Here is a 144,179-nt window from a genome sequence, read left to right as displayed (position 1 = left end):
TTATTCAAAATATAATTTAAATCATATAATAATTTTTGTTGGTATTTGTTGGTATTTGTTAAGTGCTTACTATGTGCCGAGCACTGTCCTAAGCGCTGGGGTAGACACAGGGGAATCAGGTTGTCCCACGTGGGGCTCACAGTCTTAATCCCCATTTTACGGATGAGGTAACTGAGGCACAGAGAAGTTAAGTGACTTGCCCAAAGTCACACAGCTGACAAGTGGCCGAGCCGGTATTCGAACCCATGACCCCTGACTCCAAAGCCCGGGCTCTTTCCACTGAGCCACGCTGCTTCTCATTATTATAATAATAATAATAGTGTATTTGTTAAGCTCTTACTATGTGCCAGGCACTGCACTAAGCTCTGGGGTGGACATAAGCAAATTGGGTTGGACACAGTCGCTGACCCACACGGGGCTTACAGTTTTATTCCCCATTTTACAGATGAGGAACTGAGGCACAGAGAAGTTAAGTGATTTGCCCGAGGTCACACAGCAGACAAGTGGCAGAGCAGGAATTAGAACCCATGACCTTGTGATTCCCAGCACGAGGTCATGCTGCTTCTAAATTTGATTAATCCATTTAGTCAGGTTGATCCTTGATTCATCTAGAAAAGCCTGCTATGGAAATGCACTCATGAATGGGTGCTGATTCTTCTCTCTCTTTTTTTTTTGGTATTTGTTAAGTGCTTACTCTGTGCCAGGCGCTGTTCTAAGTGCTGGGGCAGATACAAGGTAATCAGGTTGGACACAGTCCCTGTCCCACAAGGGGCTCACCGTCTTAATCCCCATTTTACAGATCAGGTAACTGAGAAATGAAATGACTTGCCCTAAGTCATAGAGCAGACAAGCAGTGGAGCCGGGATTAGAACCCAGGTCGTTCTGACTCCCAGGTCCATGCTCTACCCACTAGGCTATGCTGCTTCTCTGCATCTCTGAGATGGGCTAAGGGGGAGCCCAATTTTCCCTGTGGTCTTGCCTGATGACCTTTCCTAATGTCATGTCAATGTCATATAGTTATCGAGCAGGACCACTGGGAAAGTTATGCTTTAGGTTTTCAGGGAAAAAAAAACAAACTATTCTTCCCTGGTATTTCTGGTGAAAACCAAGCTTCTCTATGGGCAATAGAGAGCTGGATAACTAGCTGGACTCCTCGGAGATAACTTTGGGGAGAAAAAGGCTATTTTAGTGGCTGCATGAATCTTATCATGGGCAGTTGTCCGCTCAACTGTAAATATTTTCATTACCCTATTTATTTTGTTAACGAGATGTACATCGCCTTGATTCTATTTATTTGCTATTGTTTTAATGACATGTTCATCCCCTCGATTCTACTTACTGCTATTGTTCTTGTCCGTCCGTCTCCCCCGATTAGGCCGTAAGCCCGTCAAAGGGCAGGGACTGTCTCTATCTGGTACCGATTTGTACATTCCAAGTGCTTAGTGCAGTGCTCTGCACATAGTAAGCGCTCAATAAATACTAGTGAATGAATGAAAAGGGTGACTCCCTCGTTGAATGCCAGGTCTGCTACCTGTTAGCATGTGTCCCCCTCCTGCCTTGGGTGATTGGATAAGTGGATAATTATTTAAAACGTAAAAGTTTACAAACTCAGAAGTGAGCACCATTTCCAACTGGTGGGGGCCTGTTCTGATTTCAGCCCAAGTGGGGAGATTCTCTGTTTGAACCTCTGCTCGCCTAATTCGTGCTCCCCTGAAGAAGCGGGCAACAGGGTGGTGTCTTAAGGGTAAACTGTGTCGCCGACATAGGTAGCACCCCCAGCCTCTGGAGCTGGACTCTCCCTCTCATTCATTCCAGGTCTCTGACAGTTCCTGAGTTTCCAGTCAGGGCTGAAAACAACCAAAATGGAGGATTTCTGTCCTGTTGGCTCTCCGAGGCCCGTGCTTCCCCGTCCCCACCCCCTCTAAAATCCTTGCCCACTCTTCGTCTCCGCAGTCAAAACGAAAGGTTAGGACTTCCTCTGGGCTCCCGCTCGGAAGCCCACCTGGGCCCACCACTCTCTTGGCTCCAGGTTGCGTCTACCTGCCTGCCGGAGAGTTCATCTTTCCTCTCGACGCAACGGCCTTCGCTGTGAAATTACGGATATCTCTGACAAGGGTGAGGCGGGACCGTAGCTTTGGGATCTCCGGGGATTGGTTTCCCTTCTGGTCGTGAGTGCCCGGGCTGGCCGCCAGCGTGGCTTAGCAGAAGCAACACCCCGCCTGGCTTCTAGTCCGGGCTCCGCCACTCGCCCGTTCTGTGACAGGCAAGTCGATTCACTTCTCTGTACCTCAGCTTCCTCATCTGGAAAGGAGGAATTAAATCCTCCTCTCTCTGACAGACTGTGAATCCCATATGAGACAAGGACTGTGTCTAACTTTCATTCATTCAGTCATATTTACTGAGAGCGTACTGTGTGCAGAACGCTGGACTAAGTACTTGGGAGAGTACGATACGTCCAACAGACACGTTCCCTACTCACAAGGAGCTTCCAGTCTAGCGCATACAGTCTATTAAGGTTGCTTGGGGCCGAGTGGGGAAGGGGGTGGGGTAAGGAGGAATCAGAGGAATTAACAGGTGCTTAGCTCTGTGCCTCAGTTCCTCATCTGTCAAATGGGGATTAAGACGGTGAGCCCTACGCAGGACAGGAACTGTGTCCAACCCTATTTGCTTGCCTCTATCCTAGTGCTTAGTACAGTGCCTGCACATAGGAAGCGCTTAACAAATACCATAATTACTATTATTACCAATAAATACCATGACCTGGTCGACAGATTAGGGGATTTGCTGATGTGTGAGTTTCTAAAGCCGTCCAACTCAAAAAGGCTTTTGCGGTTAGATCAACCAAGTGATGACGAATCCATCTGTCCGAAGTCAGTGCCGCTAGCTGGAAAACGCAGGCCCGGGGGGCCGGCTGGAAAGTGGTCCCTTCCCTCCACTCCCCATCTCCCCCACCATGGGGGCAAAAGGAGGGCTTGGGGGATGGGGGAAGGATTCCCCCACCTCCCTTCTTCGTACATCTCTTCACCGCATCTCCTAGACTTTTCTAGGACCAGTCCTAACTAGGCCCATTCTCTGCCCTCTGCCTATCTGGCCCTTTTGCTCTTTGCTTGCTCCCAACTGGAAGAGAATACAGGCAGTCGCTATGGTCTAACCAACCAAGGACACCAGAGCAAGCTGGATTTGGGCTGGGGACGCTGTTCTGAACACCAGGGCTCCCTGGCAGAAATGGAGTCAGATCTAGGAAAACCTATTGCGTCTAAGGAGGAGGTTACACATCTGTCCTTGTGTTTAGTTTGGTTTTTTTTTGTGGTACTTGTTAAGCTCTTAAATGCTGGGGTTAGATACAAGCTAATCCGGTTGGATACAGTTCACGTCCCATGTGGGGATGTGAATCCCCATTTTACGGATAAGGGAGATGAGGCACACAGAGGCTAAATTTGTTTGTTTTAGGGTATTTGTTAAGCACTTGCTATGTGTTAAGCACCCTTCTAAAAACTGGGGTAAATACAAGTTTATCAGGTTGGACACGGTCCCTGTCCCACCTGGGGCTTCACAGACCAAGGAGGAGAGGGTAGGTTTCAATCACCATTTTACAGTTGAGGAAACGGCGGCAAAGAAGAGTGAAGTGACTTGCCCAAGGTCACATAGCAAGTAATTGGCCGAGACGGGACTAGAACCCAGGTCCTCTAACTCCCACGCCCACGCTCTTTCCACTGGGCCATGCTGCTGCTTGTGTTTTGGTCAAGAGCACAGACATCCCCGCTGGGGCGATTTATCCACTGGGTTGGGGAGCGATCAAATGCCCGACTACCTGTAATTCACCCAGGAAGCAGCGTGGCCTAGTGGAGAGAGCACGGGCCTGGTAGTCAGAAGGACTAATCTCCATTCTGCCACTTGTCTGCTGTCTTGGGCGAATCTCTTCATTTCCCTGTACCTCAGCTGTCTCATCTGTAAAATGAGGATTAAGACTGTGCGCCCCGTGTGGGGCGGGGATTGGGTCCAAAGCATTTTGCTTGTATCCACCCCAGGGCTAAATACAGCGCCCGGCACATAGTAAGCGCTTGACAAATACTGTCACTATTATTATTACAGTGCCCGGAACATAGCGAGAGGCTAACAAACACCACAGTCATTGTGGTGGCTCATCCCAAATAAGTTTCGAGTGTCGATATGAAGCAGTCGGCCCTCACCCTTGCTGGAGCGGAGATACCGGAATGGCCCGAGAGATTTCCAGAGAGAAGTAGCAAGAGTCCCAGAGCGTTTCGTCTGGCGAGTTCCCTAAAATGGAAACGGGGAGTACCGGAGAGAGCTGGGCCTTCCGGAGAAACCACTGTCAGGGGTGTGTCCCGTTGGCCCTCGGGCCCCGGGGCAGAGGGGAAGAGCCAGTTCTGGGCATTAACTCCCAGCCGATCGCATCGTTCCGGAATGGAGACAATGGGTTCCAGGAAGGGCAGGGGACGTTGGGTGACCGCCTCCCTGCAGTATCTAAGTAGACCAGAACGGTCACTCCCGGGCTAATTCTGGTGCAGACTCAGCCCGATTGTTGCCAGCTGAGGTCACGGAGCCCTTCCAATTCATTCAATCGTATTTATTGAGTGCTTACTATGTACAAAGCACTGTATTAAGTGCTCGGGAGGGTACAATACGACAACAGACGCATTCCCTGCCCACAACGAGCTCACGAGGGTACACCGATCCTGTCTTCCTGGCCAGGAAGGGCCTCTGTGCCTTTTTAAAAATTATTTTTGTGGTATTCAGTGCTTACTGGGAGCCAGGCACTGTTCCCAGCGCTGGGGTAGATACAAGTTTATCAGCGTAGACACAGTCCCTCTCCTACATGGAGCTCGGAGTCTAAATAGAAGGGAGTCGGATTTAATCCCCATTTTATAGATCAGGAAACTGAGGGTGAGAGAAGTGAAGTGACTCACCCGAAGTAGCACAGCAGGCCATTAGCAGAGCGGGGATTAGAACCCAGGTCCTCTGACCCCCAGGCCGGTACTCTTTCCACTAGGTCACGCTGCTTCCCGGTAACCCAAACTCTTTCAATCTCTCTTTTGATTTCTCTTCCCCTTAGCACGGTAGCCAGGACAGTTAGGTTAGACCCAATCCCTGTCCATCATGAAGTTCACGGTCTAAAGGGGAAGAAAACAGCTTGGCCTGGTGGATAAGAGCACAGACCTAGGAGTCAGAAGGACTTGGGTTCTAATCCCGGCTCCTCCACCTGTCTGCTGTGTGACCTCGGTCAAGTCACTTAACTTCTCTGTGCCTCGGTTCCTTTATCTGTAAAATGGGGATTAAGACTGTGAGCCCCTTGTGGGACAGGGGCTGTGTCCAACCTGATTTAGCTTGTGTCTACCCTAGTGCTTAGTACAGTACACAGCACACAGTAAGTGCTTAACATATACCATTTAAAAAAAAAAAGATGTATTTATTCCCTTTTTTACAGATGAGAAAAAAGAGACCCAGAGATGTTAAGGGTAGGTCAGTGGCAGAGCTGGGATTTAGAACCCAGGTCTTCTGACTCCCTGCCCCGTGCTTTTGGTCACTATGTCATGCTAAATTTAAGCTTTAACATTTATCACTGCTTTGCAAACTGTTCGAAGGCTGAGAAGCTACAGCATTTTGGAAGCAAAGACAGCAGCAAAAGTCTTTCTCCTTCCAATACTTTCATCTTTCATTTATTCATTTTATTTATTCATTCAATTGCATTTATTGAGTCCTTGCTGTGTGCAGAACAGTGTACTAGGTGCTTGGGAGAGTACAACAGTAAACAGCCACATTCCCGGCCCACAGAGTTTACAGTCTTTATGCCTATATTTTAAATGCCCCACAGTCTGCAGGTTGTCTTTTCCATCTGTCTTCCCCTATCTAGATTATAATAAAAATCACTATGGCGTAGTCGATAGAGCACGGGACTGAGTCAGAAGGTCATGGGTTCTGATCCCAGGCTCCGCCACTTGTGTGCTGTGACCTTGGGCAAGTCACTTCACTTCTCTGGGTCTCAGTTCCCTCATCTGGAAAACGGGGATTCATTCCTTCATTTAATCGTATTTATTGGGCGCTTACTGCGTGCAGAGCACTGTACTAAGTGCTTGGGAAAGTATAAATCAACAATAAAGAGTGAAAATCCCTGCCCACAGCGAGCTCACAGTCTAGAGTGGGGGAGACAGACACCAACACAAGTAAAATGAGACCGTGAGCCCCACATGGGACAGGGATGGGGTCCAACCTGATTTGCTTGTATCCACCCTGAGCTTAGTACAGTGCCAGGCACATAGTAAGTGCTTAACAAATGCCGCAGTTATTATTATCATTATTAAAACAGGGTCCACATCTCGGCTGAATTTTTTTTTATGGTATTGTTAAGCACTTACTGTGTCAGACACTGTCCTAACTGCTGGAGTAGATACAAGCTAATCGGGGTGGACACAGTCCATGTCCCATATAGGGCTCCCAGTTTTATTTTATTCCATTTCATAGATGAGGTAACAGAGGCATGGAGAAATTACATGACTTCCCTCAAGGCCACAGACAGGCAAATGATGGATCTGGGATTAGGCCCCAAGTCATCTGACTCCCAGGCCCACGCTCTATCCACTAGGCCACCCTGACAACAACTGTTTATCTTGGATTCACCTCAGTGTTCAGCATAGGAGTCGCTTTATCAATGCCATGACTGACTGACAGGGAGAGTATGTTGGATGCAGTGAGGATCCAGCGACTAAGCGCTAAAGTGGGGCGAGAATTACTCACCCAAGCTGATTCCTAGGTTTCTCAACCATGTCAAGAGGTTGCAGGTTTCTCTCCCGGGATGGAGGGAACTGGGAGCCATTCAGATGCACAAGGGAGTGAGTGTAGATGACGAATAGAAGGGGACCCAGAATTGAACCTTGAGGGGCTCCCACAGTTAGGGGGTGGGAGGCAGAGGAGCAACCTACGGAAGAGACAGAATGAGCGGCCGGAGACACAAGAGGTAAACCAGAAGAGGAGAGCGTCAGCGAAGCCAAAGTTGCTTGATGTTTCAAGGAGAAGGGTGTGATCCACAGTGTCGAAGGTAGCTGAGAGATGATCTAGGAGAATTAGGATGGCGTAAAGGCTGACAGACTCGGCTGGAAGGAGGCCATTAGAGAGGGCTGATTCTGAGGAGCGAAGGGGGTGGAAATCAGATGGGAGGGGATTAAGGAGAGAGAATTGGAGGAGAGGAAGTGGACACGGAGTGTGTAGACAACTTTCTCAAGGGGACTGGAGAGGAATGGTAGGAGGGAGATGGGGCGATAACTGGAGGGAGTCATGGGGTTAAGGCAAGACTTTTTTAGGATGGGGATCTGAGGGGAAGAGGAACCGGCCCAGAGAAAAGAGCAACAAGAACTCCTTGAACCTGCTACTTCACTGAGGGCCTGGACCGGGAGAAGAAAATGGGAGGGGGTTTTGAATAGCATCGGCCGTAGTTCCAATGGAGCAGCACGGCCTTGTGGAAAGAACATGGGCCTCTGAGTCAGGGGATCTGGGTTCTAGTCCCGCCACCGCCATGTGCCTTCTGGCCGACCTTGGGCAAAGCCCTTAACTTCTCTATGCCTCAGTTTCCTCATCTGTAAAATGGGGATTTAATGCCTGTTCCTCTTCTACTTAGAATGTGAACCCCACGTGGGAAAGGGGCTGTGTCTGACCTGATTATCTTTATCTTCCTCAGCACCTAGGACAATCCTTGACACATTATAAGCCCAGAACCCAAGACCACAATCATTATTATTATCGTTAGTAACATTATCTATTGAGCATCCACCAGGTGAAGGGCACTGAACGACGCGCTTGAGAAAGTACAGCGGAAGCACAGTGCGTTAGGTTAGGAGCCCCTTAAGGGCAGAGACCCTGTCCATTGAGTCCAGTGCTTTGCACACAGTAAGTGCTCCACAGAGAGTGCTGAGTGACTGATCCTGCAAACCAGAGAAGAAAGGAAATGGCAGGATCTTAGCTGGTGTCTGCCTTGCCCCCGGGGACACCGTCTTCCGTGACCGACTGCAGGTGGTCAGGCGGAGAACTGAACACAAGGACTCCGTGTCCTAGATAATGATGATGGTATTGGTGAAGCGCTTACTACGTGCCAAGCACTGTTCTAAGCACTGGGGGATAGAAAGTAATTAGGTTTTCCCCTGGGGGGCTCACATTGTGAATCATCATTTTACAGACGAGTTAACGGGCACAGAGAAGTAAAGTTACTTGGCCTAAGTCACACAGCTGATAAGTGGCGGGGCCGGGATTAGAACCCCTAACCTCTGGCTCCTAAGCCCGTGCTCTTTCCACAGAGCCACGCTGTCCTAGATAAAGGTGTCCTTCCCCACTCTCCTTTTCTAAGGTTGGTGATGATGCTTTCTTTGGGAAAGAGGTTCCACCCGCTTTCCCCCATGTGCATGTCCCATCAGGTATCGTGACTCACTAAGCTTTAACCCAGTGCTCCGTGCCCTGCCCTGGTTCAACTGCAGCGGGCTCCACCCACGCAGAAAACCAACCACTGTTGTTTGGGGATCCCGCTTCTGTCAGAAACCCTCAAGGGCCTGGGGGTCCCAAGATTACCCCTCACCTCTTTTGGTTTTATGGTATTTGTTTAACGCTCACTATGTAGCAGGTTCTGTACCAACCACGGCGTTGGTGCAAACTGATCAGATCGGACGCAGCTCCTGTAACCTCACGGTCTTAATCTCCTTTTTATTTTTCTCTGAGGGCCAGAGAAGTGAAGTGACTTGCCCAAGGTCACACGGCAGACAAGTGGCAGAGGCGGAGTTAGAACCCCGGTCCTTCTGACTCCTAGGCCTGTGCTCTATCCACCAGACCACACTGCTTCTCGTGACAGAGAATCTCCCACAGGAGAGTAAGTAATTATAGGAATTATTCGGCCATCGGCTAAACTCTTACCATATGTTCCCAGCACTGTGGTAGGTACAGTAGCGTGGCTCAGTGGAAAGAGCACGGGCTTGGGAGTCAGACGTCACGGGTTCGAATCCCGGCTCTGCCACTTGCTAGCTGTGTGACTCTGGGCAAGTCACTTCACTTCTCTGTGCCTCAGTTCCCTCATCTGGAAAATGGGGATTAAGACTGTGAGCCTCACGTGGGACAACCTGATTACCCTGGATCTATCCCAGTGCTTAGAACAGTGCTCTGCGCACAGTAAGCGCTTAACAAATACCAACATTATTATTATTATTATTACGGTATTTGCAGATTGGACACCGTCTCCGCCCCACAAGGTACTCAAGGTCTAAGTAGGAAAGGGCACACGTATTTAATCCCCGTTTTACAGGTGAGGAATCTGAAGCCCAGAAAAATGAAGCGACTTACCCAAGATCACACAGAAGACAGGTGGCAGAGCCAGAATTAGAACCCATAGCCTCCAATCCAAGGTCTGTGCTCTCTCCGCTGGCCCACACTACTTCTAGTAATAATAATAATAACTGTGGTGTCTGCTAAGCACTGTTCTAAGCACTAGGGTAGACACAAGGTCATCGTGTTGGACACAGTTCCTGTCCCACATGGGAGTCACAGTCTTAATCCCCATTGTACAGATGAGGTAACTGAGGCTCAGAGAAGTAAAGTGACTTGCCCAAGGTCACACAGCAGACATGTGGCAGAGACGGGACTAGAACCCACATCGTCTGACTCCCAGACCCATATTTTTTCCACTAGGCCATGCTGCTTCTCAGGCCAAGCTTGTTATGGACAGGGACCGTGTCTGCTAATTCTGTTGCATTGTATTCTCCCAAGCTCTTAATACAGTGCTCTGCAAGTTATAAGTGTTCAATACATACTGGGAGTCAAAGGTCAAGAGTTCTAACCTTGGCTCTGCCACATGTCTGCCGTGTGACCTTGGGCAAATCACTTCACTTCTCTGGGCCTCAGTTACCTACCCTGTAAAACGGGGATTAAGACCGTGAGCCCCATGTGGGACGGGGACTGTGTCCAACTTGATTAGCTTGTATCCACCCCAGCGCTTAGAACAGTGCTTGACACACAATAAGTGCTTAACAAATACCATCATCATCATTGTTATAATTTACTAAGTGCTCAATACATTCCCAGGGTCACACCTGGAGAGTTTCCAGTACTCTAAATAAATAAAGTGTGGTATTTGTTAAGCGCTTACTATGTGCAAAGCACCGTTCTAAGTGCTGGGGGATACAAGGTGATCAGGTTGTCCCACGTGGGGCTCACAGTTTTTTGGGGGTTTTTTACCCCCATTTGACAGATGAGGTAACTGAGGCACAGAGAAGTTAAGTGACCTGCCCAAGGTCACACAACTGACTAGCAGCAGTCTCAACCATGGGAGGGAGAGTCAAGCAGAGGCCTACCCATTCCATTCCTAGCTTGGCCAGTGGCTAGCAAGTGGAGGGTAACACGCTACAAGTCAAAACTCCCCTGTGTTGGGCCACAGTGGTGTGGGAAAGAGTCAAGGGTGGAGACTCAAGTTTACTCTGTGGAAGAAGGCATTGGTAAACCGCTTCCGTATTTTTATTCATTCAATAGTATTTATTGAGCGCTTACTATGTGCAGAGCACTGTACTAAGCGCTTGGAATGTCCAAATAGGTAACAGATGAGACAGTCTCTGCCCTTTGACGGGCTTACGGTCTAATCGGGGGAGACGGACGGACAAGAACAAGAGCAATAAATAGAATGAAGATAACTTTGTACCAAGAAAACTCTACGGATCCACTAACAGAAGGATTAATTAATTAATGTTGGTATTTGGTAAGCGCTTACTATGTGCCGAGCACTGTGCTAAGCGCCGGGGTAGACACAGGGGGAAATCAGGTTGTCCCACGTGGGGCTCACAGTCTTAATCCCCATTTTACAGATGAGGTAACTGAGGCACCGAGAAGTTAAGTGACTTGCCCAAAGTCACCGAGCTGACAAGCGGCCGAGTCGGCATTCGAACCCATGACCTCCGACTCCAAAGCCCAGGCTCTTTCCACCGAGCCACGCTGCTTCCCAAGGACGGCAGATGGAGGTGGGCTGTTCTGCGTCCACGTGTACGTGACGTCTCTGTGGGTCAGAGATGACTCGATAGCATAAGACAGGGAAGTGCTCAATAAATACCACCGACAGATGGATTCAAGAGTAGCCTTCTGGAGTCCCATCACTAATGTGCTGGAGCTGGAAGTTGCCTGACAGAGTATGAGGTGGTGTTCTCTTTTGGACATGTTCAGCTCGAAGTGTGGGTGGGAGGTCCAGGTAGAAATGTCCTGAAGGCAGGAGGAAATGTGAGACTGCAGTCTCAGTAGGAAGGAGTAGGATCTAATCTCCACTTTACAGGTGAGGAAACCGAGGCACAGAGAAGTTAAGTGCCCCGAGGCTGAGAGCTCTGCGTCTGGCCGCTCTGCTCTGCTCAGCGTGCTGCTACTCCGAGAGGCCTGCTGTTGGCCGGAGGTCCTCGGGAGAGGCTGGACTTGGCCGGGGGTCACTTGACCGCACTGCCTGAAAGCTATAAGGAAACCTCCTCCGGGAGGCATTCCTTCATGAATCATCCCTTCAACAGGTTCCTTCATCGGTCGTGTTTATTGAGCGCTTATTGCTACTCACCTCGCTACTCTCCCTCTACAACCCAGCCCGCACGCTTCGCTCCTCTACTGCCGACTTTCTCACTGTGCCTCGATCTCGCCGCCGAACCCTAGTCTGTGTCTTCCTCTGACCTGGAACGCCCCCACTCATCAAATCCCACAGACAATGACGCTCCCCCACATCAAAGCCTTACTGAGGGCGCTTCTCCTCCAAGAGGCCTTCCCAGATTAAGCCCCTCCTTTGCTCTTCTCCCACTCCCTTCTGCGACGCCCTCACTTGCTCCTTTTATTCATCCCCCTTCCCAAACCCACAGCACTTTCGTACATATCTGTCATCTATTTATTTGTATTGATGTCTGACTTCCCCTCTCTAGATTGTGAGATCGCTGTGGGCAGGGAATGTGCCTGTTTATTGTTGGGCTGTACTCTCCCAAGCGCTTAGTACAGTGCTCTGCACACACTAAGTGCTCAATAAATATGACTCAATGAATATTTTGTGCAGAGCACTGTACTAAGGACTTGAGGGCCATCATGTGAACAGTGAGCAGCGACTTGGCCTAGTAGAAAGAGGACGGGCCCGGGAATGAGAGGACCTGATGTAAATATCATTTAAGTACCCAATTTATGGTAATTTTATTTTATGTATATATTCGTTCATTCCTCCAACGGAAATTCCCTACCACTGGATTTAAGGGACTCAAACAGCTCTCCCCTTACTTGCTCAGTTCTCCCTACAACCCATCCTGCACACTTCACTCCTCCGACTTCAACCTAGTCACTGTACCTCGACCTCATCTAATAATGATAATAATAGATAATAATTATGGTATTTAAGCGCTCACTATATGCCAGGCACTCGCCTCCAATACCTTGTCCGCATCCTCCCTCTGGCCTGAACTCCCTCCTCCTTTATATACTACAGACCACCGCTCTCCCCACCTCCAAAGCCTTCCTAAAATCACTTCTCCTCCAAGAAGCCTTCCCTGACTAATCTTTCATTTCCTCACCTCAGCCACCATCTCTTCCGCGTCATCTGTGTACTTGGATTTATACCCCTTTAAGTACCTTGTTGCTCACCCAAACTCCACAGCACCTATGTACATAGCATGGCCTAATGGAAAATCCATGGGTCTGGGTGTTAGGGCACCTGGGTTCTAATCCTACCTATTGGAAGACCTCGGGAATGTCGCTTAACTTCCCTGTGCCTCGGTTTCCTCACCTGTAAAGTAGAGATTAGATCCTACTCCTTCCTACTTAGACTGCAGTCTCACATTTCCTCCTGCCTTCAGGACATTTCTACCTGGACTTCCCACCAACACTTCAAGCTAAACATGTCCAAAAGAGAACACCTCATCTTTCCACCCAAACACTGTGCTTCCCCACATCTTTCCCATTACAAGAGACTACACCACTATCTCATCTTCCGTTATCCTCGACTAGTTCTCTCTCATTCAATCTTTCACCCGATCCTGTCAGTTCTACCTTCACATCATTAAAATCCACCCTTTCCTCTCCATCCAAAGTGCTAGTGGGCCGATCCGGGTACCAATCCTATCCCACCTTGACTACTGCATCAGCCTCCTCTTTGACCTCGCGGCCTCCTGTCTCTTCCCGCTCCTGGCCGTTCTTCACTCTGCTTTCCAGATTGTTTTTCTAAAAAAAAGTTCATTCCATGTCTCCTCGTTTCTCAAGAACATCAGGTGGTTGCCCATCTACCTCCGATTCAAACAGAAACTCCTTACGACTCTAAAGCAGTCAATCACCTTGCCTCCTACCTACTTAATCTCACTGATAACCTACTACAACCCAGCCCACACACATCACTCCTCCAACCGCAATCTTGCCACTGACCCCTTGTCCAAATCCTCCCTCTGGCCTCAACCTCCCTCCCCCTCCATATACACCAGACCACTTCTCTCCCCACCTTCAAAGCTCCATTAATGCCCCATCTTCTCCATCAGCCTTCCCCAGTTAAGGCCTCCTTTCCCCTACTCCTTCTCCCTTCTCCATCGCTTATGCGATTAGTTCTGCACTCTATAAGCACTTGATATTCAGCCCACTTTCAGTTCCAGTGTGTTTATAATATCCTTAATTTACTTCACATTAATTCATTCATTCAATCATATTTATTGAGCACTTACTATGGGCAAAGCACTATACTAAATGCTTGGGAGAGTACCATTAGATTGTTAGCAACTTGTAGGCAGAGAACTTGGGTACTAACTCTGTTGCATTGTGCTCTCCCATAGCGCTTAGTACAGTGCTTTTCACACAGGTAGCACTCAATGAATACCTTTGATTGGCTGACTGATTTGACAATGAGCCTCATGAGACAGTGACTGTATCCAACCTAATTTTTAAACTGCTTAGTACAGTGTTCAGCACATAGTAAGAGCTCAGTAAATACCACTGATTATCTTGTATCTTAGTACAGTATTTTGCAAATAGTAACTACTTAACAAATTCCTTATTTAATATCCTTCCACTGTGCCACTTCCCATGTTTGCAGTTTAATATCTGTCTCCCCTTCAAGGTGGGAAGCTCCTCGTTGGTAGGGAATGGATCTTCCAACTCCACTGCATTGTAGTTTCCCAAAAGCTTAATGCACTGCTCTGCGCACAGTAGGCAGCAGTGTGGCTCACTGAAAAGAGCCTGGGCTTCGGAATCAGAGGTCATGGGTTCGACTCCCGGCTCTGCCACTTGTCAGCTGTGTGACTGTGGGCAAGTCACTTAACTTCTCTGTGCCTCAGTTACCCCATCTGTAAAATGGGGATTCTCTGTGAGCCTCACGTGGGACAAACTGATTACCCTGCATCTGCCCCAGCGCTTAGAACAGTGCTCTGCACATAGTAAGCACTTAACAAATACCAACATTATTATTATCTAAGCCAGAGTCAGGCATCAAAGGTAAACCTCAGCAAGCACGAAGTGGGATTCAGTTTTTCATACATGTTCCTAATGATAATGACAGTACTAAGAAGCCCTAATATGTGCTCAACGCTAGGTTAGATACAGTATCACAACATTAGACAGTGTCTGTCCCACAGGACTTCTAGCCTAAGCGGGTGGGAGAACAGGTATTTAATCCCCTTTAAACAGATGAGGAAACTGAGGCACAGTCAGTTAAGTGACTTTCCCAAAGTCACACAGCAGAAAAAGGGCAGAGACAGGAAGAGAACCTGGATTTCCTGTTTCCCAGCCCTGGGCTCTTTCATTCATTCAGTTGTATTTAATGAGCGCTTACTGTGTGCAAAGTGTTGGGGCGAGTACAAAACAACAATAGACACATTCCCTTGCCTACAAAGAGCTTACTAGGCAACACTGGAGTCATGGCAATCACACTGGCTGTGTAGGCAACAGCTATGTGAGGGAATCTGGGGCAGATCCATGAGCTTTGTTGTCCTGGACATTCATCCACAGTTTCGATGTCTTTGGATGCAGAAACATTAAAAAAAAATTAATATTGCTACCCTTTTGGGGGCTGAAAGGAATGTGAAATTGAGTCTTTGTGTTTCGGTTTTCTTTTTCCTTTGGTATTTGTTAAACACTTCCCGTGTGTCTCATACTGTTCTAAACCCCGGGGGTAGCTACAAGTCAATTAGACTGTGAGCCCCATGTGGGACAGGGACTGTGTCCGACCTAAGTAGGAGGGAGAACAGGGAGAGAAGCAGTGTGGCTTAATGGAAAGTGCACGGGCTTGGGAGTCAGAGGTCATGGGTTCTAATCCTAGCTCTGCTACTTGCCAACTATGAGACTTTGGGCAAGTCACTTAACTTCTCTGTGCCTCAGTTACCTCATCTGCAAAATAGGGATTCAGACTGTTAGCCCCACGTTGGACAAGCTGGCTACCTTGTATTCCCCCCGCCCGGCTGGAACAGTGCTTAGCACATAGTAAGCACTTAAAAAAGACCATTATTATTATTATTAACAAGAGTTCTATGCTTTGCATCTCCTAGATGTGGTTGTGACCTAGTCCATTCACCCTGCTGGAGTTTCAGTCTCCAGGAGAGAAAATACAGGTTATTCTTGTGCTAGCAGAGAACAGAATGTTTCCAGAAGCTGCAGGGAGCCTCCCTCAGGGAGTTCCCGGAAGAAGCGTCACCCTGTCGGGCGAGAGGAGGCCAAAACTCTGTCCTGTTCCTGTCACCAAGCCCTCTGGGATGGGGACCCCTTCACAACTCTCAATCACCAGTCCTCTGCTCTCAAAAAAAAAAAAAAAAAAGCAACAAAACTAGATTTCCATTTCCTTCCCCTAAGCCTTTCAAACCTGCTCCTTCCCACTGCCCACGTTGTTTGGGGAAAAGGGCGGGGAAAGTGAATAAGCAATAATGAAAGGTTACTCCAGTGTATTTAAGTTATTATTGAGGAAAAAAAGTCTGTCAAACCTGACTGGCGCTTACACTCACCCAGTGAGTTCTACAAAATTGTGGAATCATCCACCTCGAGGGTGAGGGAGACCAGGTAAAGACATTTATTCACCTCTGGCCATTCAACAACAGGCTGAAAGAGCATAATTTCCTTATTAAACACTGCTGCCGTCCAGCAGAGATTTAAATTCATCCATTCGATCGTATTTGAGTGCTTTCTGTGTACAGAACTGTGTACTAAACACTTGGGAGAGTACAACATAACAAACATATATCCCTGCCCACAACGAGTTTACAGTCAGGAAGGGGAGACAGATAATACTATTAATAAATTACAGACGTGTACATAAGTGCAGTGGGGCTGGGACGGGTGTGGGGTGGGGGGGATGAATAAAGGGAATTCACAAGGTGGATATATTTCCAAGTCCCAGTGTTCATGGTTGTGAGGAGTCATAGCTTGGTGAGGTTTTTGGCAGACAGTGGTTCTACCAGGGGAGCATTTCCCGCCCGGGGGGAGGCAGGAGTCTGGCTGACTGCCAGTCTATCTGTGCGGTGCTTCAACGGCTTCAGGCGCAAACACGTGTGTCTTTGTGTGTGCTTGTGGGGGCCGAAGGGCCCTGTGTGTTGCGTGTTACCAATCTGTAGCCCGGAAGTGATCGGTGAAGTGCTCCTCCCCGTCCCAGAAGCTCCTGGGTGAGAAGTGATAAAGGGAATGGCTTCAGTTGTGAGGAGACTGTGCCACCAAGAGGACGCGAAGCGGAAGCAGGGCCGAGGACAAGGGCGGATGGACGTTCTGGAGGAGAGCCCCATGTAAAAATCAACCTATCAGTCAATCAATCAGGGCTATTTATTGAGTGTTTGCTGTACGCGGAGCCCTGTACTAAGTGCTTGGGAAAGGACAAAACAATACAGTCGGTAGAACTGATCCCAGTCCACAAGGCATTTACAGGCTAGTGGGGAGACAGACATTAACATAAAGTACAGACAGGGGAAGCACTGTGGTATTCGTTAAGGGTTTACTATGTGCCAGGCACTGCACTAAGCACTGGGGTAGCTACAAGGTGAGTAGTTTGGACACAGTTCCCGTCCTACGTGGGGCTCACAGTCTCAAGCCCCATTTTCAGAGGAGGTAACCGAGGCCCAGAGAAGTGAAGTGATTTGCCCAACGCCCCACAGCAGACAAGCGGTGGATCCGAGATTAGAACCCACGACCTTCTGACTTGCAGGCCCGTGGTCTATCCACTATGCCATGCTGTTTTTTTTCACGTGGTGATGGATGGCAACCAGTGGAGTTTTTTGAGGAGTACGGAAACATATTCTGAATGTTTCTGTAGAAAAATGATCCTGGCAGCAGAGTGAAGTGTGGATTGGAGTGGGGAGAGACAAGGGGCTGGAAAGTCAGGAGGGAGGCTGATGCAGTAATCCAAGGGGGATAGGATGAGTGACTGTACTCACGTGGAAGCAGTTTGGATGAAGAGGAAAGGGCGGATTTTAGCGACGTTGTGAAGGTGGGACCGACAGAATTTAGTAATGGATTGAATATGTGAATTGAATGAGAGAGAGGAGTCAAGGATAATGCCAAGGTTATGGACTTGAGAGCCAGGAAGGATGGTGATGTACCGTGATGGGAAAGTCAGGGGGAGGACAGGGTTTGGGGAGGGGGGAAGATAAGGAGTTCTGTTTTGGACATGTTCAGCTTGACATGCTGCAGGGACATCCAAATGTAGATGTCTTGAAGGCAAGAGGAAAGAGAGACTGCAGAGAGGGAGAGTGATCGTGGCTGGAGATGTAGATTTGAGAATCATCCACATAAAGGTGGTAGTTGAAGGTTTGGGAGTGAATGAGTTCTCTGAGGATGTGGGAGAAGAGAAGGGGACCCAGAACCGAATGAAAGGGAATCCCACAATTAGGGGATGGGAGGCAGAGGAGGAGCCCGTGAAGGAGACTGAGAATGAACACCCAGAGAGCTAAGAGGAGAACCAGGAGAGGACAGAGTGAAGCCAAGATTGGATAACATTTGCGGGAAAAGAGAGTGACCGGCAGTGTCGAAGACAGCTGAGAGTTCAAGGAGTGTGGAGTGGCGGCCGTTGGCAAGAAGATCATTGGTGACCTCTTTAGAAATCCCAAAAATAATGTGGGGATTGGGCATGGGAGGTTGGTTGGGGGACAAGGTCAGGGCCACTTACTCCCACTCCCTAATCTTGAACCAAGCCTGGATCACTTCAATCTATTCTTACCTAAGCCTAAAAGAACATGGACACTCTAAGGCCCTCTGTGAACTTCAAATGCATAGTTATGACCCCAGATCTGTCATTATGATTTACACTCCAGCTCTGACCCTAAACCTCTTGGTCAAAATTGCTCCTTTCAAGAGCCATTAACTGCAGCAACTTGGAGGAGTGGCATGACCTAGATGGACCTGGGAGTCAGAAGGGCCTGGATTCTAATCCCGGTTCTGCCACTTGACTGCCGTGTGATCCTGGGCAAGTCACTTGACTTCTCTGTGCCTCAGTTACCTCATCTGTAAAAAGAGGATTAAGACTGTGAGCCCCAAGTTGGTCACAGACTGTCCAACCTGATTAGCTTGTACCTATCTGCTGCAGGTCAAAACTCACCTATGCTGGGTAGCAGCGGCACGGGAGAGAGTCAAGAGCGGAGACTCGAGTTTACAGAAGGCGGCAGTGGTAAACGACTTCCGGATATTGACCAAGAAAACTCTACGGATCCACTACCAGAACGACTACAGGTGGAGAACGGGGGCGTTCTGGGAGAGATGTGCCCGTGGTGTCGCTGTGGGTCGGAAACGACTCGACGGCATAAGACAAGACCTCAGCTCTAGGTACAGTACCTGGCACGTAGTAAGTACTTTACAAATACCATTAAAAAGAAAAAAAAAAGGCAGGCATCATAAGCATTACTACAATCAAATTGATCCCCACAGCCCTTACCCACATATCCGTAATTTTCTTATTTATATTAACGTCTCTCTCCCCCTCAAGACTGTAAGCTCAGTGTACGCATGGATATTCTTGTTATATCGGTACACTGCATACTGAGTGTTTAGTATATCGTCAGTAGATTACTGCAACGGCCTCCTTGCAGACCTCCCAGCTTCCTGCCTCTCCCCACACCAGTCCATTATTCATTCTACTGCCCGAATCATTTTCATACAAAACTTTCAGTACATGTCACCGCACCCCTCAAAAAACTCCAGTGGCTGACCACCCACCCGCTCATCAAACAAAAACTCCTCACCGTTGGCTTTAAAGCAGTCCATCACCTTGCCCCCTCCTACCTCACCTCACTAATCTCCTACTACAATCCAGCCTGCACGCTTCAGTCGTCTAACACTAACCTTCTCAGTGTATCTCCACCTCACCTATCTCACCGCCGACCATCACCCACATCCTGCCTCTGGCCTGTAATGCCTTTCCTCCTCAAATCTGACAGTTAGCCTCTCCCACCCCCTCCTTCAAAGGTTTATTGAAGCTTCCAGGAGGTCTTCTCTGACTAAGCCCTCACTTTGCTCTTCTCCCACTCCCTTCTGGGTCACCCTGACTGCTCCCTGTGATCTTCCCTCCTCCTAGCCCTAAAGCTCTGTCATTTTTTAAAATATATTCATATCTGTCTTTCCCCCTCCAGACTGTAAGCTCATTGTGGGCAGTGAATGTGTCCGTTTATTGTTGTATCGCACTCTCCCAAGCACTTAGTACACTGTTCTGCACACAGTAATCCCTCAATAAATACAAATGAATGAATAAATGTGCTCAATAAATATGACCGATTGATTATGGCATTTACTGAATGCTTACTAGCTCAGAGCAAACAAGCAATTGCATTTAGTGAGCACTTAATGTGTACAGAACACTGTACTAAGCACTTGGGGGAGTACAAGAAGCAGCATGGCTCAGTGGAAAGAGCGCAGGCTTGGGAGTCAGAGGTCACGGGTTCTAATCCCCGCTCCGCTGCTTGTCAGCTGTGTGACCTTGGGCAAGTCACTTAACTTCTCTGTGTTTCAGTTACCTCATCTGCCAAATGGGGATTAAAACTGTGAGCCCCAGAAGGGACAACCTGATCACCTTGTATCCCCCAGTGCTTAGAACAGTGCTTTGCACATAGTAAGCGCTTAACAAATACCACAATTTATTTATTTTCTTTTTTTACAAACAGCTTGAGAGAGGACCTAGAAAAGAGACAAGAGAAAGCAGTCCTCGCCTCACATGGGACTCACAATTCATTCCCATTTTACAGATGAGGAACCTGAGACAAGAGAGGTTAAGACGAGGAGCCTTAGCCAGAACTTGGCTCTCCTGATTCTCAGCCTTTTGCTCTTTCCACTAGGCTACGCCGCCACCCTTTGGCACTATGATTCTCCAAGGTAACTAGTAGGTTGGTAACTCTTTCAGGTATCCACAGTACCACCTACCAGACTGGAATCATCCCAGTTGGTCAAACAAGTTCCTTATTCTCATTGTGTTCTCAGGGCACTAAATGGAACGTTTCCTACTTCAGGAGAATCAGGACACAGAGATCTCACTCTGATTCAGAAGCAACAGAGTAAGGATTATACAAACCGTGGTCAAACAACTTCCTTGTATTTCTTTTTCCAGACTACGAAGGTCACCCGGAGTTAAGAGTTACTGTATCTACTCACTAGTGTTCTGTCATAGAATGAGCTGGATATTTCTTTCGGGTATGCAGCTTATCAAGTATAAAAAACTAGAATGAACACAATGGGCAAAGAGGGCTATTAACATTCAGTAGAAAATGCGGAGGTTTTATTAATAATAATAATAATGGAATTTCTTAAGCGCTTACTATGTGCCAAGAATTGTACTAAGTGTGGGGATAAAAGATAATCAGGACAGAAATAGTCCTTTTTCCACTCAGGGCTCATTCCCTAAAGAGGAGAAAAGACACCGCATCCCCATTTTACAGATGATGAAACCGAGAGACAGAGAAATGAAGTGATTTCTCCAAGGCCACCAGTGGCAGAAGCGGGATTAGAACCCAAGTCCCCATACTTCCAGGCCTGTGCTCTATCCCCTAGGCCACAGTGTTTCCTGCTTCTGGAAAAGTGGGACCAAGGGATATCACACTGGACTCTAAAGGAAGGAGTAATGGCAGGATATAACACTTTCCAAAGTGCTTATTGGGTATCTCCTTTTCCAGACAAGATGGAATGTTTAAGGCGCCTAAGGGATGACCGCTGACTCCCCGCCCTGAACCTGCCTCCGGCCTGGAACATCCTCTTTGTTCATACCTGACGGACAATTCCTCTCCTTCCTTTCAGAGCCTTATTGAAAGCACATCTCCTCTAAGAGGTCTTCCCTGACTAAGTCCTCTTTCCTTGTCTCTCAATCCCTTCTGCATCGCTCTTTTGGGTTCGCTCCCTTTATTCACCTCCACCACCCCCAGCACCACGGCACTTAGGTACATTCCTGTAATTTACTGATTTACCTCAATACCTGTCTCCCCCTCTAAACTGTAAGCTCATTGTGGGCAGGAAATGTATCTGTTCTATTCTACTCTCTCAAGCGTTCCATACAATGTTGTGTGCACAACGAGTGCTCAATAAATGTGATTGATTTCAATGGTTCAAGACTTTGCATTGTCATCTCTAGAATTTTCCCAGCTTTCAGCACATGAACATGTTGATAAAATTCATTCATTCATTCAATAATATTTATTGAGCGCTTACTATGTGCAGAGCACTGTACTAAGCGCTTGGAATGTACAAATCAGTAACAGATAGAGTCAGTCCTGCCCTTTGACGGGCTTACAGTCTAACTGGGGTAGACAGACAAGCACGATAGCAATAAATAGAATAAATTTGATACTCATGACTCCTGCCCTCAAGAAGTAGAATGTTTGTGGGGATGGGCAAGCCACTAGGAATACAGTTGCTTCTTTCTCACAAGTTCTGGGTTCTGGAATCTCATCTGTCCTTCCCGATTGGAGATTCCACACTGTGCTGCTGCTAACTGAGCAACAGAATGAATTAGCTGTCACTCATGTGATTTTTAAGATGTGGTTTGAGGTTTTTGAAATATAATGGAGAAGCAGTACGGTGCGGTGGATAGAGCAGTGGCCTGGGAGTCAGAAAGTCATGGGTTCTAATCCTGGCTCTGCCACTTGGCAGCTGGGTGATCTTGGGCAAGTCACTTCACTGGGCCTCAGTTACCTCATCTGTAAAATGGGGGTTGAGACCGTGAGCCCCACGTGGGACAGGCACTGTGTTCAACCCGATTTGCATGTATCCACCCCAGTGCTGAGAAAAGCTCCTGGCACAGAGTAAGCATTTAGCAAATACCGTCATTATTATTAATGCTTACATTTCAATGAAATGTAATAAAATGTAATTGAGGAAACCGCCCAAACTATTCCAAATTATTTCAGCTCCTTTCATCCATTATAATTGAGAATTTAGGACTCATTAAAAATCCTGCAGAGTTTTAAGTCAACAACTGCATGTATTATGGTCTCGCACCTACTTAGACTGTCCATGTGGGACAGGGATTGTGACCAGCCTTTTTAACTTGTAACCCGCCAGCACTTTGAACAGTGCTTGACATGCTAAGTGCTTGACTAATACCACAACTATTAAATACCATAATCATTCAGGAGACGATACCGGTAGAGATTTTACGAATTGATCTTTATGCATATCAAAGTGAATTTGAGTCACCTGAGATTGGAACAGGGCTCCTTTCTTCCCCAGCAAGCAGGAGACTCTCGGGCTTGACTCATGTGTAGACAGAACAGTTCATTCCAGCTATTTTGACCTTTGGATCAGGTCTTGGACCTTTCCCTTTGTTAATGGCATGAGAACAATTTGTCCTTTGTGCCTACAGAGTCTCTGTGTGGTATAAGGGACCTACGGCATAGACACTTAGAATTCACATGTTCTTCAGACAGAATAACACAAAGCTCCAACAGAAGCCATTAAAATGAGGAGGATCTTAATATAACCTCAGAATTGTTCCTACTCAGCCTTTGGAAACATGCCAGGCTACAAGGAATAGTTTGTACATGATCCTTTCGTCCCCGACGTATGCATTTCTATTTAACGCAAAACACTCCGCTTTCATTTAGGTGAAAGAAATAACCACCAAATTTGCCAGTTAGCTGAACGTTTTTAAAGGTATCCCACTCCAAACCCAGCTTTTCGCAACGAGAGTCCTGCAAGGCTTTTGCCAATTAACATTCCTTAAATCTCCACATTAGTGTTCAACAGATCAAATACCTTGAATCATCCACATGGCTCTCAATTAAAACTGCAGAACATGCTGTCCAAAACAGAAGTAACATGTCTGATTTTCAGCCAACTGGCATGTAGAGCTAGATTAACACACCCAATCTTTGTTATCGAGTTTGGCAAAGACGTATTTAAAGAGAACACGTCTAAATAGTTTACGGTGATTTTGAGAACGAAGCACCAGGGTTCCTATTAAACCACTCATCTAGATTCTATTTCAAAAGGAACTAAAGGAAATCCTTTAAATTCATATTTTCTGCTCAGCACATATTAAGTGGAAATAATAATGCTGGTATTTGTTAAGCGCTTACTATGTGCAGAGCACTGTTCTAAGCGCTGGGGTAGATACAGGGTCATCGGGTTGTCCCGCGTGGGGCTCACAGTCTTAATCCCCATTTTACAGATGAGGGAACTGAGGCACAGAGAAGTCAAGTGACTTGCCCCCAGTCACACAGCTGACAGGTGGTGGAGCAGGGATTAGAACCCATGACCACTGACTCCCAAGCCCATGCTCTTTCCACTGAGCCCCGCTGCTTCTCTAGTGGAAGTGATTTCCACAGAAACAGAAAGTGATTTCACATATTTTATTGGAAAATAAACTTCATCCCTAATTATTCTGAAAAGTCTTCTTTTGAACATTTTATAGCTATCCCAGTTTATCAAAATTCCACGAAAATAGTTACTTGGGAATATTTTCTCTTACATAGTGTATCAGGATTTGTCAATGGTCGGCAACAAACGGGGGACAACAGAAACTACTGAATCAAATTCTACCTGCTGATGTCAGTTTTTGATGTCTATCAAAAATAGTATTTCACTTATGGGAGGGTCCACATAAGCCACACAGTACCTATGTAAATATTCTTATATTCTGTTATTCCTCACATCCACAATCTTTTTGAAAGTCTGTCTCCCCCTGTAGACTTTAAGCTCCTTGTGGTCAGCAGTCCCATCAACTATGTTGTTTCGTACTTTCCCGTGTGCTTAGTACAGTGCTCTGCACAGATTAAGCACTTAATAAGCTTAGAAGCAGCATGGCCTAATGGGTAGAGCACGGACTTGGGAGTCAGAAGGATCTCAGCTCTAGTCCCAACTCTGCCATTTGTCTTCTGTGTGATCTTTGGCAAGTCACTTCACTTCTCTGAGACTTATATACTTCATCTGTAAAATAGGGTTTATTATTATTAATGATAATAATAATATTAATGGCATTTGTTAAGTGCCAGACACAGCTTAAGACTGTGAGCCCAATGCGTTACAAAGACCGAGTCCAACCTAATTAGTTTGTATTTACCCCAGCACTTAGAACAGTGCTTGCCACTGTTTAACAAGTACCATCATTTTTATTATTATTAATATAATACAGAGCATTAATGGATTGATCGGATCTGCTCCGTGGGCTGGACAGATCCTCGTTCTGAGTTCTGGTCTCCGTAAAATGAAGATAACACTGACAATTTTATGCAGGAACCGTGCGGAAGAGGCGTTTCTAAAAGCAGATTATACAGTGTTAAAATGGGAAGCATTTGGAGCTTCCCCAGGATTTGAAAATTCACACCTCTACTGTTCACTTTAGAAAGGCTCTGTCCCTGTTAGGACTTTGGACTTCTGACAACTCTATCAGTTAGATCCTCCCACAGTCAGACTGATATCAGAAATGAAATAGAGAAGCAGCATGGCCTATTGGCAAGAGCACGGGCTAGGGAATCAGGGGACGTGGTTTCCAATCCCAGCTCCGCCACTTGTCTTCTGTGTGAACTCGGAAATTCACTTAACCTCTCTGTGCCTCAGTTACCTCATCTGTAATGGGGATTAAGACTGAGAGCCCCACGTGAGACAACCTGAGTACCTCGTATCAGCCCCAGTGCTTAGAACTGTGCTTGACACATAGTAAGCGCTTGACAGATACTATGATTACTATTATTATTATGAAATTCCATTCAAAATTCTTATGGTCTTTACCACCTATTGAGATGCAATCCTGAGTTAAAATATGGACTAGTTAGCTCAAGTGTTTCCTGTTCTTTTAAACCATTCACTTACCGATTGAGTTCAATAAGAATAGAGGTGAAGGAGGTGATGAATGAGAGGAATTCTAATGAACGCCCCGCAGATGTGTGCTAAATTTGGAGAAGGCTATTATCCACAAGCAAGTAAGAATCATTAGTAGTAGCATTAAAGCTCACAGCCAAAAACCAAGATGAAAAATTTAAAACTGGAAACTCTAACATGCCAACAACGTTTCGTTCGTCCAGTAGAGAATGCATCTTGGCTCTCTTGTTTTCATTCTCACAAGAATTATGCATTTAACACGGGACAAAAAGACTCAAATGTCTATCATTTAATGACAGAAACAAAATTTTGAAGAAAAGAATCTATGTTAAGCTTGAATTTTTACCTTAAAGAAGATGGTCACCTTTTTTCTTTCCTTTTTTCCCCAAGGAGATCCATTAGGGTTTGTGCAGCGAAAATTGACACAAGTGGTAATTATGCGGTCCTACATATCAACTCTTGGCACTAGTTAGCTAAGTTCTAACAGTTACTGCCTGAAGCTTAAACTGGAGGTGACCATTTCTTCTTACCCCCACCGCCCCCCCAGCACCACCAAGTTCTCTTCAGGTGGCTGGGTGAACCCCAGATCCATCTTGGATTCCCATTCATCCTCAGTGGAAGAGGAGAAAGGGATTTAGTAGTTTGCCACTTATGAACTAATAGGCTTGAGGCTGTTCTCTAATCCTTAGTGGGGCTCTACTCCCAAGAATAAATTTGTCTTAGTTGGAAGGTTCTGGGGAGAGAGACTAAAGTGCAGCAAAGGCTCGCGGAATTGGGGAGGAGGAGTTTGACAGGAAAATCACTGCCCCCCTGCCAAATTAGGTTAAGAAAGCAAAATATTGCATATGTTAATGCGTAAGCAGAATATCCCCCTCTTTCCTATTTTGTTTTGCCTCTTAAGCCACCTTTCAAACTTTCCAACAAATGTGCATTTTAGATTCATCTGATCGCCACCTCTCCCCTTCACTGCCACTGGTTTTAGCAAGAAGCAAAGACACCCACCCTATGTGTGGAGAACAGGTGTGACACAATTGATAATTGTTATGAAAGGGGAAGGGGACATGAAAGGGAAAGTTCATTCATGGTCAAATCTCTGAGAGATTCATCCACCCGCAGTGTGGCTCGGTGGAAACAGCCAGGGCTTGGGAGTCAGAGGTCATGGGTTCGAATCCTGACTCTGCCATTTGTCAGCTGTGTGACTGTGGGGGCAAGTCACTTCACTTCTCTGTGCCTCAGTTACCTCATCTGTAAAATGGGGATTAACTGGGAGCCTCACGTGGGACATCCTGATGACCCTGTATGTACCCCAGCACTTAGAACAGTGCTCTGCACATAGTAAGCGCTTAACAAATACCAAGATTATTATTATTATTATTATGGTATTTGTTAGGCACCTGCTACGTGCCAGGCGTGTTTATAAACTTTGGGATAGATACAAGGCGATCGGGTCGGACAAAGTCTATGTCCCACACGGGGCTTGCTGTCTTAATCCCCATTTTTATAGATGAGGTAACTGAGGCACAGAGAAGTTGAGCGACAGCAGACGAGTGGCGGAGGTGGGATTAGAATCGAGGTCCTTCTGACTCCCAGGCCTGTTCTCTATCCACAAAGCCACACTGCTTCTCAAATTCTGCCACTTTCCCAGCCAACCGTCTTTTATTTCACCATTACGGTCACTTGGGGACCAGAAAGCGGCTGATGGGTTGGGTTGGACTCGGCATGACCCATTTCCTCTCTGGAAAAACAAAACAAATGCCGACTGTAAGATACACTACCCTTCTCCCCTTCCGAGCAGCCATATCCAACACCGGCTGTTGAAGAGGCAGAAAAAGCTTTTGAAAGTAATCCTAATAATTGCGGCATTTCTTAAGTACTAAATAGACAGTGTTTCTTTCCAGCAACTCTACAGTTTGTCTAAGAATAACTGGGATATCTTTTGGGTCACTGTTTCTCAAAAATCTGAATGGCTCATATGACCCCAGTCTGAGCTTGAGAGAGGAAACCCTCCCTATTCAGAGGCAAAAGGGAGAGAACCTACCCTCTTCACCTGTACCTTTAGCCTCCTCCCTTCAATCCTCATTAAAATACTCACTCCCTCCCTGACTGGCATCTTCAACGACTCACTCTCCAATGGCTCCTTCCGCTCTGCTTTTAAACACGCCCACAGTTCCTCTCCCCTCTCAGGGTCGCATCTGGAGCGTTTCCAGTACTCTCCGGTCTCTGCTAGGGGAGGGAGGGTCAAGCAGAGGCCTACCCATTCCATTTCTAGCTTGGCCACTGGCTAGTGAGTGGCAGACCATCTGTTACAAGTCAAAACTCACCCGTGCTGGGCAGCAGCGGCATGGGAGAGAGTCGAGGGCGGAGACTTGAGTTTACTACGTGGAAGGAGGCGAAGGTGAACAAAACCTCCGGGTTTTTACCGAGAAAATTCTCTGGATACACTATGGGAACGATTGCAGATGGAGAGTGGGGCGTTCTGGGAGAGATGTGTCTGTCACGACGCTCTGAGTCAGAAATGGCTCAATGGGACAAGTCCTCTATCCTAAAAAAACACTCCTTTGTCTCCTGACCCTTCCAGCTGTTATCCATTCCCCCTCCTGCCCAATTCCTGGAGTTAAGTGTTTACACCTGTTGCCTCCACTTTCTCTCCTTTAACTCCTTTCTTAACCTGCCTGCAAACTGGCTTCTGCCCCCTCCATGCAGTTAATCCATCAGTGGTATTAACTGGACACGTACTGTGTGCAGAGCATTGTCCTAAACGATTTGAAGGGTGCACTGCAACGGAGTTGGTAGACACAGTGCCTACCAACAAAGAGCTTAAAGGCTGCTTTCTCCAAGATCATCACTGACCTCCACCTTGTCAGACTCAACTCTACCCTAACTCTCCTGGTCCACTCAGCTGCCTTTGATGCTGTGAACCAGACTGAGGAGAAGAACTGCTTTCTCAGTGGCCAATCACCAGGCTGATTACTGGATGGGGATCAACATATATATATATATATATAAAAGTCACTTGGGAATATTTTCTCTTACACAGTGTGTCATTTGTCAATGGTTGGCAAAAAACCTGGGATAACAAAAAGATATATATGTGTGTATACATACATGAATATAATGATTAATTTACATGTAATACATTGATATAGTATCATGAATTGGTAGCGTGGCTCAGTGGAAAGAGCACGGGCTTTGGAGTCAGAGGGCATGGGTTCGAATCCCAGCTCGGCCACTTGTCAGCTGTGTGACTGTGGGCAAGTCACTTAACTTCTCGGTGCCTCAGTTACCTCATCTGTAAAATGGGGATGAAGACTGTGAGCCTCACGTGGGACAACCTGATTCCCTTGTGTCTACCCCAGCGCTTAGAACAGTGCTCTGCACATAGTAAGCGCTTAACAAATACCAACATTATTATTATAATGCAAGTTCATAAGTCCTTCATAGCCTAATTAGATTGAATGGTATTTATGAGTGTGTCATTGGTGGAAAAAGCTCAAGTGGAATCTACTGTCCCAGCCACAAGGCCAGAGTCTCCCAACAGTACACTGTTAACCTTGGTATTATCCTTGACTCCTCTCTCTCATTCAACCCACGTATTCAATCTATCATTAATTCCTAAGGATTCCACCTTCACAACATTGCTAAAATCCGCCCATCCGTCTCCATCCAAACTACTATCACGCTAATCCGAGGGCTTGTCCTATCCCACACTGATTACTGTACCAGCCTCCTTGCTGACCTCCCGGGCCTCCTCTTTCTCCCAACTCCAGTCAATACTTCAATCTGCTGCCCAGGTCATTTTTTTACAAAAGCGTTCAGTCCATTTTTCCCCACTCCTCATGGTTGCTCGTACGCCTCTGCGTAGAACAGAAACACCTTACCCTTGGCTTTAAAGCACTTGAGCACTTTGCACCTTCCTACCTCACCTCGCTACCCTCCTACTACTAGCCAGTCTGCACGCTTCTCTCCTGGAATGCCCACCTTCTCACCGTACCTCAGTCCTGTCTATCTTGCCGCCAACCTTTTGCCCACTTCCTACTGGCTGTCTTCAAGCTTTTAGGTGTCTTCTTCCCAACGCTCCTCTCTCAATTCAACATTCATTATTAGCAAAAGGCTGCCCAGGAGTTGGGAAAAACAAGGCGCTTCCTCCAGGAAACAGGATACTATTATACAAATCAGGTTCACTGAACGCTCGGAGGATGCTCGGTATAGAATCGTTTCTTCTTTTTTTCTGTTTCAAGGGCTAACTCATGTCTACCCTAATTTATCTCAATACAACTTCATATAGGTGTATTCTTATTTCCCTTCGGGTCTGGACACTTGATAAAAAGTATATATAGGATGGTTTGTGATCTAAGTAAGCATCATTTTGTCTTGGTAGCTTGATTTGTTTGAACTGGTTTAAAGGACTTTTTGGAATGTCTTGGACTAGAAACAGGAAAAGTAAGACTTTCCTTTAAATTCGTGTCAGACTTGATTCTCTCTTTCAGGCTTATTGTAGGTACATGAAATTGATCAAGCAAATCACCAATCTGTCAGAGCATTACACCAAGAAAATATGTCATATGTGATAAGTCAGCACTGTTGTCAAGGGAGAATTCCCCTGGCTTGCAGTTTGCTAGCAATGAATTTGGACCAAGAATGTTGGCTTCTGGCTTCGGACACGCCCTGTCAAAGCCAAAAAGATTTGCTTTCATAGAGGGATTCAACTCAGGACTCTCTTGGAAAGACTTGATCTCTATTTTACTGAGATGATTTATTCAGATTGAAATTATCGATCTTATGGATGCCTGTGTTAGACTGACAACCCCGCAATGATTGGAGGCACTTTCCTTTGGCTTCGTATTTCCCGGTCTTCATTAGTCACCGAAACAAGGCTAAGACTCTCATCAGACACAGATCCCCAACCCCAGAAACAGAGAGCGATTGAGAGAGAGAGAGTGTGTGTGTCATGGGTTCTAATTCCTGCGCTGCCACTTGTCTGCTGTGTGACCTTGGACAAGTCACTTCACTTCTCTGTGTCTCAGTTACCTCATCTGCAAAATGGGGATTGAGACCGTGAGTCCAATGAGGGATTGTATCCACACTGCTTTGTTTGCATTCATCCCAGTGTTTAGAATAGTGCCTGGCACATAGTGAGCACTTTACAAATACCATTATTATTATTATTATAGAAGGTCATAGGGAAATTTCTCGCTTGACGATGCCTATTTTCCCAAAAAATAATTTAGCAAGGTTATCAGGGGGTAAGAGGGAGATGCTGGGGGCAGTGGAGCTTTCAGTGGGTAGTTAACGGTCTGGAACAGAGTAGGAAGTATTGCAAAGCACTTTACTAACACCAGCCCCATTTCCAGCCCAGCCCCACCCCTGACCTCAGCCCCTCAGTTTATTCATTTATTCAATCATATTTCTCGAGTGCTTACTCTGTGCAGAGCACTGTACTAAGCGCTTGGGAGAGTACCGAGTCCAAACCCAGCCCCAGCCTCAGCCCCAGCCCTGGTCTCAGCCCTTCAGTCCCCCACCCCAGCCTGGACAGCGGGAGAAAGCCGTAAGTTGTGGACCGGGGAGGGACAACAAAGGAGGAGAAAGGCAAAAAAGGGGAAGCCCCTGGACCTCAGACTAAGGGATCCATGTCTCCACTGCTTCCTGCTCCTCTAGTTTCCTCTCCTACTGGGGACTGAGGCAGAGGTAGATTCATTCTGGGCTGGAGCTGATGTGCAGAGCAATACCTAGGACTTCTGTTTCTCGGGATGGTGCGAGGGTGGGGGGGAGGGGGTGCTTTGGAGAAGAGGAGGAGGAAGAGGAAGAGAAGAAGGAGGTCTAGGAGAAGGAGGGGGAGAAGAGGAGGAAGAGGAGGATGACTGCCACCTAAGAATCACCTCCTCTGTATTTTCCTGCCCAAGAAATCCCTTTCTCTGCACCCTCCTGTCCCCTCTCCTGGTAATAATAATAATAATTATTGCCATACTTGTTAAGCACTTACTGTGTGCCAGGCACTGTACTAAGCACTGGGGTGGATACAAGCAAATCGGGTTGGCCACGGTCCCTGTCCCACGTGGGGCTCACAGTCTCGATCCCTATTTTATGAAGCAGCGTGGCTCCGTGGAAAGAGCCCGGGCTTGGGAGTTGGAATCTCGGATCTGCCACTTAGCTGTGTGACTGCGGGCAAGTCTCTTAACTTCTCTGTGCCTCCGTGACCTCATCTGTAAAATGGGGATTAAGACTGTGAGCCCCATGTGGGACAACCTGATTACCCTGTCTACCCCAGTGCTTAGAACAGTGCTCTGCACATAGTAAGCGCTTAACAAATACCAACATTATTATTATTATTTACAGATGAGGTAACTGAGGCCCAGGGAAGTGAAGTGATTTGCCCAAGGTCACACAGCGGACAAGTGGCAGAGCGCAGATTAGAACCCTTGACTTTCTGACTCCCAGGCCCGTGCTCTATCTACTATGCCATGCTGCTTCTTCAGACTCTACTTTCCGTCTTCCCCACCCATCACCACACCTGTCCATTTAAAAAGAGAATTGGCAGCAGATACACAAAGAAAGATTTGGTCAAAATAACAATAGCGGTATTTTTTAAGCTCTTACCATGTGCTGAACACTGTGCTAAGTGCTGGGGTAGGCAAAGAAAATTCAGATCAGACACAGACCTGTCCCACAGTCACAGGGACGAGAGAACCGATCAGGTGAGATCAGATGAGAAGCAGCGTGGCTCAGTGGAAAGAGCATGGGCTTTTGGGTCATGAGTTCGAATCCCAGCTCTGCCACTTGTCAGCTGTGTGACTTTGGGCAAGTCACTTCACTTCTCTGTGCCTCAGTTACCTCATCTGTCAAATGGGGATTAAGACTGTGAGTCCCACGTGGGACAACCCGATTCCCCTGTGTCTACCCCAGCGCTTAGAACAGTGCTCTGCACATAGTAAGCGCTTAACAAATACCAACATTATTATTATTAACCGAGGTTTAATCCCCACTAGACACATTAGGAAAACTCAGAGTTTTGCCCATGGTGACATAACAAGCAAGAGGCCGAGCTGGGATTAGAACGCAGTTCCTCTGACTCTCGTGCCCGTGCGCTTTCCACTAGGCCATGAAAACATTCCAATGGCCGTGTGCCGGGCTGGGGGAGATGTTGGATATTTGAATTTCTCCTCAGAGCTGCTAGGATCCAGAAAGATCCCGGTATCTGGTTGGGGATAGGTACCTCAAATCACTCCTGTAGACGGGGAGGCTAAGGAGGGAATGATGATCGTGGCAGATAAATCCCTCAATCCCATGTCAGGCTCCCGAGCTCCCTCCCGGAGGCTGGCAGGGATGGGTCGGGGACAAACAGCAGGTTCTGCCGGGATACAGCCCCACGGTTCACGTTGCCCTGCTCTGACCGTGGGACCAAGGCCTTTCTTCCTCCCCTCAGCCTACTTTGCAGCATGGCCTAGTGGACAGAGCACGGGCCTGGGAGTCGAAAGGAGCTAATCCCAACTCCGCACGTGCCTGTGGTGTGACCTTGGGTAAATCCCTTCACTTCTCTGTGTCTCAGTTACCTCATTTGTAAAATGGGGTTTAAGTCTGTACGGTGCTCTGCACACAGTTAGTGCTCAGTAAATACGATTGAATGAATGGCAGGGACTGTGTCCAACCTGATAAACTTCTATCAACTACAGAGATTAGTACAGTGCCTGGAACATAGTAAGCGCTACCAAAGTTATTATTATTACTTTGGCCAAGTCATTTCCCTTCTCTTTGTGTAAGTTACCTGATCTGTAAAATGGGGAATAAGACTGTGAGCCCCAGGTGGGGCAGGGACTGTGTTCAAGCTGATTAGCTTGTATCGACCCCAGCACTTAACAAATACCATTAAAAAGTCCCTCAAAACTCCCCACTAGTGAATGAGCCACCCAGCGGCGGCAGAACCTGCCTAATGATCAATAAATATGATAGAACTGATAAACGAGTTGAAAATCGGCGCTTGTCAGCTACCTCTAGGAGAGGAGCCAGAAAGACAGAAAACAACTTTGCACATGGTGGAAAGAAATTCCTTGTGGCTATCCCAAAGCCAGTGAATTCTTTTGCTTCAGCATTCCAATCCCCACCCACCCCACACCCCCAGGAAGCAAAGACATTAGCAGCTCAAATGTCTCCCAAAAGAGATGGAGGAAAACTTAACATTTGGATACGAGAGGGGTGAGCAAGATCTGGCGGGCATCCAAACTGAACCCCACTTCTCATAACGCCCCCTGCTCCACTCACTGAAATCTCTCAGTAGCCAGGCAAGACGGCACCGGAGCCCTGATTAATGTGAAATCTTCTTCAAGTACTCCTCAGTGTTCCCTGCTTTTCCAGGTCATTTATTGCCTCAGACAAAACAATCCAAATTTCTTTATATGGAGCCAGTTAGCTCAATATCTGGCGGTTCCCTGGGAGAAGGGTGACTGGTACCTTCCAGCCTGAGGGAGGAGGGGGAAGCCATCTTGTTGGAGGAGGGGGAAACCATCATCCGGGCAGGAGGAGGAGGCGGTGGGGCAGGGGGCTGGAATGAGCCACCGGGGGCATTCATTTAATCGTATTTATCGAGCGCTTACTGTGTGACTCCTCCTGACTCCCTGGCCCATGCTCTATCCACTAGGCCATGCCGCTCCTGAGCTCATTGAGGGTTTAATCTGTGCTTATTCTAAGATCGGAGGAGAACCAGGAGAGGACAGTGTGGGTGAAGCCAAGGTTGCATAAATGGTTCCAGGAGAAGGGGGTGGTCCACAGCGTTGAAGGCAGCTGAGAGATCGAAGACGATTAGGATGAGGTAGAGGCCGTTGGATTTGGAAAGCCGGGCCGGAGTTCCACGAGGTCAGCCTGAGATTCAGATCGGTCATCCTGGAGGGCTCCTTACGGTTCCTTTTTTTTTTTACGGTATTAAGCACTTCTGTGTGCCAGGCACTGGACTACTAATGTCGAAGCAGATGCAGGCAAATCAGGTTGGACGCTGTCCGTGTCCCACCTGGGGCTCACTGTCTTAATTCCCATTTTACAGATAAGGGAACCGAGGCACAGAGGACTAGAGGTGACTTACCCAAGGTCACACGGCAGAGGTTCTAGGTGTTGCTAGGAGGAGCAGGAAGAAGGGTTTTGGTTGGAAACGATCTTCGGTCTGAAAGATGCCAAATGATATCGCTTTGCCTCTCAGCGCAGGCCTAAGATAGCCAAACTGTTCACTGAGTCCGGGAGGGTACGGGGTAAGGGTGGAATGGGGGCAGACAAAAATCAATCAATAGCATTTACTGAGGGCTTACTATGCGCAGAGCACTGTACTAAGCACTCGGAAGTGTACAACAGAATTAGCAGGCACATTCCCTGCCCAAGACAAACTTACACTCTAGAGGGGGAGACAGGTATCAATATGAATAAATAATTTATGATATATAACTTAAAGATAGGTACGTGAGTGCTGTGAGGTTGAGGATGAGGTGAATATCAAGTGACCCAACATCACAGAACTGAGTGCACAGAAGATGCAGAAGGGAGAGCGAGCCAGGGAAAAGAGGGCTCAATCAGGGAAGGCCTCTTGGAGGAGTTGAGACTTAATAATGTTTCGAAGGAGGAGAGAGTGGTGGTGGGGCATCTACGGAGCCGGGGGGAGCTCCAGGCTAGGGGAAAGTTGGGAGAAAGGTATCAGCAGGGGGATAAATGAGATCCGGGCACAGTGAGTAAGCTAGTGATAGAGAGATAAAGCGTGCGGGTTTGGCTGGGGTAGGAGTTTAGTGAGGGGAAGTAGGATGGGGTGGGGTTTTAAAGCTGAGGAGGAAAAGAGTGAAAGGAGGAAGAGAGGAAGGCAGGGAGAGACGAAAGGGGAAAAGATGACGAGCAAGGAGAAAGAAGAGATGGGGATTGAGGTGAAAGTGGGAAGAGAGGAAGCATCGTTGCTGTCTCTGAGGCCCATCGCCTCTGGCCAGTCCCGGCAGCGACCTTGAAAATGACGCCTCTCCTGTTCTAGGATGTGATCCCGGGCTCCTTCCGATGTGAGAAGTAGCGTGGCCTAGTAACAAAGTCTAGAATTGGCTGTCAGGAGGCCTGGGTTCTAATCTCAGCTCTGCCCCTTGCCTGCTGAGAGACTTTGGTCAGGTAAGTCACAATTTCTCTGTGGGTCAGTTCACTGATTGGTAAAATGGAGATTAAATACCCATTCTCCCTCCCCCTTAGGCTTGGAACAGGGACTGTGTTCTATCTGGTTGAATTGTCTCTTCTCCAGTGCTGTGCTTGTCACAGAATAAGCGCTTAACAAATACCACAGTTCTCATCGTTACTGCGACCGGGGCTTCCTGGCTATGGCAATGGAGACCCCCGGAACGTGTCTGCAGAGCTCCTTTCCATGTAGTCCGGAGACTTTATGGCACAGCTCCACTGTGGCCTAGAAGCAGGGAATGTATCCGCTCGTTATTCTACTGTACTCTCCACAGTGCTTAGTACAGTGCTTTGCACACAGCAAGCGCTCAATAAATACGATTGAATGAACGAACGAAGCCACCCCAGATGCATCCGGGGATCGGTCCTTCCGGCCAACAGTGGCAGCTAAGTCAGAGGAAGGAGGATCACTCTCTGTCTCTCTGTAATTACTCGGGACCAGCAACCAACTCAGCTGTCACTAGCCCAGGGCAGATTCCCACTGGAAGCTTTTCAGGCCAAGGGTAGGGGAAGAGGGGGATTCATAGCCCCCAGTTCCCAACTCTCCCACCTAACGTTGGATTCGGGGTTGCGTTAGTGCAGGTCTCAAGTTGGTTTGTCCCTCACCTTGCCATCTAAAAGAGGTAAGAGCCGTAATTGTAGAATCGATAAGATTTCTTTCCTCGGCCCAGTCGAAATTGTCCGCTAATCGAACGTAATCATCCCCCTCTGATAAATCCACTCCCAGTCGGAGAGGAGCTCCATTTTTGACTCTGCAGATCAATGTGAAGTGAGGGGACAGCAATCCTCGGCCTTCACACACATAAAGGGGTCAGCGCTTAGTACAGTGTGGGGCACATACTAAGAGCTTAACACATACCATTTCAAAAGAATGATCACACACACCTCATTCCTGCAGGCTCCAAGCTGCTTCCTCCCAGAAATGCAAAAATTCTGGCGTGGCCCCTCCAAACTGAATCCTTTCTCAACAGCTCAGTGCTGAACCACTAAGATGGACAATCCATTCCTGAGTTATGAGGCTGCCTGCAAGCTGCACTTTCTCTTCCCCAGCAATTTGTGTTTCGGGAGTCATAGCTAACTCTCGCCCTTCCTCCTGCCTGGAACTTCCTCCCGCTTCACATCTGAGAGGCCACTGCTCTTCCCCTCTTCGAATCGCTACTAAAATCACATCTCCTGCAGAAACCCTTCCCTGAATAAATACGATCGAATGAATAGCTAACATATCACTGCTGCAGGGTTCCCAGAGGAATGTGGGGGGGTGTCCACGTGGAGTAAATAGTCTGGATGTAATGAAGATGACAGCGTCCAAAGAGGAAGCCACTCGCTGGTTACTTAGCACAACAACCAGTTCATTCATCCATCCAATCATCCATCCATCAATTCAGTAAAGGCTACTGGGGGAATGAATGACTGAACAAGTGAAGGAAAAACAGCCAAAGTCTTAGCTATCAAAATGAGGTGGCTCATCTGATCGATTATAGAACATAGAACAGTGCAATTATGTGGTGAAGCCTGCGCTATCTAGGATGGCCAATTCAGACCATTCCGACTTTTAGCACCTGAATTCTCAAGCCAATCTTCTCACTAGGCCTTAGTCTCGACTCCCTCTTGCTCACAACGTCTTGCTCACGCCCTGCCTCCCGTCCGGAACTTTCTACCGCTTCCCATCCGAGAGGCCAACGCTCTTCCCCTCTTCAGATCTCTCCTGAAATCACATCTCCTCCAGAAATCCTTCCCTGAATAATCTCTCATCTCCCCACCCTATTTCCCCCTTTCTGCCACTCCACTCCACTCCAGCACTTACTGATAATAGTTATGGTATGTGTAAAGCACTTTCTATGGGCCAGGCACTGTTCTAAGTGCTGGAGTAGATGCAAGATAATCGGGTTGGACACAGTCCCTGTTCCACATAGGGCTAGCAGTCTCATTCCCCATTTTACAGATGAGGAAACTGGAGCACAGAGAAGTGAAGTGACTTGCCTATGTGACTTACCCAAGATAACACAGCAGACGAGTGGCAGAACCGGGATTAGGACTCATGGACCTTCTGACTCCCGGGCCCGTGCTCTATCTACTTGTGCATCACCTAAGCATTTAGGTACCCAATCCTTCCCCCGCAACCTGAGCACTTATGCTAACATCTTTAAATTCTTTTGCTCCCCCCAAACTCTATTTATTTTAAAGTCAGTCTCTCCCACAGGATTGTAACTTCTTGAGGGGAGCGATCATTTCTACTATCTCTCTTGTTCTCTCTCTAGTGTCTCCTTCAATAAACCCATCAATTAGTACTCTTTATTGAATGTTTACTATGTGCAGAGCACTGTACTAAATGCTGGGAGAGTACAATACAACAGAGTTGGAGGACAAGAGGACAAGTGGAGATATTTGCGGTCTAGCCAGAAAAACATATACATTAAGGACATGTACGTAAGTAGTGAGGGGCTGAAGGTGGGATGAATATCAAGTGCTTAAAGGGTACAAATCCAAGTTAATTACAACGAAGAAAGGAACAAAGGAAGACACGTTATGGGCAGGGAATGTGTCTCTGTTATATTGTATTCTCCCAACCACTTAGTACAGTGCTCTGCACACGGTAAAGGCTCAATAAATACGACTGACTGAGGGAGGCTGGTGTGGTATGGGCTCACCTGGGTCCTGTCTATGCCTTTTTGCAGTCCGCCCCTGAGCTAGCTGCGTGGACGTGGCCAACGGCTTTTGGGTCTCGCTGGTAGCTTTGTGAAAGTGTAGCCTGCCTGTGTTGGGACTTTGGATCAAATTCGAATTTGGAATGAATTATAAATTGCCTTTGCTAGTCTATCCTTGTTCCCCAGGACATTCTGAAGATCCCCAGAGCGGGGAGATGGTTGCAATTATATTATTTCTGTTTTACAGAGGGAGAAATGGAATTTCTGAACAGCCTCAAGATCTGCCAAGGCCACACAACAGGAAAGGTCTCCAGCTTAGCCGGAAGCTCAGAAACGCCAAGCCTCTGATCCTCAGGGCCCATCGGGGGGTCTCTATCCCATCCAATGGGGCTTTCTGTGAAATTCCCTTTCTTAGGCAGAGTCCTCAGATGGTATTCTGACCTGTGCTCTTGCCCACCAGCCCCAGGATCTGGTTAAGGGCTTTTGTCTCTAAATAACAGTAATTAATAATTGGGATATTTTTAAAGCACTTACTATATACCAGTCACGTTTCTAAGCGCTGGGGTGGATGCAAGCAAATGGGGTTGGACGCAGTCCCTGTCCCGTGTGGGGCTCACATTCTCAATCCCCATTGTACAGATGAGGTAACTGAGGCACAGAGAAGCGAAGGGACTGCTCAAGGTCACACAGCAGACAAGTGCTGGAGCGGGGATGAGAACCCATGACCTCCTTACTCCCAGGCCCACGCTCTTTTCACTACACCATGTCCCCAGTCTCGGGTGACAAAATGTAGCTTCTCTCAGCTGGCTGAGGGAATTGTATTCCTCCACTGGGAGCCAGAGCTGGGGGTCCGAATCCCGGACGCCCTGCCTCCCAGCTCATCGCGCACCTCAGTGAGCTCCCTCTCCTTCAGAGTCACCAAGATATCACTGCCCTTTGAAGGGCACAGTGAGCAGGTTGGACACATCCTTTGTCCCACATTGGATTTGGTTATTTTCTCCCAGTCCATTCCTTGGAGTCCCCAAGATACCACCGCCGCCCTTCGAGGAACTGACTGGGAGACAGTAAACTAACCCAATGTGGGCCAGAGGATGCGTCCAATCTGCTTAGTGGGCTTCTAACCCGGCGCTTAGCACAGAGCTTGACATCTCCAAAGGGCTTAATAGATACCATTCATTATCACTATTATCTGGGTCCAGAGCTGATGGTTTGTACCGCAGCATTTCGTGCCTTCAGTTGGGAAATCCCATTTCTTCTCTTATTCCTCCAGACTGTAAACTCGTGAGGGGCAGTGAACGTAGTTCTGTTTGATTGTACTCTCCCAACTGCTTAGTACAGTGCTCTGCACACAGTAAGCGCTCAATAAATACCACTGAATGATTGATTTCGAGGGTCTTGGGCGGCTAAGGTGTGCAAATTTTCCAGGTCAGCACCCCAGCCTTAGGTTTTAATGCTCCCTACTGGCCTTATCAGGAACTCCTCCGCTGCATTCACCATTACCCCTCATTTTGGGGGATTTTTTGTTTGTTTTGTGGTATTTGTTAAACGCTTACTATGTAGCAGGTCCTCTACTAAGTGCTCCCGTAGATATGAACTAATCAGGTTTGACACAGTCCATGTCCCCCATGGGGCTCACCGACTCAGTCCTCTAGGCTGTATGCTTTTTGTGGGCAGGGAATGTGTCAGTTTGTTGTCCTATTGCACGGGAAGCAGCGCGGCTCAGTGGAAAGAGCCTGGGCTTCGGAGTCGGAGGTCATGGGTTCGACTCCCGACTCTGCCACTTGTCAGCTGTGTGACTGTGGGCAAGTCACTTCACTTCTCTGGGCCTCAGTTACCTCATCTGTACCCCCGATTAGACCGTAAGCCCGTCAAACGGCAGGGACTGTATCTGTTGCCGACTTGTTCATTCCAAGCGCTTAGTACAGTGCTCTGCACATAGTAGGCGCTCAATAAATACTATTGAATGAATGAGTGTTACTGAGGGGGAATAGTAGGAAGATTAATGCATATGTGAGTGGGAAGCAGTGTAGCCTAGTGGAAAGAGCATGAGCCTGGAAGTCTGATGACCTGGGTCTTAATCCTGGCTCCACCACATGTCTGCTGTGTGACCTTCGGGCAAGTCACTTCACTTCTCTGGGCCTCCATTTCCTCATCCGCTCAATAGGGACTGAGATTTAGCAGCTGGGGAAGAAGCATCATTACTACTCTGGGAGGCATGACATACGGGGAATGAAACGAAAGGAAAAGCCTTAGGTAACTTCACTGCTGTGTAACCTTGGACAAGTCATTTCAGTTCTCTGTGCCTCAGTTGCCTCATCTGTAAAATAATAATAATGATAATAATGTTGGTATTTGTTAAGGGCTTACTCTGTGCAGAGCACTGTTCTAATCGTTGGGAGAGATACAGGGTAATCAGGTTGTCCCACAGGAGGCTCACAGTTAATCCCCATTTTACAGATGAGGGAACTGAGGCACAGAGAAGTGAAGTGACTTGTCCACAGTCACACGGCTGCCAAGTGGCAGAGCCGGAATCCGAACCCATGACCTCTGACTCCCAAGCCCGCGCTCTTTTCACTGAGCCATGCTGCTTCTCTTAAATGGGGGTTAAAACTGTGAGTCTCATGGTGGGCCTGGACTGTGTCTTTTATCTATCTCAGTTTAACAAATACCATTAAAAAAAAACCTGGTTCATTGTAATTACATAGTTGGACTGTAGCCAGGCTACTGAGTTAACATCCCATTGTCTGTGGTAAAAGGCCAAAGGATCTTAACTAATGTAAAAATGTGTAAAAATGAGCTTTACATCCCCCCAGAAGGGTTTTACATTTCCCCACCTTACCTTGTTACTGACCCTCCAGTCGAGACCCAGCAGCAGAGACATGTGTGAGTGGGGATCTTCAGTTGATTTCCGACGGCTGTGAGTTTGTGTTTTTAATCTGTTGTTGCTTTTCCACCCTCCGCATCCGGAATCCATGGAGAAGCCTAGAATTACTGCACAAAGCTGGGTGGGGGTGTCTTGAGTTTCCTTCGGGAAATGGCCGGAAGATGAGTCCTCTTTTAACTCTGAACGATTTCCATATACATCGTAATGCGGCCCAGCCCAGGTTGTCATTTGTGTGTCTTGTCTTCAGATGAAAAGTGGAAAAACTATGGGGAGAGAAGTGACTTGATCTTTCTGCAGACTTTTTGCTTCGGCCAGTGCTGTTTTCAGTGAAGCCAGTCCTGGCACTTCCCAGCAAAATCTCAAACTACACTATACCCCTTTTATTCTGGTTTGATGCAGAACTCGTGTTCCAAGGCAGGATTCTCAAAGGAGGAGACCGGTAAGCTTCCGTGTGATTCTGTTGTAGTCAGTGCTGTCAGAGAGGGTCTCCGAGGGGACATGTTCTCCATAACTGAAGCATCAAAGCACTTTGTTTTCCTCTTTGGGAAGAGATGGGGAGAGGCAGGAATATGCTAATGTTCTTCTGGTGTCCTCGGTGGATTGGAATGGATGGAATTCATTGTATACAGTCAGACTGATGAAAGAAAATCCATCTATAATCAGCGTGTTGAAAACTCAGGTTCGAGAGGGAGAGCAGATGAGAAAGTTAAGACCCATGTATCTTCACAATCAACACAAACTTAAGATGGTTGGGTGTTTTTGGTTTCCTGATCATGACCTGATCTCTTTCTCTGGATTGCACACTGCCCTGCTCATGTCAGGATTCCAGGTTTTCACAGGTTGCACTGTTAATGTACTGTCTGAGGTAATTAAGCTATTTTGTTTGAGTGAATAGTTCCCAAGTTGGTAACTGATAAGAAATCTAAGTGTCCTGGGTTCCTAGCGAACACAAATAAATGATTCTTGTCTAAGGTATCTATTTCCTCTGAGGTGGAGGATCTGTTTGGAGGATTTCCACTTGGTCACTGATTAGTACTTGGGATGGTTTGGATCGATAACGGACCCCTGCCCAATATAGGGAGGAGCTAAAGGACTGTTTCCTCCCAGCAGTAATGAACTGGTATTTTTACTGGAGTAAGCTTTATCCGATTTACCTTATTACTCTTTTGTTCTTCCCTTGTATTTGTCATCCCTGTTTTAGATTGTGAGTCACCTGCAGGGTGGTGTTTGAATTAATATCTTTGTATTTCTCCCAGTTGCTCAGTTCTGTACCCTGCACATTTAACTGATTAGTAGAGGTTTTTATTGATTGAGAATTTGGATTACCACCTGCCGTCTGGCATCAAACATTGAGAAATGCACACCTTTGGCTGCCCCAGAATGGAGAATTTTGTGTCCCTACCCCCAGATCTTTCTAGAAAAGTGGCAAGAGCCCGGGCTTGGGAGTCAGAGGTCATGGATTTTAATCCCGGCTCTGCCACTTGTCAGCTGTGTGACTTTGGGCAAGTCACTTCACTTCTCTGGGCCCCAGTTACCTCATCTGTAAAATGGGGGATGAAGATTGTGAGTCCCAAGAGGGACAACCTGATCACCTTGTATCCCCCCAGCGCTTAGTACAGTGCTTGGCACATAGTAAGCGCTTAACAAATACCAAAATTATTATTATTATTATTACTATTAGAAAAATCAGGACAGGCCAACCACATAAGGGACAGTACCACATGGCTTACCCAGCAACCCTTCTTCAGGGTGGAATTCTAGTCTTGAAGCCCATAACGACCTTTGGACGGCAAAGGATCTTCGAAAAAAGATGTGGAGTGTGAGGGTTGGAAGAGCCCCAGGTACGATGGATGGAGCATCGAAACAAATTAAGGTCCAGATATAAACGAAACAAAGCAAAACAAAATCCCTAAAAGGAAAACTGAGGGAAAAACAAGGCCAGGATAGCAGAGGGGCGACAAGCCAAAAACCAGTAGTTCTCCATCTTTATCTTTCTCTAAAGTCATACCTATGATTTTTTTTAATGTTATTTAAGTGCTTACTCTATGCCAGGCGCTGTACTAAATGCTGGGGTGGATACAAGCGAATCGGGTTGGACACGGTCCCTGTCCCTCGTGGGACTCACAGTCACAGGAAAAGGGTGGCATTGTATGGGGATAAGTCAGGGATAGGGAATAAGGGTTGAAGGAGAGGGACGTAGGGGCTAAGCAAATCAATCTCCTGACGTAAAGTGGAGGGAAGAGCAGGGTAGCAGGTACCACAGCAGAATGGCTAAACCAACTTGAAGGTCAAGAAGGCCTTGCCCAACCTTGGGAAAGATTACGTAGTATTGGTTTTTTTTCAGTCCAGAATAGTTAAGAGGAATAACAATACATCTCCCAAACAGGTCCAATTTCCTGGCTGATTGGCAGAGAGACTCCCAGATCTTGATACTTTACTCCAAGTTTTAAGCACCAAGTTAATACAAGACTCAAAGCAATATTTTATTACTAAAACTTATTGGGGTTTTTTTTACTCAATATTGCACCAGTTATGTTTATATAACCTGGTTAAATATAGCATTGCTATTAGACTAAAATAATTCTTCAGACTTGAATTTTTTGTTTCTATCAGTACTCCCAAACTTGTACCTGCAAATTCAGTTATGAAAATGATGCATTTACTACTGTATTTCCAACAGGCCTTTCCAGACTAAATCCCACTTTTTCTCAGCTCCCACTTCCTTCCACGTTACCACGACTCCCTCCCTTTGCTCTTCCCCCCTCCCAGCACTTATGTATATATCTATAATTCTATTTATTTATATTGATGGCTGTTTACTTGTATTGATATCTGTCTCCCCCCGTCTATACTGTGAGCCCGTTGTGGGCAGGGATTGTCTCTCTCTATCGCTGTAATAATGTTGGTATTTGTTAAGTGCTTACTATGTGCAGACCACTGTTCTAAGTGCTGGGGTAGATACAGGGTAATCAGGTTGTCCCACGTGAGGCTCCCAGTTAATCCCCATTTTACAGATGAGGTAACTGAGGCACAGAGAAGTGAAGTGACTTGCCCACAGTCACACAGATGACAAATGGCAGAGCTGGATTCAAACCCATGACCTTTGATTCCCAACCCCAGGCTCTTTCCACTGAGCCACACTGCTGCTGCTTTCCAAGTGCTTAGGACAGTGTTCTGCACATACAAAGTGCTCAATAAATACGACTGAATGAGTGAATGGAAAGAAATTAAAAATAATAGCAGTATTAGTTCTGTGGTTCAAACTGCCCACTCTAAACAAAATTTTTTTCTAGACCAAGTTTAATGCTTCTGAAAGAACTGTGCTGCTAGGAACTGATTAAATCACACATTTTAGGATTAGCTTAATCTATTAAATCTGAAGAGATCATGGATACCAATTTAAAATGATACATTGAATAAGTCACAGGGATTGGGGAGGCTAACTCTGTCACCTGGGTGAGGGAGTGTAGAAATGAGCAAGCCGATCAACTGTTCAGGACTTCAAGTGACTTAGATTTAATAGTGGTATTTGATGATGATGATGTTGGTATTTGTTAAGCGCTTACTATGTGCCGAGCACTGTTCTCAGCGCTGGGGTAGACACAAGGGAATGAGGTTGTCCCACGTGGGGCTCACAGTCTTAATCCCCATTTTACATATGAGGTAACTGAGGCACCGAGAAGTTAAGTGACTTGCCCAAAGTCACACAGCTGACAATTCATTCAATCGTATTTATTGAGCGCTTACTGTGTGTAGAGCACTGCACTAAGCACCTGGAAAGTACAATTCAGCAATAGACAATCCCGGCCTACACTGGGTTTATAGTCTAGAAGACTTGTAAGACTTGGATTTGTTAAGCAGTTACTCTGGGCCAAACACTCTACTAAGTGCTGGATTAGAGTGAGGGGGGTCTATACACAAAAGAGGCAGTGGGAATCAGAGAGGGCCTTTAGAACATCAGTCAGCCAATCGACTGTATTACTACTGTTACGTGCAGAGCACTGTACTAAGTGCTTGGGAGAGTACCGCATGGCCTGATGGTTAGAACATGGGTCTGAGAGTCAGAAGGATTTGGGTTCTAATCCCAGCTCTTGTTTGCTGTGTGATGTTGGACAAGTCACTTCACTTCTCTGTGCCTCAGTTACCTAATCTGTAAAACGGGGATTAAGATTGTGAGCCCCATGCGGGACAGGGACTATGTTCAACCCAATTTGCCTGTATTCAACCCAGTGCTTAACGCAGTGCCTGGCACATAGTAAGGATTTAACAAATACTACAATTATTATTATAATGCAACGGAGTTGGCAGACTTATTCCCTGCCCACAACGAGCTTACAGTCTAGAGGGGAAGACAGTCATTAATATGAATGAATAATCTACAAGTTTAATTTAAAGAACCTGAGACGGTGGTCTGAATCATTCACCAGTAAGTAGTCTAGGCTGCTACAGACAGGCAGGCAGGCAACAGCGGAGTTAAGTTTCACTTTTCTGTTTTTGTCTGGAAAGACACAATTTTGATATATGCTAGAAATGTGTTTACTAAACACATTTTCATTTTCATTACTCTCGTTTTTTTGAAAGTCCTTTTTACTCCCTAAAAAAAGCAGAGGCCGAATCAATCCTCTTTCTCCAACCTCTCAGAGAAGTGAGGGCACTGCCGACCAGTGATGCCAAGTCTAGACTACGAGCCGAATTGCACACTCCAAGCGCTTAGTACAATACTCAGTGTATACCATCGATTCATTAACTGAAGCTGCAGAAATCATCCAGGACTGTGAATTCACTCTAACTCTGCCCTCTCTGCCTTTTCTTCCTTCATGGTAAAGCTGTGCCCCGTTTTGCTTTCAAAGATAACGCTAGGGAGAAGCACTGTGGGCTAGTGGGTAGAGCAGGGGCCTGGGAGTCAGAAGAACCTGGGTTCGAATCCCGGCTTTGCCACTCGTCTGCCGTATAACCCTTACTTCTCTGAGCCTCAGCTACCTCATCTGTACGATGGGAATTAAGATTGTGAGGCCCCTGCGGGACACTGACCGTGTCCAACCTGATTATCTACCTCAGTGCTTAGAAAAGTGCCTGGCACCGAGTAAACATTTAATAAATATCATAAAAAATATTCTCTTTCTTGTGTGGGAACTTGGGAGTGTGACATTTCAGTTACCCCAGACTAAAACTTAAAGCTCAAGCGAGGTTTATGAGAAAAGTCGGGTGTAAGCTCCTTCTCTGGACTGTAAGCTCCTTGTGGGGAGGAAGATATCTACCAGATCTGTTGTATTGTACTCTCGAAAATGCTTAATACAGCGCCTCCATGCAGTAATCCTTCAACAAATATGATTGACTGAAAGAGTGAGAGCTAGGCATTCCAGGAGGCATTAGAAGGATCTTTCCATCTAGGAATATGAAGGGCAGGGGTAGATAAGAACTGCAATTAGCTACTGGGTGACTTAAGGACCAGGTTAGATATTAAAGAGGTGCCCTTTGACCTAAGGTTGATGTCAATACTATGGAGGCCTGCTGTTCCCAGGACGGTATGCTGTTAATACTTATTAATAATCCTCATAGAGATGCCCCTCCCAGTTACAGAATTTGATCGCTTGAAGGGGCAATCCTTAATCTAAAGTCCACTCGAATCAGCAGGGAAGAAGACCCATCAGAGAGGAGATTAAGGAGGAGGCATGACTAGACAGAATGTTCTTGTATAGGGTTTTGGGGGACATTAAGCTTTAGAGGGCAGATCTGGGTCTCCAAGAAGATGCCAGATCCCCTCATGGGCTTTAGGCTTTGGAAATCTGCCATCCACTTCCGATCCCTGATTGAGAAGCAGCGTGGCTCAGTGGAAAGAGCCCGGGCGTGGGAGTCAGAGGTCATGGGTTCTAATCCCCGCTCTGCCACTTTTCAGCTGTGTGACTGTGGGCAAGTCACTTCACTTCTCTGTGCCTCAGTTACCTCATCTGTAAAATGGGGATTAAAACTGTGCACCCCATGTGGGACAACCTGATCACCCTGTATCTACCCCAGTGCTTAGAACAGTGCTCTGCACATAGTAAGCGCTTAACAAATACCAACATTATTATTATTATCCCTAAAGAAATAATAGTAATATTCATTCAATAGTATTTATTGAGTGCTTACTATGTGCAGAGCACTGTACTAAGTGCATGGAGTGTACAATTCAGCAACAGATAGACAATATCCCTGCCCAGTAATGGGCTCATAGTCTAAACGGGGGAGACCGACAGCAAAGCAAAACAGAACAAAACAAAACAAGCAGTCTAGCGCAGACATCAGCAAGATAAATAGAATCACAGAGATATACACATCATTAACAAAATAAATAGGGTAATAAATAATATATACAAATACACACAGTGCTGAGGGAAGGGGAAGGGGGAAGAGCAGAGGGCGCGAGAGGGGGGAATGGGGAGGAGAGGAGGAGCAGAGGGAAAGAGGGGGAAAGCGCTTACTATGTGCCAAGCACTGTTCTAAGCGCTGGGGTAGACACAAGGGAATCAGGTTGTCCCACGTGGGGCTCACAGTCTTCATCCCCATTTTCCAGATGAGGTAACTGAGGCACAGAGAAGTAAACTGACTTGCCCAAAGTCACACCGCTGATAAGTGGCGGAGCCAGGATTAGAAACCACGACCTTTGACTCTCATGCCCGGGCTCTTTCGACTGAGCCGCTCTGCTTCTCTAATAATAATGGTATTGATTAAGTGCCTAGTGTGGGCCAAGCACTTCACTAAGCCTCGGGAAACAAGGACACAGATAAGATAGATGCCATCCCCACCCCCAGGCTTATTAGGAGAGAAGAAAACAACATATATCGAAGACAAGGCTGGTGATAAAGACAAGAGCAGCGAGGCCTCGTGGCTACAAAATGGCTCTACCGTCCTCGACTCTTCTCTCTCATTCAACCCTCACCCTCACTCCGTCACCAAATCCTCTCGGCTCTACCATCACCACATCGTCCGAATTCACCCTTTCCACTCCATCCAAACTGTGCCACGTTGATCCAGGCACTTATCTTATCCCACCTTGATTACTGCCTCAGCCTCCTCGCTGACCTCCCCGCCTCCCGTCTCTGCCAACTTCAGTCCAGACTTGACTGTGCTGCCTGGATTATTTCTCTACAGAACCATGCAGTCCATGTTTCTCCATTCCTCAAGAACCTCTAAGTGGCCACCCATCTCTGCATCACAGAGAAACTCCTTCCTCTCAGCTTTAAAGCACTCAATTGCCTCCCCTCCACCCACCCCCCATTATCTTACTTCAGTGATTTCTTACTCCAACCCGGAATGCTCATTTCACTCCCCTAATTCCAACCTAATCACCGAACCTCCATCTCATCTATCTCTGCCGACCTTTCACCCTCTGGCCTAGAAATCCCTCCCTCTTCTTATCTGGCAAACGATTACCTTCTCTACTTTCAAAGTCTTATTAAAAACACATCTCCTCCATGAGGCCTTCCCTGACTAAGCCCCCATTTCTCCTCCCTTTGTACCCTTTATTTACCCTACCCTCAGCTCCACAGCACTTACGTACATATCCATTGTATATTTTAATGTCTGTCTCCTCCTATAGCCCGAGAGCTCCCGTGAGCTCCAAGTCTACCGACTCTCTTAGATCGGACTCTCCCAAGTGCTTAGTACAGTGCTCTGCACCCAGTAAATGCTCAGTAAATTTGACTGACTGAATGACTGAGAGTAGGGTTTCAGGCTCCTCAAGGCTCAGTCCAACCTACACAAAAATAAAAGCCAGAGGAGATGCCAAAGTTTTAAAAGTTGAGAAGGCCAGGCATTGCCAGGGTCTGAGTCCCTCCTGGGCTGGAGCAGAGGATGATGGGAATCCCAGGTGACATAACCCCACCCTGGTGACTTTGGGCGCCCAGCGGAGGACGAGGAGGAGGACGAGGAAGAAGGAGGAGGAGGAGAAGAGCAGCCGCCCCCGGCCCCCGCCTCGGCCGCCGCCATCATGTTCCGTCAGGTCGTCAGCCAGGCCGAGAAGCAACCCAGCGAGAGGCAACTGAGGCCCAGAGAGGTGAAGTGGCTTGCCTGAGGTCACCCAGCAGACACGTGGGGGAGCCGGGATTAGAACGCATGACCTTCTGATTTGCAGGCCATCCACTACTCCCTGCCGCTTCTGCTTCGAGGCTACAGGCTCTCAATACCCTCTGGCCTACAGCTAATCCCATACGCCCGTCCCGCCGTCGACCCCTGGCCCCTGTCCTACCGCCGTCCCGGAATGCCCTCCCTCCTCACCACCGCCAAACTAACTCTCGTCCCCTCTTCAAAGCCCTACTGAGAGCTCACCTCCTCCAGGAGGCCTTCCCAGACTGAGCTTCCCCTTTTCCCTCTGCTCCCTCCCCCTTCCCCCCTTCACCTCCCCTCAGCTAAGTCCCCTTTCCCTCTGCTCCCCCCCTTGCCCTCCCCTCAGCACTGTGCTCATTTGTATATATTATTTATTACTCTACTTTCTTAACGAGGTGTCCATCCCCTTGATTCTATTTACCTTGATGATGTACTCTTGTTTTTGTTTTGTTCCATTTTGCTTTGCTGTCTGTCTGCCCCATTTAGACTGTGAGCCCGTCAATGGGCAGGGATTGTCTCTATCTGTTGCCGAATTGTCCATTCCAAGGGCTTAGTAAAGTGCTCTGCACATAGTAAGCGCTCAATAAATACTACTGAATGAATGAATGTGCAGTTTTGTTCCCTCATGGCCAGTTGCTTGCTGCTGCTGCTTGAGTTTTTCCTGGGATGGAGTAGGGCTTGTTGGGAGATCTGTTGGCAGAGAAGATGGGGTAGCCCTTGGGGGTCTTTCGGGAAGGGCCCCGAGAAGTTGGAAGTTTCCCAGGAAGCTGCAGATGCAGGATGGGATTGTCTACAGGAACCAGGTTCACAGTCAGAGCATTGGAATAGAAAAGGAAAGCGATTCCCTTATTTCCTGACTGAGTTATTAACGATAGGTAATGTGAAAACGATTTCCTCTGAAATTGTGCAAAAAATGCACAGACAAATAAGCTCATTTACGATCACCTATTATGATGAGTGGGGACTTTCAGAGAGGTGGAAAGACACCTAGGGTTCCTAAAGAGATGTGCTCCCGAGGGAAGCGGGAGGGAGACGGCATCAAATCTTTCCAAACCGCCAGCAGCTCTCTGGAAGGAAGGCTGTTTTGGAGGAAGCCATTCTTCTTCCACGTCTAGAGGGGCAGCTAATGACATCTACTGGAATTTATTGAGCACTTTTCTTGTGCAGAGCACTGTATTTATTCTCCAACTATGCCCACTCCCTTGCAGAAAGCATTCGCTCTCTATTTGTAGATAACCCCCAAATCTGCGTAGGCCCTACCTGTCTTTAGAAATACCTTATCCTGGGGGAGGTTCTGGCAAATTGGAACCCTGGCCCAAGAGCTGCAGTTGGGATGAACGTCAGCACTCTCCCCTCCCAGGACTTTACCAATTAATGGAGCCCTGAACTAAGCACCTGGGAAAAAATGATAGAGCAGGTAGACACGATCCCTGTCAACAAAGAGCTTATCTATTTAATCTACCTAAATATGCCCTGAGTTCTCAATTTTTGTATGGTTTCCCATTGTCTGTAACTTGTCTATAATTTATCTTTTCTATGTGTCTGTCCTCCCAACAACTCAGTGAGGGACAGGGATCAAGACCGAATTGTTTATTTAGCATTCACCCTATGGCACTGCATAGAATAAATGCTCAACAAATACTACTTTGGCTTCAATCCCTTCCATCTCACATTAAGACTACCATATCGGCCTTCTCACCATCCCGCCCCAGCCCCCTGCATCTCCCCGTTTCAATCTATCCTACACTTGGATCATCCTTAAATGTCCACAAGTAACACCTCATCTCATCACGGAAATTTCCGCTGGCTACTCATTTCCCGTCGCATCAAACCGAACCTCCTGACGATTGAATTCAAGGACCTGAACCAGCCTTTTCCACCTTGCACACCAAAACTTTTCACCCTCTTAGAACCTTGCTTGCGTCCTTTGCTCCTCCCAAGCAGCACCTTCTACCTGCTTGTAACTCCTCACGACTCTCCGGTCCAGGATCCCTTGCTCTCATCATCCTGCGTGCCTAGAACTTCCTCCCACAACTATCCTTCTGAAGCCCAACTCCTCTAGAAAGCCTTCTCTGATTATTTCCATTGTTCCTAACAGCATCATTCAAAAGCCAGTCGTAAGAGTCGTATCGGGACCCGCCTTGGGACTTATATATTTTGACCATCCTTAGGAATTCCACATCTTCGGTTCTTATGCACGCATCTGTATTTAGATTGACAATTTGTGTTTTCTGTCTCCCCCTTTAGATTTCATCTTCCCTGTGAAGAGTGAACGGAACTATCTTCTAGGCTATTTTCCCAAGCAGGTAGTTCAGTGCCCTCAGAGAGTAAGCATTCAGTGAAGAATCCTGTCCTTCAGCCAGAGCAACTGAGTTGACACCTTCTTTATTCTTTCTATTTTTTTTCCTTCCAGTTTTCATCTAGATATCTGATCAAAACTTCAAGAGCTCTTCCAGTATTCCTAAGGGGCCAGCAGCTCATTAGACTGTTTACTGGCTATATCTTTTCCTATAAAGATAACTTAAATACCAGCTCCAAAGAAGGGGGAGAAATTTCAGACCTGCACAGGATGAATTTCTTTTTCATTTGGGTCCTGCACAGTGACCATATTTGCAGAGCTCCGCTCCACTTCTGAGAACTCCTGGAAGTGACTCTGGCTTCTGTCATCTCTGGTAGTGATAGAATGCATTTTCCTAGCCCATTACTGGATGACAACTCGCCAAGTCAGTTTAATCTGCTTCAAGGCAACAGCCTTTCAGGAAAAGGTCAAAAGGGTCACACTTTGACCATCTCTGCTGCCTCCTGTTACTTCTCAGTGGCAGGTTCTAGCCAAGGAAATTCCTACAGCCCTAGATCACAGCTGATTATCTCTGTGGATCAAGGACGCATTTATTTGATCGAGCCAACATCTGGGGATGGTGATCTTCCGAAATCCAGTTACCAAGACCTTTGCCTCCAAGACCCCGCCATTCTGGTCACACTGGAGCTGCAAAAATATAGATTAGGATGAAGAAAGATATGGGGGGAAATGGGCAGAAGTAGGGGAGAATTCTCTGGGTGCAGGAGAGGGGTCAGAACACTACTAGGAATCGTGTTCTGGCAAATCTAGGCCTGGCAAACTCACGAACGTAGAGACTTGAACTTCAAACATTTCAGGAAGTGATTTCTACCCGGCTGATGTATGTAACCCTCTAATTCTCACCCGTTTTAAGTGCCTCTAGTAAAATATATCGGAATTTTTAGCTCTTTTGACTGAATTTGGGGCCCCACAGCTCTACATCACTGCAGTAGAGCTAAAGTCACCAGCCACCCTCAATACAGCATCACCCAAGGCAGTTACAGGATTCAGGACTCTCACTGACATCCAGTGGATAGTCTAATGGTATTTGTTAAGCACCTACCTTAGTAAGTCAAGCACTCTACTAAGTGCTGTGGTGAATACAAGCAAATCAGGTTGGACGTAGTCCCTGTCCCACATAGGGCTCAATCCCCATTTTACAGATGAGGTAACTAAGGCACCGAGAAGTGAAGTGACTAGCCCAAGGTCACACAGCAGACAGGTGGTGCAGCCGGGATTAGAACCCATGGCCTTCTGACTCCCAGGCCCATGCTCTATCCACTACGCCACGCCGCTTCTCAGTGCTGTTTAGGCCCCAGTGGTCATGATTGAACCAAAGTCCCACACCAGTCGAAATGAAAATCAGCATCTAATTAGTAGTACGAATAGAAAGATCATATCAGAATGCTAAAAAAAGAAGCTTGCCAGATAATTATTGATAGCACCTTGAAGGTTCAAATCCATTAGCCAGCTAAAAGTCTGTCTGTTACCCAGGCCACGCAGTTGGCTTCTTGGAGAGCTTGGAAAACACAAGTTTAGGTTTCAGTCACTCACAAATTATGCTCGCAACCAAGTTAACCACACTCCCCTTCCTTTCAGTCCCAGAGGTAGCTGGGAGATTGTGCATCAGATTTTTCTGGCTGGATGTCAGGTCATAGCAAACTCTAAACTTGAAGATCTTCACCCACCCAGCCTCTTATTAGCGCTCAACTCGGCTCCTAGAAAGGGTGGAGCTTTTCATACTATTGGCCAAAAGCCAGCCTCCTCTCTGAGTATTCCGCATGACCCTGGAATTCCTTATCTACTCACTGAAACCTCCTCCTCCTCCTCCTCCTCCTCGTGACTTTTCCATCACCGTGGGCAAAACCATCCTCCCTGTATGATGAGCCCATGACCTTATTGCTATCCTTGACTCATGTCTCTCATCCAACCCACATTTTCTTTCAGTCACCAACTGCTGTTGGTTCTGTCACAGCATCGCTAACAATCCGACCTTTCCTCTATCACAGGGATCCAAGCACGTATCCTATCCCATCCTGACTACTGCTGAAGCCTCCTCGCTGACCTCTCCACTGCTGTCCTTTCTTCACTCTGTTGACTGAATGATTTTTCTACAACATAGTTCTGCTCGTGTCCCGGTCTCCTCCGAAACCTCCAGTGATTTCCCTTCCATCTCCACATCTTCTGACCACCAGTTTTAAGGCACTCCACCAGAACTCTCCCCTGTTACTAGCCTCACTCCACTCTCATTACAACCCCACCCGCATTCTTCACTCTAACGGCAACCTACCATCACTGCGGTTTAGTTCTTGTCTAACTGTTGATTCCTTCCTCACCCACTCCCTTGTTCCATGACCTCCTTCCCTTTTCACATCTGCAATATTCAAAGCCTTTAAAAAGCATATCTCCTCCAGGAAACCCTCCATGAATTACTTGGCACTTGAGTCTGAACCTCCCAGGTATTTTGATACTCACCTCACTTCCAACCCCACAACAACTTATCTACATAGCCTAATAATCTGCTGGTTCCCCAATCAATCAAATTTATTGAGCGCACACTGTTTGCATATCACTATAGTGAGTGCTTGGGAGAGAACAATACAACAGAGTTGGTAGATACATTTATTCCTACAGGGGGTTTACAGTCTAGAGGGGGAGATGCACATGACTATGAATTAAATACAGGTGTATACATAGGTGCTGTGCAGATGAGGGTGGGGTGAATAAAGGGAGCAAATCCAGGTAAAAAGGTGATGAGGAAGGGAATGGGAGGAGAGAAAAGAAGGGCTTGGTCAGGGAAGGGCTCTTGGAGGAGATGTGCCTTCGGTGAAGCTTTGAAGGTGGGGAGACAGATCATCTGTTGGATATGAGGAGGGAGGGTGTTCAAGGCCAGAAACAGAATGTGGGTGATGTCAGCGGTGAGATAGATGAGATCAAGGTTCGGTGAGCTGGTTGGCATTCGAGGAGTGAAGTTTGCGGATGAAGTAAGAGGGAAGGGAGGTGAGGTAGGAGGGGGAAAGGTCACTGAATGTTTTGAAGCCAATGGTAAGGAGTTCGGTAAGATAAGGAGGAGGATGGGCAACCCCTGGAAGTCCTTGACCAGTGGGGAAACATGGCCTGAATGGTTCGGTAGAAAAACCATCCAGGCCACAGAGTGAGGTGTGGACCGGAGTGGGGAAAGACAGGAGGCGGGGAGGTCAGCGAAGAAGCTGCTGCAGGAGTCAAAGTGGGGTAGGATGAGGGCTTGAATTAAGGTGGTAACAGTTTGGATAGAGAGGAAATGGCAGGTTTGAGTGATGTTGTGAAGGCTGAACCTACAGGATTTGTTAACAGACTATGTGGGTTGAATAAGAGAGATGAGTCGAGGTTAATGGCAAGGTTGCAGGATTGTGAGACAGGGAGGATGGTAGTGCCGTATGCAGTGATGAGAAAGTCAGGGGAGGACAGGATTTTGGGTGGGAAGATGAGGAGTTCTTTTTTGGACATGTTGAGTTTGAGTTGTCGGTGGGAGGTCCAAGTAGAGATGTCCTGAAGGCAGGAGGAAACATGAGACTGCAGAGCAGGAGCAAGTTCGGAGCTGGAGCTGAAGGCTTGGAAATGATCGGCAGAGAAATGATAGTTGAAAGCATGAGAGGGAATGAGTTCTCCAAGGGAGTGGGTGTAGATGGAGAATAGAAAGGGACCCAGAACTGAGCCTTGAGGGACTCCCGCAGTTGTGGGGTGGGAAGCAGAGGAGGAGCCCCCTTACCTTCGTTTTAAAGCACTCAATCGACTTGCCCCCTCCTACCTCACCTTGCTACTCTCTTACTACAACCCAGCCTGCACGATTTGCTCCTTCAGTACCAACCTAATCACTGCACTTCAATCTCAACTATCTCGCCGCCGACTTCTCGCTCATGTCCCGCCTCTGGCCTAGAAAGCCCTCCCTCTTCATAGCTGACAGACATTTCCTCCCCATCTTCAAAACCTTCTTGAAGACGTATCTCCTCCAAGAGACCTTGCCTGACTAAGCCCTCCTTTCCTCTTCTCCTACTCCCTTCTGGGCCGCCTTGACTTGCTCCCTTTAATTCATCTCCTGTCCCATCCCACAACACTTAAGGACATATCTGTAATTTGATTTATTTATATTTCTGTCTGTTTTTTTCCCCCTCTAGACTACAAGCTTGTTGTGGGCAGGGAATGTGTCTATTATATTGCTATACTGTACTCTCCCAAGGGCTTAGTACAGAGTTCTGCACACACTAAAAGTGCTCGATAAATACAAATGATTGACTGAAGTCTGTCTTGCAAACTCCACTGGGGCAGAGAGCCCATCTACCAACTCTATCGTACTATACTCTCCCAAGCGCTGAGTACACTCCTCTGAACTCTGTAAGCGCTCAATAAATAGTCTTGATAGATTGATTGGCCAGAACCAACTTACGATCTAGCTATCAGAATTGAGTACTTTACTTTCCCAAGCATTTAATAGAGTGCCGTTGCCCCGGTAAGCGCTCAAGAAATGCGACTGATTATTTTTTTTATGGTATTTGTTAAGTGCTTACTATGTGCCTGGTACTATACGGGGGAGATACAAGCTAATCAGGTTGGACACAATCTCTACCCCACATGGGTTTCACAGTCTTAATCCCCATTTTACAGATGGGTAACTGAGGCCCAGAGAAGTGAAGTAACTTGCCCAAGTTTACACAGCAGACAAGTGGAAGAGCTGGTATTAGAACCCTGGTCCTTCTGACTTCCAGGCCTGTGCGCTATACACTATCCCACCCTTTCATTCATTCATTCAATAGTATTTATTGAGCGCTTACTATGTGCAGAGCACTGTACTAAGCGCTTGGGATGAACAAGTCGGCAACAGATAGAGACGGTCCCTGCCGTTTGACGGGCTTACGGTCTAATAGGGGGAGACGGACAGACGAGAACGATGGCAATAAATAGAGTCGAGGGGAAGAACATCTCGTAAAAACAATGGCGACTAAATAGAATCAAGGCGATGTACAATTCATTAACAAAATAAATAGGGTAATGAAAATATATACAGTTGAGCGGACGAGTACAGTGCTGTGGGGATGGGAAGGGAGAGGTGGAGGAACAGAGGGAAAGGGGGAAAAAGAGGGTTGCTTCGAAGCAGCATGGCTCAGTGGAAAGAGCCCGGGCTTTGGAGTCAGAGGTCATGGGTTCAAATCCCGGCTCGGCCACCTGTCAGCTGTGTGACTTGGGGCAAGTCACTTAACTTCTCGGTGCCTCAGTTCCCTCATCTGTAAAATGGGGATGAAGACTGTGAGCCCCACGTGGGACAACCTGATTCCCCTGTGTCTACCCCAGCGCTTAGAACAGTGCTTGGCACATAGTAAGCGCTTAACAAATACCAACAAATACCAACATTATTAATTGATACGATACCACACAATCCCTGAGAAACATAAGAAACAGCAGTAAAGGAATTCATCTCCCCAACCCTCTCTGTTTTCAGCCTGGAAAGAAGGAAATCCTTCAAAGGACATAATATGCTAAGCTATTTCTTTCCAACAGCTGGGGGCACATTCTCTTTCCTCAGTGTCTCAATCACATATCTGACGGTTCTCTACAAAGAGTTGTCTAATGGGTAGAGCACGGGCCTGGGAGTCAGAAGGTCCTGGGTTCGAATCCCAGCTCTGTTACTTGTCTGCCGTGACCACGGCCAAGTCACTTCTCTGGGCCTCTCTTACCTCAACCGGAAAATGTGGATTAAGACCGTGAGCCCCGTGTGGGACATGGACTGTTTCCAACCTCACTAGTTTGTATCTATTCCAGCACTTAGAACCTTTCCTGGTGCATAGTGAGCACTTAAACACCATTAAAGGAAAAAAAAAATACGACTCCCTCTCAAATGAAAAGTGAGCCGTCAAAACCTAAACTCAAATTGCATTAGGAATAATGATAATAATAATAACGATGATGGTATTTGTTAAGTGCTTACTACGTGCCAGGCTCTGTAACAATAATAATAATAATAATGATGATGGTGTTTGTTAAGCACTTACTATGTGCCAAGCACTATTCTAAGCACTGGGTACAAGGTAATCAGGTTGTCCCACGTAGGGCTCACGGTCTTAATCCCCATTTGACAGATTAGGTAACTGAGGCACAGAGAAGAGAAGTGACTTGCCCAAAGTCACACAGCTGACAAGTGGCGGAGCTGGGATTAGAACTCATGACCTCAGACTCCCAAACCGGGGCTCTTTCCCCTGAGCCATGCTGTTTCACGCTGTACTAAGCACTGGGGTGGATACAAGCAAATTGAGTTGGACACAGTCCCCGTCCCATGTGGGGCTCACAGTCTCAATCTCCACTTAACAGATGAGGTTACTGAGGCACAAAGAAGTGAAAAGACTTGCCCACGGTCACACAGCACCTAAGGGGAGAAGCTGGGATTAGAACCCATGACCTTCTGGCTCCCAGGCCCGTGCTCTACCCACTACACCATGCAGCTTCCAGCCTCAAGCTTTCTTTTCATCCCCATTTGCAAGCTCCTTATGGTTAGAGAATAGAACTTGTCTACTAACTTTGTTATACTCCCCCTCAAGCACTCAGTACAGTGGTCTGCACACAGTAAGCGCTCAGTAAATACAATTGACTGCCTGACGGTCTTTATCTCCCTCTCCCATATCTCACTCCATCTCTCAAGAGCAAATACAGTCTGAATGAGCTGATAAGGCAGGTGGATTCACTTTAAAAAATAGACTTCAGATGCATTTTCAACACATGAACACATATGTCGAGTCCTCTTAATGTTTTAATATGCTTTTACTTTATTACGGTAACAGCAATGACTGTGCTAATAAAATGTAATGATTATGTTTTCATCATATTCCCTTCCCATTTAATTAGCAAGGTATACAAATCATTTGAAAAGATATGAATAATCAACTTCGTCAATAACCATCTCCTGAAATTTTAAAAGTACAAAAGGGAATTTTTTTTCTAGAACACCTGAGAGAATAACAGCACAGGAGTCTATATGTCTCACAAAAAATTATCAGTTGAACTTTTCAAATGCTAGGATTCTTGGGTGCTTTGTGGGATTTGTGAAGAGCTAACCATGTGCCAAGCACTGTATTAAGCACTGGGGTGGATACAAGAGATCAGGTTGGACACAGTCCCTGTCCCATAAACGACTCGTGGTCTTAATCTCCATTTTAAAGATGAGGTAAATGAGGCCCAGAGAAGTGAAGTGACTTTCCCAAGGTCACGTGGCAGACAGTTGGCAGAACCAGGATTAGAACCCAGGTCTTTTGACTCTCAGGTCTGTGCTCTCTCCACTAGATCACACCGCTTCTTGTCTTTCGCATGCTCCTTTTTTTTTTTTTTTTAAATGAAAATGGCTGAATTGTCTTTTTTTAATCATTTTCATTATCCAGTCTTCTCTTATTATAGCAACTCATTATAACAATTAAAAGAGGTTGTGTAATCTTATAGTTTTTCTTGGCAGTGGTTGCTACCACCTCGTTTCTCAGAATTTCTGTCTCTCTTCTTTAGAAGACTTGGTTTGTATTAGAAAAGACAAAGCCCTTATTAAGGTTGGTGATCGCTTGGATCAAACAACGAGTGGGTTAAATTTAAATTTGCAATTTTGATGATACAAATTTGCTTTTCTAGCAGGTGGGTTCCCCTGTGGGGGACATTCGCAAACATTCAGAATGTAAAGATCAAAAAGGTCTGCCCGACTTTGTTTAATTCACTATTACCCCGGCTGCCAAAAGTTGGAAAATTCCCCTATTTCTTCACAACTTTCCCTTCTTCTTAACCAAGCCAAGCCACTGAACAGTAAAGTACAGAAACTTGCAAGGGTCAGTTATTGCTTAAGCAGACTGATGGAGAAATGAGGATTTCCTCATTCTGAAATCAGAAACTCAATACAATATCCCTATTGTCCTTTCCTCTAAATCCTCTCCCTCCCCACAGGAAATACTAGTAGATTCCTATTTACAATTTGAGACAATAAGTCTCTTCAAGTTGTTTTACAAAAATACCAGATAAAAAAGTACATAAAAATTTCACAGAGTTTTTATTAAAACAGTTTTCCCTGATTGATGATATGCTCCTGTGTGCTCCTTTCACCTTTAAGAATAATGTTGGTATTTGTTAAACGCTTACTATGTGCCGAGCACTGTTCTAAGCGCTGGGGTAGCTACAGAGTGATCAGGTTGTCCCACGTGAGGCTCATAGTTAATCCCCATTTTACAGATGAGGTAACTGAAGCACAAAGAAGTTAAGTGACTTGCCCACAGTCACACAGCTGACAAGTGGCAGAGCCGGAATTCGAACCTATGACCTCTGACTCCCAAGCCCGGGCTCTTTCCACTGAGCCACGCTGTTTCTCTTTAAGCAACTACCAGTTCAAAACTCTGGGGCAAATACAAGCAAATCGGGTTAATAATAATAATAATAATGTTGGTATTTGTTAAGCGCTTACTATGTGCAGAGCACTGATCTAAGCACTGGGGTAGACACAGGGGAATCAGGATGTCCCACGTGGGGCTCACAGTCTTAATCCCCATTTTACAGATGAGGGAACTGAGGCGCAGAGAAGTTGTGAATTGCCCACAGTCACACAGCTGACAAGTGGCAGAGCGGGAATTCGAACCCATGACCTCTGACTCCCAAGCCCATGCTCTTTCCACTGAGCCGAGTCCCTGTTCCACAGGGGGCTCCCAGTCTCAATCCCCATTTTACAGATGAGGTAACTGAGGCCCAGAGAATTTGCCGAAGGTCACGCAGCAGGCAAGGGGCGGATCCGGGATTAGAACCCACGCCCTTTCGACTCCCAGGCCTGTGCTCTATCCACTACTCTGTGCTGCTTCTAGTCAAGTCAATCATTCAGTACTATTTACTGAGTGCTTATTCTCCGCAGAGCACTGTACTAAAGCTTCTGGGAGAGTATAGCAGGATTCGCTCCTCCTCCCCTCCCCGTCGCCCCTACTCCCTCCCTCTTCTCTACCCCCTTCCCTGCCCCACAACCCTTGTGTATATTTGTACATATTTATTATTCTATTGATTTTATTAATGATGTGTAAATATCCATAATTCTGTTGATCTATTTTGATGCTATTGATGCCTGTCTACTTGTTTTGCTGTCTCCCCCTTCTAGGCTGTGAGCCCATTGTTGGGTAGGGATTGTCTCTGTCACCGAATTGCTTAGTACAGTGCTCCGCACACAGTAAACACTCAATAAATACGAATGAATGACTAATGATCATAATGATAATTCTGGTATTTGTTAAGCACTTACTATTTGCACTCTAGCACTTACTATAAGCACTCTCTATCACCGTGGATGGCACGACCATCCTTCCCGTCCCGCAGGCCCGCAATCTCGGTGTCATCCTTGACTCGTCCCTCTCGTTCACCCCACACATCCTATCCGTTACCGAGACCTGCCGGTTTCACCTCTACGATATCGCCAAGATCCGCCCTTTCCTCTCCACCCAAACGGCTACCTTACTATTATGGGCTCTCGTTATATCCCGGCTAGACTACTGTGTCGGCCTTCTCTCAGACCTCCCTTCCTCCTCTCTCGCCCCGCTCCGGTCTATTCTTCACTCCGCTGCCCGGCTCATCTTCCTGCAGAAACGATCTGGGCATGTCACTCCCCTTCTTAAACAACTCCAGTGGTTGCCTATCGACCTCCGCTCCAAACAAAAACTCCTCACTCTAGGCTTCAAGGCTCTCCATCACCTCGCCCCTTCCTACCTCTCCTCCCTTCTCTCTTTCTACCGCCCACCCCGCACGCTCCGCTCCTCCGCCGCCCACCTCCTCGCCGTCCCTCGGTCTCGCCTATCCCGCCGTCGACCCCCGGGGCACGTCCTCCCGCGGTCCTGGAACGCCCTCCCTCCTCACCTCCGCCAAACTGATTCTCTTTCCCTCTTCAAAACCTTACTTAAAAATCACCTCCTCCAAGAGGCCTTCCCAGACTGAGCTCCTCTTCCCCCTCTACTCCCTCTGCCATCCCCCCTTTACCTCTCCGCAGCTTAAGCCTCATTTTCCCCTTTTCCCTCTGCTCCTCCACCTCTCCCTTCCCATCCCCACAGCACTGTACTCGTCCGCTCGACTGTATATATTTTCGTTACCCTATTTATTTTGTTAATGAATTGTACATCGCCTCGATTCTATTTAGTTGCCATTGTTTTTACGAGATGTTCTTCCCCTTGACGCTGTTTAGTGCCATCGTTCTCGTCTGTCCGTCTCCCCCGATTAGACCGTAAGCCCGTCAAACGGCAGGGACCGTCTCTATCTGTTGCCGACTTGTTCATCCCAAGCGCTTAGTACAGTGCTCTGCACATAGTAAGCGCTGAATACTATTGAATGAATGAATGAATGAATATTTGCCAAGCAGTGTTCTAAGCCCCGGGGTAGATACGAGGTCATGCTGTCCCACGTGGGGCTCGCAGTCTTAACCCCCATTTTACAGATGAGGTAACTGAGGCACAGAGAAGTGAAGTGACTTGCCCAAAGTCACACAGCTGACAAGTGGCGGAGCCAGGATGAGAACCCACTACCTCTGACTCCCAAGCCTGGGCTTTTTCCACTAAGCCCCGCAGCTTCTCAGGCCTTCAAGGTGTTTATAATCCCCTGAAGCTGCGTCTGCTCCCTCAGATTTGCTTTTCTGCTCTGCATAAAGTGAATACTCAATAAATACCTTGACTGATGGATTGAGTGCCCCGGGCAGGGTCACTTTGCTGTTAGTAGAGCGATAGCAGGAAAAGGATCTCCAAGGGCAGCCAACTAATTCTCCAATTACAACTGTTTGTTTGGGGGAAGCAATAAACTCCTTCTGTGTTCTGTCCTGTCTTGTGCCTCAACTCAGCTCTGACTCATAGCGAATCCACGGACACATCTCTCCGAGAATGGCCTACCTCTCTCCGCGAGGCCGTTCCAGTAGTGGATCTGTAGAGTTTTCTTGGTAACAGTATGGAAGTGGCTTTCCATTCCTTCTCGCGCACGGTAAATTTGAGTCTCCGCCTTCGACTCTCTCCATGCCGCTGCTGCCCAGCACAGGGGAGTTTTGACATGTAGCCGACGGCCTTCCGCTCGCTAGCCACTGGCCAAGCTAAGAAATGGAATGGACAGGTCACTGCCTGACTCCCCCTCCTGTAGTCGACACTGGTAGAGCACTGGAAACTTCCTAAGTATCATCCTGAGGGGACCTTTCTCTGTTCAGCCCTCCATATTCTGAAGAAAGGTATCAACCTGACCCATCTCAGCCCTATCCGGTCATCTCTCATTAGAGAAGCAGTGTGGCTTAGGAAAAAGAGCACGGGCTTGGGACTCGGAGGTTGTGAGTTCTCATCCCGGCTCCGCCACTTGTCATTGGTGTGTCTTTGGGTAAGTCACTTAACTTCTCTGGGCCTCAGTCACCTCATCTGTGAAGTGGGGATTAAGACCGTGAGTCCCAGGTGGGGCAACATGATGACCTTGTATCTGCCCCAGCGCTTAGAACAGCGCCTGGCACATAGTAAGTGCTTACTGTTATGGAATTTGATCAGAGAAACGACTCTGATCTCACCATCGCACGAGAGGGTTCCGTGACCTTGGTGTAGAAATGAACAGACTCAAGAGAGCGAGCAGGAAAGGGCGGAAAGTGGCTGCCTGCCCATTCACCCCAAGGGGGTACGGGTGACGTACAGGCCCAAGCCTTTGGAAACTGGTACCTGTATTTGCAAGCATTTCCACGTTCCACTCGACTGCAACATTTCCATCGCGCGCCCCAAATCCTACCCAATCCTCTTGCGTTGCCCGGCCTCCGGCCCCCAATGAGAACCCAGTTCTTGAGGGGTCCATATAAGGTAACGTAACTGACACATTGCTGTCCAACCTTAAATGATCCATCCCCCACAGGGAGGAGATTAAATGGAGACAGGATGTCTAGTACAATATGGGAAGGAGACAGAACGGAGACAGGATGGTCAAGCGTCTAGTAGAATAGGGGAAGGAGACAGGATGGTCAAGCGTCTAGTACAGTATGGGAAGGAGACAGAACGGAGACAGGATGGTCAATTGTCCAGTACACTTAAATACCATTATTATTATTATTATTATTTCTACTACAACGTGTTTTTGTTCTGGGTATTGGACTAGAATGTTGTGGAGGAATCAGAGAAGGGTCTTTAGTTAATGTTCAATTGTCCAAGCAGAACTTGATGATAATAACTGCGGTACTGGCTAAGTGCTTATTATGTGCCAAGCACTGTGCTAAGTCCCGAAGAGATATACTTGATTTGAGAACCAGGATCGTGTCTGCTAATGCTATTGTACTCTTGCAGATGCTTAGTACAGAGCTCTACACAGAGTAAACACCCAATAAATATCACCGCTCGACTGAAAAATTAGCTGGGTGTGTTGGTCGAAGTCTCAGTATTACAGTGCAAAAGCGTTTTTAAGAACGCAACGCTTACGTTGTAGGAGAACCGACTGTATTCTCGAACACTGTTCTTCTGAGTTTGGTGGAATTCTGATCAACTAGGAGGGAGAGTGGAACGGAGGTTGACGGGGCGTAGCAGTGATAATGATAACTCTATGCCAGACACTACTCTAAATGCTGAGTTGTATACAAGGTAATCAGGTCATACATGGTCCCTGTCCCACATGGGCCTTACACTCTAAGGGAAAGGGAGAGCTGCTATTGATTACGGAGGAGGAAACTGAGGCCCAGAGTAGTAAAGTGACTTCTAAAGTGACCCACCACCTTCAGCCGAGCGTGACCCTGGAAGAGTTCTCCTTGAGGAGCTCAAAGTCGCTAGAAAATGACAAAAAGCAACTTGGACCCCGGGAAAGTGAGTCTTTAGCTTTTCCCAGAATTGCGAAGCTGTCATTCAGTGTGTTGATGGAACCAGAAGCAACCCAGCAACCCAGGGGACATTGTACATCCATTCTATTGAAAATCATTCCATCGGTCAATCGGTGGTGTTGATCGAGTGCTGACTGTGTGCCCAGCACTGTATTAAGCACTTGGGAACAGTACAGTACAACAGAGTTGGTAGAAACATTTCCTGGCCACAAAGACCTTACAGTCTAAGAGGGGGAGACAGAGATTAAAATAAATTCCGGGGAGGGGTGAATATCAGTTCCTTAAAGGTTTAGTGCCAAAGCTTTAGTTAGGTTGGTCACCTTTGCTGCCCACCCTAAAAGCCGCCCCTACTTTTGGGAAAGACATAAGCAGAATGGTCTAGTGGATAGAGCATGGGCCTGGGAGTCAGAGGACCTGGATTCTAATCCCAGCTCCGCCACGTGCCTGTTCTTTGACCTTGGGCAAAACACTTTACTTCTCTGGTCCTCAGTTTCATCATTTGTGCAGTGGAGATGAAGATTCTGAACCCCCCCTCTGTGCCTCAATTAGGACTATGAACCCCATGTGGGACAGGGTCCGTGTCCAACTCGATTTGTCCCACCCCAGTGCCTGACACCTAGTGAGTGCTTAACCAATACCACAATTATTATTATTATTTTTATTATATGGGACAGGGTTTGGGTCCAGTCCCATTTGCTTGAATCCACCCCAGTGCTTAATACAGCACTTGGCACATAATAAGTACTTAACAAATACCACAATGATTATTATTAATAATATTATTATCTTTTGCCAAAGGGATCACACCCAGAGATTCTGTTTTCTTCCCATGGCTCTGCCAACTCGCCTCCTCCACCCAGCCCAACTTCTCTTTCAGCCCCATGGTGGTCCCTCTTCTCTGTTTCTCTCCTTGGAAGCCACAGAAAATTAACCACGAGCGGCACGGCAAGTGGGAAAAATCTGGTCCTACTTTAAATCATGTGCCAGAGGAAAATGGGGTGGAACAGATATTAAACAAATGAAAAACAACTCAATAAGACTAAAATCGCATCTCCTCCAAGTGGCCTTCCCTGACTAAACCCTCATTTCTCCTACTCACTCTCCTCTCTGCGTCGACAATGCGCTTGACTCCATAGCCCTTAAGCATGATGATGATGATAATAATAACAATCGTGGTGTTCGTTAAGGGCTTGCTATGTGCCAGGCACTGTACTGAGCACTAGGGTGGGTCCAAGCAAACTGGGGTGGACACAGTCCCTGTCCCAAGTGGGGCTCACAGTCTCAATCCCCATTTTACAAATGAGGTAATTGAGGCACAGAGAAGTCAAGGGACTTGCCCGAGGTCAAAGACAAGTGGCGAAGCTGAGATTAGAAACCAGGTCTTTCTGAATCCCAGGCCTGTGTTCTATCCACTAAGCCACGCTGCTTCTCACTGCAGCCCCGCAATACTTACGTCTTTATTCTTCCTCTATTTCCCCTATCTATTTTAACGCTTTTTGTGTTGACTGAAAGCTCCTTTTGGGAAGGGAATGTGACTACCAACTCCACTGTATTGTACTTTCCCAAGCATTTAGCTCAGTGCTCTGCACACGGTTGAGTCCTCAGAAAGTATGATGGATTGGCTCTTCCTCCTCAAAGCAAAATCATTAATATAAGGCCTGAAGTCTCTTATTTTAGGGCACCACTGGAACAAAGCCATTGTCAGAGGGGACTGTGTAGCTGATTCGATCAATCATATTGATTGAGCGTTTAACTGTGGGCAGAGCACTGTACTAAGCGATCGGGAGAGTACAGTATAATAGAGTTGGTAGACATGTTACCTGCCCACACAACAAGCTTACAGTCAGGAGGAGATGGCAGGCATGACTCAGTGGAAAGATCCCAGGCTTGGGAGTCAGAGGTCGTGGGTTCTAATCCCTGCTCTGCCACTTGTCGGCTGTGTGACCTTGGACAAGTCACTTCACTTCTCTGGGCCTCAGTTACCTCATCCCTAAAAGGGGGATCAAGACTGCGAGCCCCACGTGGGACAACCTGATGACCTTGTATCTACCCCAGGGCTTAGAACGGTACTTGGCACATAGTAAGCGTTTAACAAATACTATCATAATAGTGATAGTATTTGTTAAGCACTTACTATTAATATTAATAATAGTATAATAATGTAAATAACCACATTATGGATATAATAATGTTGGCATTTGTTAAGCGCTTACTAGGTGCAGAGCACTGTTCTAAGCGCTGGGGTAGATACAGGGGAATCGGGTTGTCCCACGTGAGGCTCACAGTTAATCCCCGTCACTTCACTTCTTTGGGCCTCAGTTACCTCATCTGTAAAATGGGGATCACGTGGGACAACCTGATTACCCTGTATCTACCCCAGTGCTTAGAACGCTGCTCTGCACGTAGTAAGCGCTTGACAAATACCAACATTATTATTTTGCAGACGAGGGAACTGAGGCACAGAGAAGTTAAGTGACTTGTCCACAGTCACCCAGCTGACAAGTGGCAGAGCCGGGATTCGAACCCATGAACTCTGACTCCCAAGCCCGGGCTCTTTCCACTGGCTACGTTACCTAAGTGTGGTGGGGCTGAGGGAGGGGTGAATAAAGGAAGCAAATCCAGTGCGAGGGTGACCCAGAAGGGAGTGGGAGAAGAGGAAATGAGGGCTCAGTCAGGGGAGGCTTCCTGGAGGAGATGTATTTTCAATAAGCCTTCGAAGGTGGGGACATTAAGCGTCTGTAGGATATAAAGGGGTGGGGAGACGTTCCAGGCCAGAGGCAGGACACGAGTGGGAGGTCATTTTCATTTTGCAGCTGAAGAAAAACTACGGTCAATTTGGAGAGTTCAAGAAAGCCTGGGGAGGAAGTTTGAAGGAGGAAAGGCAGTCCAACTGACTACCTCTTCGGAAATCCCAAGTCAAGGACCAGGTTGCAGCAAGACCGAAAACTGGAGGTTCTCCAGGTGGGGCTGTGATCAGTGTAGAAAACCAGACCCAGGACGTCTGCCGGATTAAGGCAGTGTAGCTTAGCGAAAAGGGCTGCTCTGACCTGGGAGTCAGAGGACCTGGGTTCTAATCCAGAATCCGCCCCTTGTCCGCTGTGCGAACCTGGGCAAGTCACTTAACTTCTCTGTGCCTCTATTTCCTCATCTGTAAAATGGCGATTCATACTCGTACTGTTTAGACTGTAAGCCCCATGCGGGATAGGGATTGTGTCTGACAGTATTAATCTTGTATCCACCCTAGTGCTTGGAAAACTGTAAATGCTTAAGGAAAACCTCAATTATTATTTTTTACTGTTATTAGGAAAAGCCTCCAACACCACTGCAGGGAAGTTAGAACCGCTTGGAGAGGGAATGTCAACGCTTCCCGTGACCACTATCAGCTTCGGAGCTGGTTGATCTTTCTTCTTTACGGTATCTGTAAAGTGCTTACTATGTGACAAGCACTGCTCTAACTACTGGAGTAGATACAAGTTAATTAGGCCAAATACGGGCCCCGTTCCTCTCGGGGCTCACATTCTAAGCAGGACAGACAACAGGCATTGAATCGCCATTTTGCAGTTGAGGAAATCAAAGCCCTGAGAAGCAAAGCGACTTGCCCAGCGTCACAAGGGCAGACAAGGGGTTAGCGCTGGGATTAGAATCCAGGTCCTTTGACTCCCAGGCCTGTGCTATATCCATTAGGCCATGCTGCTTCCTGTGCTACTAGATTTGTTTTAAGCAGTGCTTCTATATCACTTAAAAGGAAGATCACAAATTTTGCTGGTTGCTAAATTCTCTGGAGAACGCTTAGGGCTATCCAAGTTCTATACTCATATTTCTCTGGAGCCATTAATCAATCAGTGGTAGTTAATAGTAATATTAATGTTGGCATCTGTTAAGCGCTTACTATGTGCTGAGCACTCTAAGCGCTGGGCTGGATGCAGGGTAATCAGTTTGTCCCACGTGAGGCTCACAGTTAATCCCCATTTTATACATGAGGTAACTGAGGCACAGAGAAGTTAAATGACTTGCCCACAGTACACAACTAAGTGGCAGAGCTAGGATTCGAACCCATGACCGCTGACTCCCAAGCCCGGGCTCTTGCCACTGAGCCACACCGAGTGCTCACTATGGGAAGAGCCCCGTACTAAGCACTTGGGAGAGTACAATACATCAGAATTAGAAGAAACATCCCCTGTCCATAACAAGTTTACAGCCTAGAGAACTCACGCCACAAATGGCGATTTATTGTTAATCTACAGCAAACCAAAGAAACGGCTGAGATCCTACTTAGTTTGTGAGTCCCCTGTGGGACAGGGACTGCGTACAACCTAATTCATCTGTATCTACACCAGGCTTTAGAATAATATTTGGCACAGAGTAAGCACTTTAACAAATGGAGAAGCAGCGTGGCTCGCTGGAAAGAGCACGGGCTGGGTTGTCGGAGATCATGGGTTCAAATCCTAGCTCCGCCACTTGTCAGCTATGTGACTTTGTGCAAGTCACTTAATGCCCATTTTACAGATGAGGTAACCGAGGCACAGAGAAATTAAGACCGTGAGCCCCGCGTGGGACAACCTGATTACTTTGTATCCTCCCCAGCGCTTAGAACAGTGCTTTGCACATAGTAAGTGCTTAACAAATGCCATTATTATTATTATTATTAAATACCATAAAAATACCCCTGGGTGCCTGCCAGTCAGACTGCGGAAGGTAAGAGAATCTTCAGCGAAGCCAGGAGCCAGCCCTCCGGAAGGTGGATTAGCTTACTGGACTCCAGAATGCTCCCCAACCCCTGGAAGACGAGACCTTTCTCTTTCCACCCCCAGCGAAGCCAAATCACCGGGAACTCTGCCGCCTCCTCATCTTGACTTCAACGTATCCCCTCCACCTCTCTTCTTATGTTTTTTCCTTATGGTTATCTGGAGGGAGGAAGATTTCATCTCCATTCTACAGATGAGGGAACTGAGGCACAGATGATTTAAAGGACCGTCTAAGGTCAGGCGGCAGACGAGGGGCAGGGGCGGAATTAGAAACTAGGTCTTCTGATGCCCAGGCCTGTGATTTTTCCACTAGGCCAGGCTGCTGCTCCATGCCCTGCTGAAGAGGAGGGACCCTTCCCCACCTCCACGTACGTGTCCAGGACTCCCACCCACCCCCACTCCGACCTCAACAGCGGCACCATCGAGAGGCAGCTTGTAGAGAAGCCCCCCGCCCCCCATCCCATATTAAACTGTGAGCCCCTTGAGGGAAAGGGACTGTGCCCGACCTGCTTCCACTGTACCTCAGTGGTTAGTACAGAGCTTGTCACACGGTAAATCCTTAACAAATAGCACAATTATTATTAGTATTATTATTATTTAGAACGCTCAGAAGGTGTCCCCTGAGACTGCAGCTGTGACTTCCGTTACCATTTTCGGTCTGAACCGTGAAGAGCCTGAAATCCTGCTGCTCCTTTCACGTCCATCGTCGTCACTGTCTTTTGGATTTTTTTTTCCACCTTTTCTTACAGGCTTGTCACCCTCCCTCCCCCTACACACGCACCTCATTCTTATATTGCGAATCCTGTATATACCTCATCCACGGGTTTCTTTCCCAGTCCTTAGTACTGTGCTTTACACACAGTGAAGTCTGAATAAGTGTTACTATTTCTACAACAAACATCACTACTAAACTGAAAAATCACGGAACGGTGGCGGCATTTTTAGGGGAGAAATCTGCAAGTACACCTTGAAGTGCTTCTAAAAGATGTGACGCTTCCTCAGGGAACCAGCATGACCTAGTGGACAGAGCACAGGCCTGGAAGTCAGAAAGACCTGGGTTCTAATCCTGGCTCCACCGCTTGTCTACTGTGTGACCTTGGGCAAGTCACTTTGCTTCCCCGGGTTTCAGTTACCTCATCTGTAAAATGGGGATTAAGAGTGGGAGCCTCATGTAGGACAGGGACTGTGTCCAACCTGATCAACTTGTATCTGCACCGGTGCTTAATACAGGAACCTGGCACATAGTAAGGACTTAACAAATATCATTAAAAAAGAAAAGAAAAAGAAAACACTTTGGAGGTGTCAAATCCTGGGAAAATCTTTGAGCAACTAAGCTCTTAAACCAAGGGACTTTGAAGAATATAAGGAGATTCCTCCTTCAGGCACTGAGATGAAGGATTAGAGGAGGGGCTGTGATCAGCACTGGTAATTAGCCCCAATTTGTACTAGATATCTTGCTAGCTGAGAAGAGGAGGCGGAGGTAGAAATGCCCCAAACCCGTCACTGAGGTGAAATTGGATTCCTGCAAGTTCCTCTCTCATCCTGCCCATTCCTGCTTTTGGAGGGCAGCATCCTCTTGAAGAGCCAGAGACTGTAAGCTCGTGTGGGCAGGAAATGTGTCTCTTTATCTACCCCAGCACTCAGTACAGTGGTCTGCACACAGTAAGCACTCGATAAATATGACTGAATGAATGAATCTCTTGATTCCCGCAAACTAGGCTGGTCCAACTGCTATGGTTTCCCGGCAGTCTCCTGAAATTCCACACTGAGACTGTGTTTTTAAAAACGCCGTGCTGCCATCTCTGCTGGTTCATGCTTCATTTCAGTATGCCGCTCAGCGGCTCTTGGATATTCTGTTACCGTCCATTTCCTCATTTTTCCTGCTTATCAAGGTTGTGTTGCAACGTGCGTTGCCTTAATGCTGGTGAACTATTTTCCAAGACCTTTTACTGGTGACGGTCGACTTTAGCCAATGACCTTGAACATGGCTTGCTGGTGAGGTTCGCGAAGGTGGAGAAGTCGGCTGAGGTAAGTCCAAGGCCCAAGTCCATTAAAGGTTCACCGTAACCGTAGCTATATAGATGTCCGATTCAGAGAAGGCGTGTGGCCTAGTGGATTGAGCACGGGCCTGGGAGTCAGAAGGACCTGTGTTCTAATCCCGGCTCCACCACCTGTCTGCAGTGTGACCTTGGTCAAGTCACTTCAGTTCTCTGGGCCTCAGTCCCTCCTCTGGAAAATGGGGATTAAGACTGTGAGCCCCATGTAGGACAGGGACTGTGTTCAACCCGACTGGCTTAAAGGGAGCTTGGGGAGCGTTCACTAGTTTGAGTCCCAGTGTCAGGTCCGTAGCACTCAAGTTTGTATCCATACTTTATTTATATTAATATCTATCTCCCCCTCTAGACTGTGAGCTCCTGAGTATGTCTGTTAATTCTGTTGTACTGTATTCTCCCTGCACACAGTAAGTGCTCAATAAATACAGATGATTGACGGGTTAGCTTGTATAGTTCTTAGTACAGTGCCTGGCACATAATAATAATAATAATAATGTTGGTATTTGTTAAGCGCTTACTATGTGCCGAGCACTGTTCTAAGCGCTGGGGTAGACATAGGGGAATCAGGTTGTCCCACGTGGGGCTCACAGTCTTAATCCCCATTTTACAGATGAGGGAACTGAGGCACAGAGAAGTGAAGTGACTTGCCCACAGTCACACAGCCGACAAGTGGCGACATAGTAAGCACTTAACAAATACCCTAAATAGGGAAATCTTGTGGAGGCAAAATCAACATGATTTAAGAGCAGACTGATGTGAGAGTGGAAAGAGAGGAAAGAGCATAGAGATACAGTTGAAGTTTCATTCTTTGGAAAGAGGGAAGATGGTTTTGTTGCTAAGTGCTGATCCTACTGGATCCGAGTGATGATTTTCATCCACTGGGAGATCATCTTGCTGATACTGTCCGGCTAGAGAAGGCACTCAGCATCGAAACCGGTCACGTTTCAGCACTTTCAAATTACAGTACAATAAGGAAATTGCCCAAGGTTCTTGAGAATCTAACTGCCTAATCCCGGGCAAATAAAAATATATTTGAGGAACTTGGGACTTCGCTGCCCTCTGACTCACAGTGCCCTGGTTATAAGTTATGTTCTTTATCCCTTCTCAGAAAGTGCCAGGAAATATTTTTTCCCCGATGGAATGATAAGCTCACATTATGTGGCGAGCCTCCATAATAATAATGATGAAAATGGCATTTGTCCAGCACTGGAGTGGATACGGGCAAATTGGTTCGGGCCCAATCCCCGTCCCATGTGCGGATCACAGTCTCAATCCCCATTTTGCAGATGAGGTGACGGGCACAGAGAAGTTAAGCGCCTTGCCCGAAGTCACCCAGCAGATAAGTGGAAGAACCAGATTAGAACCCACGACCTTCTGACTCCCGGGTCCGTGCTCTACCCGCTACGCCTTGCTGCTTCCGCAGCTCTATCCAAATATTGTTACACAGGGAGGGATGGCCCGAGGAGAGGCAGCCCTGATAGTCCAACAGTTGTTTTGAAGACTGTTAAATTGCTTCCTCACTCCTTGGAGAGACTAGTTGTCCATTAAGGCTAATGAGGCTCAAGATGAGGCAGAGGAGAAAACAGGCAGCCTGAATTCTGGCATCCGTGGCCATTCCACTACACTGTAAGCTCTCAGAGCGGGGATGGCGTCTACTTTACTTTATCGTACTCTCTTAAGCACTTGGAACAGTGCTCTGCCCTCAATAGATGGTCAATTAACCCCTACAGAGAGACTTAGCTATGTCCCTCAAACATATCACACTACGATCAGTGAGCCAAATATGATCCATAAGTCAAGAGTATTTATTGAGCATTTTCTGTGTACAGAGCATTACACGAAGCTGTCGGGTCTGTGCCCTATGGGCATTAGGTAGTAATAATAATAATAATTGTAGTATTTATTAAGTGCTTACTATGTGCCAGGTAGCGTACTCAACGCTAGGGTGGATACAAGCTAATCGGGTTGGACACAGTTCGCCGTCCCATAGGTGGATCACAGTCTCAATCATTTTTACAGACGAGGTAACTGAGGCCCAAAGAAGTGAACTAACTTGCCCAGGTCACACAGCAGACAAGTGGCAGAGCTGGGATTAGAACCCAGGACCTTCTGGGTCCCAGGCTCATGCTCTATCCACCAGGCCATGCTGCTTCACCCCACCTTCAATCCCATAGTACCTATGCACATATCTAAAAATTATTCATTTATATGAATAAACATTTATTTCTTTTAGACCGTAAGCTCCTTGTGGGCAGGGAACGTGTCTACCGACTCTGCTGAATTGTACTCTCCCAAGTACTTAGTACAGTGTTCATGGCTTGGTGGAAAGAGCACGGGCTTGGGAGCTGGAGGTCGTGGGTTCGAATCCCAGCTCCGGCCCTTGTCAGGTGTGTGACTTTGGGCAAGTCATTTCACTTCCCTGTGCCTCAGTTACCTCATCTGTAAAATGGGGATTAAGACTGTGAGCCCACGTGGGACAATCTGATTACCTTGTATCTACCCCAGCACTTAGAACAATGCTTGGCACATAGTAAGCTCTTAACAAATACCACCATCATCATCACTCAGAAAGTGCTCAAAAAAATACCAATCGACTGATTAAATACCATTAACTGAATACCCCTAAGTTGCATAGTTTCTGCCCTCAAGGAGCTTACTATGAAAGGGGGAGGCTGACAAATCAATCAGTGGTATCTATTGAGCGCTTACTGTGTGAACAACACCGTTCTCAGCATTTGGGAGAGTACGATACAGGAGTTGGTCCACATGTTCCCTGCCCACCCAGTGTTTATAGTCTACAAGCATAAATCATTCACAAAATGCTATCCGTGTTACAAGCCAAAGCATGTGAGGATAAATAGATTAAAAGATGAGTGGAAACTAATGTAAATGGAGAATATTCAGGAGTGCTCAGGCTAGCAATTAGACGGATGCAACCTGGGAAAGTGGCTGCCCCCAGGAGCAGATGAGGTTTACGGGGGTTTTGAGGAGTCGCCTCACTGTTCTCGTACTGCAACCCAGCCCGCACACTTTGCTCCTCTAATGCCAACCTTCTCATTGTACTTCCATCTCATCTATCTCGCCACTGACCTCTCACCCATGTCCTCCCCCTTCAAACCTGACAGACCATCACTCTCCCTGCCTTCAAAGCTTTAAAGAGGGCACATCTCCCCCAAAAGACCTTCCCCGACTAAGTCCTCATCTCCTTTTCGACCACTCTCTTCTGTGTCACCCGGATTTGCTCCTTTTATTCATCTCTTCTCTCAGACCCACAGCATTTTTGTACATGTCCATATTGTATTTACTTATATATTATAAGCTTATATATTATATAATAATTATTTATTATATACTTACATAATTACTTTACAGTCTATCTTCCAGTCTAGACTGTATGCTCATTGTGGGCAAGGAATATGTCTGTTATACTGCCATATCATTCACTCTCAAGTGCTTAGTATTGTGCTCTGCACACAGTAAGCACTCGTTAAATGCGACTGATCGATTGAGTGGGAGAGCTTTGATCCGAAGGATTTGAAAGTGAGGAAGTCCTAGGCATGAGGAAAGGCATGAGCCAGGGGTAGGAGGTGGGAGAGTTCGGAACAAGGCTCAATGAGAAAAGAGAAACTTGGAACAAATAATGATAATAATAATGGTATATATTAAGCATTTACTATGTGCCAGACACTCTACTAAGTGCTGGGCAAACGAAGAGGGCACTCCGGGATGAAGTGGAAAAAGAGAGACCTGATTAAATAATAGAAAGAGACCTGATGATGGGGCTTGGGGCCAAAAAGGTCAGGAATTTCTGCTTTCTGTGGAGAGGAATGGGGAAGCGTTGTAGTTTAAGGGGGGAGTAGAAAGATGTGTACTGGACTTCTTTCAGAAAAATGATCCGGGCGGCAGAGGGACATAAAGACTGAAGAGAGGAAAGGCTGATAGAGAATGTGAAAATTGCAAGATACGGGTTTAACTCTTGAAATGAAAATGCCCAGAAAATACAGTGTTCAGGACAAAAATCAACAGTAAGACAAAGCGAAACAATGCAGTGGTCGGAGGAGTCGTGACAGCGCTTAGAACAGTGCTTTGCACAGAGTACGCGCTTAACAAATACAAACATTATTATTATTAGTGAAGCTGCATGGCCTGGTGGGCCTGAATGTCAGAGGACACGTGCTCTAGTTCTTACTCTGCCAAGCACCTGCAGTGTGCTTAATTTCTTTGTGCCTCAGTTCCCTCATCTGCAAAATGGGAATTTAATACCTGTTCTCCCTCCTATTTAGACTGCGAACCCCACACGGGACCTGGAGATCTTGTATAGTGATAATTGCCGTATTTGTTAAGCGTGTACTATGTGTGAGACACTGTACTAAGCGCTGGGCAAGTCACCTCACTTCTCTGCCTCATCTGTAAAATGGGGATTGAGGCTGTGAGCTCGATATGGAACAGGCACCGAATCCAACCTGATTTGCTTGTATCCACCCCAGCGCTTAGAACACATACTAAGTGCTTAACAAATACTGTGATTATTATTATTATTTACAGTGCCTGGCACATAATAAGTGCTTGACAAATACCATGATGATGATTATCATTACAGTGTTTGGTACATAGAAAGTGCTTAAAAGTCCCGTGGTTATTATTATCATTACAGTGTTCGGCACATAGCAGGTGCTTAATAAATGCCACCACAAATATTACTATTAGGAGTAATTAGAATTAATAGTAATGTAGCATTTATTGAGGATACGTTTGGGGCAGTGCACTTCAGTAGATGCTAGAAAAGTTCAAAATAAAGAAATGGGATACTCTGTCCCCAAGAAATGTACACTCTCACCACAGAATCAAACCTAAAATCATTTACAGCTAATCAAAAATCAATCTATACGAGAGCCCCCAGGAAAAGACAAAGAGGTTTCTAGATTTCTAGAGTTGACCGAAGCAATGTTATGGTTTAGGGAGCGGGAAATACTTGGGAAAGGCTGTTTGGAGGAGGTGGGGTTTTGGGAGGACTTGGAATGTGTGGAGAGAGCTGTGGTCTGTCTGATGAGAGAGGGAGGAGGTTTCGACCAGGAGAACATTTAAAGTTTGAGTTTAGTGGCGATTTATGTGGTCGGTAGGGAAAACAACTGCTCCTTTGGAATGGAAATCCAGAAAAACTTCTTCACTGTGATTCCTCCATGACCTAAACCAGACCGTGGAAATTTATGTCTAGAGAGACGTTCTTTCGTTTGTGCATCTAAGTGCATTTGCAATATTAAAAATAATGATAATTCTGGATATCTTGTTTAGTGATAATTGCAGTATTCGTTAAGCGTGGATTATGTGTGAGACACTGTACTAAGCGCTGGGCAAGTCACCTCACTTCTCTGCCTCATCTGTAAAATGGGGATTGAGGCTGTGAGCTCCATATGGAACAGGCACTGAGTCCAACCTGATTTGCTTGTAGCCACCCCAGGGCTTAGAACACATACTAAATGCTTAACAAATACTGTGATTATTATTATTATTTACGGTGCTGACTATGTGCTAAGCACAAGGATGCATATAGAGATAGGACAAGTGGGGAGGGGCGACTGGAGGGTACAGATGGGCCAAGGGAATGGGCTGGGAGGACTTGGCTGGTCTCGGGGGGGGGGATTAGTTGGGAAAAAGTGGATCAAAGTAGGAGAAGGGGCCGGGGTGGGCTGGAGCTGGGGAGGATGCGTCGGAGAAATCAGGAGGGAGAGGTTGAAGAAGGAAGGGTTAGGAAACTGGAGGGGTGTTGTGTGTGTGTGGGGGGGGTGGTTGGAGGGGATCGGGTCTGGTTGAAGGCTCCCACCCTGTCCCACACTGAGGTCACAGTCTGTTTTATCACCATTTTACAGGTAGGGAAACTGAGGCCAGCGAGAGAGCTGGAATTAGAATCCACGTTTCAATCCATCAGGGAATGGTGTTTTAAAAAATTTTAAAATACTGTTGATTGATTGATAACATGCCACAGAAAGGTAGTCTAAGGGCTTACGAGAGAGAGCAAGATGTACTGGTGGTGTTTCATGTGTGCAGGGCTCTGTACTAAGTGCTTGGAAAAGTACAGTTGGTAGGTACGATCCCTACCCCGAAGGAGCTGACAGTCTACAAGGGGAGAGCAATATTAAATTATAGGTAGAGGAGATAGTAACGTATCAGGATATATATATATATATATATATATATATGTGTGTGTGTGTTCTTTGGAACTGGAATGGGTATCAGACTGCTTAAGGGAATGATAGTCAAGAGCATAAGCGACATGGCAGGGGAGGGATTTGCACATGGATTTCCACCCTTGATTCACCCTGCCCTCAGCCCCCCAGCTCTTATATACATATCCATAATTTATTTTAATACCGGTCTGCCTCTGTAGATTGCAAGCTCCTTGTGGGCAAGGAACGGGACTTTCAACTCTCTTATAAAATACCATTAATGGGGAAATAGCATGGCTTAGGGGAAAGAGCCTGAGCCTGGGAGTCAGAGGATCTGAGTTCCAATCCCATCTCCACCAACTGCTGTGTGACCACGGGCAAGTCATGCAACTTCTCTGTGCCTCCGTTCCCTCAAACGCACAAAAGGGATTCAGTACCTGGTCTCCCTCCTACTTCAGCTGTGAGCCCCATGTGAGACCTGATGATCTTGTATCTATCCACCCCAGTGTTTAGTACAGTTCTGGGCACCTAATAAGCACTTAACAAAGATCATTATTATTCTTTTTACTGTTATATTGTACTCTCCCAAGCGCTTAGTACAGTGCTTTGCACGCAGTAATCACTCAATAAATACGATTCGCTGATTAATTTTTCCACTGAGGAAGAGCAGGGGCAATGAGAGCTTAGCCAGGGAAGGTCTCTTGGAGGAGATGTGATTTTAGGAGGGTTTTGAAGGTGGGCAGAGGGGTGGACTGTAAGATATGAAGGGTGAGGGAGTTCCAGGCCCGAGGGAGGATGGGGACAAGGGGTCGACATACTCTTTACTTCCACTCTCATGCCCTTTCCCGAGGACCTCAGCTGTTCTTCTGGCCGATGAAATATGATCTACATCTCCCTAGGATTTCTTGACATTAGTAATAATAATGATGGTATTTGTTCAGTGTTTACTACGTGCCAAGCACTGTTCTAAGTGCTGGTGGAGATATGAGATGAGCCCCATGTGGGGCTCACAGTCTTCATCCCCATTTTACAGATGAGGGAACTCACGTGCAGAGAAGTGACACGACTTGCCCAAGGTCACACAGCAGACAAGTGGCAGAGCTGGGGATAGAACCAGCTCCTTCTGATTCCCACACTGATTCCCAGCCACTCTGTTTCTCATTTGGATTTCTGGGAATGTGGCTACATTTGGAAGACGAGGACCTTTCTGCAAATACTCCACACCTGTCTGAGAAACTCCCTTCTTACTAAAGCTTTCCCCCTCTATTTAGCATTCTAGTGAAGAGCAAAACAATGCAATACGTACTTTGGATGTGAATTTCACTAATGGTAACTTTGCATGAATTTATTTTATTCTGCGACAAATCGAAAGAATCGCAAGAAGAAGAATAATGAGAGAAGCAGTGTGGCCTTGTGGAAAGTGCACAGACCAGGGAGTCAGAAGACCTGTGTTCTAATCCCATCTCTACCGGTTGCTTGCCGTGTGACTTTGCGAGTCGTTTTCTGTGCCTCAGTTTCCTCAACCACCAACTCCTACTCCCTCCTACTTAGGCTGTGAGCCCCATGTCAGATAAGGACTGTGTCTAACCTGACAACGTGTATCCACCCAGCATTAAGAAAAGCACTTGACACCATAGTAAGTGCTGAAAAATACTACAAAAAATAGGAAGAGTATTTATTAAGCACTTATTCTGTGCAGAGCACTGTACTGAGTGCTGGGAAGGAGACCACAGTGGGAATTAGAGCCCCCTGAGGGGCTCACAATCTAGGAAAATCCCTGACAGAGCCTCAGAAAATAACAATTACGGTATTTGTTAAGCGCTTACCACGTGCCGAGCACTGTTCCAAGTGCTGAAAATCCCCGAGTGAAAAAAATCTGAACATGAGGCTAAAAGGTGAGTTCTCTGAGTACTGACACGCAAATGCAGACTGTCTAAAATTCATCAAGAAATTGCTTTCAACAAATGAGCGCAGAGACATTTCGCTCGCCGTGGGCAGGGGATGTGCCTGCTTATTGTTGGAATGCTCTTTTCCAAGTGCTTAGGACGGTGGTTTGCGCACTGTAGAAGGCGCTCCGTAAATGCGACTGAGTGAATGAATGGAAGGGCGTTCAGTTAAGTCACACGAGGTCCTCCAGCTCATAAGCATTTCCTACAGCAACCAGGAGGAGATGCCCAAGAGTGGACCATTTAAGCAGGCAGGGTTGGGTGGCACAAGTTAAGTATTGCACAGCTGTTCCTGAGGGCACGGCAGGTCCACACATCCGGACTCACCCGCATTTACCTGGAAGACGGCCCCGCTCCAACCAGTCTCAGAATCCCGAAGCTCCCAGGAGGACTGGCGAGGAAATCGTGGCTGTCCTGCTCTGTCTACAGGAGGCCATGTGAACCAGGTACAACTTCTACCCGCTACACCCCAACTGCTTAAGCAATTTGGTTTCTGGGTTGCACTCCAAAGTCACAGACGTTCGTATTGGAGAAGTGGAGACAGAGCGCCAGTTTGGGGGTATTGATCTTAATCTAGTCAAAGCTCTGGAAGCTAAGTCCAGACATTCTGGGAAACGGACACTGGATTTTCCAGCCAGATGGGGCTAGAGCTTTCTCTGGAAGTTTCCATCATCACTGGGTGTCTGTGAAGCTAGGAAGACGATTCAATTATCCTTAAGTAATTTGACTGGAAGAATGAGACCAGTTTCGAAGCGGGGCCCCTGCAGTCTGACCCAAGGCTTTCACGCAGTGGTACAGGAAGAGTAATTTAGAGCGCACCAGCTTGTAAGGCTCCTGCAAATTCCTTAGAAAAGAGTCACTCCCGCGCATTCGGGAATATCTCCCCTTTACCCTCCCCCATTCCCTTCCCTCTCTCCCGGGAGCTGGGGTGAAGAATGAAGACTGATTCTGTGTCAAAGACGTTCAAAATCAAAGGAGGAACAGCCTTAGAAAATAGGCTGAGTTGCCTGAGCTGATGAAGTAAAGAGGTTTCATCGTTTAAATTTCTGAACATTGTTAAAAATGAATGTGCTTTGCTGGAGTGAGAATTCTTAATGTGGCAGCTAATTACTGGGTTGTCAGTTTATGTAAAGAGGCTTGCGTTGCGCTCAACGTGCTGTTTTTTTAGGGGGGGAAATAGGGCATCTAATACTCTTTATGCTTACTTGTTTACATGAGCATTTTTTTTTTCATAAAGCCCAAAGCAACGGTCACCCTTTCCTTATAATCAAGAGCAATCGTTGCTGGCCGGTCAAGAAGTGTACTTCAAACCTGAATACATTTCCCAGCACTGGAAATCCCTGAGCTTTAGTTAGTGAGTGTAATAATAGGAGCAGGAGCCCAGTGCCACCCTGTGGCTGGTCAAATGAACCCCTCTGGTATGGTGGTCCTTGTGGACTTCCGGACACCGTAACCGGCTTAAAATATTCCCTCTAGACTTTACGCTGGTTATGGGCGGGGAAAGCGTCCGTTTATTGTTGCATTGAACTCTTCCAAGCACTCAGTACAGTGCTCTGCACACAATAAGCGCTCAATAAATACGATGGACTGGATGAATGGGAAGCCACCAAAATTCCTCGAGATGGCCAGAGCCAGGAACTGCTGAAGCTAACATTCCGGGGCAGGTGGAACCGTCAGGGAGAAAGGGATTATTGATTTGAGAATGCTTTTACTAATCCAAGCAATTTGGCTCTCAGACTGGGATCTTGTTTTTCGTTGCACGAAACGTATCACGAGAACTAGGTCCCCTTCTCGGTGCTAAGGAGACTTCGAAGGTGCCACTTTTCTTAGGAGTACAGGGGAGAGTAGGTGAGGGGACAATACCCCTCTCAGAATCATACCTTGAGAGTTTCTAGTACTCTATCAGTCTCAGCTACGGGTGGGAGAATCAAGCAGAGGCCTACCCATTCCATTCCTAGTTTGAGCGGTGGCTAGCGAGTGGCAGGCCAACGGCTACGAGCCAAAACTCCCGTGTGCTGGGCAGCAGCAGCATAGGAGAGAGTCAAGGGCGGAGACTCAAGTTTACTGAGCAGAAGAAGGTGATGGTAAACAACGTCCGTACTGTTCCCGAGAAAACTCTACAGATCCACTACCAGAACGATCGCAGATGGAGGTGGGGAGTTCTGGGAGAGAGGTGCCATGGGGTCGCTGCGGGTCCGAAATGACTCGACAGCCTAAGACAAGAGGGGAGAATAGGCTCTCAAGCAAGATGAAGAAATCTCTGTAGACTGTTTTGGGGGCCGATCTTGTGCCTAATTCTAACTTTTTCTAAAAGAAGAATGGTCTTCCTTGTTGCTACTCTATTATATAATATTAGTTATCTCCATTCCCTGGGAAAGTCGTGGTACACTGTTCTTTAATCAGGAAAACCTTTTGGAGTATGACTGCAGAAGACACAGATTAGACAAGACACGGCTCACCTACATCAACCAGATCTCAGGAAATGTGGTAATTTGCCCTTATAAAAATGTGGATATATGAGCAGAATTGAAGCTCTCAGTTATCCCCTCACGGAGACTAATTTAGAGAGAAAGCACAGAGGGAGAAATAAAAGAAAGCAAAACAGAGTGATTGTTGGCTCTTGACTGTAAGCTCCTTGTGGGCAGGGAACACGTCTGCCGGCTCTGTTACACTGTATGCTCCCCCAGGTGCTTAGTACAGTGCTCTGCACACAGTAAGCGCTTAATAAATACCACTGATTGAGTGAAATGAGAGCAAAGAAACCTGAAAAGGAAAAAACCATGGAGTCTGAGACTGAAAAACTGTAGAATGTTCCCAACCTCTACTCTCTTGTTTGTGGCTTTAGTTCTGTGTTTAGATACTTTCGCCAAAAAATACTTTCACCTACAAAATATCTGAGATACTGAAGCAGATCTGCTTTTTCCCCACCAATTCGGCAGTTCGTAATTTAACTTTTACCATAGGAGCACTTGTGTACCTACATGAGTGGGTTTTGTTTTGTTTATTACGGTTGTTTTGCTTTTTAATGGTATTTAAGTGCTTATTATGTGCCAGGCACTATACTAAACTCTGGAGTAGATACAAGCTAACCAAAGTGTTCACTGCAAACGCTCCGTTTCTTCTTTGGAAGCTGCACTCTATGCCTTATAACTGGCCCATGCTCTTCGCCCTTTAGAGAAGGAGTATAAATGCCTACAGTTTTCTGCCCCAGTGAGCTCGTGTCATCTCTCAAACTCAATAGCAAACTTGCTACTTCCTTGTAAGTGCCTAATCAAAAAGGCTGACACTAGTTAACGAAAGTTCAAACTTTCTGTTGTTTGGGCAATAATTATTATTGTCACAGGCAGGAAAGGTAGATGAGTCACAGTTTAACGGCAGTATTTGGGGTCAGGGATAAGCAAACTTCTCTCACTAATGGTCCATTCTAGCGCTCCCACTTCCTACTCAGGAGGGGATGTGCCTCCATTCAGGGCAGAAGCTATTTTTCTGAGCCATTTTGTCTTTTCCAGGAACTCCAAATTCAGACTTCTGACTGACACTTGCCGCCGATCAATATGGAAAAGAGCTTGAAAAACGTTATTGTCGTTTCACTTGGATTTTTGCTTCTCTTCACCGCTTATGGAGGACTTCAGAGTCTGCAGGTAGGCCGGTGAAGGGACCAGGTATCTTGTTGCCCAAGGTGGATTGGAAGCTGATGCTCAAGGTGTAGGGCTAAACTGGATAGGGAAGGCAACTTTCTCCTTGACCCTCTCCAATCTGGCTTCCGTCCCCTTCACTTCACAGAAACCGCCCCCTCAAAGGTCACCAATGATCTCCTTCATGTGAAAACCAACCGGCCTCTACTCCATCCTAATCCTCCTCAGCGATCAGGGCTGGAGGTGTCGATTTCAGTGTCATCTGCATAGAGGTAGGAAGCCATGGGAGCGAATCTCCGTCTCTTTAGCGGACTCCTAACTGAGGTGGTCCCTCAGGGTTCAGTTCCGGGTCCCTTTCTGTTCTCCATCTACACCCACGTACTTGGAGAACTCAATAATCCCATGGCTTTTTAACAACCACCTCTGTGTGGACGATACCCAAATCTGCAACTCCAGCCCCGATCTCTCTCCCTCTCTGCAGTCTTGCATTTCCTCCGGCCCTCAACATATCTCTACTTGGATGGCCTCCCGTCACCTCAAGCTTAACGTGTCCACAACTGAGCTCCTTATCTTCCCATCCAAACCCTGTCCTCCCCCTGTCTTTCCCATCACTTTAGACGGCATCATCATCCTTCCTGTCTGGCAAGCCCAGAGCCTTGGCTTTATCCTTGACTCCTCTCTCATTCAACCCACAGAGTTAATCCATTGCTAAATCTTGTCAGTTCCACCTTCACAACATTGCTAAAATCTGGCCTACCCTCTCCATCCAAACTGCTACAATGTTTATACAATCACTTATCCTATCGCTCGGTGATTACTCTATCAGCCTCCTTGCTGACCAAGCCTGTCTCTCCCCATTCCAGTCCACACTTCACTCTGCTGCCTGGATCATTTTTCTACAACATTCAAGACATATTTCCAGTGCTTAGAACAGTGCTCAGCAAATAGTAAATGATTAACAAATCCCATAATTATTATTCTCCACTCCTCAAGCATTTCCAATGTCTGCCAGTCCACCCCCCTCTGCATCAAACTCTTCTTCATGTTGGCGTTAAAGCCGGCCATCACTTGCCCCCTCTAACCTCACCTTGCTAGTCTCCTACTATAACCCAGCCTGCACACTTCACTCCTCTGATGCCAACCTTCTCGCTGTACCTCCATCTCACCTATTTCTCCACGGATCCCCCACCCACATCCAGTCTCCGGCCTGGAATGCCATCCCTCCTCAAATCCGACAAATACTTTCCCCCACTTCAAAGCCTTATTTGAAGGCATATCTCCTCCCAGAGGACTTCTCTGACTAAGCCCTCCTTTTCTCTCCTCCCACCTGCTTCTGCATCCCTCTGACTTGCTCCTTTTACTCATCTCCCTCCCAGCCCCACAGAACTTATGGAAATACAAGCAATTTATCTAACATCTGTCTCCCCCTCTAGACTGTAAACTTGTCGTGGGCAGGGAATTAGTCTGTTTATTGTTTTACTGTACTCTCTGAAGCACTTAGTACAGTGCTCTGCACACAGTAAGTGCTCAATAAATTTGATTGAATGAATGAATGATAGGAAGCGGGAATGGATGGAGAGTGAAGTAAAGAGGAGAAGGGACAATAAAGGAGAGGAAGAGATAAAAAAGAATTAGCCATTATCATCCCTCAAATCCTTCTCTGACTCTCCCCTACCCCTGGGAGGAGGCCATGCAGAGATAAGGTTGAAGAAGGTGAACGCATTATGCCCTGCTAATTCTGTTATACTCTACTCTCTCAAGTGCTTAGTATAATGCTTTGCACATAGCGTGTGATCAATAAATACCACTGATTGACTGATTGAGGTAGCTGTGAATGCCCCAAGTTCTCCGGCTCTCCCTGAGCTTGTCCATTAAAGTTGTGATGTTACATGATCTGCATTTCTGCATCGGCCTTTAGCATTGGGCTCCAAGCAGTCTATTCTAGGGACGTTAAACATCCATTCTCCCTCCCATCATGTGAGCTCTTGGGGCTCTAAAAGCTCCTGAAGGTCAGGCCTTACCTTGAATTGTGCAGGAGATATTTTCTCCATTCTGACCCTTCCTCCAAATTGAAGATAGATAATAATTTTGTCTGTGTGCCAGTTTGGATAGCACCTGACTAGTGCTTCTGGGGACTAACACCTAAATAATGATTACAATGATTGAGCAGTCTAACACCATTTGATATCCTGAAAACATTTCACCAGCCCCTAAAGAACACCAATCAATCGTATTTATGAGCACTTACTGCGTGCAGAGCGCTGTTCTAAGTACTTGGGGGAGCACAACATAACAGACACATTTCCTGTCTGCAAATCATCACTTCAAACTCATCAAGATAAATAAGAACATGAAGTCACGTCCCCAAAAGGAGGAATTCCAGCCTATTCCATTAAAGAACCTACTCAACCCCAGGAATTATTTTCTAAATAAAGTAGCCTCCTTTCTAAAAATGGAATGAGCAAGCATAAAGTTGGGACAAACAAAGGGGGGGAAGGGGGATTTCCTTTCATTTCTGGTTCTAGTTTTAGTGAGGCTACATAAAAATTATTGGTGCCTTTGGCCCGGCATTGGTATCTTGCTGCTGGGACTTAGAAGATCATTTCCCTGAGCCAGAAGAATCGGAGAGAGGAGGGAAATGTTGGCTGAATCATCCCAGGGCTCAGAAAGGGTCAAATGGTCCATGTGTTGGGTACACAGGGAATCTAGATGACTCAGGACCACTCCATTCTCAGTCCCAGTGTCACTAGGCAGGAGAATCAAATCTGCCATGTGTCGACAGGCCTTAGCCTGTGTTTTGGAGCACAGGGACTTTCCCTGCTAAGTACCGCACTTTTTCTATCTGGCAAATCGAGTTTCATTTTGGAACTGAAAGTTTTTTATTTGGTAATGACTCCCTTGCCCTCGGCAGTCCAGACCTGCAGAGATCCACCCCTGGAAACTTCCTCTGTGGGAAATAAAAAATGCTACCTGGGAAGGGAAGAGATCTAACCCTTCACCCCAACCACCACAAGCCTGTAATCTCCTCGAAGGCAGAAATCAAGTCTACTAGCAGCACGGCCAAGTGGATAGAGCACAGAGCTGGGAGTCAGAAGGTCGTGGGTTCAAATTCCAGTTCTGTCCCTTATCAACTTGGGCAAGTCATTTCACTTTTCTGTGCCTAAATTCCCTCATCTGTAAATGGCATCTGTGTCTGATCTTATTTGCTTGTATCCACCCCAGCACTTAGTACAGTGCCTGGCACAGAGCAAGCCCTTAACAAATACCACAGTTATTATTACTAGCTTTATTGTACTCCCACAGGTGCCTAGTACAGTGCTTTGCCTAGAGTAAGCACTCAATAAATACCATTAATTGATTGACTGATTGGATAATGGGGAGAGAGTGATGCAGAAAAAAAGGGGGGCAGAGGAGTTGATATCAAAGCTCCATTAATCATCCCATTTCTGAAAATACCACAACTCAGTAATTCAATCAATCAGTAAATGGTATTATTGAGCACATACCGTGTACAGAGCTCTCTACTAAGTGCTTGGGACAGTAATACTTCAGAGTTGGTAAAAAGGTTTCCTGCCGACAATGAGCTTACAGTCTAGAACTGCCGTGTCTATGACTTGCTGAACCTCTTTATGCCCCAAGGTGCCCTTTTTTCTTTCTTTTTCTCTTTTAATGGCATCTGTTAAGCCAGGAACTGGAGTAAGCCTGGGGTTGATACAAGATAGCTAGGTTGGAAACAGTCCCTGACACACACACAGAGTTCACATTCTTAATCTCCATTTTACAGATGAGGTAACCGAGATACAGAGAAGTTAAGGGACTGGCCCAAGGTCACACGGCAGACAAGTGGAGGATCCAGGATTAGAACTGAGGTCCTCTGACTCCCGAGCCCGGGCTCTTTCCCCTAGACAACGCTGCCTCTCTAGGTCTTCCCTTCTCCTGACTAAGCAGCATCTCCATATTACCATGTCCCTGCTGCAGAACAAGGCTTCCCGCCCTCAGACCCCAACAGGGAAAGCACTCAGTGGAGATGGGCTGAAGTTTCACTGCACCCTGCAGATGAGCAGCTAGTCTACGACTATTTCAGGTTCCACCCCTCATTATGGGAGGAGCGAGGAGCCTCAGAAATTCACGGGCCTGATCACACCATGGAAAACCGTCACAGACCCCCAAACCGCCCCTGGGGTTGGCCACTAAGGGACTCAGGGAAGATGAGCTGTAAGGTCGAATACCAGAAACCAGATTGTCATCTGGGGAGCGAAATATTCCATGTAGCCCCACCACCACGCTGAGCTGCTAAAGACATCCAGGGCATCAGCAACATCACAAACGTATCCAGTTGAGTGGCTACTTCCAGTTCCATCACTGTGCGTTTCATTCAACAGCAGCTTCATTTATCACCCTATCAAGGAGGACTCTATTCATCGGCGTTTCTGCTGCCTAATCTCCGGAACTTCTCTCGCTCCCTCTTAAAGATACACTTTCCTAACACCTCTTGAGTCAGACATGGCAAAGCAGGAACACCAACTGCATTCAGTCCAGTAAGATTGAAACGGTGGTTATTACAGCCCACCCGGCCTGGGTGTGGCCACGGATGTACGCACACCTGAGGCCTTCTCATTCACCGAGTTGGAGCTCGGGAGGTACACTTACCGGTGGCCTTCACAAAGCCGGGGCAGCCGACGGTGAATTCGGAACCATCTGTCGTGCGTGGGCATAGTGTGGGAGCCACATCGGATCCACGTTGCACATACCTGACGGTCGCGTTGCTGTTTTCGAGACTGCTCCAAGGGAGGTACCACCATCCCGATGCCTGCCCCCCAGGCTGGTCTGTTTGCTGCTGTGGTATTATTAAAAAATAATGCTATCTGTTAAGCAATTACTATGTGCCAGGCTCTGTACTAAGCACTGGAAGTACAGTAAGCTTCTATCTTCATGCAAGTATCAGTGTAAGAGGGGTCTTCCATATCATAGCCCAGCTATGCTTGAACAAGGCCTTCTGAGTATATGTGGGGGACCCCTTAAATCCACCCTCAGGACAGATGGAAAGAGCACAGGCCTGATAGTCGGAGGACCTGAGTTCTAGTCCTTGCTCTGCCCCTTGTCTGCTCTGTGACTTTGAGCAAGTCACTTAATTTCTCTGGGGCTGAGTTTCTTCACCTGTAAAATGGGAATTAAATCTTACTCCCTCCTGTTTAGGCCGTGCACCCCACGTGCAGTGCAGAACAGTGCTTGGCAAATAGTAAGCGCTTAACAAATACCATCATAATTATTATTATGTGGTATAGGAATTGTATCCAACTTAATTACCTTGTATCTACTCCTGTACTTAGTACAGTGCTTGGCACATAGACAGTGCTAAACACATAACTTAAAAAAACATTCATTTCCCCTTCAACTTAGACTGAGCCACATGGGGGACCTGATTACTTTTCATCTACTTCAGTGCTTGGCACATAGAAAGCACTTGTCAGTGTTGTTATTATTATTATTACACAGAGATAAATAATTGCCCAACCTATTCTAAAAGTACTAATGATTTAACGCAGAAGTAGCCTCCAAGACAGCGCTTTACTTCCCTTGAAAGCCTGTCCAGATATTCCTGGGCAGTTTTCCTCCCTAACCACAGCCTTCCCGGTGAACAGCTGCTTCTGAATCCACTGGCCAAGGTTCACTCCCATGCCCTTGGAGCCTCTGCACGCCGATTTGGAGACCGTACTCTCCGGGGCCTTCCCCTCTGAACCCTCAGATAGAGCCTGACCCTCCGACTCCTGGGCTCTGAGATAGCTGCCCACGACTGAGACAGAAATAGCTCTTCAACTAGCCTTCCTCTTCTTTGCCCAACCCCCTGCTCTGCAATTGGGTGTGTTCCAGCTGATGCTATTCAGGGAGTGATTCACATCTTTGCAGATGAGCTAGCTCATTGAGGAGGAGTATGGGGTAATCTCTGAGTTTCCCACCCTATATTGCCTCCATCCTGGGGCACCTGTGCACTTGAGTCTTAACTCTCTGTGAACTTTGATACTAAGCACACCACAACACTTATATGCATATCTTTATAGTCTGTTGCATCTCTTAGCTGTAATTTATTTTAGTATCAGGTTCTCCCACTAGATTGTAGACTCTTTGAGGGCAGGAATCGTGTTTACCAACTTCATTGTACCGTACTCTATCAAACACTTAGTATAGTAATCAATCAGTGGTATGTATCGAGCATTTCCCGTGTGCAGAGCTCTGTACTAAGCACTTGGGAGAGTACAGACAGGTTTCCTGCCCACAGTGTTTCCCGTCTACAGGGGAAGACAGGAATTAATAAAAATAAATGAATAACAGAAATATACAGAAGTACTGTAGGGATGAAGATGTGGTGACCAAGTGCTTCAAGGGGTCAGATCAAAAGCTGTGATAGATTTGATAGAGAAGCAGCACAGAGTAGTGGATAGAAAAAAGGTTGAGGAGTCAGAAGGTCGTGGGTTCTAATCCTGGCTCCGCCACTTGTCTGCTGTGTGACCTTGGGCAAGTCACTTCACTTCTCTGGGCTTCAGTTACCTCACCTGTAAAATAGGGATTAAGACTGTGAGCCCTATCTGGAACAGGGACGGTGCCCAACCTGATTAGCTTATGTCTACCCTGGTGCTTAGCATATAGTAAGCACTTAAGTACCATCATTACTATCATTTTTATTACTGAAACTCAGGAGTGAAAAGTTCCTTGCACTAGAAATTTCTGGTCCTTTCCACCTTCTCTAGGTGTGAGGCAAGCCTATCTTAACCAACTCAGGGAACCAGTTTTGTTATAATGGTATTTGTTAAGAGCTTATTATGTGCCAGGCACTGTACTAAGTGCTGGGGAAAATACAAGATAATCACGTTAGACACAGACACCGTCCCACAAGGGGCTCCCAGTCTTAATTCCCATTTTACAGATGAAGAAACTGAGGCACCGAGCAGTGAAGCGACTTACCCAAGGTCACACAGCAGACAAGAGGCAGGGCTGGGAACAAAACCCAGGTCCCCTGACTCCCAGGACTAGACTCTTTCCACTAGTCCATGCTGCTCCTACTTTAAGAGTTAATAATGATGGTATCTGTTAAGAGTTTACTATGTGCCAAGCACTGTCCTAAGCCCTGGGGTGGATACAAGCAGATCGGGTTGGACACAATCCCCGTTCCACGTGGGACTCACGGCCTCAATCCCCATTTTACAGATGAGGGAACTGAGGCCCGGAGAAGTGAAGTGATTTGCCCAAGGCTACGCAGCAGACAAGTGGCAGAGCTGGGATTAGAACCCATGACCTTTTGACTCCCAGGCCCGTGCTCTACCCACTAGGCCAGGTGAGCTGTGGCAGGGACTGGGATGCAAGTGGAGGGATAGATTTTGCGAGTAGGTGGGCGATCACCTCTTGAGCGGCACCTGGGAAAGAGGAGAGCAAGGACGTGGTTACACGAGGGTGAGACTGGGTAGTTCACCTAAAATAGGGTCTATTTGCCCGTACAGCAGTTGGAGAATCTCATCAGGCGTAGAAGAGGAGGGAATTAAGAGTACTGAGGGTTTCGAGAGGGAGTCAAAGGTAGGGGCTTTTGGGGGGCAGTGAGAGGAAAAAAGCAGAGTAGAAAATCGAAACCATCAGCCTGATCTCCCTCAACTCTCCCCTGGTCCTCACCGTTCTCTTCCTCCTCTCTCCCTCTCTTTGCCTCATGTTTCTGTTTCTTGTTTTACTGTACTCTCCCAGGTGCTTAGTACAGTGCTCTGTACATGGTAAGCGCTCAGTAAATATGACCGAACGAATGACTCCCCCAACCTTTCCCAACACCACCACGCACCCCGTCTCACAAGCCTGAAACCTTGGCAACATCCTTGAATCATGTCTCTCATTCAACCCACCCACCCAGTCTATCATGAAATCCTGTTGATTCTACCTTCCCGACATTTCTAGAATTCTCCCTTCCTTTCCGTCCAGATTTCTATCACGCTGATCCAAGCGGTGGTCTGCCTCTCTACCCCCACTCCATTCCGTACTTCACTCTGCTGCCCAGATCCTGTCTCTGAAAGAAAGTTCAGATTTCCACTCCTCAGAAAACTCTGATGGATGCCCATCCAGCTTTGCATCAGACAGAAATTCAGTACCACTGGGGAAGCAGCGCGGCTCAGTGGAAAGAGCCCGGGCTTCGGAGTCAGGGGTCATGGGTTCGACTCCTGGCTCTGCCACTTGTCGGCTGTGTGACTGTGGGCTAGTCACTTCACTTCTCTGTGCCTCAGTTACCTCAACTGTAAAATGGGGATTAACTGGGAGCCTCACGTGGGACAACCTGATTACCCTGATTACCCCAGCGCTTAGAACAGTGCTCTGCACATAGTAAGCACTTAACAAATACCAACATTATTATTATTATTTAAAGGTCTCAATCAGTGCTCCGCGGCCTACCTTACCTGGCTGATTTGTCACTACGATGCAGCCCATACACTCTGCTCCTCTGATTCCAACCTCCTCGCCGTACCTCAGTCTTGTCTGCCGCAACACCACCGTCTTGCCCAAATCCTCTCTCTCTCTCGCCTAGAACTCCCATCCCCTTCACATACGGCAAATCGCTACTCTCCCCACCTTCAGTGCCCTCCGAAAATCACATCTCAGCCGAGAGATCTTCCCTGACTAAGCCCTCATTTCTCTTACTCTCCCTTCTACAACACCTGTGCACTTGGATTCTGTACTCCTTAAGCATTTGATATTCACCCCAGCCTCACGGCACTTACGTAAGTATCTTTGTAGTCTATTCTTTCCCTCAAGAGTAATTTATTTTCATGTCCGTCTCTCCCTCTAGACTGTAAGTTCCTTATGAGCAGGGATCCTTTCTACCCACTCTACTGTATTCTACTTTCCCAAATGCTTAGTACAGTGTTCTTCACCCAGTAAGCACGATCAATACATCTGGCAAGCCATCTTACGTCTATACTTAACAATAATAATAATTGCGGTGCTAAGCACTTATTATGTGCCAGGCACTCTTCTTAACACTGGGGTAAATAGAAGATAATTGTGTTGGACCCAGTCCCTGTCCCACATGGACCTCACGATCTTAATCCCCATTTTACAGATGTGGGAACTGAGGCACAGAGAAGTTATGTGACTTGATACACACACATATAAACGTGCGTGCATAAATAAATACCTAACACTGGACCTGGACCGTGTTTCTCCTAATGCTATTTCCTCATGGAATGTCCAAATATCATTAAGAAATCATAATAATAACAATAATGATAATAACGTTGGTATTTGTTCAGCGCTTACTATGTGCAGAGCACTGTTCTGAGCGCTGGGGTAGATACAGGGTAATCAGGTCGTCCCACGTGAGGCTCACAGTTAATCCCCATTTTATAGATGAGGTAACTGAGACCCAGAAAAGTGACTTGCCCACAGTCACACAGCTGCCAAGTGGCGGAGCCCGGATTCGAACCCATGACCTCTGACTCCCAAGCCCGGGCTCTTTGCACTGAGCCACGCTGATTCTTAAGCTCTTACACTACCTTCCTGTGACATGTTATCAATCAACCAATAAATCCATGGTATTTTTAAAGCACTGTACTGTGAAGAGCACTGAACTAAACACTTGGGAGGGTACAGGAAGCTCAGAGACTAGAGAAAACAGACACGGAACTAAATCAATAAATTATGGATGTGTACATAAGTGCTGTGGAGCTGAGGGTGGGGTGAATACCAAGTGATTAAAGCGTACAGATCCAAATCCATAAGGTGGCACAGAAGGGAGAGGGAACAGGGGAAAAGAGTGGTTAATCGAGAAATGACTCTTGGAGGAGATGTGATTTTAATAATAAGGATCTGAGGGCGGGGTGAGCGGTGGTCCATTGTACGTGAAAGGGAAGGGAGTGCCAGGCCTGAGGGAGGACGTGGGTAAGAGGGCAGTGAGTGGCGAGATAGATGAGATCGAGGTACAGTCAGTAGGTTGGCATTAGAGGAGGGAAGCGTGTGGGCTGGTTTAAAATATGAAATCAGCAAAGGTAGGAGGGGAGGAACTGATAGAGGGCTATAAAGCCAACGGTGAGGAGTTGCTGTTTAATGCAGAGGTGGAAGGGCAACCACAGGAGGTCCTTGAGGAGTTGGGAGGCGGGAACTTATTTTTAGAATAATGATCTGGGCAGCAGAGTGTATGATACACATTCTTCTGTTCATCCAAGGAATAAACACATTTAGATTCCCCAAATTGTCAGGCCAGTTCCCTTATCTAACAAGGTAAGTTTACAACTTCCTTCTTATCTCTACATGTTAATCGCCACATTATAAAGACCATCATCGGATCAGTATTTCAAGTGAGTGGCTCGTGGATTACATTTGAACACTGATATAGTTCTGATCTCATTTTTAACACGAACATTTATATAATACTGCTCTGAATTTTTAACTCACAAATCTGTGGCGTTGTATCATTTAGCCTGGCGGCAATGTTTAGCAAAACCCTCTTTTGGGTTCATTTAATATTTACTATAGTGCAATTTAGGCAGTTTCTATTTTAGTTACTATTCAGTTTTGTATTTCTGCTAATCTTAACTGGCTTTATAAATCTGCTGTTGTTTCCTTTCTTGCTTCTGTAATTCCATCAATAGTAGCTATTAAATAAGCAGACAACATCTCTCCCTGCTTTATTTAAAATAGTGTAGGTTCCTCGGTGTGTATATGTCTCCTTATGCAGTAGCCCCTTTCTAGAAGAGCAGAGAAATGTACATTTCAAAGCTACTGTTTATCAAAGAATAATGAGGAAACAGGTAAACTCAGATTTCATAAACAGGCGAAGATTAAATTTTCCTGATATATCGGAGGATCCTAAATCTTCCATTTTAGAACCCAGTGGGACGTCGTTTCATTCATTCAATTCAATCATATTTATTCAGAGCTTACTGTATGCAGAGCAATGTACTAAGACTTGGGAGTGAGAAGGCCATGGGTTCTAATCCCAGCTCCGACACTTTGCTGCATACGTTCACAGCTCTGAGTTGCCGCGGATTGGGTCAGGGAAACACCAGCCCACTCTCCTGTTGCAATCGTTCTCTCAGACGGGCTAAATTGGCCTCCAGCCTGTATGGGGAATCCACAATGGACTCCACTGTGTCCACTCCAGCTGTAGAGTGAACAGGAATAATAATAATAATAGTGGTATTTCTTAAGTGCTCACTCTGTGTCAATCATTGTTCTAAGCGCTGGGGTAGATACAAGTTAATCAGGCTGGACACAGCCCCACCTCACGGTTTAAATCCCCAGTTTACAGATGAGGCCATTTGAAATGACTAGACTTGCTTAGGTCACACAGCAGGCAAGGGGCAGAGCTGGGATTAGAACCCAGGTCCTTCTGACTCCCAGGCCTGTGCTCTATCCACTAGGCCTCGCTGCTTCCTTAGGCCAGGCCCGGCGATATGCCTGGGCCTCACCCCCAGGGCCGGCTTCAGAAGCCCGGCTCTCTGAGATGGGAGTCGAAAGAGTCGGTCCTCAGGGGACACATGGCACATCATACTGTGACGGGGTCGGGACGCAGAGGGATGAAGCCGTCTTTCATGCTGATTGGGTCAGCACACCCCGCTCTTTCGCCACCCCTAGACCTTGGCCAGTCCTCAGAGTCGCCCATCCAAGCTGGGTAAGGCCCGCTTCCCACAGTCGGCTCTCTATCTTGGCCACAAAGGACGGATCTGCTGCCCTTTGGGCCCCTGAGACATCCAGGCAGGCCGGACAAAACCAGGTGTCCCCAACTCCCTTCCTAGATCCTTGCCCTGGTCCCATGCCCTCGATCCCTGCCCACCACCAGCCCGCCTCCTGGATCCTCACCCTGAACCCATGTCCCGAATCCACGCACACCGCCCCTTCGCCGCCCCCGGATCCTCACCCTCAGAGCCCATCCTGGATTTCTGCCCCGGAACCAAAGGCCTGATGTCTCCCGGCTCTGCCGCTTGTCAGCTGTGTGACTTGGGGCAAGTCACTTGACTTCTGTGTGCCTCAGTTACCTCATCTGTAAAATGGGGATTAAAACTGTGAGCCCCACGTGGGACAACCTGATCACCTTGTATCCCCCCGCGCTTAGAACAGTGCTTTGCTCACAGTAAGCGCTTAACAAATGCCACCGTCTTACCCAGGGCTCAGCCTCAAACGCAGAAGAAATTCTGGTTCCCCCCGCCCCACCCCCCGGGTCAGTAGACTTTGAGCCATCCAATGCCGGAGGAAGGAAAGGGGATGGATCTATTGTTTTTCTTCTCCCGGTAGACTGAAACTCTTTGTGGGCAGGGATCTTATTTGCCAACTCTTTTGTAATTATACTCCCCCAGTGTTCTACCACAGTAAAGGGTAAATAAATACCACTGTTTGATTGATTAGCTCTTCTTCCTGGCGAAGCACCTGCCTGCAAAGTTGTACCTGAGTTACTTTCGTTCCCCTCCTTACACAGACGGTAAAAAGGTAAAAATGGGCAAGTATGGGAGGACAGTTGATCTCAACCAACAGCGCTGAGGAAGCAGCATGGCACAGCGTATAGAACACGGGCCTAGGAGTCAGAAGGTCATGGGTTCTAATTCTGGCTCCGCTACCTGTCTGCTGTGTGACCTTGGGCAAGTCATTTAACTTCTCTGGGCCTCAGTTACCTCATCTGTAAAATGGAGATTAGGACTCTGAGCCCCATGGGGGACAGGGACTGTGTCCAACCTGATTACCTTGTACCGACTCGGGTGCTTGACATAGTAAGCACTTAAAAATAATAATAATAATGTTGGTATTTGTTAAGCGCTTACTACGTGCAGGGCACCGTTCTAAGCACCGGGGTAGATACAGGGTCATCAGGTTGTCCCACGTGAGGCTCACAGTTAGTCCCCATTTTACAGATGAGGTAACTGAGGCACAGAGAAGTGAAGTGACTTGCCCACGGTCACACAGCTGACAAGTGGCAGAGCCGGGATTCAAGCTCATGACCTCTGACTCCCAAGCCCGGGCTCTTTCCACTGAGCCACGCTGCTTCTATATAACAGGCATGAAGCATGTTTCTATGGTAACAAGTACCATCATTAATTAATTGATAATTAATAGGGGGAACAATGGTTCCGCCTTACCCTTCTGGTTCGATATTTTTATTTATTTATCGGTGGCCCTTTGGTATCCGAAGCTTGGGCACTCCTGAACTCATACCTTAAATTCGGGTTAGAGCTTCTGTTTTCCAAATGCCTCCCCATCGGTGATCTCGGTTTATCCTCCCCGCATTCCTGTGAGATGGGGAAAGGGTAATGACTTTACAATATATGTAAATAAGATGCCAATATGGTTACCACAAAGGGCTCCCAGGCTAAGGGGGTGGGAGAACGGGTCTCGAACCCCCATTTTAGAGATGAGGAAACGGACGCCCAGAGAAATAAAGTGACCTGTCCAAGAGCACGCAGCAGGTAAGTGACTAGAACCCAGGTCATCTGACTCCGAGGCCCAGGATCTTCCCGTTGGACCGCACAGCCGGGGGAAGGAGGGAGGGACGACGGAAGGGAGGGATGGAGGAAAAGAGGGGTTCCTTCTCCTTCACGGCCTCTCGGTTCCCTTCCGCCTCGGGGACCTCCAGCGTCTCTGGTCCCCCCAACCCACCAGATTCGCTCCGTCCCTTGGACCACGGGAGGACACGTTTCTGGGGTTGACCCAAGCTTTCTGTCTCCACAGAGCAGTCTCAACCAAGAGGAGGGCCTGGGGGTGACCGCCCTCAGCGTGCTGTATGGAGCCCTCATCCTGTCATCCATGTTCCTCCCGCCGATGCTCATCAAGAAGTTCGGCTGCAAGTGGACCATTGTAGTGTCCATGTGCTGCTACATCGCATTCTCCCTGGGCAACTTTTACCCCAGCTGGTAACTGAAATCGTGCTCTCTGTTGAGCGCTTGCTATGGGCCAAGGGCCGTACTAAGCGAAGGGGTAGATATAGTATTCATTCAATAGTATTTAGTGAGCACTTACTATGCGCAGAGCACTGTACTAAGCGCTTGGAATGTACAAATCGGCAACAGATAGAGACAGTCCCTGCCCACTGACGGGCTCACGGTCTAATCGGGGGAGTTACAGTCTAATCCGGGGAGAATCAGGTCAGCTCACAGTCTAAGTAGGAGGGAGAAAAGGGTATTTCATCCCTACTTTGCACATGAGGGAATTGCTTCCCAGAGACTAATAATAATATCTGTGGTATCTTTTAAGTGTTTACTACGTGGCGGACACTATGCTAAGCGCTGGGGTGGATATGAGCAAATCGAGATGGACACAGATCCTGCCCCATGTAGGGCTTACAGTCTGAATCCCCATTTTACAGATGGGATAACTGAGGCACAGAATGACTTGCCCAAGGCCAAACAGCAGCGTGGCTCAGTGGAAAGAGCACCGGCTTTGGAGTCAGAGGTCATGGGTTCAAATCCCGGCTCGGCCACTCGTCAGCTGTGTGACTTTGGGCAAGTCACTTAACTTCTCGGTGCCTCAGTTCCCTCATCTGTAAAATGGGGATTAAGACTGTGAGCCCCACGTGGGACAACCTGATTCCCCTGGGTCTACCCCAGCGCTTAGAACAGTGCTCGGCACATAGTAAGCGCTTAACAAATACCAACATTATTACAGCAGACAGGTGGTGGAAGTGGGATCAGAACCCATGACCTACTGTCTCCTAGGCCTGTGCTCTATCCACTCTGACAGTGAAGTGACTTGCTCACGATCGCAGAACAGGAAAGAGAGGGGATTAGAACCCAAGTCCTCCATCTCCCAGGCCTATTCTCTTTCCACTAGGCCATGCTACAACTCTCTGCCCACCTCCTAGGAAGAGCCCAGCCTCAGTTGGAGAATTGAGTTTAATTATGGAATTTACTAAGAACACCAGGCACAGTAGTAAATGCTGCGGTAGATATAAAACACACAATTCTGATGTGGTTCCTACCCACAGTGGGGCTCACAACCCAGATGAAATAAAACAGCCACCTAAGGAAGAAAAAGTTCTTCAGAGGCAGATAGAAATTCTCGTATTTAGTGGGGAAAAGAGGGGAAAAAAAGATACTACCAGGAATAGCAAGAGTAGGGAAAAACTGATAGGTGAATAAGTAAATAGAGGATGTAGATGAACATTTCCTGAACTATTAAGGGAGACTGTATTTATAGGAACATAGCCTGGGACTCACTGACTCCTAGTTCGCTGTTTCGTAAATACCATCACCGACCAAACAATGGAAGCAAGTGAAAATTCAGCCATCAGAACCATTTGAATAAGTAGGTAAACTGGGCTTGGGAGAGACAGTGCGTAGATTTCTCACTACTCCATCTTAGGAGACTATTGAAGAGTTGCCTCCTCCTCTTCAAGATTTTCTCCAGGTCTGTCGTGAGGCTGGAGGCCCCTTTATTCTTTAGAGTTCCTGAGATTGCAATCTACATCTGTGATTGCATCTTTCGTGGTATTTCTAGCACTTTTCTCTATTTACCTTTACCTATTTTCCGCACTTTTGTCTACCTGTTATACACTGAATGACTTATTTTGATTACTCTATTTCTGCATATTTTTACGTCCGCGTCCCCTGTCAGATTGTAAGCTCCCTGTGGGCATTTACTAAGCTTATAATACTTAGTGGGTGCTCCATACATCCTTTTACTATTACTCTGGAATTCATTCATTCACTCGGTCGTATTTATTGAGCACTTACTGTGTGCAGAGCACTGTATTAAGCGCTTGGAAAGTACAGTTGAGCAACAGAGACAATCCCTGCCCAATTAATCAGGGACGACTTCTTGAAGGAGGTGAACTTTCAGGATGACTTTCAAGATCACGAGAGTTGTGGTTTGGTGATTTGAAAGGAGAAAGAACTCTAGGCAGGGGAAGGGCTCTGAGCAAGAGACAGGAGATGGAAAAAGGGGAGAGCGAAGGAGAGAGATAAGGCTTGTCTGGGATCACAGGATGCAAGCTGAAGAGCAGTAGGTGAAGAGAGAAGAGATGTAAAAAGGAGAGAATTGGTAGAGAAACTTCGAGCCAGTGGTCACAAGTATTTTCCAGGAAGGCATGGGAAGAATTTGAGGGGTGAGACGCGCTGAAAGACATTTTAGGAAAACTGTCTGGGCAGCTAATAATAACAATAATAATGTTGATATTTGTTAAGCGCTTACTATGTGCCGAGCAGTGTTCTAAGCGCTGGGATAGACACAGGGGAATCAGGTTGTCCCACGTGGGGCTCACAGTCTTAATCCCCATTTTACAGATGAGGGAACTGAGGCACCGAGAAGTGAAGTGACTTGCCCCAAGTCACCCAGCTGACGAGTGGCCGAGCCGGGATTCGAACCCATGACCCCTGACTCCCAAGCCCGTGCTCTTTCCACTGGGCCACGCTGCTTCTCAGCTGAGAATGATGAAAAGATCCGAGGCGGGGTGACCGACGAGGAGGCTGAAACAGTCGTTTCTTTTGGAGATGATAAGGGCTGGAACCGGGGTGATGGCCCACTTGATTGGAAAGAAGGAAGAGGACCAGAGAAGTGTTGTGGAGAACCAGCGGGTAGACTAAACGACAACCACAGAGCTTCTAGCTTCGGGGTCAGGGAGAGCGATGGAGATTTTGACCGATGGGAAGTCATAAGAATGGATGTGGGATGGACGTTTATGCCATTATGAATTTAGGGAAGCAGTGGGAGTTCCATGTGGATGTCCCGGAGACAAGAAGTAGCAGACCTCAAGCATAAGAGACATGGATTCTGATCCTGGCTCCACCATTTCCTGTTGTGTGACCTTAGGCTTAATAATAATTATAATAATGATGTTGGTACTGGTTAAGCGCTTACTATGTGCAGAGCACTGTTCTAAGCGCTGGGGCAGATACAGTGTAATCAGGTTGTCCCACGTGAGGCTCACAGTTAATTCCATTTTACAGATGAGGTCACTGAGGCACAGAGAAGCGAAGTGACTTGCCCACAGTCACACAGCTGACAAGGGGCAGAGCCGGGAGTCGAACCCATGACCTCTGACTCCCAAGCCCGGCCTCTTTCCACTGAGCCACGCTGCTTAGCTTCTCCGTGCCTCAGTTTCTTCATCTTTAAAATGCGAATTTGAAAGCTGTTCTCCTCCACCTCAGAATGTGAGTCCTGTGGAGGACAGAGGCCATGTCCAATTGGATCATCTTGTTTCCGCCCCACCATTTCGCAGGATCTGGCACATACTAAACGCCCAACAGGTATCACTATGACTTTTATTATCAGCATTATTGGAAGCAGCATGGCATAATGGATAGAGTCCGGTGCGGGGAGTCAGGAGGTCATGGGTTCTAATCTTGCCTCCATCACTTGTCTGCTGGGTGACCTTGGGAGAGTCGCCTCACTTCTCTGGGCCTCATTTACCTCATCCGTAAAATGGAGATTAAGACTGTGAGCCCCCACATGGGACAGGGACTGTGTCCATCCCGATTTGCTTATATCCACCCCAGTGCTTAGTACAGCGCCTGGCACATAGTAAGTGCTTAACAGATACCACAATTCTTATTATCAATAAGAAGATATGCAAGATGATAGAGCAGGAAATCTAGTGCCATAGATTTGCTCATTTAGTGTAGTACCTGGAATTGTGTAGGAACTTCAAAATGCCAAAGATCTTTTCGTAATGTTTTTTGGGACTCTGAGGTGCACGGAAATGTCCACCGGTAGCTGCATAAGATGAACTGCCTGGGTCTCGGTGACTTGCTTGGAGAAGCAGCGTGGCTCAGTGGAAAGAGCCCGGGCTTGGGAGTCAGAGGTCATGGGTTCGAATCCCGGCTCGGCCACTTGTCAGCTGGGTGACTGCGGGCAAGTCACTTCGCTTCTCTGCGCCCCAGTTCCCTCCTCTGTAAAATGGGGATTGACTGTGAGCCCCACGTGGGACAACCTGATTCCCCTGCATCTCCCCCAGCGCTTAGAACGGTGCTCCGCACATAGTAAGCGCTTAACAAATACCAACATTATTATTAAACCTTGTTTTCTTTTTTACGGTATTTGTCAAGCACTGTTCTAAGCCCTGGGGGCAGACACAGACCAATCAGGGCAGACACAGTCCCTGTCCCACATGAGGCACACGATCCAAGTAGGAAGGAGAACAGGTATTGAATCCCCATTTTAAAGTTGAGGAAACTGAGGCACAAAGAAGTTAAGCGACTTGCCCCAAAGCACCCCGTAGGCAAGTGGTGGAGCTGGGATTAGAACCCAGGTCCTCTGCCTCCCAGACCTGGGCTCTTTCCGTTAAGACCACACTGCTTTTCAAGATGGTTTGACAAGATGTTGTCCTGGCTCAGAGAACAGGCGGAAAACGAGGACGCGCCTCGGCCTCGACTAAGGGTCACATTGTGTTGCAGGTACACTCTGATCCCGACCTCTATGATCCTGGGACTTGGAGGGGCTCCGCTCTGGTCCGCTAAATGCACCTACCTTACAATTTCCGGAAACGAATACGCCCGGAGAGCTGGGAAAATCGGAAGAAACGTGGTTAACCAGTACTTTGGGATCTTCTTTCTTCTATTCCAGTCCTCCGGCGTGTGGGGAAATCTTATTTCATCTTTGATATTTGCTCAGTCACCAACCCAAGGTAATGAAACCGGGAAGGTGGGAACGTTGGTTCTGCCCTTTGGGGATTAATGTAGACAACATTATTTTTGAGGCGGGGGAGGGAGACATTGCCTCTGAGAACTTTTTCCTACCCACTGGAGTCTAGGCAGTACTTGCCCAGAGAATAATAATAATAATGTTGGTATTTGTTCAGCACTTACTAGGTGCAGAGCACTGTTCTAAGCGCTGGGGTAGATACAGGGCAATCAGGTTGTCCCACGTGAGGCTCACAGTCTTAATCCCCATTTTACAGATGAGGTAACCGAGGCACAGAGAAGTGAAATGACTTGCCCACAGTCACCCAGCTGACAAGTGGCAGAGCCGGGATTCAAACCCTTGACCTCTGACTCCCAAGCACGTGCTCTTTCCACTGAGCCACGCTGCTTCTCTAATAATGATGATGGCATCTGTTAAGCGCTTACTATGTGCAAAGCACTGATCTAAGCGCTGGGGAGGATACAAGATGATCAGGTGGTCCCCCGTGGGGCTCACAGTCTTCATCCCCATTTTACAGAGGAGGTAACGGAGGCACAGAGAAGCTAAGTGACTTGCCCAAAGTCACACAGCTGACAAGCGGCAGAGCCGGGATCTGAACCCATGACCTCTGACTCCCAAGCCCGGGCTCTTTCCACTGAGCCACGCTATCTTAACGTAAGGTTGGCATTTGTTAAGCGCTTACTATGTGCAGAGCACCGTTCTAAACACTGGGGGAGATACAGGGTCATCAGGTTGTCCCACGTGAGGCTCACAGTCTTTACCCCCATTTTACAGATGAGGTAACAGAGGCACAAGAGAAAGAAGCAGCGTGGCTCCGTGGAAAGAGCATGGGCTTTGGAGTCAGAGGTCATGAGTTCGAATCCCAGCTCTGCCACTCGTCAGCTGTGTGACCGTGGGCAAGTCACTTCACTTCTCTGGGCCTCAGTTACCTCATCTGTAAAATGGGGATTAAGATTGTGAGCCCCACGTGGGACAACCTGATTCCCCCGTGTCTCCCCCAGCGCTTAGAACAGTGCTCTGCACATAGTAAGCGCTTAACAAATACCAACATTATTATTATTATTATTATTAAGTGACTTGCCCATAGTCACACAGCTGACAAGTGGCAGAGCTGGGATTCGAACCCATGACAGTGAGCCCCACACAGGGCAGGAACGGTATTCAACCCGACAACCTTCTATCTACCCCAGTCCCTAGCAGAGTGCTGGGCACATAGTAAGCGTCAAGAAACGCTAAAAGAAATAAAAGAGGGAAAAGGGGAGGGGAGAAGTGGGTGATTTCCATACTCATTCCTCTGCTTTGGCTGGAAATGTAGAGCAGAGAGGAAGCCCAGATGGTCACTGGATCCCCCGCAATAAATGATAATAATAATGATTATGACATTTGTTGAGCCACTTACCGCGTGCGAAATACTGTACTAAGCGCTGGGGTGGTTATAAGCAAATCGGGTTGGGTACTGTCCCTATCCCAGTGGGGGGCTCACAGTCTCAATCCCCATTTTACAGATGAGGTAGCCGAGGCACGAAGCAGTGCGGTGACTTGCCGCAGGTCACACAGCAGACAGATGACAGAGCCGGGATTAGAACCCATGACCTTCAGACTCCTAGGCCCGGGCTCTACCCACTACGCTATGCAGCTCGTCATAAGGGAAGGGAAAACAAGGGAAAAGCCTGTGCAGACTTAGCAGTGAGGCAGACTTATCGTGCACACTCCCCTCGCCTCCGCCCCTCCAACCCTACCCTCGCCCAGCTGATTCTTGGCCTGCTCTCCTTCTGCATTCGTTCACTCACTCATTCGATCGTATTTACTGAGCACCTCCTGAATGCAGAGTCACTTCGCTTCTCTGTGCCTCAGTTACCTCATCTGCAGAATGGGGATCGAGAGCGTGAGCCCCACGTGGGACGGGGACCGCGGCCAACCCCATTTGCTTGTAGCCACCCCAGGGCTTACTACAGTGCCTGGCTCAGAGCAAGGGCTTAACAAACGCATTCCCTGCCTCCAGCCAGCTTACGGTCTGGAGGGAGGGAGACATCAATATAAATATATAAAATGACAGATATGGACCTAAGTGATGTGGGGCTGGGACGGGGGAAGAACCAAGGGAGCGAGTCAGGGCGACGCAGAAGGGAGTGGGAGGAGAGGAAAGGAGGGGCTTAGTCTGCGAAGGCCTCTTAGAGGAGATGTGCCTTCAATAAGGCTTTGAAGGAGTGGAGAATAATTAATAATCGTCTGTTGGATTTGAGGAAGGAGAACATTCCAGGCCAGACGCGGTACGTGGGCTAGGGGTCGGAGGCTAGATGAGTGAGATCGAGGTACACTGACACATCCGCAACGTGTCCCGTGAAGAGACAGAACCGTGGTTTCTCTTATAACCCTGACCGTTGCGATGAAGACTGCTCTGTGGTTTCCACTCTCGGAAGCCCGTTAGAGAGAGGAGGGAGCGCTCCCGTCCCGCGGCAGACTCTCTTGTGGGGAGATGGAGAAATCAGATCACTTCCTTTCCCCACCCATTGGCCACGAGGGCTGTGGCCCACGTTGCCCATGACGGCCGGGCACCTTCCAGACCGCACGTGGCAAGTGAAAATCCTTCCACTTCGAGGAGGGACCGGAGCCGGAGGGCTGACTTCCTCCTCGTGGGACTCACCAAGTGTTCTCTAAGTGATAACTGCCGCTGTCCAGTCAAGATAATCGGGTTGGGTACAGCTGAAGGAGGAGGGAGAACCGAGATTGAATCCCCACTTTACAGATGAGATAACTGAGGTAGAGTTGGTCAAGATGACACAGCAGGCAAGTGGCGGAGCTTGGATTCGAACCCAGGTCCTCCGACTCCCAGATCGCTGCTCTTTCCACTATGGCCACGTTGCTTCGCCAGCACGCTCCGCTGCAGATCTGTGAACACGGGATACGACCCTCCCCGACGTTGCGTTACGGGCAGCAGGGCGACTCTGGACCGTAGCCGCCAGGAGGAGGTTGGAGGGTTCATTCATTCCTTCGTTCAATAATAATGGTGGTATGTGTTGATGTTGGTATTGGTTAAGCGCTTACTACGTGCAGAGCACTGTTCTAAGCGCTGGGGTAGACACAGGGGAATCAGGTTGTCCCACGTGGGGCTCACAGTCTTCATGCTCATTTTACAGATGAGGTAACTGAGGCACAGAGAAGTTAAGTGACTTGCCCATAATCACACAGCTGACAGGAGGCAGAGCTGGGATTCGAACTCATGAGCTCTGACTCCAAAGCCCAGGCTCTTTCCACTGAGTCACGCTGCTTCTCAGTGTTAAGTGTTAAGCGCTTACCACGTGCAGGGCACCGTTCTAAGCGGTGGGGGAGGTACAGGGTAATCAGGTGGTCCCACGCGAGGCTCGCGTTTAATCCCCATTTTACAGAAGAGGTAACTGAGGCCCAGAGAAGCGAAGTGACTCGCCCACGGTCACACAGCTGACAAGTGGCAGAGCCGGGAGTCGAACCCATGCCCTCTGACTCCGAAGCCCGGGCTCTTTCCACGGAGCCACGCTGCTTCCCAATCGCACTTACTGAGCGCTTACTCTGTGCAATGCCCTGTAACATTAATAATAATGATGGTGGTAGGTGTGAGGCGCTTACTACGTGCCAAGCACTGTTCTAACCACTGGGGTAGATACAGTGCAATCAGGTGATCCCACGTGGGGCTCACCGTCTTAAGCCCCATTTTACAGAGGGGGTAACGGAGGCCCAGAGAAGTGAGGTGACTTGCCCAAAGTCACACGGCTGACCAGTGGCGGAGCCGGGATTAGAACCCACGACCTCTGACTCCCAAGCCCCGGCTCTGTACTAAGCGCTCGGGAGATTACAATACAATGAAAGGGGAGGTCTCTGGGCTCTCTGCTTCCAAGATGATAGCGTCCTAATGACTTTAACCCTGGTGAGTTTATTCATAGTCTCTCGATCAACGGCATTTATTGAAGACTTACTGGATGCGGAGCAGTGCATTAAGAACTTGAGAGAAAACAATTCAACAGTCATAGATAGGTTCCCAGACCACCAGGAGCTTTCAAGAGGTGCTTACAGTCTAGTCCTACGTGCAGAGGAGCTAATGTTCATCGTGGGCAGGGACTGCGTCCTTTTATTGTTAATAATAATAATCGGAAGAAGAAGAACTGTGGCATTTGTTAAGTGCTTACTATGTGCCAGGCACTGTATTAAGTGCTGGAGTGGATACAAGCAAATGGGGTTGGGGACAGTCCCTGTCCCACGTGGGGCTCCCGGTCTCAATCTCCATTTTACAGATGAGGTAACTGAGGCACAGAAAAGTGAAGTAACTTGCCCAAGGTCACACAAAAGACAAGTGGCAGAGCGGGGACTAATAATAATAATAATAACGTTGGTATTTGTTAAGCGCTTACTATGTGCCGAGCACTGTTCTAAGCGCTGGGGTAGACACAGGGGAATCAGGATGTCCCACGTGGGGCTCACGGTCTTAATCCCCATTTTCCAGATGAGGTAACTGAGGCCCAGAGAAGTGAAGTGACTCGCCCACAGTCACACAGCTGACAAGTGGCAGAGCTGGGATTCGAACTCATGGCCTCTGACTCCAAAGCCCGGGCTCTTACCACTGAGCCACGCTGCTTCACGGATTAGAACCCGTGACCTTCGGACTCCCGGGCCCCTGCTCTATCTACTAAGCCACGCTGTTTAATTATATTATACTCTCCCAAGCACTTAGGACAGTGGTCTGTACCCACTAAGCGCTCAAGAAATACCATTATATGAATGAAAGAGGCCAATTTTGCTTCTCTTCCTAGTTTAGCTGGTTGTAAGAAAAAAAAAAGCTTCCGTATTTTTAATTCTTCTCTCTTTCACTGTCAGCAAAATCTACTGGTTGAGATTAGGGTGGAGCAATCTAAACCTTGGAAAGTTCAGAGTCTGGAGGACACGCCTATCCCTGGCTGTTTTCCTCTGAGCCTTCTGGAAAGGAACCATTGTCAATCTTCCGCTGGGGAATGGTGCTCAAGGAGAGGAGCTTCCTGGTCTGTGACCCAAACTGTGGTCTCCTGACCGTAATACAATCTGGCACTTGGCATGAAACCCATGAAAATGCTAAATCCGTCCGGGGGTCTTAAACGGACACCTGGAAAACGCTGTTTACGGCTTCTGAAAATAGATGCGACTCATTTTGTAAGCTGCTTGTGGGCAGGGAATGTGCTTCCCAACTCTAATATTGTATTCTCCCAAGCGCAGCGTGACCTAATGGCCAGAGCACAGGCTTGGGAGTCAGAAGGACCTGGGTTCTAATCCAGGCTCCCCTTGTCTATTTGGTTCAGGGACTGCCTCCAACCTGATTCTGTTGTATCCACCCCTGCGTTTAGTACGTAGTAAGGGCTTAACAATTACCACGGTTATTATTATCGTTATTACTGACCTCCTGGATGGTCTTGAGTCACCTTACTTTTCGGTGCCTCAGTTTCCTCATCTGTAAGATGAAAATCGGGATACCTGCCTCTTCTCACCTCACAGGGATGGACGGGAAAAGTAAAAGTGCTCTCTGAACAGCAGCGTCGTTGTTCTCTTCCCCTGTACGACCTAAGGGATGAAACGTTCTGGGGTGTTTTGGATGGGCTGGTAGAGCGCCGTGTGTGTTCTTACTCCCCAGGGATAAACCCAGAAGAACAGCTGAAGTACTGTGGGGCCAGCGACTGTCCAACGACGACCAACGTCTCTACGAACAGCACCCAGCGTCCACCCCAGGACCTGGTCTATACCCTCCTGGGCGTCTACACAGGTAAGGACCCTCTGGACCTCAGCGAGTCGATCGATGGATGATATCGATGGAGTGCCTGCTGTCTGCAGAGCCTGCCCCAAGAACCTGGGGATGGCCAGTGCGATAGAATTGGTAAATACAACCCCTGCCCTTAAGGAGCTTACGGTCTAGCGGAGGAACGTGTAACCCCTTCCCGGAGTTGGCCGGGGAGTTGTCCGTGAAGGGCTGGGGTCGGCAGGGAGCACTGCACCGGGACATCTGTGGATGGAAGGAAAATCCCCAAGAATCTACGCCCGCAAGTCAGAAAATTGCGGGGGTGGGGTAAGCAGATCCTTACAATCAACCAAGCAATTGATGATATTTGAGAGTTTACTGTCAGCACGATCCCTGCCCTCAAAGAGTTTACACCCTAGTGGAGCATGCAATCTAGTTTAAAGCAAAGATCATCCATAGAAAGCTGGATCATGATGCAAGGGAGGTTTCGCTCCCAACTTCCTCCTCTCCAAATGCATCTACCAAAGAAAGAAATACTTGGGGCCCACCCAGGAGCCCCAAAGACATGGCTGCGTGATCCTGGGCCTATAAATTCCTCCTCAGGGTGAAGAAGGGGTCTTGATTTGCACCCCGCTGGATCAATCTGGGCTACCATTAGCCAAGCCCCAGGCTCCAGGGCCATACCTGATGATCTAGACTTTTGGAATTTTTCGGAGCTGGGACGTCCATACTTTCTAGCATCAAACACGGGGTGAAGACCGAAGTAGCCAGTTAATCAGTGGTATTAACTGAGCATTCAATCTGCGCAGAACACTGAACTAAGCACTTGGGAGAGTGCCGTACAACAGAGTTGATAGACACGTTCCCTGCATAACAGGAGTTTATAGTTCGGAGGGGGAGGCAAACATTAATATAAATAAATATATGGAATAAATATACTATTTAAATATATACCTATATGTATATAGGTGGATAGGAAGAGGGAGAGAGAGATAGCGAGAGGGAGAATAGCGACGAGCCAGAAGCAGCGTGGCTCGATGGAAAGAGCACGGGCTCGGGAGTCAGAGAATGCGGGTTCTAATCCAGGCTCTGCCACCTGTCAGCTGTGTTTCTTTGGCCAAGTCACTTAACTTCTCTGTTCCTCAGTTACCTCATCTGTAAAGTGGAGATTAAGACGGTGAGCCCCACCTGGGGCCACATGATTACCTTGCATCCCTCCCAGCGTTGAAACAAGTGCTTGGCGCATAGTAAACGCTTCACAAATACCATCATTATCATCGTCAATGGGCCCAACATGGGAGATGGAAGAGCATGGAGAATAGAGGGCAGAAGAATAGAGGAAAGAAGAGAAAAACAGAAAAGCCTAATGGAGAGACCAGGGTTCTAATCCAGCCCTGCCAGTTGCCTGCCATTTGACCTTGGGCAAATTACTCAACTTCTCTGGGCTTCAGCTTTCTCTCTCTAGGATTTTGAGCCCCGTGGGGGGCAGCCACCGTGGGCCATCTGCTTATAGTTTACCTACTCCAGCATTTCATACAATACTTGGCACATAGTAAGCACTTAACAAACACTACAGTGATGATTAATCTTACCGAGGGAAGATAGAAGGAGCATTGAACAAGGGGGACAAAGTTAGGACAAGAGCTATATGAGAGAGTGAATAATAATAATGAGAACAATTATGATATTTGTTAAACACTTACTACGTGCCAGGCGCTGTTCTAAGCACTGGGGTGAATCGGGCTGGACACACAGTCCCTGTCCCATGTGGGGCTCACAGTCTCGATTCTCGTTTTACAGACGAGGTAACTGAGGCACAGAGAAGTGACGTGACCTGCCCAAGATCACTCGGCAGACAAGTGGTGGAGCCAGGGTCAGACAGTTGGAGAGAGGCATATGCAAGGAGAGGTTACAATCCCTCAATTCACACCAAAGACGGTCAGAATCCCAGTTCACACAATCCCCCAACCACGTCCTCGCGGACACCCGTGCTGAAAAACCCTCTCTTACGGCCCATATTCGGAAACCTTCAGTTTCCCACTCATCTGCACCCGTTCACCATACGCATTTAGTAGTCACAGGAGTTAATGAGCGCTTACTTTATGCAGAGCATTACACTTAGCACTGAAAAACACGCACTAGCAGAGAAACACACACCCAATTCCATAAGAGTCATCGGGTGTCCTGATTTGGGGACACGGCCCAGCAATTTCAGGGGGTCTTCCCGGCACCCCACTCTAGGCTTGGCAGCGCACACTCATGTCCTGAAAAAATCACGCTTCTAGACTGTAAGCTCCTTGTGGGAAGAGAATGAGTCTGTTGACATCGTACTCCCCAAGCACTGCGTACAGTGCTTCGCACACAGTAAGCGCTCATGAAATATGATCGAATGAATAAGCGAAGCACGTTAGCTGAGCCGATGGGAGGGGTTTAGGGTTGAGAGACAGATGAGGATGAGGGCGGTGGCCAGTCATTTGAACTACGCTCCCGGTGACCGTGTCCGTGGCCATGGTCCGGCCGCTGTGGTAATCGGGAGCCCGGAGGCCCACCGAAGGGTCCCCTGGGCATGGTGACAAAGCCTTCGACTCAACCCGGGCAGGAGGGCTCGGCTCAGATGAAGCCGCCCGGCCTAGTGGATAGAGCCTAGGCCTGGACCTGGGTTCTAATCCCGATTCCAGAGCGACACAGGAGGGAGCGGAAGCAGAGGAGAAGCTTGCAACCAAGGTAGTGGGCAAGGGGCAGAGCCGTGACTGGAACCCAGTCCTCTGACTTGCAGGCCTGTGCTCTTTCTAGAGAGTCACACTCCTTAAAAAAAACAGAAGGCAAATTCTAGGCAGGTGATGCATCTGTGTTCTAAAGACTTTAGCAGCCATAGCTGCTGTATATATTTTCATTACCCTATTTATTTTGTTAATGAATTGTACATCGCCTCGATTCTATTTAGTCGCCATCGGTTTTTACGAGATGTTCTTCCCCTCGACTCTATTTAGTGCCATCGTTCTCGTCTGTCCGTCTCCCCCGATTAGACCGTAAGCCCGTCAAACGGCAGGGACCGTCTCTATCTGTTGCCGACTTGTTCATTCCAAGCGCTCGGTACAGTGCTCTGCACAGAGTAAGCGCTCAATAAATACTATTGAATGAATGAATGAATGAAGCTACGTGACCTCAGCTTTGGGGTTCGATAGATTAGGAAGGAAAATGTCATCATCCAAACTTTCTTTTCCAGGCTCTTGTAAAGCGGCTGAGGATTCTCATGGTTTTCCCGTTGATTTTCCTATCTCCTTTGTCCTCTTAGGGAGTGGAGTCCTGGCTGTCTTACTGGTTGCTATATTTCTGGATCCCATAAATGACAACCCACCGGAAAAGACCGGGGAGAAGAAGAAAGACTCCTTTTGGGGCACTTTCCTTGAAACGTTTCAACAGCTTAAAGATAAGCGGCAATGTCTCTTAATTCCCCTGACAATGTACAGTGGATTTGAACAAGGATTCCTTTCCGGTGACTATACCAAGGTATGGGAGCAGCGGGGGAGAGGGCCGAATGGTAATCCAAGGGTCCAGATGCGGGCCACGTGGATTTCTTATTTTCCTCTGATTTCCTACGTCTTCTAACGTGGTATTCTCACTTCAAAAAGTCAGGAATGCTAACCAGGGAATTGTCAGCAGATGGCATTGGGTCTCCCAGTTTATGAGACATCTAGCTTCTTGCTCCTGAATCGAATATCAACTTTATAGGAGGAGAGGAGAAATTTTGCATACGTTCAATCATGAAGGAACGGATATCTCCCTCTCTGTGCCTCGGTTACCTCCTCTGCAAAATGGGGATTAAGAGTGGGAGCCTCACGTGGGACAACCTGATTACCCTGAATACGCCAGCGCTTAGAACGGTGCTCTGCACATAGTAAGCGCTTAACAAATACCAACATTATTACAACGTGTCGCTGTGGTCAGTGAAGAAGCAGACCCACAAATACACACACACACAGTGCTTCTGACAAAAAATACAGTAAATGGAATTAGTTAGGCTCCATAAAGATCCTCTGTGGAGGTTTGGCATCAGCAGTTTCCACTGTCACTGAGAACAGAAGGTGATCTCCAAATGCAAAGCAGGATTGTACGTCAGAGAAGCAAAGGCCCTTTCCACTGAGGTCATGAAAAGCAGTGTAGCCTAGTGAAGAGAGCACTGGCCCGGGAGTGAGAAGGACCTGGGTAGAAGCAGCGTGGCTCAGGGGAAAGAGCCGGGGCTTGGGAGTCAGAGGTCATGGGTTCGAATCCCGGCTCCGCCACTTGTCAGCTGTGTGACTGGGGGCAAGTCACTTCACTTCTCTGGGCCTCAGTTACCTCATCTGTAAAATGGGGATTAAGTGTGAGCCTCGTGTGGGACAATCTGATTACCCTGGATCTACCCCAGCGCTTAGAACAGTGCTCGGCACATAGTAAGCGCTTAACAAATACCAACATTATTATTATTATTATTATCCTCACCCAGGCTCCACTATTTCTCTGCTGTGTGTGACTTGGGGCAGGTCATTTCACTTTTCTGGGCCTCGGTTCCCTCCTCTGTAAAATGGGGATGAAGACTCTAGACTGCAAACTCATCCCCTTAGATTGTAATTTGGGCAGGAACGTGTCTGTTCAGTGTTGTATTATTCTCTCTCAAGTGCTCAATACAGTGCTCTGCACACAGTAAGCGCTCAATAAATACGAATGAATGAATGAATGTGGGACACAGACTGTGTCCAACCTGATTAGCAAGTATCTACACCAGCGGTAAAACAGTGCAAGCCTAACCGTGCCACCAGGATAATGAATCGTAGAGCACATTCCCTCGAGTCACACAGCAAGGGAAGAAGAATCTCAGCTTGGCAACGTCTGCAGTAGGGGATTGAGGAAGATTTCTGAGAAGAATGTTGACCCCCCGTGGGTTCGGAACACTTTTCAGAGAAACACGGCCTAGTGAAAAGAGCCTGGGCCCGGGAGTCGGAGGTCGTGGGTTCCGATCCCGGCTCCACTATTTGTCTGTTCTGTGATCTTGGGCCAGTCGCTCAGCTTCCCTGGGCCTCAGTTGCCTCATCTTTAAAATGGGGATTAAACCCTCCTCCCTCTGACAGATTGGGAGCCCCGCGTGGGACAGGGACTCTGACCTAGTTTTCTCGAATCTACCTCGGTGCTCGGACAGTTTTTGACTCATACATAGTAAGCACTTAACCAACACCACTAAAACGCGGAGAAAGGCATATGGGTTTGAGGACAAGCTTTGTTCTTTTATCCTTATAATCCATTTCTCTGGATTTGGGAATTTATTCAGTTATCCTTTGAACCAGAGAGGCAGCATGGCCTAGAGGGAAAAGCAAGGGCCTGGGAGTCCAAGGACTTTTTTCATGGTATTTGTTTAGCACGTACTATGTGCCAAGCCTGTACTAACTGCTGGGGTAGGTTCAAGCTAATCAAGTTGGACACAGTCCTTGTCCCACATGGGGCTTACAGACTCAATCCTTCTTTTACGGATGAGGTAACCGAGGCACAGAGAAATTAGGGGTTCTCTTCTAAGGTCACACAGACAAGTGACAGAGCTGGGATCAGAACCCAGGTTCTCTGACTTTGAAGTCCATGTTTTTTTCCACTAGGCCACACACCTTCCCACGATTAGAATCTGAGTTCTAATCCCAGTTCACCACTTGTCTGTTATTGAATCTAGGGCAAATCAATTCATTTTTTTATGGTATTTGTTACACGCTAACTAACTGTTAGGCACTGTTAGATACAAGTCAGTCAGGTTGGACACAGATACAAGTCAATCAGGTTGGACACAGACCATGTCCCACATGGGGCTCGCTGCCTTTATCACCGTGAATTCCTCTGTGCCCCTGTTTCCTAATCTGTAAAATGGGGATTAAATAGCTGGCCTCCCTCTCAGACTGAGATAAGATTGCATTGAATCTACCCCATTGGTTAAGACAGTGCTTGGCACATATTAAACACTTAACAAATATCACAACAATACTAATAACTATTATTGTAAGTAACGATAACGTGCTCAAAGAACATGCAATTTATGGTGAAATTCACCATGTATGTCTTGAAAAGAACAATTTAGCTTAGTATAGTGCTTGACACATGTTAAACAGTTAAATATCACACTAATAGCAATAATTGTTATTGATAATGATAATGTACTCAAAGAACATACAATCTTTGGTGAACTTTACCTCGTATGTCTTGAAAAGATCAATTTAGAACCCAAGTTCAAGCCCCACTGAACATACACAAAGACTGTCCCTTGCTGTGAGCTTGTGTTTCTTTTACTGCGACATCTATAGGCCTTTTTGTTTTTGCTTTTAACTCCTTGTGTCACAACCTTTTCGGTGGTATCGCCTGATCGTAAGCTTTCTGTGAGCAGGAATAATGACTACCGACTCTACTGTGCTCTTCCAAACTTAAAACATTGCTCCGATTGATTGAAAGAAATGGCTTCCTGAGGTTCCATGTTAAGCGAGGTGTCCCTTCTGTGTTTTTCAATCTCACTAGCTGTGTCAGTGTCTCCAGGGTTTGTTCAGTTCACATGGCTCTAGCTACTTCAGTCACTTCCTCAGTAATTGGGACAAATGCCATGCCTTTACACACCGGAAGGCCGTCTATATTTTTCAGGGCCTCTTCTCCGATAGTAGAAGGTACGTTGAGGAGAACATTGAGATGTTCCAGAATTTCTTCCCTGTCTGGGATGAGGCTCTAAATTCTCTAAAATCCTCCCTTTTCTGTCCATCCAAACTGCAGCTGTGCTTGTCCTGTCCCGCCTTGACCACTGCCTCGGCCTCCTGGCCGACCTCCCCGCCTCTTATTTCTCCCCACACCAGTCCGTATTTCACTCTGCTGAACAGATCATTTTTCCGAAAAAGTTCAGTAGTGTCTCTCCACTCCTCAAGAACCTCCAGGGGTTGCCCATCCATCTCTGTAACAGACTGAAACTTTTTACCAAAGTTAAAAAGGTAAAAAGTCTGGCCTGGGAGTCAGAAGGTCATGGGTCCTAGTCCCAGCTCTGCCTCTTGTCTGCTGTGTGACCTTGGCAAGTCAATTCACTTCTCTGTGCCTCAGTTACCTCATCTGTAATATGGGGATTGAGACAGTGAGCCTCACGTGGGACAGGGTCTGTGTCCAACCTGATTTGCTTGCATTCACCCCAACGTTTAGTACAGTGCCGGGCACACAGTGTTTAAAAAATACCATAATTATTATTATTTAAAGCACCCAGTCAGCTCAACCCTCCCATCTCAACTCACTATTTCCTACTACAAGCCAGCAAGCATATTTCATTCTCTAATGCCAATCTGCTCACCTACTCTAACTCACCACCTACCTTTTGCACAGGTCCTCCCTCCAGCCTGGGATTCCCTCCCTCTTCATACGTAACAGGCCGCCACTCTCCACCTTCAAAGCCTTATAAAAATCACATCTGTTTCAAGAGGCCTTCCCTGCCTAAGCCCTACTTTCCTTTACTCCTTCCATCTGCATCACCTATGCACTTGAATCTGTCCTTTTTAATCACCTGACAGTCACTCCACCTTCTGCCCCACAGCATTTATGCACATATCCACAATTTATTTTAATGTCTCCCTCCCAATCTAGATTCTCTATGCCGTAAGCTCCTTATGGGCAAGAGACCTGACCAACATTTCTGTTGCACTGTTGTCTCCCAAGCACTGAGAACGGTGTTTGGCAAACAGTTAGAGCTCAATAAATACCACTGATGATGAGGGTGATGATGCTCTGCACACAGCAAGTGCTCAGTAAATACCATGGATCGACCGACTGGTGGATGGATGAAGCGGGAGCCACTCCATTCTTCATTTTTCACTTGTCACAGCCTGTCTGAAGCTGGGGAGGGTGAGTCCCACACAATAGCCTGGAGCTCGAATCCGGGACTTGGCCCAAGCAACGAAAGATTTTGGGCCTGGGAATTTTTTCCACCACCGTCCGGAGAGAAAGTTGAATCTTTGGAATTTCCGCTCTTCTCCCTGGCCCAAGAGAGTTCAACATTGGGCCCTCCTGGGGCAAAGGGGAGTGAGCAGGCGCTCTCTGCTCCTTGCTGATCTTCTCCTGGCACCAGCCTGGCCCTCCGCTGCAGGCTTATGCTCTCACCCTGCCCAAGGGGCTGGACCCCCACTCGCAAGGCCTAAGGCCTGGACCACAGGAAACCAGGATGGGGATCAAGAGACAGAAGCTACCCCGGCCCCTAGCCATGACAGGGGCCGTGTCCCAGCAGGTGATCACAAATGTCTCCAGGGCCTTGCACCCCGCCTGATCCTCCCCCTGTGAACACATTCACAGGTGGTGTCCAGAGCAGCTCTGTTCTTCCAGAAGAGAAACCATTTTGAAAAGGAAGTTTCAGGCACCTGGATTTGTTTATTTTCCAGGCTCCCCAGTGGACCTGAGCCATCTCCCACAGGAGGACCAAGCTGGAACTCCTCTCTAAGAAGAAAGCAAGGTCCAGAGGGCTTGGGAGACAACTGGACAACTGGTGGGGAGCGATGGGAACCCCATTCTCAACCACTGTGAGTCCATGGCCTGAACAAAAGAAGATCAGAAAACAACCATGAGCAAGATCCCAGAATGAGGAAAGGCCCAGGACCTGGTCAGGTTCTCTGCTAGAAGAATCAGAGATGAAGAGCTATCACCGCCAGAGAGAGGAGTTGACACGACAGAACAATACCAATTCTCCACATGGTGGGAGCCGGCTCAAGCCTTGCTATAGGCCAGCACAGCTTCCCGACGTTCAAGTTGCTCGGAATCATCTAAATGGACTCTTTCTTTGTCCGGCAGCAGTTTTGGCCTCACATTTGATCTTGGTATTTTCCTAGACTTTTCATGTTTCTCATCCAGTCTCGGATGGATCTCCACCTCTGCATCAGACAGCAACTCCTCACTTTCGGCTTTAAAGCACTCACTCAGTCACCTTGCCCCCTCCTACCTCACCTCGTTACTCTCCTACTACAACTCAGTCCGTACACTTCACTCCTCTAATGCCAACCTTCTCACTGTACCTCGATCTCATCTATCTTGCCGCCATCCTCTTGCCCACATCCTGCCTCTCGCCTGGAACGCCCTCCCAACAGAGAGTTACTCTCCCCGACTTCAAAGCCTTTACTGAGGGCCCATCTCCTCCAAGAGGCCTTCCCTAAGCCCTCCTTTCCTCTTCTCTATTCTGAATTGCCCTTGCCTTTATTCATCCCTCCTTCCAGCCCCGCAGCACTTCTGTCCATATCGGTAATTTTATTATTAATATTAATGTCTGTCTCCCCCCTAGACTGTAAGCTAGTTGTGGGCAGGGAATGTGTCTATTGCGTTGTTACGTAGTACTCTCCCCAGCGTTCAGTTCAGTGATCTGAGCACAATAACCGCTCAATAAATGAGATCGACTGACTAGGAAGTAACCAGCTCCCTCTGGATTTATACGAAGCTTTGGGCTCAAAGCTTCTTCCTCTTCCAAGTCCAGAGAGAGGAACAGTTTAGAGGGACGCCCAGAAGGCCCCCATCCCGTTGTCCAGAGGTCTCCCTGTCTGGGTGGGGGCAAGGGAAGGGCAGCCCCTTCACTCTTTTTTGTCACTGGGGCCACCATGGAGCCAGGAACAGCATGGGAGAGGACAAGGGAAGGGCCTCCTTTGACTGTAGTTCTGCCGCGCCTTGCCACAGTTCCCCCGACTCCCTGAGTCCTCTGTGGCGACAATCAACCGCCGAATCAGCCAGTCGCCCGGTTCCCTTTCCGATGGCGCGGCAGCAGGAGCTGATGATTTTCAGAAAGGGAGGGGTCCAGACGGAAGAGTCTCCCGTTATTAGCCCGGAAGGTCCATGAGGACAGGGATCGTGTATACCAATTCTATTGTATTATACTCTCCCAAGGTCTAGGACATAAGCACTCAGTAAATAAGTGAGATCGGTTCGACTCCCTCTGACTTCAGAGCCCAGAGAGTATCCCCGCTCCTGCCTTGTGCCATCAGTGATAAGGTCTGGTTTGTTTAAAAACCTCAAGTTCAGTTTAGTTTCCTTTGGATCTACTGAACTGTCGCAGCTGCTTAGTGATGTGCTCTAGCTGAACAAACAATCACTAATAACTATTGACCGATTGATCCGTTGAAACCCTGGGGCTTCAGAAGCTCTTCCCCTGAAGAGTTAAGATGACAGGCGCAATCTCGATCCCTAGCATTAGAATGAAAGAATGAATCTGAGCAATTTTCCCCTGCCCCAGCCCCCTGGCCAGTTTCGAGCCCCCACGCTCTCTCAAAGATAGTTACTGAATGCTTACCGGGTGCGGAACACTGCACTGAACGTGTGGGAGAGTACAACATAACAGAGCAGGGTAGACACGATACCTGCCCTCCAGGAGTTCACACTCTGCGGCAGGGGAATCTCACCCACACAGATATGATATTGCCATTTTCTCCCCTTTAGTCCTATGTGACCTGTGCCCTGGGAATACAGTACGTTGGTTATGTGATGATCTGCTTTGCAGCCACCAATTCAATCTGCTCCATGCTGTTTGGCAAGCTGTCCCAGTACACTGGCCGAATAGCCCTGTTCCTCCTAGGTACGTAACGGTGTGGCCACCTCCCCTCAGTGCAAGAACGTCAAAGGGGAAGCGCCCCGGTGCAGCCGGGGAGAATCAGCTGGGACCTTCCGTCCGACGGAGCCAAGCAAATATCTTCACCTTCCCTCCCTTCCCACGCTGTGGATTTGTGCTGTTGGGAAATGACCGAGATTTAGATCTGGGCAGGATCTAAAGAGGTCAGAAGCTTCTAGCAGCAGCTTCCCAAGTTGACTGTTTAAAACATGATTTGGGGCGGGGCTGTGAGCGGTTATTAAAAAGCATTTAGGAAGGGCCTGCTGCATTTGACAGTCTACTAGCTGTTGAACTAAGTGAGCCAAACTGAGGAGGAGGAATGTGATTGTCTGCTCCTTCTTGACTCCCTGCCAGTCAGACTCCAGTCTGGTTTCAGGGGAAAGTCACAGCCCGAGAACGGCTAGGGTCACTTCCCTATCACTCCTCCCCGTCTCTGCCCGGCCTCATGTTGACCTCTGGGCCGGGAAGGAGCATCCCGCCCCATCTAACTCTGCAGAGTGGAAGGATCCCTTCCACCGAGACCCAGAGGAGGCGTGGGATGGCCGTTGCAGAGCCTCTGAGAGGAGGGGATACCTTCTCCCATCAGGTCCCAGGAGGGGATCTAAAGAAGGCTCAGAGGAGCGCGATCTGGGGTCCTCGGTCTCCGTGGCCTGAGAGGGGTGAGCCACGGAGGGGCCGATAGTGAGGGTCTAGAGATAGAAAGGGGGAGACCGTGGACCCCCGGCGGGAGGGAAGCCACAAGACAGAGGACGGTGGCGGCCTAGTTAGCCTGATAGGCCGAGAAGATTACCTAAATGCCAGGAGCCGGGGCAGAGTTGGAGACAGCGGAGGATGGAGAGAAGGAATTCAGATGTGCTGGGGCCTTGAAAACTCCCCAGGATGCCTCAGACACAACCCCAAAAGACCAATCAATCAATCAAGCAGCAGTACATAGTGGCTCCTTACTGGGTGCAGAGCACTTTACTAAGCGCTTGGAGAGCACATTATAACAGAGTTGGTAGACGTGTTCCCTGTCCACAAGGATTTTAGTCTGGAGGGGGAAACAGATATTAAAATAAATTTTGGATGTGTACGTAAATTCTGTGAGGTTGAGGGTGAGGTAAATATCAAGTGTTTTAAGGACACAGACCCAAGTACGTGGGTGAAACCGAAGGGAGAGGGAAAATGAGGATGTAGCCTGGAAAGACCTCTTGGGGAGATATGACTTTAGAAGGGCTTTGAAGGTGGAGAGGGTGGTGTTCCTATATAATTATATAATGATGGCGCTTACTATGTGCCAGGTACTGTACTAAGCGCTGTTGTATATGAGGGAGGAGGGAGTTCCAGACCAGACCAATAGCTAATTTTCAGTTAAGCCTGCTGGGAGGCCGCAACAAGTCCGATTTGGAAACTGAAGGGCGACTTTCTTGAAGACCTGTCCCCAAAGTAGACATGTAGAAAGCCAAAAATGAATTTAGAGCCAGCGGAAGAACACTAAAGCAAAGAAAATATCGTCATTTCTAAAGGAAATGCCATTGACCTTCCCGGAGAAAGAAGAGTCTCAGTATAGTGTTCTGCACATAGTAAGTGCTCAATAAATACGATCGAATGAATAGTCCAGGTCTGAAGAGACCAAGAGAATCGGTCCAGGAGATGCAGAGCCTCTAAAATCAACTTTGCTTTCTGCTCTCAGCTCTAATCGACCTTCTCTTCTCTCTCCATTCTCCGTCTCTCCCTCCCCAGGTGCCGTGATAAATCTTTCCTGTATCATTGCCCTTTTGCTGTGGAAACCCCATCCAGATATGTTTGCCGTGTTCTTCATATTCCCGGCCCTTTGGGGCATGGCTGATGCCATCTGGCAGACCCAAACCAATGGTAAGTCCCAAATGGTTTTCTTAAATGGGAGTGGTTTGGCAGGCGCAAGAGGTTGGAGGCTGGAGAGATGAGGATGAGGCATGGTAAGTTTGCGGGGAGTGAAGACTGTGATGTGAAGGGAGTGGAGAAGTAGGAAGGAGAGAGTTGATTGTGGACTGTAAAGCCAGAGGTTACAAGTTTCTGTTAAAGATGGAAAGGGGTGGATAACCACTGGAAGTTTCTGAGAAGTGGGGAGATGAACGTTATGGAAAAGTGATCTGGGCAGGAGAGTCGAGTAAGGACTGAAGAGAGAAGAGTTTTTAGTCAGGGAGGTCAACGAGGAGGTTGATGCAGTCGTCAAGATGGGATATGACAAGGGCCTGGACCTGGGTGGTGGCCGTTCGGATGGAGAGGAAGGAGTGGAGCATGGAAATGTTGTGGAGGAAATACAGAGTAACCGGGTTACTGGGACAGCACTTTAAGTTCGAAAGAAAGGGAGGAGCCCAAGAATATACCCAAATTTCAGACTTGGGAGAAGTAGGGGATGGCAGCGCTCTTTACTGAAGTTGGAAAGTTAGATGGAGGAGAGAATTTGAAAGGGAAGATGAAGAATTCAGTTCCGGTCATCAACCGATCCATCACTGGTATTTACTGAACCCCTACTGTGTAGAGAACACTGAACTCGGCACTTGATGGGGCAGAGGCTTTTTTATGGTATTCGTTAAGCGCTTACTATGTGTCAAACACTGTCCTGAGCCCTGGGTTAGGTGTGAGTTAATTAGGTGACTCAAATGGGGCTCACAGTTTAAGTAGGAACGAGAACAGGTATTTAAAACCCGTTTTACAGCCGATGGAACTGAGGCACCCAGAAATGAAGTGACTTGCCCGAGGTCACACGGCAAGCAATTGGCAGAGCCAGGATCAGAACCCAAGTCCTCTGACTCCTAGGCTCATGCTCTTTCTCCACAGTTGGAAGACCCATTCCTTGCCCACAGTGAGCTTACAGTCTAGAGGGGTGTATATGAAATTTGGCGGGGCATCTAGATTACAAAGGAGACAGACAATGGTTGGATTCAGGAGACACCGAAGTAGAGGTGGTCCTCGAAACGGGGGGAATGGAGTGAGGATAGAAGGGGATCCAAAACAGAAGTGGAGTGGGAGTCAGAGGAAGGGCTAGAAAAACAGATGGAGAGAAGTGGTCAGAGAGGGAAGAGGAAAGCCAGGAGGGGAACCGTGACTGAAAACCAAAAACAAAGTCAGCTAGTGAGAAGGGAATGGTCCGCACTATCAGAGGCAGCCGCGAGGTCAAGGTCTATTCCTGGAATCGCCCTCCTTTCCCCGCCCCTGCTCCCCAGCCTCCTGGGAGAAGATTAAACATTGAACTTTCACCGGGCAGGGGGTCAGTTTTCCGGTTCACTGCCCCCGCCCCTCCCGAGTCCACGTCCCCCAGTCATAACGTGGGATCCCGGCTCGGAGCTCAAGGTCATCCCCGCTTCTCGCGGCTGTCGGTCCCAGAAAGCCGCTCTAATTCCGGAGCGAGATTCGAGAGAAAAAGTGATCTTCCGTGGGGAAGGACCCATCCGACGCTAGGTCATCCAATAATAACGATAACAGTAACGACGGCTGTATCTGCTGAGCGCTTCCTATGTGCCTGGCACTGAAAGCGGATCCCAGAGGGTGAAAAGTTCCAGTTCTGCTTTTTCCTATGGTATTTGACAGTCGCTTACTAGGTGCCAGACACTGTATTAAGCACTGGGGTAGATGCAAGCTAATCGGGTTGGACGCAGTCCACGTCCCACGTGGGGCTCACAGTTTAATCCCCATTCTACGGTTGAAGTAACTGAGGGACAGAGAAGTTAAGGGATTCTCCTAAGGTCACACAGCAGACAAGTGGCAGAAAGCGGCATTCGAACCCAGATCCTTCTGAGTCCCGAGCCCGTGCTCTACCCGCTAGGCCACGCAGCTTCTCATACTGTGGGTGGGTCCTCTGTCCTACAGCTCCACTTCGCCTTTGAAAACCTTCACTGTAGCTTAGCCTCCACCCGCGACCGACACGTCTTAAAGCCCAGCTGTGCTGTCTTCCTGACCCGGGCTCCCGGATCCGTGGCCGGAAGCTGGGTTTCCTTGGGTTCTTGGAATCCATCAGTGATCCAATGAATCAGTGATATTTATTGAGCACTTACTCTGTGGGAGACATCAGCTTTCCCAAGATTTGACCCACATGGTCACAGGAAGAAGGAGAATCAGAGAACACAGAACCAGAGGGGATGAGCGAGCATTTTTTTCCCTTTTTCACATGGCATTTGTTCAGCGCTTACTACGTTCTAACGTCGGAGAAGGTACAGGTTAATGAGGGGACACCGTTCCAATCTCGCAGGGGGCTCCCAGTTTAAGTATGAGAGAGAACAGGTATCTCCATTTTGCAGTCGAGAAAACTGAGGCACAGAGAAGTGAAGCGACTTGGTCACGGTCACACAGCAAGCAATTGGCAGAGCCAGGATTAGAACCCAGATCCTTCTCACCCCTAGGCCCGGGCTCTCTCCACGGGCCCATGCTGTTTCTCATTTGAAAGCGCCGACCTGAACCGGGAGGAAAACCATCGGAGGCAGCGTGGCTCAGTGGAAAGAGCAGGGGCTTGGGAGTCAGGGGTCATGGGTTCTGATCCCGGTTCCGCCACCAGTCAGCTTGTGTGCCTTTGGGCAAGTCACTTCACTTCTCGGTGCCTCGGTTCCCTCATCCGTAAAATGGGGACTACGACTGTGAGCCTCACGTGGGACAACCTGCTTACCCTGTACGTACCCCAGTGCTTAGAACAGTGCTCGGCACATAATAAGCGCTTAACAGATACCAACATTATTATTATTATGATTATTATTATCCCCGGGCTGGGCTGCAAGAAGTGAGCCATTGCTTCTTAGATAAGCAACAGGACATTATGGCACTTAGTAAATGCTTACAATGTGCTAAGCGCTGCGGTAGGCACAAGGTTAGGAGATGGAACAAGCTCCCAATCACACACGGGATTCGTAATCTGCTCGGCAATTACTATACGCCAAGCACTATGCTAAGTGCTGAGGTCGAGCTGATTCAAGAGCGTGGCGTAATGGATAGAGCGTAGGCCTGGGAGTCAAAAGGTCTGGGTTCTAATTCCAGCTCCTCCACATGTCTGCTGTGTGGCTCTGGGCAAGTCACTTCACGGCTCTGTGCCCCAGTCAGCTCATCGGTAAAATGGGGATGAAGACCTGGAGCCCCACGTGGGACAGGGACTGCGTCCAAACCGATTTGCTTGTATCCACCCCGGCACTTAATACAGTGCCTGGCACGTAGTAAGCGCTTAACAAATACCATTATTATCATTATTAATAATAATTGTGGTAATTATTAAGCACTTATTAAGTTCCAAGGACCGTACCAAGCACTGGGGTAGCTACAAAACAATTAGGTCATGCCCAGTTCCTGTGCCACATGGGATCCGCAGTCCAAGTAGAAAGAATGAGTTGGGATTCCTCATTTTACAGATGAGGAAACTGAGGCACAGAGAAGTTAAGGGATTTACCCAAGGTCACTCAGCAGGCAGATGGCTGAGCCTGGGTTAGGACCCAAGTTGGGACCCAAGAGAAGCGGTGTGGCTCAATGGAAAGAGCCTGGGCTCGGGAGTCAGAGGTCATGGGTTCTAATCCTGGCTCTGCCGCTTGCCAGCTTTGTGATTTTGGGCAAGTCGCTTAACCTCTCTGTGCCTCGGTTACCCCATCTGTAAAATGGGGATTCAAACCGTGAGCCCCATGTGGGACAATCTGATCACCCTGTATCCCCCCCAGCGCTTAGAATAGTGCTTTGCACAGAGTAAGCACTTAACAAATACTATCATTATAGGTCAGTGCAAGCAGATCAGACAGAGTCTGTCGCCACAGGGGCTCACAGTCTAAAGGGGACAAAGAATAGGTACGCAATCCCCATTTTACAGAGGAGATAACTGAGGGCCCATTCCGCTCGTAATTTTTTCTGTCAATGGCATCTTTCAATGAAAAACAAACATCTCCGTATTAATACACCTTCCACTCTATCCCGAGACACATCTATCAAACAACCCCATGAACAAATTTACCCCCTCAATTACTCCTATAATCCTAGGTTTTTCAGTTCTACCCCTCATTATAATTTTCCCATGCTTACTATTCTCAACTTCCAACCGATGGATCTCAAACCGTATAATTACTCTTCAACTCTGATTAGTCCGCCTTATTACCAGACAAATAATAATGAGGCATAATAAACAAAGTCAAATATTAATCACATCAATTACAGTTATTGCCTCAACCAAATTTCTAGGATTTCAGACTTTCTACGTTTCCCCCTACTACGCGATTATCCCTGTGATTAGGAACAGTCTTTATGGGATTTCGTAATAAACCCGAAGCCTTTTTAGCCCATTTCCTTCCTCAGGGTACTCCAACCCCCCTAATTCCTATACTTATTATTATCAAAACGATCGGCCTGTTCATTCGGCCATCAGCACTCGCAGTCTGACTCACTGCTAATAGTGTGTGACTGTGGGCAAGTCACTTCACTTCTCTGTGCCTCAGTTACCTCATCTGTCAAATGGGGATTAACCGTGAGCCTCACGTGGGACAACCCGATGACCCTCTATCTCCCCCAGCGCTTAGAACAGTGCTCTGCACATAGTAAGCGCTTAACAAATACCAACATTATTATTACGCCTTTACCAAGGAAACACTGCAGGCTTGACCTGGAACTCAAACCCACGTTTGTTTCGTTTTAGGGCATTCGTTAAGCGCTTACTCTAGGCCAAGCACTGTTGGAAGCGCTGGGGTGGAGACAGAGTAATCGAGTTGGAATGAGTCCCTGCCCCACGCAGGGCTCGCCGTCTTAATCCCCATTTTGCAGATGAGGTAACTGAGGCACAGAGGAAGTGAAACGACTTGCCCAAGGTCACACGGCAGACCAGGGGTGGAGTGGGAATTAGAACCCAGGTCCTTCGGGCTCCCAGGCCGGTGCTTTTTCAACTAGGCCGCGCCGAGTCCCAGTTCCGTGCCGCTTCTTCTAGGCCGCACAGCTTTTTTTAGGCTGGGGTCATATCTAAGGGTGGTTCAGACAATCCTGCCGTGGTTGGAAGGGATTTAGTTTGGCATATCTGCTACTGCTCTCCGACCCGAGGTGACTTCGAGTGAAATCCTGCCATTAAATCCTGGCTTAATGCCACGTTTTATTGTTTGTGGATGCAGATAAGCGACCTGATAGGTGAAGAAAGAAATTGTCCGAGCAGCGCCTTTGCGCTATTGCAGAATCGGAAGGAGCCAGAAAGCCCTGGGTTCTAATCCCCACTCCGCCGCTCGTCTGCTGCGTGACCTCGGGCAAGTCGCTTCACTTCTCTGTGCTTCAGTTACCTCATGAGTAAAATGGGGATTAAGACAGCGAGCCCTTTGAGGGACAGGGACTCTGTCCAAGGGAGAGGGACAGAGAGGGAGGACAGAGGGAGGGAGAGACAGAGACATAAAGAGAGACAGAGAGAAGCTTGTGGAACTTATCTTGGCATTGGAGATTCAGTACTTGTTTCCCCTCCTCGACTGTGAACCCCCTGGAACAGTGAGCTCGCTGTGGACAGGAGTGTGTCTGTTGTTATACTGTGCTCTCCCGAGCACTTAGTACAGCGCTTTGCACGCAGTAAGCGCTCAGTAAATACGACTGAATGAATGAAAGACCGTGTCCAGACTGATTAACTTGTATCTGCTCCAGTGCTTACAACAACGCTTGATGAAGAGAAATCTCTTAACAAATACCAAAATAACAGTAACGAATAATCAGCCCGGGGTTCGGTCCCGGCTGGAGATGCCACAGCCCACCCAGGCCAGGTTATCTGGAAGCAGTTCAGGCCTTGCTGGATGTATTCGCTCGGCATTAGTGAGTCGGGGTGAACTAGCTGTGTGTGAAGGGAGTGGGAAGGTTCTTTTCCACATTCCTAGAAGAGCTTCTCTAACCTGGAAGGTATTTTTTCCCTAAAGTTAATCAAGGGCACCTCCTGGAGGTACCTCGTTAGAATTTAATTCGAATTCATGGCCGGTTAAAAAAAAAATAAAGTGGAATAATCAGCCGGTCAATCGTATTGAGCGCTTATTGTGAGCAGAGCACCGTACTAAGCGCTTGGGAGAGTACAGTATAACAACGTAACAGACACATTCCCTTCCCACGAGAGCTTCCAGTCTAGAGGGATTTTACAATCAGTGAATAGTTCATTTTCGGCGGCATCACAGACGATTGATGGTAAATTACTGTTGATAATAATGATGGTATTAGTTAAGCGTCTACTCTGTGCCAAGCACTGTTCTAAGCACTGGGGTAGATACACGGTAATCACGTTGTCCCACGGTCTTAATCCCCATTTTCCAGATGAGGTCACTGAGGCACAGAGAAGTTAAGCGGCTGGCCCGAGGTCACACAGCAGACACGTGGCGGAGCTGGGATTAGAACCCACGGCCTCTGACTCCCAAGCCTGTGCTCTTGCCACTAAGCCACGCTGCTTCTCCCGTGTCAAGGCTTTCATATTTCTATCCCCTAAAAGACTATTTGTATGTGAATATTTGTATGGGGGCAGTGTCGCACCGCAACAGCAATAATAATAATATGAATAATGATGATGATGATTCTTTATATGGTATGAGCCAGGCACAATGGTAAGTGCTGGAGAAGAAATAAGGTAACTCTGACTCCCAGGCCCCATGTTCTTTCCACTAGGCCACACTGCTTCTAGGAAAACAATAAGGCAGCGGGTTCAGCGCTCTACTTGGAGGTCCAGACTGAGGTTGATATACTGGGTACCACACCTGGCTGATATAATCATAAATTCATTCATTCACTAGTATTTCTTGAGCGCTTACTACGTGCAGAGCACTGTACTAACCGCTTGGAATGTACAAATCGGTAACAGATAGAAACAGTCCCTGCCCTCTGACGGGCTTACGGTCTGATCGGGGAGACGGACAGACGACAACAATAATAATGTCGGTATTGGTTAAGCGCTTACTATGTGCAGAGCACCGTTCACTGTGCTGGGAGAGATACAGGGTAATCAGGTTGTCCCGCGTTGGACTCACAATTTTCATCACCATTTTCCAGACGTACAGGGAAGTTAAGTGACTTGCCCACAGTCACACAGCTGACAAGTGGCAGAGCCGGAATTCCCAGGAGACTCCCAAGCCCGTATTCCTTCCACTGAGCCACGCTGCTTCCCATATGCTGATCACCACCCGAGAAAGAGCCGGGTCTGTCGGCGGCACGTGCAGGCCCGCCGGGGCCCAAGTCGTGCTCTGACCACTCACCTCGTCCTGAGGGTTTGGGCCCCTGGCTCGGCATGGCCGTGGAGGAGCAGTGCACCCCACTTTACAGCCCTGTGTAGCTACGCTGAGTGTTTCGGGGTCTCCTGCCTGGAAATCTTTTAACGATACCTCCCTTCTCCGCCCTCGTTCCCCGGCCCCCAAGGCCCGCAACAACAGCCCTGTCTGGGCCGCAGTCACGTAAACGGCCACTGAACATTTTTTCTGGGACTAGGCCAACGGCTCCCTTCTGCTTATTCCCTCTGACGGGGATGAAAATCAATGTGTAGGTTTCTATGGCAACCAAGCCTGTCGCTTGTGGCATACATTCCTCTGAAGTCCCAGAAGACTTGGTTCCAAATCTCCCTGGGCCCAGATTTCAGCTAATATGGTTGACAGAATCCAGAAATAATGACCCTCGCGGTTATTTGGTAAATTCTAACGGTGTGCCAAGTGCTATATTCTAGGCCGAGGTAGATGATCAAATCAGTCACAATCCCTGTCCGACTGAGGCGGGAGAAAAGGTATTGAATTCCCATTTTGCAGGTGAAGAAACTGGGGCACAGAGAAGTTAGGTGACTTGTCTATGGTCAAAGAGCAGTGAAATGGCAGAGCTGGGATTAGAACCCAGTTCCTCTGACTCACAGGCCACTGCTCTTTCCATGAACTGCTCCCCTTAACCGTATCCATTTTCTATTTTCCTGGTTCAGACAAGCTGACAAAGCTAGGGCTGCTTTGCAGATAAATTTCCACCGGCTTCTATTTCCGATCCCCAGATTCAGCCGCTGTTATTGCTGTTTGCATCCGTGACCTGCTCTGGGAGGTCTCTGTGCACGGGAATATATCTGTCGGTATATTGTACTCTCCCAAGCATTTAGTACAGTGCTTTGCACACAGTAAGCGCTCAATAAATACTATTGAATGAATGAATGAGCGCTGTTCAAGGTCTTGGGGATGAAAAGTTGAAGCTGAAGATATAGGGCAAGACTTCAAGGAGATTAAACTAATGTAGGAGGAAGGCAGACATGCATAATTTACAAAGAGTGGGTGAAATTGAGTGATAATATTTCTCTAATGGAAAAGGACAGAAAAGGGAAGCAAGATTATTACAAGGATGGAGAAAATACGTACGCAGGAAGATATTTCAAATATTAGTGCCCGGCACACAATAAGCACCCGATAAATACGATTGATTGATTGCTTATGACTCTCCAATCTGGAAAGTGAGGGCTGATAAGAAACATGGATGAAATTTTATGAAATCATGAAGGGTCAACCCCGATTTTTTGATCCCCCAAACTCCATACCACTAGGAAGAGGGAGCAACCGCTGAAGCTTAAAAGGGTCACTTCCCTTCGTGAGGAGTAAGAACAGAGAACTCGTTCCCAAAGGAAACGGTGCCGAAAAGGGATTTGGAATAAGTGCATGCTGGCTGGTTACTTTAGAGAGCGTGAGAAGGGATGGATGGTCCATTCCCGTGGTTGAGGATGGCTGTCTAGGTGACAGAGTCCTGGGCTGAGTGGGTCAGGAATGGTGAATGCCAAAATTAAGAACTCAAAATAAAAATAAAACAATTGAGAGATAGTCAAAGTGATTTTAAACCCCTTTCCAGTTCATAATTTCTTCATCTCTCTTTCAGCTCTCTACGGAGTTCTATTTGAGGCCCGCAAGGAAGCTGCCTTTGCCAATTATCGCCTCTGGGAGTCTCTCGGATTCGTCATAGCTTTTGGATACAGCACCTTTTTGTGCGTCTCGGTCAAGCTCTACGTCGTGCTCGCGGTTCTGCTCGTGTCAATGGTGACTTACGGAACAGTCGAGTACTTGGAATCCAAAAACCCATCCGATAAACTGGCCGCCTCTGAGAGGAGCGACCGGACAGACACTCCAGAGAAGCAAACATACCTGTAAGATGAGATCCGTGGCAGGGAAGAATCAGAATACGCCAGTCACTTCTTCGGGTGTGACGTTGGCATTCGGTGATCCTTTCGAAAGGCAACGCAATCTAACTCTGCACAGTCGTTCATGTTCATTCGTGTTGCGTAGGGTATCCTGGAAAAGAAATTTTTCAAAAATCACAAAAGACCGAGTTCTGATCCAGAGTCTGATTAGCCCCTGGAAAGTTGCTCCAACGATGTAATGTATTTTTGTCTATAATCAATCAAACCATCATATTTACCGAATGCCTACTGTGTAGGGAACACTGTACTAAGCACCAGGGAGAGTAGCCTGGCCCTGGTCGCTTCCTATTCTTGCAGGTAGCCTACCCTATTCTTTTCCAGACATCGGCTTCTTAATAAATTCAGTTGTCACTTTGAGGATCCGCCTATGACAATTTTGATCATCAACACGCAGCTAGCAGAAGAAAGCATGCCAAAGTGTTGAATATATCGCTGCCTCATAGATTCTTTGAGAGGAGCCTCTCATCCAAAATATTCCCTCACCCCTTCCCACCTGTCCCTCTCCCCACACCCCTGTGATTTGGGACCCCATGCCTTTCCCATGCAGTGTTTGACTCTTGGAAGACACAGAAAAGCAGCACGACCTAAGTGAAAGGCGATCAGAATTGGGAGGCTCCACCACTTGTCTGCTGTGTGGCCTTGGACAAGTCACTTCACTGCTCTGTGCCTCAGTTTCCTCATCTGTAAAATGGGATGAAGACTGTGAGCCCCGTGTGGGACAGGGATTGTGTCCAACCTGATCACCTTGTAACTACCCCAGCGCTTAGAAAGGTGCTTGGCACGGAGTTAGTTCTTAATAAATACTATAATTATTATTATTTAAAGACACTCAGCTTCTCTGTTCCTCGGTGTTCTCATCTGTAAATGGAGATTCAGTTCCTGTCTTTCCTTAGACGGCGAGCCCCCCTTAGAGATGCAGCGTGGCTTACTGGAAAGAGCGGGAGCATGAGGACGGGGGTTCTAATCCCGGCTCCGCCATTTGTCTGCTGGGTGAACTTGGGCAAGTCGTAACTTCTCTGTGCCTCAGTTACCTCATCTGTAAAATGGGAATTAAAAGTGTGAGCCCCACGTGGAACAACCTGACTACCCTGTGTCTACCCCGGCGCTCAGGACGGTGCTTGGCACACAGTAAGCGCTTCACAAATACCGTAATTATTATTCTTATGTAGGATGGGGGCCTTATTTCTTGGCACATAGTAAACCCTTAACAAATATCATATTCCAGTAATAATAACAGTCATTACTGGAGACAAAATATCGTGTCCTAATAGTGCCTAATTGGAAGTGCAACGTCTTTTGCCAGAGGCCTTCCCTCAAACAAATGGCTTGCATTTAGAAACAAATTTCGCTTTGTTGGCTATTCTAGCAGACAGCAGCAGCACCCTAGGGTGTTTTTCTCAACTCCAGTGACACCCTGTTGAAAACAGAAGGTTAATCAGATTTCCTAACTAAGGAACCCAGACTCAAGCTCCTCTCCAGACACTCCCAAATAGTTGAGAATTCCAAGGCAAGATTCTGCGAATGATTTCAAAACCAGTGTCCCAAATGGCAGGATTGTTAGAAGAAGGAAAACGGCTTAGAAATAAACAAAACAAAAATTTCCTAAAGCTGATTTGCCACCAAATCCCCAGCTGGGAAAGGACTCCGATCCAACTGCGGGGCTTCTTGCCGCACAAACCGGCCCAGCACATTCTCAACCAGCTGGGGACCTTTAACTGCAATCCGGGGGCTCGGTCTCAACTTCGGCAGCTTTTCTAAATTGATGACTGCAACATCTCCCAAGTAGTGTTCAAGCTGCAGGATGACTTGAATAAACACTGATTTTCACGAGAGGCTACTGCTGGTGCCTGTCCCTTGTTAAACTCGATCAAAGCGGAAATGAGTTCTTGATTTCCTTCCTGTGACAGAAGGTACTTGTGGCTCCTTAATTTGGGCACCACCCTGCAGTTCCAAAAGATCAGGATGATGACGATGATGATCTGTGTGGAGTGCTTACGACGTGACGATCGCTGTACTAAGCACTGGGGTAGATACAAGCATGATAATGTCGGATATAGTCCGTGATCATAATCTTAGGATCCTATCTTATCATCTTTTCTCCTCCTCCTCCTCTACTTCTTCCTCCTCCTCGTGGTCCTCCTCCTCCTGCTCCTTGGATTCTCATTCCTCATTTTCTCCGCCAACTAAGTCCACCTTCCTTGACCCTCTTCTCTCTACCACTTCCCATCGCTCCACCACCACCTCTTTATAGTTACTGGTCTCGTCCCTGAAGGTCATCACTACAGCAAATGAATTTTGGAACAAAGTCCTTGAGTTAACAGATATGTATCTTTAACTCTTGGATCTCTTCCCGGGCTTAGGAGTCAGAGGTCGTGGGTTCTAATCCCAGCTCCGCCACTTGTCAGCCGTGTGACTTTGGGCAAGTCACTTGGCTTCTCGGTGCCTCAGTTACCTCATCTGTAAAATGGGGATTAAGACTGGGAGCCCCAGGTGGGACAACCTGATTACTCTGAATCTCCCCTGGCGCTTAGAACGGTGCTCGGCACATAGTAAGCGCTTAACAAATACCAACATTATTATTATTATTATTATTGAGGGCAGGGCGGCTGTGTCTACCAATGCTATTATATTGTACTCTCCCCAGCCCTTAGTAGAGTGTTCTGCACCCAGTAAATGTTACATATTATATAATATATAACATTTACTATGCATAATGTTTAATATATAACGTAAACTCCTCACTATTGGCTTCAAAGCTCTCCATCACCTTGCCCCCTCCTACCTCACCTACATTCTCTCCTTCCGCAGCCCAGGCCGCACGCTCTGCTTACTCCGCTGCTAACCTTCTCACTATTCCTCGTTCTCACCTGTCCCGCCATTAATCCCGACCCACGTCCTACCTCCGGCCTGGAATGCCCTGCCTCCTCACATCTGCCAAACTAGCACACTTTCCCCCCTTCAAAACCCTACTGAAAGCTCACCTCCTCCAGGAGGCCTTCCTAGACTAAGTCCCCCCTTTCCTCTGCTCCTCTTCCCCTCCCCATCGCCCCGACTCCCTCTGCTCTACCCCCCTCCCCGCCCCACAGCACTTGCGTATGTATGTATGTGTATATTTATAATTATAATTATGTTTATTTTTATTAATGATGGGTATATATCTATAATTCTATTTATTTATAATGACGCCACTGATGCCTGTTGACTTGTTCTGATGTCTGTCTCCCCGCTTCTAGACCGTGACCCGCTGTGGGCAGGGATTGTCTCTATTTGTTGCCGAACTGTACCTTCCAACCGCTTAGTACAGTGCTCTGCACACAGTAAGCACTCAATAAATACGATCGAATGAATGAATATATGTGTATATGTATATATTTGCATATATATATATGTATATATATATATATATCTGACTGACTGTCTTTCCCACACTTGAGATTTGGGAAGAGCCACCCTCTTGAGTTTCTGCAGGGAATGTGTCTCTTATATTCTGGTATTGTCCTCTCTCAAGCACTTAGTACGGTCCTCTGCACACAGTTCATGCTCAATAAATACAACTGACTGCCCGATTCAGGACCCCGTTTGGGGATTTTCTATAGCCTTCAACCATTTGCGCAGAGATCAAGCCAACTCCCGTGATAGGGAAAAGATTGAGCATGCCAGTGCCAGATTAGGGGCCCTTCTCTCTACCCAGAATATTTTTTTTTGGTGACATCTGTTAAGCATTTACTAGGAGGCAGGCACTGTTCTAAGTCGATACAGGTTGGACGCAGTCCGTGTCCCATGGGGGATTCACGGTCTTTACCCCCATTTCACAGAGGAGGTAACGGAGGCCCGGAGAACCGAAGTGACTTGCCCAAAGTCACACAGCAGACAGGTGGCAGAGCTGGGATTAGTACCGATGACTTTCCGACTCCCAGAACCGTGCTCTATCCGCTACGCCAAGCTGCTTTCCGTCCGTCCTCCCCCGTCCTCCTGGCACCCGTATCGTATTTATTGAGTGCTTTCTGTGTGCAAAGCACCGTATTCAACACTTGGGAGAGTACGATATAATAATAAACAGATACAGTCCCTGCCCACAATAAGCTTTTGACAACAAGCACTTCATTCATTCATGCGTTCATTCAATCTTATTTATTGAGCGCTTACTGTGTGCAGAGAGCCCGTCCATTAAAAACGTATTTATCAAGCACTTACTATGTGGCAAGCATTGTGCTTTGAACTGGGTAGGCACCGGACAGTCAGATCACAGTAGAAAAATGGATAGAGAACAGGCTCGGGAGTCAGAAAGACCCGGGCTCTTATCCCAGCTCCCCCATACGACTGCTGGGTGACCTTGGGCAAGTCACTTCACTTTCTTGTGTCTCAGTCACCTCATCTGTAAAATGGGGATAAAGACTGTGAGCCTCATAGGGGACAGGGACTGCGTAATAATAATAATAATAATAACGTTGGTATTTGTTAAGCGCTTACTATGTGCGGAGCACTGTTCTAAGCGCTGGGGGGGGCGGTGGTACAAGGTAATCAGGTTGTCCCACGTGAGCTCACAGTCTTCATCCCCATTTTACAGATGAGGTAACTGAGGCCCAGAGAAGTGAAGTGACTTGCCCACCGTCACACAGCTGACGAGTGGAAGGGCCAGGATTCGAACCCATGACCTCTGACTCCCAAGCCCGGGCTCTTTCCACTGAGCCACGCTGCTTCTGTGTCCAATCTGATTACCTTATACCTACCCCGGCGCTTAGAACAGTGCCTGGCACATAGTAAGCGCTTAACATATACTATTCAAAAAAAATCGGAACACAATCCTGCCCTGGCGGAGGACTCACAGTCTAAGGGGGGATAACAGGCATCTCAACTCCATTTTACAGATGAATAAACTGAGGCACAGAGAGGTTAAGCTAATCATCAAAGATCACACAGTAGGCAAGTGGCAGAGTTGGGATTAGATCCCGGGTCCCCTGACTCCATGATCTTTCCATTTGGCCATACTGTCTCCTTCCATTTTCTCCTTAATGATATTTACTGCTAATAATGATAATAATAATAATAATGGCCTTTGTGATGTCCCTACTACATACCAGTAGTAGGGAAGCAGCGCGGCTCAGTGGAAAGAGCCCGGGCTTCGGAGCCAGAGGTCGTGGGTTCGACTCCCGGCTCTGCCACTTGTCAGCTGTGTGACTGTGGGCAGGTCACTTCCCTTCTCTGGGCCTCAGTTACCTCATCTGTAAAATGGGGATTAACCGGGAGCCTCACGTGGGACGACCTGATTACCCTGTATCTACCCCAGCGCTTAGAACAGTGCTCCGCACACAGTAAGCGCTTAACAGATACCAACATTATTATTATGCCAGGAACTTTACTAAGTGTCGGGGGTGGAGACAAGCAAACCAGGTTGGACGCAGTCTCTGTTCCACATGGGGCTCACAGTCTCAATCCCCATTTTACAGATGAGGTAACTGAGGCCCCGAGAATAATAACGGTGGTACTGGTTAAGCCCTTACTGCATGTTAAGCACTGTTCTAAGCGCTGGGGTAGATAAAGGGTAATCAGGCTGCCCCACGTGGGACTCACACTTTTAATCCCTATTTTACAGATGAGGTAACTGAGGCACAGAGAAGTGAAGTGACTTGCCCAAGACCACATAGCAGACAAGTGGCGGAGGTGGGATTAGAACCCACGTCCTCTGACTCAACCCCGGGAGTCAAAGGACCTGGGTTCTAATCCCACTCCACCACTTGCCTGCTGTGTGACCTTGGACTAGTCACTTCCCTTCCTCTGGACTTCAGTTTGTCAACTGGAAAATGGAGATCAACTACCCGTTCTCCCCGCTACCTAGACTGTGAGACCGTGCAAATTCTGATTAACTTGTATTTATCCCAGTGCTTAGAACCAGAGCTCGGCAATATATTAAGTGCATAATAACGACAAGAGCCCGTGGGTTCTAATCGCCGCTCTGCCACTCGTCTGCTGTTGGGCAAGCGGCTTAACTTCTCCGTGCCTCAGTTACTTCATCTGTAAAATGGGGATGAAGGCTGTGAGCCTCACGTGGGACCACCTGATGACCCTGTATCTCCCCCAGCGCTTAGAACGGTGCTTCGCACGTAGTAAGTGCTTAACAAACGCCATAATAATAATGATCTCAGTCTTCCCAACTGAAAAATGGGGATAATAAATATCTGTCATTCTGCCCACCTTGCTTGTTTTGATGTCTGCCTCCCCGCTTCTAGACTTGAAGCCTGTTGTTTGGGTAGGGACTGTTTCTATTTGTTGCTGAACTGCGAGCCCCCCCTTGGGACAACCTGATTACCTTTTATCTACCCTAGTGCTTAGAACAGCGCTCATCACACAGAGCTTAACAAATGCCATTATTGTTAATGATAATTATTATTATTATTAATAATGATCAGGTGCATCTTAGCCTTAACTCTTCCCCAACAAGAGAGAAGGATGCAGGGGGGAGCACACGTTTCTACCTTTCTAAGAGAAGCAGCGTGGCCCAGTGGAAAGAGCCTGGGCTTGGGAGTCAGAGGTCGTGAGTTCGAATCCCGACCCTGCCACCTGTCAGCTGTGTGACTGTGGGCAAGGCACTTAACTTCTCTGTGCCTCAGCTACCTCATCTGTCAAATGGGGATTAACTGTGAGCCTCACCTGATTACCCTTTATCTACCCCAGCGCTCAGAACAGTGCTCTGCACATAGTAAGCGTTTAACAAATACCAACGTTATTATTATTATTATTAAGTCCAGGAAAAAACGAGACGATTTTTTTCCATTTAGCAAAGCCGTGTGTAGCACCACCAACGGACACTAGATGCTAGCAGAGGGTAAGGCTGGGTAACAGCTTAGACGTCTGGAAAGGGATTTAAAAGATTTTGAAAAGCGAGGACAGGGTATTTTCTGCTTTCTTTTTTTAAAAAAAATCTTTCCATCTTGGCACAGTGCAGGGGTGAAAGTTTTGAGACGCTCGATTGGAAGTTACAGAAGAATACAAATGATCACGATGGTATTTTTTAAGCGCTTCCTATGTGGCAGGCACCGTATTAAGTACTGGGATGGACACAGGCAAATCAGGACGGAAGGAGTCTCTGTCCCATGTGGGGATCACAGTCTCAGTCCCCATTTTACAGACGAGGTTAATGAGGCACAGTGACTCGCCCAGGGTCACAGAGCAGACGAGCGGCGGAGCCGGGATTAGAACCCAGGACCTTCTGACCCCCGGGTCCGTGCTCTATCCCCTACTCTATGCTGCTTCTAGGGCGAACAAAGCCGCTGGCATGGACAGACATTGTGTTGGGCATCGAGGCAATAAAGAGAGATGGCTTGAGTCGAATCAGGTCAGCAGGACCTCACATTAAAGTCTTCACACTAGAGAAGCGGCGTGGCTCAGCGGAAAGAGCCCGGGCTTTGGAGTCGGAGATCAGGAGTTCGAATCCCGGCTCTGCCACTTGTCAGCTGTGTGACTTTGGGCAAGTCACTTCACTTCTCTGTGCCTCAGTTACCTCATCTGTAAATGGGGATTAAGACCGTGAGCCCCACGTGGGACAACCTGATTCCCTTGCGTCTACCCCAGCGCTTTGGACAGTGCTCTGCACATAGTAAGCACTTAACAAATACCAACGTTCTTATTATTGTTAAAAAAATAAAATGAACTCCAGTGGGTTGCCCATCTTGTGAGCAGCAGTGTCACCCCCTGCACCCACGCCATGCAACACGGCTTCTGGTCTTGCAGGAAAGACCTTCCCATCTCCCAAGACCACGGGCAGGAACCTCATTACCTCTGGCTTTGAGGGGCTTAATCAGCTCTCTCCTTCTCCCCGCTTCTCTCCCACCGCAACCCGGCCCTCACACTCTGCTCCCCTGACGCCGACCTACTCGCTATGCCTCAATCTCGTCTCTCCCTCCAACACCACCACCTGTCTACTCTGTGACCTTGGGTAAGTCACTTGGCTTCGCCGGGCCCCACTTATGTTATCTGTAAAATGGGGATTGAGACTGTGAGCCCCAAGTGGGATAAGGACTATGTTCATCTCAGTTATCTTATATCCACCCCAGCGTCTAGTACAATACTTGGCCCTTACTAAGCGCTTAACAAGTACCACAACTATTATTATTATTATTATTACCTTGCTCGTGCTATCCCAGAAGCTGGTAACTCTGCCCTTCCCTGACCCCCAAACCTCCTGTCGGACAGATCCTCACTTTCCCCAGACTCAAAGACCTACTTAAATCATATCTCCTCCAAGAAGTTTCCTTTGATTAACTCTCATTTCTCACCCATTCATTCATTCAATTGTATTTATGGAGCGCTTACTTTGTGCAGAGCACTGTTCCACCACTGTTCTCCACCCCTTGCTTCTCTGCTGCCTACGAACTTAGGTCTGTACCCCCTAAGCACTTTGATATTCACCCACTCCAAACCCCAGAACACTTATGCACATATCTTTATACTCTTCTGCTTCTCCGAACTGTAATTTATTTAACCAGTTCCTTCAGGGCGGGGACCGTGTCTGCTAACTCTATTGTATCGCAGTCTCCCTAGCACCTAGAGAGCAGCGTAGCGCGGTGGACAGAGCCCGGGCCCGCGAGTCAGGAGGTCATGGGCTCTAATCCCAGCTCTGATACTTGTCTGCTGTCTTACCTTGGACGAGACACTTGACTTCTCTGGGCCTCAATTACCTCATCTGTAAAATGGAGCCTGAGACTGTAAGCCCCAAGGGGGACAACCTGATTACCTTGTATCTACTCCAGCGTTTAGAACAATGCTTGGCACATAGTAAACGCTTAACAAATACCATCATTATTATGATCTTACTTAGACCTGGACAACCCCCTCCTTTTGCTTCCTCTACGTTCTGCCGCCCAGATTACTTTTCTACAAAAACATTCGGGCTGTGTTTCCCCACTCCCCAAGAACCTCCAAAGGTTGCCTATCCAGAAAAAACTCCTTGATATCGGCTTTAGAGGACTTTGCCCCCTCCTACCTCACCTCGGTACTCTCTTTTAACCACTCAGCCCATACGTTTTTTGCTCCTCTAATACCAACCTTCTCGCTGTACCTTGATCTCTTCTATCTCACTGCCAACCTCTCACCCCACCCGTGTCCTATCTCTGGCCTGGAACACCCTCCCTCTTCATATCTGACAGACCCTCCCTCTCTTCAAAGCCTTACTGAAGGCACAAATCCTGCAAGAGGCCTCCCCTGACTACACCCTCCATTCCTCTTCTCCCACCCCTTTTTGTGCCACCACGACTTGCTCCCCCGCCCCAGTTATGTCCATATCTGTAATTCTATTAATTTATATTAATGTCTGTCTCCCCCTCTAGACTGTGAGCAGGGAATGTGTCTGCTATATTATTATATTGTACTCTCCCAAGTGCTTAGTGCAGCGCTCTGCACCCCAGTAAGCGCTTAATAAATATGACTGAGTGACTGACCTGGGGTTGTATCTCAGACAGTAGCTGGTGGAATTCCAGGCATCAATCCTCCTGTTCAGAATCCTCAGCTTTTGCATTCCCAGATTTCAGAAGGAACGTTTTCCATGAATTTCTCACTTCCCTCTGTGCCTTTTTTCTCCGGCTGGTCCCCCGAGCCCATCTGTCTCCCAGTTTGTCAGATCCAGGAAAATCCCTGGGGGATTTCTCTTCCAGTCCATGAACAACCTCCAAGAGACCAGCTATGAGAAACTGCCTGAACCTTTCTCAGAAAAAATCATGGAAGCATCTGAATCTGTCACTCGGGGATCACCTTCCTGTATGTTGACAGAATTACTAAAGAAGAAACTTGCTTTTCTTCCTCACAGCTGCATAACCACCCCTTTGCACCCTTATCATAGGCAGGAAGAGGGGATGAGGCGATAGGAGAGTCAGGTAGCGGGAGAGAGGGTGAATCTCCTTCCCCGGCGTGGCAGTCTCAACCAGTCTTGTTCTGACCACCTCGTGTGGAAACGGGCCCTCTTTCGCCTACACATTTTTTCGGCCACTGGTAGAATGCTAGTCACATCTCCTTCCAGAGGCCTTCCCTGATAAAAGCCTTCTTTTCCCTGATTCCCTCTCCCATATGCATCATCAATGCCCTTGGATCTGTACTCTCTGGGTATGCACTCCACCCTCAGGCCCATAGCACTTTAATGCATATCCACAATTTATTTCTTTATATTAAAGTCTGTCTGCCCCATCTAGCCCCTCTCAGGGTCGCATAGGGAAAGTTTCCGGCGCGCTACCTGTCTCGACTACGGAGAACCTCAAGTTCCCCCAAGAACCCCCAATGTTGCCCATCCCCACTTCCGCATCGGACAGAAACTCCTTACCATCGGCTTTAAAGCACTGAGTCACCTTTCCCGCTCTTGCCTCACCTTATGCATCTCCTATACAACCCAAGCCGCACACGTCGCTCCTCTATTGTCAACCTACTCACTGCACCGCCAACACGTCTATCTCACCACCGACCTCTTGTCTACATCCTGTCTCTGGCCTAGAATACCCTCTCTCTTCATATCTGACAATCACTCTCCCCACCTTCAAAACCTTATTGACGACACATCTCCTCCAAGAGGCCTTCCCTGAATAAAGCCTTCATCTCCTCTTCTCCCACTCCTTTCTGCATCACCCTTGTGCTTGAATTCGCTCTCTTTTCTCATCCCCCGCTTAACCGCACAACACATTCGTACATATCTGTAATGTATTGATGTTAATTTCTGTCTCCCCCTCAAGCTTGTAAGCTCGCTGTGGATAGGGAATGTGTCTACTAACTCTGTGATTGTTCTATAGTACTCTCCCAGGTGACCAGTATAGTGCTTGGCACACAGTAAGCATTCAATACATAAATCGATTGATTGACCGATTAAGGGGGGGTGGACAGGAATGGGGTAAGGCTGGAACTAGAGGAGCAGAGTGTGCAGGCTGGGCTGTAGTAGATTAGCAAGTTGAGGTAGAAGAGTGATGGAGTGCTTTAAAGCCAAAGGGAACGAGTTTCTGTCTGAAGTGGAGGAGGATGGGTAGCCACTGGAGATTCTTGAGGAGTGGGGAAACGTGGCCTGAATGGGTTTGAAGAAAAATGATCCGGGCAGCAGAGTGAAGTGTGGATTGGAGTGGGGAGAGACAGGAGACAGAGAGGTCAGCAAGGAGGCGATACAGTAATCGAGGTAAGGTAGGATAGGTGTTTGGACTAATGTGGCAAAAGTTTGGATGGAGAGGAAAAGGTAGATTTTAGCGATGTTGTGAAGGCTGAACCTGCAGGATTTAGTGACGGACTGAATAGGTGGGTTGAATGAGAGAGATGATTTCAGGATAACGCCAAATGTACATTATGGAAGACAGGAACGGTGGTAGACCTGTCTACAGTGATGGGAAAATCAGGTGGTGGACTGGCTTTGGATGAGAAGATGAGGATTTCTATTTTGGACCCGTTGGGCTTGAGGTGTCAGCTGGACTCCCAGAAGAGATGTCTGGAGAAAGAAGATAGAGATATGGAAGAGTAAGTGCTCGAGTACATAAATGACAGGGAGGTTAGTTGTGACTGCATATGGGCTGAGGTGGTACAATTTTTTTTTAATGGCGTTAAGTCCTTACTATGTGTCAGGCATTGTTTTAAGCCCTGGGATAGATACAAAATAATCAGATTGGACACAGCCAGTGTCCTACGTTGGGCTCAGAGTCTCAATCCCCATTTTACAGATGAGGTAACCGAAGAACAGGGAAGTGAAGCGACTTGCCTAACGTCCAACAGCAGACAAGTGCGAGTATGCTGAAGTAGTGGTAGGAAAGAGTTGGGTCCAAGAAAGTCTCCTGGAGGAGGGGGGTTTCAGAAGATCTTCGAAGATGGGGAGAAGCTTGGCCTGGTGGAACTGAAGGGAAGAGAGTTTGAGATAGGAGGGAGGTCATTCATTCATTCAATAGTATTTATTGAGTGCCTACTATGTGCAGAGCACTTAAGAGAGCCGAAAACACCCATAGTTCATATTGAACCCATAGTTCTAACATGCATTGAGAATCAGCGTGGCCTAGTGGAGAGAAGATGGACCTGAGTGTCAAAAAGACCTGGGTTCTAAACCGAGCTCCGCCACTCGTCTGTTGACCTTGGGCAAGTTACTTAACTTCTCTGTGGCTCAGTTACCTCATCTGTCAAATGAGGATAAAGACTGTGAGCCTCACTTGGGACAGGGACTGTGCCCAACTTAATTAGCTTGCATCAACCCTAGCGCTTAGTCCTGTGTCTGGCATAGAATAAGCACTTACTGAATACCATTTAAAAAAAAAAATTAATGTTATTTTAACAGTTGTGGAAGATCACTTATTTTGCGAGCTTTGTGGATTTTACATCAGACACGAACAACTAAATGCTTTACTATACGTGCTTACACCCCAAATTTGCATATATCAATTCTATATGTATACAACTACGTGAATTTAGGCATACGTATTTATATTATATATATGCGATAGAAGGTTAGAAGTGGTCGGGTGTGCCTGTGTGTGTCCTTCATAATCAAAGAAGACAGCACTGTCAATGAAATTCACTCATGAATGTGTCTGTGTGGCCAATGTGGGATCCTCGGTCCCAACCACACAGTGCGCACGCAAAGACCGCCTGTGTCTGTTTTCGATTTTGTCTTCTCATCTTCTGGTTTCGCTGACACTTCTGTTCAAAGAGGACCCCTCCTTCCTTGATCTCAGGTCACCACGCTGGTCCCCCGGGAACAAGTGACTTCCGAGAAGTAGCACTGTAATGATGCTTGGCTTTCATTTATCCTCAGAACTTTTCCTCTGTCCTTGTTTCCAGTTTTGGCTCACCATTCCACAGGTGTTGCGTATCCTGCTGGCATTCATTTCCCTTCCATGCGTCACCTTGCCTAGCTGGGTTAAAGCGAGCGTAGCTTCGATGCTAGGACACCTGCTTTGTCTCAGAACCTCCACGGTCGTGTCCCTGTCTTTCCGTTTGATATTGATTGAATGCAGCTCGTATGTGACGCTCATGGAAAAAGCAAGTCCCATAACTTGGGCAGTTGGAAGGGCGCGTAGGTTTCGAAGGGCTTTGAAGAGTCTTTCCCCTCTCAGGATGGCACCTGGAGAGTTTCCAGGACTCTCCCAGTCTGGGCTATGAGAGAGAGAATCAAGCAGAGGCCTACTCATTCCATTCCTAGTTTGGCCAGTGGCTAGCAAGCGGAAGGCAATCTGCTACAAGTCAAAACTCACCTGTGCTGGGCAGCAGCGGCATAGAAGAGAGTTGAGGGGGGGAAACTCAAGTTTACCGCACGGAAGAAGGTAATGGTAAACCACTTCTGGATTTTTGCCGAGAAAGTATGTGGATACGCTACCAGGATGATGGAAGATGGAGCTGGGGCATTTTGGGAAAGACGTATTCAAGGAGTTGCTTGGGGTGAGAAACGCCTCGACAGCAGAAGACAGAAAGTCTTGCCATTTCTCTAGGACTCCCTCCTTGCCCACGTTGAGACTGAAGCCATCTTAGCTCTTCTGAGGAAAAATGATGGCAGTAACGCCTGTAACGACATGATTAACGATCCCCAACCTGTAGCGATCTGTAGAGCTCCGGATGACTTGGACTTTGGCGTCCCACCTCTTGTCTGTCACCCTTGTACCTATGTCACTTTAAGATGCTGCCAGTAGACGTTTGGTAGCAAGAAGGCATCTTATCTCTGAGAAATTGGCATGGAACTGACCTCGGAGACTTCCCTTTGCCGTGCCCAATGTCTTGACTAATTCCTGGAACATAGCATCACGGAGAAATGCCCATTCATCATGTATTTTGGAGACTGTGGTCTGAGCTTCTCGTTTCAACAGGCCTGTGGTAACAATGCTGCTCGAGGGTGAATTTATTCTCCAAGAGCATTCGGTTATTTCCGTGGCACGAGGGGCCATTTTTCAACAGTGTGAATTTGGATCATATGAGATGATGGGTCCCTCCAACATCCTGCTTCTCACAAGAAGCAGGGTGACTTAGTGCACAGGCCCGGGAGTCAGAGGACCTGGGTTCTAATCCCAGCTCTGCTACTTTTTTGCTGTGTGACCTCGGGCAATTCACTTCACTGCTATGGGCTTCAGTTTCCTCATATGTAAAATGGGGATTCAGTGAAAGCTGCCCTTTCTTCTGCATCCAAACTGCTTCCACTTTGAAACATTCATGCATCCTAAGCCACCTGGATTACTGCATCACCCTCCTTGCTGATCTCCTAGCCTCCTGTCCCTCCCCACTCCAGTCCATACTTCACTCTGCTGCCCAGATCAGTGTTCTACAAAAAGGTTCAGGACATGTCAGCCCGCTCCTCAAAAAACTCCAGTGGTTGCCCATCCACGTCCGCATCTTACAAAAACTCCTCACCATTGGCTTTATAGCACTCAATCACCTTGCCCCCCTCCTACCTCACCTCACTTCTCTCCTTCTACAACCTGCTTCGCTCCGCTAATGCTAACCTTCTCACTGTGCCCTGATCTCATCTATCTAATCACTGACCCCTTGCCCACCTCCTGCCTCTGGCCTGAAATGTCCTCCATCCTCAAAATCCAACAATTACTCTCCCCTGCTTCAAAGTTTTATTAAAGGCACATCTCCGCCAAGAGGCCTTCCCTGACTAAGCGCTCCTTTCCTCTTCTTCCACTCCCTTCTACATCACCCTGACTTGCTTCCTTTGTTCTTCCCCCCCTCCCAGGCCCACAGCACTTATGTACATATTTGTCATTTATTGATTTCTATTAATATCTGCCTCACCCCACAGGCTGTAAGCTCAATGTGAGCAGAGAATGTGCCTGCTTATTGTTGTATTGTACTCTCCCAAGCGATGAGTACGGTGGTCTGTACAGTTAGCACTCAATAAATACAGCTGATTGTTCTCCATCCTACTTAGAATGTGCCCCAAAACTCCTGTTCTACAGGGGCTCACAATCTGAGCAGTATAATGTATAAATTATGCATTATAAATGATTAATTTATATTAATCTCTGCCTCCCCCTCTAGCCTGTAAACTCGTTGGCAGGAAAACGTGCCTGCCAATTTTGTTCTACTGTACTTTCCCAAGTGCTTAGTACAGTGTTCGACACATAGGACGTGCTCAATAAATACTATAAATGATGATGATGACAACTGAGAGAACAGGTATTTTATCCTCATTTTTCTCATGAAGTCTCACAACAGGCAAGTGTCGGAGCCGGGAAGAGAAAAAGCGGTTTCTGTGTCCTGTTCCCCTGTTCTTCCCCTAGGTTATGCCGCCTTCCCAGTGAAGTGTTATTTTTCTTGCCCTTGTGGCTTATTGATTGGTTTTTGCGTTATTCATTATGCTAATTTTCATCTTACGTCTCTGCCTCTACTGTCCTCCTTCCTTCCCTTTCCTATCGGTGAGCCATCTGAGATCCAGGGATTTTGTTTGTATTGTCATTTGGGTATTTCTTAATGATAATTAC

At 47.5% G+C, this 144,179-nt stretch overlaps 1 protein-coding gene and 1 non-coding gene across 2 annotated transcripts; both read left to right on the top strand.

The window, feature by feature from the left end:
- The first annotated feature begins 79,389 nt into the window (after positions 1–79,389).
- UNC93A (unc-93 homolog A) lies at positions 79,390–129,431 on the top strand. Its single transcript, XM_016227886.3, has 9 exons — positions 79,390–79,533; positions 82,597–82,728; positions 96,406–96,587; positions 101,064–101,293; positions 106,940–107,068; positions 110,337–110,551; positions 117,482–117,617; positions 119,373–119,504; positions 128,451–129,431. Exons 2-9 carry the CDS (start codon positions 82,642–82,644, stop codon positions 128,717–128,719), a joined length of 1,380 nt encoding a protein of 459 aa, XP_016083372.2. The 5' UTR covers positions 79,390–79,533; positions 82,597–82,641; the 3' UTR covers positions 128,720–129,431.
- Positions 129,432–141,811: 12,380 nt separating this feature from the next.
- Positions 141,812–141,949, top strand: LOC114806226. The gene has a single exon (XR_003754262.1). It is a non-coding gene; the product is annotated as a small nucleolar RNA SNORA7 (small nucleolar RNA).
- The last annotated feature ends 2,230 nt before the right edge of the window (positions 141,950–144,179 follow it).

Source organism: Ornithorhynchus anatinus, chromosome 21 (assembly GCF_004115215.2).
Source record: "Ornithorhynchus anatinus isolate Pmale09 chromosome 21, mOrnAna1.pri.v4, whole genome shotgun sequence".
NCBI classification, from domain to species: Eukaryota; Metazoa; Chordata; class Mammalia; order Monotremata; family Ornithorhynchidae; genus Ornithorhynchus; species Ornithorhynchus anatinus.
Note: the sequence above shows the minus strand (reverse complement) of the source record. Positions and strands in the feature narration are given on the sequence as shown.

Bases quoted from the DNA above. Each gene is read 5' to 3' on its own strand.
- UNC93A (XM_016227886.3), top strand. From the start codon at position 82,642: ATGGAAAAGAGCTTGAAAAACGTTATTGTCGTTTCACTTGGATTTTTG. The intron at 96,588-101,063 runs GTAACTGAAATC...ATTGTGTTGCAG, and splicing joins GGCAACTTTTACCCCAGCTG to GTACACTCTGATCCCGACCT. The intron at 119,505-128,450 runs GTAAGTCCCAAA...TCTCTCTTTCAG, and splicing joins CTGGCAGACCCAAACCAATG to CTCTCTACGGAGTTCTATTT.